This window comes from Pelodiscus sinensis, chromosome 2 (genome assembly GCF_052426305.1).
Source record: "Pelodiscus sinensis isolate ZL-2025 chromosome 2, ASM5242630v1, whole genome shotgun sequence".
NCBI lineage: Eukaryota > Metazoa > Chordata > Testudines > Trionychidae > Pelodiscus > Pelodiscus sinensis.
In genome coordinates this window covers 75,083,323-75,227,501 of record NC_143053.1, presented here as the reverse complement: position 1 = coordinate 75,227,501, position 144,179 = coordinate 75,083,323, and the positions used below count along the sequence as shown (strand labels likewise).

The 144,179-nt window shown below is 42.3% G+C and overlaps 2 protein-coding genes and 2 long non-coding RNA genes across 13 annotated transcripts; 2 read left to right on the top strand and 2 right to left on the bottom strand.

Moving 5' to 3' along the window:
* The first annotated feature begins 45,511 nt into the window (after positions 1-45,511).
* On the top strand, positions 45,512-75,192 carry LOC102449867 (desmoglein-4-like). Of its 8 annotated transcripts, none has more exons than XR_016348780.1 (10): positions 45,514-45,785; positions 53,803-53,838; positions 54,222-54,350; positions 55,222-55,376; positions 55,555-55,702; positions 58,428-58,591; positions 58,899-59,033; positions 61,613-61,721; positions 63,194-63,308; positions 75,057-75,192. XR_016348780.1 is itself a non-coding variant. In XM_089776283.1 (9 exons), exons 5-8 carry the CDS (start codon positions 55,672-55,674, stop codon positions 61,685-61,687), a joined length of 405 nt encoding a protein of 134 aa, XP_089632409.1. In that variant the 5' UTR covers positions 45,514-45,785; positions 53,803-53,838; positions 54,222-54,350; positions 55,222-55,376; positions 55,555-55,671; the 3' UTR covers positions 61,688-61,721; positions 63,194-63,536. The 8 variants fall into 8 exon arrangements, 1 of the variants encoding a protein (XP_089632409.1); XR_016348781.1 differs by lacking the exon at positions 75,057-75,192 and adding an exon at positions 72,329-72,954; XR_016348778.1 differs by lacking the exon at positions 75,057-75,192 and adding an exon at positions 71,035-72,954.
* Positions 63,545-106,579, bottom strand: LOC102449618 (desmocollin-1). 2 transcript variants are annotated; one of them, XM_014577390.4, is made up of 17 exons: positions 106,177-106,579; positions 99,508-99,592; positions 94,571-94,773; positions 93,964-94,083; positions 90,260-90,412; positions 87,644-87,788; positions 85,310-85,476; positions 83,591-83,725; positions 81,008-81,193; positions 78,407-78,666; positions 78,158-78,300; positions 76,419-76,631; positions 72,948-73,175; positions 68,803-68,924; positions 66,029-66,238; positions 64,893-64,938; positions 64,677-64,813 (listed from the first exon to the last, which is right to left on the bottom strand). In XM_014577390.4, exons 1-16 carry the CDS (start codon positions 106,249-106,251, stop codon positions 64,903-64,905), a joined length of 2,481 nt encoding a protein of 826 aa, XP_014432876.3. In that variant the 5' UTR covers positions 106,252-106,579; the 3' UTR covers positions 64,677-64,813; positions 64,893-64,902. The 2 variants fall into 2 exon arrangements, with proteins under 2 accessions (XP_014432874.3, XP_014432876.3); XM_014577388.4 differs by lacking the exon at positions 64,893-64,938 and having other exon boundaries at positions 63,545-64,813; positions 106,177-106,555.
* A 50-nt stretch (positions 106,580-106,629) lies between these two features.
* LOC142827093 (uncharacterized) lies at positions 106,630-115,682 on the top strand. Its single transcript, XR_012901502.2, has 2 exons — positions 106,630-106,768; positions 115,150-115,682. It is a non-coding gene; the product is annotated as an uncharacterized LOC142827093 (long non-coding RNA).
* A 435-nt stretch (positions 115,683-116,117) lies between these two features.
* LOC142827091 (uncharacterized) lies at positions 116,118-123,564 on the bottom strand. 2 transcript variants are annotated; one of them, XR_016348776.1, is made up of 4 exons: positions 122,622-123,564; positions 118,482-118,557; positions 117,939-118,005; positions 116,118-116,417 (listed from the first exon to the last, which is right to left on the bottom strand). It is a non-coding gene; the product is annotated as an uncharacterized LOC142827091 (long non-coding RNA). The 2 variants fall into 2 exon arrangements; XR_012901499.2 differs by lacking the exon at positions 116,118-116,417 and having other exon boundaries at positions 117,875-118,005.
* Between the last annotated feature and the right edge of the window lie 20,615 nt (positions 123,565-144,179).

Genomic DNA, 144,179 nt, shown 5'->3' with positions numbered 1-144,179 from the left:
AATTGCAACAGCTACCTAGTATTTCGAAGCCCCAAAACTAGAAGCACTGGCAGACATTACTTATTAAGATTTGGAGAGAGGTTATGATAAACACATATTACCTGCCTCCCAACTGCTCTCTAACTATTGCAGCTGTCAAGGAGACACAAGTTGAAGTGAAGCAGGATAATGGAAAACACATTTCTGTATAAAGTACCAGAGGATGCAGTTAAAGATTGTACATTAATACCTTAACATTTTGACCTTTTTTTAAATGACATTAAAGTTGATGTGGCTGTGACATCTTATTGAGCACCACTGCTGAAAAGCTCTTTAAGTCAAGTGGCAGTGATCATGATATAGTGTAATGTAGACAGAATTTTTTTGAGGATATTCCCCATAACCATAACACCAATTTAAGCCTGTATGCAGTATTTTTATAATAGGCCAGTGGTGGTAGGACACATTGGATCAGATTCACAGGAGGACCCAGGCGCCCTGCCAGCTAGTGGAATTCACAATCCTGAGTGAGGTGCCCCGACTCTCCACACAATGCATGGGGAGAGTGAGGAGCCTAAAACAGGAACTCACCAAAGCCAAAATGCTGGGCAGGAAGCCAACTAAAGATAGCTAGCAGGAAATTCTGAGGAGAGATATGGAGCCTCATCATTGCCTCTCAAAAGTAGTTAGGCATCTATGTTCACTTAGGACTCGCAAGTGTGGGCCTTATCATGGGGTTGAGCACCTAATGCAGTAGAAGAGCACCCTAATCTGACATGAAAAAGAAGCCACCCTGCCTGATTCAGAGCAGGAATTTGAAAGTGGGATTAGAGTCATTCCCACTCTGACTTAATGACTGTGTCAGTGTTTCATGCAAAGTGGAATAGTCTGAAGTGGAGAGTTTGAGAAAGGTACCTCACTTTCAGAATGCCCTCTGAGAGCTCACTAGTCAAGCTGCTCATCTGGGAGGCAGAAGAGCTGTATACAATGGGGGCACCACCTCCTGGCTACCGTGCTAGTCTTTTCCTGGGTGTTAGGCCTACAAGATCAAGACCCATAAGCACAATTTGTAGTGGAATACATTATATTGGCAAGCATTGGCATTATATTGGCATTATATTGGCAAGTCCTGGTGGTATCAGGACTTAAACAGCTGTGCACAAGCCCAGCTGCAGAAGCCTAGGGGCATAGGAAATTTAGAAGTCTATACTGTTAAGAAACAGCTCAGATTTTGTGAAAGCTAATGATGCCTAAACATGGATTTAGATGCTGAAGGAGGCAGTTAAGTGGCTAAATCCTGCTTGTGAATCTAGCCCTTAATAATTTTTTCTGTGTTTTATGAGTTTCATCTTCTACACAAGGTGTCACCTTTTGGGTGGGGAGGGTGGGACGAGGCCTGTGGACTTCCCTTATGTAACCCACAATCATTATGCATAGAACAGAATATCAATTATATTAATCTTTCTGCTAAATGTGACTAATGACACGGTGATTGAGCGCACGGTTCTTTCCTTTTGACAGCCAGCTAAATCTTGGCTAGCAACTACACCCAATAACCAAGCTGCCAGAATGAGGCAGCTGAGGATAACTAGCTTCTCTTTCATTCTGCTTTGGTGCTTATAAAGCCTCTTACATGCAAAAGCATATCAGTGAATGCAGCATTGCATCTCTGTATTTTGGGTGTGCATGATTTTTTGTATGTTGTCTTTGAGAATGTGGCTGTTTGTGTCTGCATTCATAATGCTGCAATAAGGACATTTGGGTCTGGGGTGGGGCCCTGCCTAGGCACCAGCACAAGGGACTAAAGAGACATGAAGTGCCTTGTTTTCCCCTTGCATGGTGGTATCCTGCTGCTCGCAGCAAGAGAGGAGAAGCAGGCCCCATACAGCTGCAGGCTGGGAAAGGGCAGCCTATGCTAACTTGGGCATGGAAGGAAGTGTACTCCTTCCAAGGACAGCAGTGCAGAAACTGGGAAGAAGATTGGAATTTGTGACTCTAGTTTCGAGTCATAACCTACTTCCTAGGCTGCTCCTTGGGCAGAACAAAGTTTCTTTCCTTGTGCTCAAGGCAAGGCCATAGCTGAGCACTCAGTTACCAAACCAATATATTACCTATGAATAAGCTCCACCATCTTTTAGACCGCATTTTAATAGGGATTTTACATGTTTTATTTTGTTCATGTAAGTGAGAACAAAGCAATATTAGTTCGCCACTATGAAACCCCAAGTTTCAAAACTTTCCTTTCGGAGTGCACATTTCTTTGACCTTTCCTTTACAAACAAAAGCACATAGCACATTGAAAGCAAAAATAATCTCCCATGCAGTCTGCCTTCTGAGGAGAATAACAGAGAAGGAAGCACGCATGAGCTAACCTAGTCACATAGCTTCATGCTGTTTTGGAAAGCTGTCAGCTATCACAATTTAAGATTCCAAACTGAACAGAACCAGGTTAGAGAAATTATCAAACATCTGGAATGTGAAAGGCACAGCAAACCTAAATCGGTATAATTTTCTTGAGAATGTATGTTAAAAGTGGAGATTACTCTTAAGGGCAGTGGAAAGGAGGTTTAATGTCAGATTTTGTACCAAGACAAAGCCACTCCCTGAATTCTCATACCATGTCCAAAATAAGCTTGAGAACTACTAATACACAAAGCATTAGCCTTAGCTTGCACAGTGCCTTAGGGGTTCAGCAGCACATATAATGGAAATAAGAATTCCTTTGTCATTTAGCCAAGGAAAGAATTATCTTGGTAGTTCATGTTTGGTTTAATAGTCAAAATAGGGAGTATCAAATGCAGTTAAGACATGAAAAGCTAACTTGCTTTATTTTTATTTACCATCTTCCACTTTTTAACTATTTATTAAATTCCTTAAAAAACGCCAGTGACTAAAATTACTTATTCTTTGTAAATATTTATAGCACACAACTTTTCCTCACCCACCCACTTATTAGCTTTAGAAGAAAGCTAAAATTACCTACCCACTGAGAAAGCAAGAAAATCAAATTATAATCTACAGTATCACAACATTTTAAAAATCACTTTTATTCCGAGGCTTTACCCTGCCCCCCCCCCCTTTGGGTATTTCACATATAGGGGGTGAACATAAACATATTTGCATAATAAATGTCAGTCTAAGTTGGGTACTTCATAAGAAATTCCTTACTAGGTGTGTCTTGGCGCACATTTGGGCCACTCCTTGAGCAAGACTAAGTGAACTGTACTTTACCAAGAGAAGCCTGGGCTCTAGATATACCCTTTTGAATTACAGTTCCATTCCTGTTTTTCCCTTTCTTTCAGGGAGTAGGAATGTTTTTCAAGCCTACACCAGCAGCAAATATGACAATTTCTTTCATGGCTTAGCTGCACTAAGCGTTGGAAAGGCTGACTGGAGCCAATATACTACTTGCTCTCTGCATAGTTCCAGTGAGGAAGACATGCAGTTTCTAATATCCCCCATGCGCTCACATCCAAGCTTGGGTAGCTCACAATGGAATGAGAAGTAAATGGAGCTTTCTCAATTGTTTTACAAATCTTGAAAGAAATTGATATTTAAACATCAGTCGGACCGCTCCCTCCCCCAAAGACATAGAGTCCTATGCTGATACTTACATCAGCTACTTTTTTCACATTCATAAGAGCTGCCACTGACCAAAGAACTTAATAGGGCAAAATATAAGGACAAGGATAATTGTTTGCCTGACCTAGTGAGGAAGCATGTCTGAAGCAGCCTATGTTAGTAGCATGGCATCCTTTCCTGTGACCCAAACAACTGTGCCATAGTATTTTCTGTTCAAAAACACTGTGGCTGGTTAATTTTACTATATAAACTTTTACTATATACAATTCCTTCCCTAACACCAGCCTATAATATGTATGTTCCCCAGACAGAGAGGAGTATCCTAGTCTCCCTGTGTGACTCGGGTGACCATTATGCTTTTTTATGAGTAATTATTGACTCTGCCCACTGATGTACAGATTTAGCCACTTCTTGATTCATGCACCATCTGTCCTTGTCAGCCCATGGAGGACAGCATCCCCAGGATCCAATGGCCCCCTGGCTGTCAAAGAATGTAGACGGGCTCTTGGCTCTCCTTCCATACAACTTAGAGTCACTGTTCCACTGAGGCCTCTATGGAGAACGTGACAGTTTCTCTGTGTACCCAGTGCACAGTACCTCAGCACTTGTTCCTGAACCTGAATATATAGTAAAATTAGCCTTTCACATGTTGGACTCTGATTCTCAGCACCATGGCCTTTATCCCCAATACTGTCCCCAGGTGGGCCTCAGCGGATCCTGCCCCAGTCTTGAATGAACTCAGTTACCTAACACTGTAAGACCCTTTTTCCAAAAAAATTCCCACAAACAGGCATTTTGTGAAGTGCCTTTCTCTCACCAAGAAGAAAGAAAGGTTCAACCCCAGCCAGCCTTCACAAAACGTAAATACTCAGTCACAAGTAAGCAGATCCCTACCACACCATTCTCTTGTAGCGCTATGAACACACTTTGCCCTCTGGATCTGTTTTTCCCATCATCAGGGTCAAGTTGACCAACCCCTCACCACACTGAAAGCTCCAAATCTTGCCCATTCAGGCACCAGTCCACTGACTCTAATGCTCAAAAAATGCAATCAGAAATGTTGCCTGGAACAACTAAATTGCCACATCTGGGCTGTCTCTACATTGGCACCCCTTTCCGGAAAAGGGATGCTAATGTAGACTTCGGAATTGTAAATTCCACGAGGGATTTAAATATCCCCCGCGGCATTTGCATTTACATGGCTGCTGCTTTTTTTCGGCTTGGGGATAAGCCGGAGAAAAGCGCCAGTCTAGACGTGATTCTCCGGAAAATAAGCCCTTTTCCAGAGGATCTCTTATTCCTAAGGAGTAAGAAATCCTAAGTAGGAATAAGAAGGGCTTATTTTCCGGAGAATCACGTCTAGACTGGCGCTTTTCTCCGGCTTATCCCCAAGCTGGAAAAAAGCAGCAGCCATGTAAATGCAAATGCCGTGGGGGATATTTAAATCCCCCGCGGAATTTGCAATTCCGAAGTCTACATTAGCATCCCTTTTCCGGAAAGGTGTGCCAATGTAGACACAGCCCTGGAGAAGATATTGCATCAGATCTCTAAGGATCTGCATAAAAACAGATTGGTAGGGATCTTGCCTTTGACACCCCCACACAACAATCTGGGTAATCTTTTATTCAGCTACAAACTGTGGTGCCTGTTAAGTGATAAGTGATGGTTGATGACGCTGGGCCACGATGTACCAGTAACACCATGTACTTTGGTTTTCAGGACTAGGGCAGATCATAGGCCAGTCAAACCTGCTTTGTGTTCAGCAATTAATCAGCCTTCTGGCCTTGGTCTTCTGTGGCTGTCACTACAGAGGAGTTCCCAGGGGCTTCCCTTTTTTTTGCCAGCAGCAGCTACTTTGTGGCTGTGTATCTGGGGTGAAATCTTGGCCACTGACATTGGTGAAACCTTTTCCATTGACTTCAGTGGGCCCGGGATTTCATCTGCTTACAGGAAGCAAAGGCAAGAGCACCTAATACGAGCATCGTAGGAGGGAGAAGAGAGTGGGGGAAGGGGTGTGGTGGAATATGGCTTGTTTATTTGTTTTAACCAGAGATAATAAAGTACTATTGCTAGAGTTCTTTCCTACTTTGGTTGTAGAGACTAGTTGGAGGCAGGAATTTGTAAACAAAAGAGTGTGATTCTGGAGTGACATCTGGGAGTGGGAGGTGATTCACATCAACTATAGCTAGTCCCACAGATCTCCCAGCGTTAGGAAATTGAGAAGGGCATTATTCATGTGGTTAACTTACAGTATCTGTTACACTGCTACATGTGCCCAGGATTAATAATGGCACAGGTGATGCTTTGTCATTACTTAGCAACTTTTTCTTTAGGAAGGTGATCCTTTCAGTTGACTGTTTTTGTGCCATACTTAGTTTTTAGCTGGAATTCAACCCAACCTAAAATTCATGGTTTTTGTGCTGGTTGCATGGTATGATTGGGTTTGTTTTTCTTCATTTCCTAGCAGAAAGCAATTAACCTATGTCTATTTGACTACTTAAAAGATGCAGAATTATTTTGAAGACTGCAATGTTCTGTGTAAAATAGCTCAGCTTGGGTAGTGTCTCTTTAAAGTGTCTACAAGGAAAATGAAAAACCAGCTAAACTACTTTCTTGGGTGGAGTATTTTGTGAATAATTAGCCTTGAGCAATGAAACTCCAGAGCCACACCTGACTTGAATTTTTGATCTATCATTTTTTTAGCTGTAATCACATTACAGCGTATATGTTTTATACAGATCTTGTACCTGATAAAATCATCTCCATCCCTTGCGTACTGTAGCAAAATTTTGTTACTTTATCTCTGGATGTTGCAGTTCACAGCTGAATTATGTTGAAAACAGACTGTCTATTCATCTTTTATTTTAGGGTGGTTTAGTCTTTTTAATGCATTGTTGTTGTTTTTCATTATTTTGTATCTCTTCTTTTTTTAAAAAAAACACCTTGAAAAACTGGAATTCTATGACATGGAATTCTAGTTCTATGATAACATCAGTTATGTTGTGAATATGTGTAATAATTCGTTTGTTGCTCCATTCAAGTCAGTTGAACTACGACTATTTACCATAGCAAACTATCAGTCCCATAATGGCTCTGGTTTGCCCCAAATTCCGCCAAGGTAAGTTCACCAGAAACTTTATCCAAGTCCATGACAAATTTCATAGAACCTTTAATGTACTTGGTTAAAGTTTCAAATTTGTACCAAAACCACACACTGGAAAAGTTTCACCTGCAACAAATCCCCAAATAATAATAACAACCAATATCCAGGATAGTTTTATAAACCACAAAGAATAATAAACTGACAACACAACTAGAAATATGAGGAGAAAATGGGGCAGAGAGGTTCTGCAATGGCTGCAGCATCTAGAATAGCTTCAAACAATACCTGAAATGGTGTCAGAGGAGGAGGAAATGATGATATACCTTCACACACTCCAAAAAAGGATGGTACATTCAAAATATTTTTGATGCTTGTCTCCCCACCTCACCTTTTGACTAGATCTTCCAATTTTCATTTGGGAACAATGGTATACTAACTATGCCCCAACTCTCCACCTGAACCATTGTTGCTTTCAAGAGAAACCTAGTTAGGAGAAAATTGCAATACTCTTATCTTGGGGGAAAGTAACAGAAAGATAGCCTTGTTAGTCTGCTCTTGGTAAAAGAAAAAAAGCAGTCATGTAGCATTTTAAAGACTAACAAGATGGTTTATTAGGTGATGAGCTTTCATGGGGCAGACCCACTTCAGATCATATTCTGAAAGTGAAATGGCATGACCATTATCAGGGCTTGACAAACCGCGGTGAAATCTACTCGCCAGCCCCGCACTGCGCATGAGCAAGACCCACATTGCGCATGCGTGTGCCGCCAGTGAATGGGGCAACCGGCTGAAATCTACTCACCATGGGCGAGTAGATTCACTGATTTGTCGAGCTCTGATCATTATATAACAGAGAGATACAATGAAGAAGTAAACAAATTATACAGTAACAAATCAACTAAATAGAATAGAAGGTGAGGGTAAGGGGACAAGGAAGGAGGAAATTGCTTATTGTAAGAGTCAATTAAGTGGCTAATCTGGAGTTACTACAAATATCAAAAGGTGAGGAATTTGTCTTTGTAATGTGTTAGGTAATTATCATCTAAATTAAGGCCCATTCGTAAGGTGTCAAATTTTAGCATGAGTAAATGTTCTGAAGTCTCCCTCTGTAATCTGGTGTTAAAGTCTCTTGGAAGTAAGATGCATGTTGTCAGGTCTTTAAGGGAATGGCCAGTTTGGTTGAAATGTCGGCTAACAGGTTTCTCTGTGTGGAGATGTCTGATTTGTGAGCATTATCTTGGGGGTGACAAATGGATGGATGACTGTAGCAGTAAATGTCTCAAAGAGGAAAGGACACAAATTAACAAGAGATCAAAGGTAAAGAACACATAGTACAGATATCTCAGCCAGAATCCTAACACTATCTCAACCTGAACCCCTATATTTTATCATTCAGTAAATACTAAGTGGCTGCGTCTAGATTGGCAAGTTTTTCCACAAAAGCAGCTGCTTTTGCGCAAAAACTTGCCAGCTGTCTACACTGGCCACTTGATTTTGTGCAAAAGCACTGACGTTCTACTGTCTGAAATCAGTGCTTCTTGCACAAATGCTTTGACATTCCCATTTGGGCAAAAGCCCTTTTCCGGAAATGTTTTTGTGCAAGCGGGCCAGTGTAGACAGCTAAAAACTGTTTTGTGCAAAAAAGCCCCGATGGCGAAAATGACGATCGGGGCTTTCTTGCGGAGAAACGCATCTAAATTAGCACGGACGTTTTTCTGCAAAAAGTCCTTTTACAGAAAAGTGTCCGTGCCAATCTAGATGCTCTTTTCTGCAAATGCTTTTAACAGAAAAACTTTTCAGTTAAAAGCATTTGCGGATAATCATGCCAGTCTAGACGTAGCCAGTATGTATTCCCTGAATAAGAGGCAGCAGCACTGCACCATGCAATAATTTGAAAGGGAGATTCTTGGACAATAACCAAGCACCTATGACCACCTTTTGAAACTTAACAGTAATGAACTTACCCACTGCTTTTCTCTCATGCAAGCCAGTTCCCCATCTCCCATGATCCACAGCCTTATATTAATACAGCCAGATGTAGAGGGCTGATTAGAAATTTAATATTATTATCAGAGACAGGCCCTTTAGTCCATAGGTAGAAAATTGTCCCAACAAGTTGAGTGAGATATCCACACCACGATCTGCCATGGATACAACATTCAAACTGGCATAACTAAGCCAAAAAGGACATAGTTACATGGGATAGAGGAAGCAAAATGCAGGACAATGTAGCACTTTAAAGACTAACAAGATGGTTTATTAGATGATGAGCTTTCGTGGGCCAGACCCACTTCCTCAGATCAAATAGTGGAAGAAAGTAGTCACAACCATATATACCAAAGGATACAATTAAAAAAAATGAACAAATATGAAAAGGACAAATCACATTGCAGAACAGAAGAGGGATGCGGGGGGGTGGGAAGGGGGAGGAAGGAAGGTAAGTGTCTGTGAATTGCTGATATTAAAGGTAGGGAGAGTGGGATGTTGTGAGTTAATGGTATTACAGGTGATAATTGGGGAAACTGTCTTGGTAATAGGTGAGAAAGTTCAAAGTCTTGTTAAGTCCTTGTTGGCAAGTGTCGAATTTTAACATGAATGACAGTTCAGAGGATTCCCTTTCAAGTGCAGATGTAAAAGGTCTTTGTAGCAGAATGCAGGTGGCTAAGTCATTTAGAGAGTGTCCTTTCTTGTTAAAGTGGCAAGAAACTGTTTTCTCTTTGTGATCTTGTCTGATATCTGTATAGATATCTGTCTGATATCTGTATGGGATAGAGGAGCCATCTGAGTCTTGCAGAGTACAGTCTGGATCTCAGAAAGAATTCTGTTAGGTCTTCCATTAATAAAGAAGGTAAATTAGGAGAATGAAGTTCATGAAATTGAGATTATTGAATTATTTATTGAATAGACTTTGGGGATAGATAGACAATATAGAGCACAAGAGTGAGCATGAGATTGGAGCAAATAGCAGAGCACAGTACAGCAATGGAGGGAAAAAACAACAGAGCAAGAAAGATTAGGGGAGAAATACAATATCTATGAATAGCCTAATTATTCCTGTTTACTTGTAAATTGGTGTGAGCAACACGAAAATCAGGTCCAACAATGTCTTTAAAAATCATTATTTCCTACTACTGTTTTGTGACATCATTATTCCCTAGTGCCAATCATAGTGGCCATTTTAATATCCTTTACCTTGGGAAATGACACACAAAATGTGACTGAAGTAATATTAGACATACCCAGTGATACTTATTGAAGGGCTCGTCCCTGTGGAATTAATGAAAAAGTGGAGCATGATGACCAGCTGAAAAAATATTTTTGTGTGTTTGTTGGAATGCTTTTAACAGCACACACAGACTGGATTTAAGATCACAGACTATAATAGAATAGCAAGGGTGAGAGAGCAGAACAGGGGAAAATAGAACAGATAACCATAGTGGTCGAGAGATAATGGAATGCAGGGGAGAGGGATGAGGCCAGGATGGAGCTGAAGGGGAAAGACTATGAAGAAGAGAAAAGAGCATTCTTGAACTGAAAGCTCAGATTAGTTTTTCAACAAGTGTGGGGCCTGATTCTGCCACTCTTGCAACTAGCTGGGAATTGTCAGACAAAAGAGAGGGTAAAAGACCTGACTGTTGGTCACTTAGTTATATAAATAAGCCGGCTCAAAATTTTCACACTGTAGGATTAAGTTAATGGATCTCTAACTCCCTAGGCTTGTTTTGAAAATTTCAACCATGGATTAAAAACATTCTAAAATAACACACTTTATTAATTATTATACTTCACTCTTTCAAGAAACTGCCACTGGCTTACTTTATGATCTGTTCATACTGTAGTTGTACTAACCTGCCTGCAACATAGCCATTGATGTGCCCACTTAGTTCCACAGCATTTCATATACTGCTTTTAATAATCTTCATTTAAGAGAGAGGTCTGTACAACTTAATGGCAAATATTAAAGTGCTCTGGCTTTCACGGAGCACTGCTTCATAGGTAGTTCATTGGATCTAAATGTTTCTGTATGTGGTATTGTCTTTATATATTTTGCAATAGATCATGAAAGGTTTGCAATATTAATTATTAGAGAGATGCTACTAACACCAAGTAGTATATAGCTCTTTAGATTTTAAAACCATTTTTCAAGCATTAACCAAATAACCCTTGCACTATGCCTTTAATGTAAGTAAAAAACATGCACTTTCTGGGTGACACATTTCTTAGATGGCTTGTCTATCACCACAGAGAAAATCATCTTAAAATATTAGAAGGAATTCCTAGCTCCTCTCCCTGTGCTCTAACCCTTCCCATATGTCTCTTTAATAATTGTAACGGGAGGGAGGGGGAAACAAAGCAGCATTTTCTTTATTTGATGGAGTAAAACTCCATGTTCACTTTCTAAATTTGAAAATCGATCTAAGATTGGCTTAAAACAAAATGTTTGTTTAAATGTATTTAAATTTTGTTTCAGTTCAGTTTGCCCATTCCTCTTTTTTTCAGACTATTTTTCAGTGACCTGTTAGAAATTGTTACCCCTCTTGATGGGTTGATGCAATTTCACTTTTATTTTGCAAACTCATCTCTCCCTTATTTCTCCAGAATCCAAGGCAAGCCTGCATTCCTCTGTTATCGGACATATGGTTCAGAGACTGAATGTAATATTTAACTACAGTTTACCCAGACTGGTTTTAGTTCCACAAGCTTGTGGATCTTTTCAGTTTTCTGTGATGCAGTTGGTATGTTTAACTTTGGTTTATCATCCAAGCTCTGCTTGCTAAAGTATATAAATAGCCCTGAACATTTTTTTCAGGTAATTTTTTTAGATGCTTTTGAATTATTTTGTGGTGTTGTAGAAGTCTATGAATTGCACTGTGCTAGTCTGGCATAGGAAGCTTGAGTTGTTTGCTGAAATGTGTTGATTAATAAAATTCTGAATAGCATCCCACATGTAAACAAAACACAAATTACAACATTTAATTGTGAATGTAGGATCTCATCCAAAGCCCACTGAAGTCAATGGAAAGATCACCCTTGACTTCAATTAACATTGGTTCATCAGACCTGTCCCACGAAAGCTCATGATACCATTTACATGTTTGTTAGTCTATAAAGTGCTACCAGATCATTTGTTGTTTTTTAAGTTTATCCTGTACAGATTATCTCAGCTACCCCTTGAAGCTATTTTAAAGAATGTGTCATCTCATGATTTTTATCATTTACATGGAAAAATGGGTATTCATTTGTCTATTTGCATCTAATTTAATTTAATTTGACCATAGACTCCATGATATTCATGGATTTTTTTAAGCAAATCCATGGTTTTTGATCCTTGATAGTCTATATCTGAATCTAACTGGAAAACTGGATCAGGTGGTAAGCAATTTCACTTAGCGCTTTAGGAAACACAACATGAGATTCCATTCCTACAAATCCTCTGTATGCAAAAGTCCCTCTGTATGTTAAACTGTCTCTGAAATCAGTGAGAGTTAGGTGACCAGAAAGGCTGAAGGACAGGACCCTTAGGGCTAGATCAACAAACAGAGTGAGGTGGGCCTAAATCCAGTGTTTAGATCCTGAAGCTCCTTACTCAGCTACCTTCTAACTATGTAGGCACCTAAAGTACCAAAGTCCCTATATTTCTGCTGGTAAAGTCCTTAGTGCTTTGTTAGCAGAAAGAAAATCTTCATTCGGGTTAAACTGAAAAGTTGAACTTTATTAAACCCTGTGGACTATGTTGTCCATAGGCTGGCAGCAATTCAGCCCTAACTCCCCACAATTCGGCTGTGTCTAGACTACATGCCTCTGTCGTCAGAGGCATGTAGATTAGACACATAGGCAAAGGCAAATGAAGCCGTGATTTAAATGATCGTGGCTTCATTTAAATTTACATGGCTGCCGCGCTGAGCCGACAAACAGCTGATCAGCTGTTTGTCGGCTCAGCGCGCTAGTCTGGACGCTCCCCTGCTGACATCAAAGCCCTTTGTTGGCAGCCCCGTTATTCCTCGTGGGATGAGGTTTACCGGGGCTGCCGACAAAGGGCTTTGATGTCAGCAGGGGATCGTCCAGACTAGCGCGCTGAGTGGACAAACAGCTGATTAGCTGTTTGTTGGCTCAGCGCGGCAGCCATGTAAATTTAAATGAAGCCGCGATCATTTAAATCGCGGCTTCATTTGCCTTTGCCAAAACAACAAATCTACATGGCTCCGTCGATGGAGCCATGTAGTTTAGACGTACCTTTCTGTTTTCCTGGGGTCCTTTCAGTGACAGCCCCTCCAGAGAACCTCGGCCTCCTGATTCCAGTTCTACTTATCACGATACATTTTCCTTGTGTTACAGACATTGTAATATAACCATTAAAAGCAATTGATTCACCGAGCCCCACTCCTTGCCCGTTTGGCCAGATGTTGCTAGCACATAGCTGAGTTAGAATCTCATCTTTACTACAGACTCAGTTATATTATCTTTGGGGTAATGCTCTCACTAGCAGACCACACTGGGTGTAACTTATCTCTGTCCCATGTCACCTGCTCCTGAGTCTAGCAAACTACCTGTCAGTGGAGTTTTCTCTGTTGCTGTGAGGTTGGCCTCAAAATAGTTCACTGCCTGTCTGTTTTGTGGTGACCTCTGTATTTCTGCAGGATATGTCTAGGTGTTGCCATCTGATTCATAAGTGTTTCCTCTTCTTCAATCACTTGTTCCTTCTCTGTAATCATCTCCTATGACCTGAGTGCCTGTTAGGTAGCCTATTTTACATGTCTCTGTCGGCAGAGGCATGTAGTCTGTACATACCCAATATGTTTTGTTCACTTTAGGGCTTCAAGATAGTTCACTTCCTATCTGTTCTGTGGTGACCTCTGTATTTCTGCAGGATATGCCTGGGTGTTGTCGTCTGACTCATATGTGTCTCCTCTTCTTCTTCAATCATTTGTCCCTTCTCAGTAATAATCAGTCCTACAACAAAGATTTCATCTGCAATTATTTTTCATCTGAGGGAGTCTTTCCAGAGCTTGGAGAACTTTCCTTGGAATATCTTTGGTACTAAGATTATGGCCTTCAGCAAGTGCAGACAGCTGTATTGACCAAATGATGTTGCTAAGTTGTTTATTCAGGCTTAAATGCCAAAACACATTCCTTACCTCAAGGACCATAACAATTCTGGCTTTGGAGCATTCTGGCAAAATCTCATCACTTGTGGGTAGTGCATCTTTTCAGCGTATGGGCGTTGAGTCAATCCAGGTACATAATTTGCTCAATGGCTCTTTTACACAACCAAGCTGCGTGCCCTAACATGTCTGTGCTTGAGATTATGAGATTACAACACATTGTGTCTGTACATCTCTAGCTTTTAAATACATAGTTAACCATCCACAGATGAATTATGCATGTTGTGTAAGGACTCCCAAATTCTAGAACACTGGTGGGTTTTTTCCTTTCTTTCTGTGGATTTTACTCCCGAAGAACCCTCTCACTTTTATATTTTCATTAGTGCTCAGATCCATTTGAGTTTCAAAGTGCTTAATCAATAGAAGCCTCTTCATGGGAATGGAGAGTTTTGAAAAAAACAATTTTTAAATTATATTGACTTCAGATGGGAGTTCACTTTGGCTGCTGTCCAAGATGAGAGAGAGAGCTATAGCCTAGAAGCAAATTAAACCTCCACGCCCTGTTAGAAATAGGCTGTAGGTATTAGTAATTTGCTGAATAGAAAAACTGCGTTAGCAATTTTAGTCTTCTTTGTTCTTTATGCAAGATAGCAAGCTTCTCCAGATATTTAGAAATTATGGCAAGGCTGGTGGTTTATTAGAAGCTAACTTTTCTCATGTACAATTACTTTTTAATATGCAACTTGCTTCAGCCTAAAAGGGCTATTTTTAAGTGTCTTCTTCCATTCAATATTTTTATAAATATTTATTTTAGAAATTATTCTAAAATACTTCACTGGTTGGTTGGTTGTTTTTCTCTCAGAGAGAACAAATACATTTACTGTGTGTTTCTGTTCCACATTGATATCTTGTGTGTGTGTGTTCTTTTGTATTTCTTTGCACTGGAGTGTGAAGCATCTCTGAGATACATTTTCTGCTGCTTTATATAAAATAGATCTGGATCATGAAAAGCAGTGTAAGCCTTCTCAGGCTTGGGAACAGAATGTTTTAGAGTTAGTCATTCCTGCAGCTCAGTATGAGAATAATCTATATCGTCATAGAGAGGTGTGGCCAGAAAATCCTATCTGTATGAACTTGCTTGGTTTCAGAGATCAAGGATGGATGATTACAAAATAAATCATATTTCTCTTCATCAGATGAATGTGTAATAGAAAAACATGGAACTGTCTATATTTTTTAATGAATACAAAAAAGGCATAGAGATAAATCATGTTCACACAGATGCGGTATATTCCAGTTTTATTGATATAACAAAGGGTAGAAATTAGTCCACAATTTGGCTACAATGTAATCTGAAGCCCCCCTCCCCCATCTTTTATTATTATTATTCTATGGGACTGCTCATGAGAGGAGGATAAGCAAGATTTAGCCTTGCAGAGAAAGCTGTTTTGAATTCTTTAAAATTAAACAAAGGACCAAAATACAAGACACATGCAGTAATTTCACTGTGTCTGCTGGCCCCCAGCAATGTTAATTCTGCCTACAGTAGGATGACCAGACACCAAGCGTGAAAAATCTGCATGGAGTGGGAGGTAATAGGATCCTATATAATATAAAGGCCTGAATATCGGGACTTCTGGACACCGAAGCCTAGAGGACTGCCGTGGCACAAGATGCCTATAGGACTTTCCATCCTTAGGATATCTGCTGACAGACAGCCCAGTCCCAAAAAGTGACATTACTTTGGTGGCTGAGGATATCTTCCAAAAGCCTCTCCCGGCTAGATCTATAATATATATGTGAGAGAGTCTGCCTGACTGTTTGTTCAAGAGTGCCTTTTAAACATTAAGATTTAGGACCACCAAATTTGGTATGTAGCTTCCTCTTATAACTTAAAGCAAGGTCAGGGTTTGGTTGTGGCAGGACAATAGGATAGGCCCAGAATAGGGTTGCTTCTCAGAAAACCATACAGAAAAGAGACAGAATCACTAGGCAGGTGAAAGGGGCAGCTGGGGGTGCCTCTCCCACATCATGTAGGACTACTGCAGCCCCAAGCCACCCATCCCCAGGAGCCCTTTTATGAGGGCATGGGGGGGGGGTGAGGGGAGAGAGAGACAGAAGCTCTCCTCCCAATTTTAGGGGAACATTGCTAGCTGTTCCCCATTTTCAGGGAGCAAATGGAAAGTACAGATTGCTACATTCCTCACTCTGGCTGGGGAACGCAGGGGGGCAGACATACACTCCTCCCCCAGCTGTCCCTGCTGGACTTTCAACTGTTCATCTTGCCCCAAGGTGCTGCACTGACAAAGAGTTGAGGTATCCTCTCTCCTTGGGCAGCCTGCATACTGACCCCCTCATCCTCATCCCAACCCAGAGCAATGATTTAAAGGAAGCATTCCATCTATATTTTATTTTCCAAAAACCAAAAATTAATTAAGTTAAGGACCTGAGCAATAGCAGGTAAAGCTTCTAGCAAAACATAAAGTTGCCTTCTCCTTGTGGCCATTATGCCCTTTTCTAGCATAGGTAGGAGCAAGTTAAATTCTCAAACTTGCATAAATAATTCATCCATAGTTCCCTTTTTTCTCCAAGTATATAAAACAAATGAATTTCATCATATGAAGCAGATATGCTTGAAAGGCCTGTGCACAGATTAAAACAGGGTGATGGAAGTGAGGGGGGGGGGGGGTTATGCAGTTAATTTCCAAGTTTGATAAGCAGAACTGTCTCTTGGTTGGCTGAATATATACTGTACACATTTTAGACCAGATCCCACCCTTTGCTTTGCCATCCCATATCTCTGTGTGAGTTTTCTCATAAAATCAGGGGAAACACAGGTACCTTCACTGGTGTTACAAGCTGCACAAGAGTGGGCTGACAACTTATCTGAGGGCAGTCTGTGGATTCTTCTCCATTTGGGAGTCAATTCTAGAAAAATGCCATTTTCCTCTTGCTGAAAATATTGTGCAACAACGTACTGATGGAATTTGTGGTATTCAGCAATCTGGAAGTTTGCATGTGATTTTTTTTTTTTGACATACAGGCAGTCCCCGGGTTACGTACAAGATAGGGACTATAGGTTTGTTCTTAAGTTGAATTTGTACGTAACTCGGAACTGGCTCCAGATTCAGCCGCTGCTGCTGAAACTGACCAGGGGCTGACTACAGGAAGCCTGAGGCAGAGTTGCTCTGCCCCCAGCTTCCTGGAATCAGCCACTGATCAGTTTCAACAGCGGCTGAATCTGGAGCCTGGGACAGAAAAAGCTGGGGCGCTGCCGGGTAGGTCCCCCCAGGACCAACCTGGCAGCACCCCAGCTGTTCTACCCCAGGCATCCACAGCAAAAGCCTGGTCTGCTGGGGGGGGGGGGGCGCACTATCTGCGCCCCCCCCCCCCCCAGCAGACCAGGGAGACCCGGAGCAAAGCCGCAGAGGCGGCGGGGTCCCGCGCCTCTGCGGCTTTGCTCCTGTCTCCCTGCTGTGCTGGGGGGGAGTCCCCCCCAGCACAGCAGGGAGACCCGAGCAAAGCCGCACAGGCGGCGGGACCCCGCTGCCCGTGCGGCTTTGCTCCTTTGCCCCGGAGCAAAGCCGTACAGGCGCCAGGGTCCCACGCCTCTGCGGCTTTGCTCCTGTCTCCCTGGTGTGCTGGGGGAGTTCCCCCCTAGCACAGCAGGGGGACCCGAGCAAAACCGCACAGGCGGCAGGACCCCGCTGTCCGTGCGGCTTTGCTCCTTTGCTCTCTCCCAGCACACCAGGGAGACCCGGAGCAGCTTTTCTCGCCCCGGAGGACGCGGTGGTGGGACCGCTGCGCTCTGGGCGGTCCCGCCGCCCGCGAGCTCTGGGGCGAGAAAAGCCCTGTTCGTAAGTGCGAATCCGATGTAAGTCGGATCCGCGTAAGTTGGGGACTGCCTGTATTCATATTATAGGGGAGTCCAAGATGAGGATTAAACAAGCAGAATGGGCCTTCAGAGCCTTTGCAAATAAGGGATGTGAATTTATAAATGTACCAGATAAACTGGGTTCTCAGTGGCCGTACCAACAATTCAGCAGAGACAATATTCCTACCAAGGATAACTTCATGAGAACTTTGTGATGTCTATCTTTGGTACTTACATGACCCCACTACCAAAATCTTTGAGCACCTCGCACTATTTACTGGAGGAAAATATTCACAGGTGAATAACCAAGACAGATACTAAGGAGCACACACCTAGTGGGAGTTTGAGGATCTGGGGGTGCCCAACATCACACAGTAAGTCAGTCATAGGATAGAAAATTCAACCCCACCATCCTGCCTCCACTAGTCATCCTTCCTCTTTGTTAAGGAATCAGGGTTAGCTATGTTTAAAATAACTGTGAAAGGAAACCCAGTTGACCAATTTGCAGTGAATCATTTGTTTTAGTGAATTTAAAATTTTGGCGAGTTGGTGATCACAAATTACTGCAGGAGCTGTGATTCAGAGAGCTTTCCCTCTTCCCCCCCTATGCATCACAGTTTAACAAACATTGCATGAGAACAGATTTCAGCCTCTGGATTGCTTCCAGATTCATTCAAGCATTTACAAGTCAAAAATTATTTTTGGACCTGTGGTAGATTGCCTGCATCACAGGGCTGGTCTCTGATTAGTTACCCTAACTTTAGAAACAGAAGGCACCTCCAGCAAAAATCTTTGGACCTTTGATTCCCTCAGGGAGAGAGTGAGGAGTAATTTAGGGATGAGGATTCCTCAAGTGATAACAATGCCAAGGAAATTTTAGAATATTTTCCACTACAAAGTAGACCAGTGATCTCCAACCATTTTAACCACAAGATCACTTTTTCAATTTAAGTGCAATGTAAGATCTACTCAAACCCAAGTACCTTGCCCCACTTCCTTCCCGCCCCTTCTTTGAGACCCTGCTCCTTCTCCACCCCTTTTCCGAGGCCTCATCCTGCTCACTCCATCCCCTTTCCTCCCCAAACATCATTCACTTTCACCAGGCTGGGGGTAGGGGTTAGGGTGCAAGTTCTGGTCTTAGGTCAAGGGATTTGGAGCATGGGAGGGGCTCTTGGCTTAGCCCCAGGTGGGGAATTGGGGTCCAAGAGGTGTTTCAGGGTGCAAGCTCTGGGAAGGAGTTTGGATGCAGGGGACTCATGTCTGGGGCAGGAGATGGTTCGAGGTTGAGTGCAGGAGTTCAGGAAACAGGCACTGGCTGGGCACCGTTTAACTGAGATGGCTTCAAGGTGGTGGACCAATAGGGTTAAGGCAGACTCACTGCTGCCCTGGTCTTGAACCACCCCTGAAAGCAGCTGGCATATACAGCAATGTCTCCATGGTGCCAAGTGCGGCGCCTCATCTACAGGCTCTGAGCCCACAGCTTTTACTGGTCATGGTTTCCTGTAATTGATAAATGGGAGCTGCAGGAGTGGTGTCTGCAGGCCAGGACAGCATGTGGAGACCCCCTGCTTTGCCTCCCTCAGGGCTGCAGGGACATGTCAGCCACTTCCAGGAGCAACAATTACCACAGAAGTAATTACTCCAGCCATGACAGATTACAATTTTAGAACACAAAAAATTACATTTAAGCATTAGAGAGAAATTAAAATTATGAAGTGCACAGACCAGTCACAAATCAAAAATAACCCACTTTGCAAGCAGTAAAAGAAGTAACAACAACCTCTCATGTACGTGTTGGGTCGGGAGGTGAGAGTCAAGTACAGAGTGTGTCTTAGAGAATGACAGAGATTTTCATTACCATGCTCCCTCCGCCCCCTTTTTTTCTGTGTGGAGATGAGGTACAGGAGTGGAGGAAAGGAGGACATCTTGACATCCGTGCCCCCCTTCTCCCTCCCACACTCTGCACAGAAAGCAGGAGGTTCCCAACGGAGCAGAGGGCAGGAGCAGCATGACAATGGGTGGGGGGGCAACTGAAGTGCCACCACTTGAGAGCTTCCCAGCCAAACCGATCAGGATCCCCTATCAGAAGCTGGGGAGATCCCTATTTACTAGGTGGTGACCACTGAAGTAGACTATATTGGGCTGTGCAGATGGTCCTGTATTTAAAGTACCTGAGTTGCCTTCTGAAGCAAAGGAAAAGAGAAGGCTAGGAATGAATTCTGGCCCCATTGAAGGCAATGAGAGTTTTGCCATTTGCTATGAGGATGCCAGGATTTCACCTAAGGTTTATCATCTGCCCTGGGTAGGGGCTGGTGAACAACCACATTGCCCCATGAAAAGCACCAGAGTGGCTGTGCCTTGGTAGGAGGCATCTCTCCTGATTTTGCTCAGTGCACAAGTACTCAGAACACATTGCTCTTCCCAGTGTGCCAGCCCCATTCCATGCACCAGTATAGAGAGAGGGTGGAGTCATGGCCCTCCTTCCTCCACACTTACCCTTGCTCTCTTTTTGACCACTTTTTTCTAAGGGGAATAAGAGTGAGCATTCCCAAAAGCTACTTTTGTGGGGATAAGGGTCTTTTGCATGGACTTGGCCTCCCTCCTGTTCTCTTAGGACCTCTCACAACCTGCCCCTCCCTTTTTCATGTTACTGCTACACAGTTGCAGGTACCTGTGGGCACCTACCTGTGTCACCAATTACTAACACTAATCAGTCATCAAGACTGATGGGGAAGAGGAGATGATAATTTTTTTAGAGATGTGATTTTACAAGCTTCAGTAACACACTAATGACATTTTGAAACAAATTTTAAACTAGGGTCCTCTAGACTAAAAGTAAATTCAGAAACTGACACTATATACCTGAGGTTGGCAAATATCTATTAAATGGCTTAATTACCACCTGAATGACCCTTTCACAGGCTTAATGTTCTGCTAATCGGTCTCACAGGCTTTTTAACTTTCAGGTTAACTAAATCCTCTTGTGAAAAAGCAGAGCCACAGAGCAGAGATAGGACAAGACAGGTGGGTGAACATTAAGACCCAGTGGTGCTCCAAATTTTCAGGTGCCCTATGCAGCTGCATATTCTTGGTATGAGTAAGAACAGACCTGGTCTCATAGGGTATGTCTACACTACCCCGCTAGTTCGAACTAGCGGGGTAATGTATGCATACCGCACTTGCTAATGAAGCCCGGGATTTGAATTTCACGGGCTTCATTAGCATAAGCGGGGAGCCGCCATTTTTAAATCCCCGCTGCTTTGAACCCCGTGCAGCGCGGCTACACGGGGCTCAAACTAGGTAGTTCGGACTAGGTTCCTATTCCGAACTACCATTACTCCTCGTGAAATGAGGTGTACCGGTAGTTCGGAATAGGCACCCTAGTCCGAACTACCTAGTTCGAGCCCCGTGTAGCCGCGCTGCACGGGGTTCGAAGCAGCGGGGATTTAAAAATGGCGGCTCCCCGCTTATGCTAATGAGGCCCGGGAAATTCAAATCCCGGGCTTCATTAGCAAGTGCGGTATGCATACATTACCCCGCTAGTTCGAACTAGCGGGGTAGTGTAGACATACCCATACAGGTTGTGTAAAAAGAAGAAACATTTATCACTTGGCAGGAGGCTCTTTTGTTTATATGGGATGGGGGCTACTCTTCTCTATTCACAAGCAGTGATTATGAAGGTTGTTGTTTCCAAAGAAGAGTTCATTTGCACATGATTTGTGGCTGGAGTTTCCTTCTTCTGTGAGCAATCTTGATGATTGATCAGTGGTAGTAATTGGTGACAGTTGTTCTGGACGAGTATTTTTCATAGTTTGTAAGTAGTTACATGAATAGAAAGTATTTGATACTAGAGGGCCCTTAATCTAGCAGTCAGAGGCATAACAAGAGCCAGTGGCTGGACATTGAAGCTAAATAAATTCAAATGGGAAATGGAATGCAAATATTTAACAAAATAAATCATTTAAAACCTCTTGCCAGGGTTGGAATCTCCATCATTTTTTGACGTCATTTACATCAAGGCTGGCCTTCTCTCTAAAAGACGAGTTTTGATTCAAACAGAAGCTATGGAGTCAGACAAGATGATTATAATGGTCCCTTGTGGCTTTAAAATCTGTGAATCCTGTGTTGCATCCTATGACAGTGGAGGTAACAGAGGGGAGGAGTTTACCATGATATGCTGCTGACATCATTCCCCAAAGCTTTGCAAAGGAAAGTGGACTGAAGGGAAGAAGCTGGTACTACTAGATCAATGAAAGGTTGTGGTGACTATATGAATACAGGACAACTCCATGTTGCTACCTATGCTGGAAGTGCACACAACCACAAACAGTGGAAGAGCAGGGTAGAGCACTTGCTACATAGCAGGAGAGGATGAAATCATGGATTCGAGAGTATAAATCAGGATACTGCTCATCCAGCCAGTGTAAATGAGCTGATATGCCCGTGTTGAAGCAACAGCACCAGTAGGATCTAGAAGAGCAACAACTGCAAAAGAAAGTTGCAGGATCAAATGTATCCTCACCACAGCCATTGCAGTGTCCTCCCGCATGGTGTCCCAAAGCTGTCTCAGCACTTTCTGGCCCACCTCCAATGTTTGTTTCTACACAATCAACACCCACATCTCCTCCCCAATTATCTTTCTGTGTGCTCAAATTCCTGCTCCCTTATGGTCCGAGCAATCTACTTGTGCCAAGTCACTGCTATCATATGGGAGATGTTGGCATCAAAAACAGGATAAAGGTCCTCCCACTCCATATACCTTCCAGTGTGACCCCCTCATTCCTCTTCAGTAGCTGCAAATACTTCTTGACCATTTCACTTTGTATTGCCATGATCGGGCGACCCACGATGTCCTTTCTGCAGCAATGTACACCTTCTGGTGCGACGTGCCCTTTGGGCAGTGGTATGCCTCTGCTTGAACTGTTCATTCATTCCCCTCCTCACTGCCTGGCAGAGTTCTAAGGACACAGCTGAATGACCTAGCAAGTACCACATTTCACGAACCACTCCTGGAGGGGGCTGGACATGTTGCACTGTTGCTGCTACGCAGCTACCTATCTCCTCATTGCTGCTGATGGTTTTCTTTTCTTTTTTGTTTTTTTTGGATGGGTTTTAATTCTTCCTGTTCCTCTGCCCAAAATTTTCCTCCTCCCCTTCCACATTGCTGAAAGCTTTCAAAATGGCCTTACAAGCTCTTCCGGTGCACATGCTCTCACCTACATACTCCTTCATTGCTTGAGACTTGGGCCAGGAGTGTCCCATCCCCCACCTCTTTGTATTCAGTGGGATGATATGGAAATGGTTTCCTCTTTCAGGTGCTTTTTTTACATAAAGGAAACTTATCCTTTGTGAATGATGTATCCATCTTCCCAGCTGATGAGACCAAATGGAAGAACTACTTCAGTTATAGGCCCTTGTGTTTGGAATGTGCTTAATACAGGTGAGAGAAATGTCATTGCAAATGTAGGCACTTGAAAAGATGACTGGCTTCCTTTTGCTTTCTTAACACTCTTTGTACAGCTATCACTACATGGATATGTCACTCTCTCCCTTGGCTGTTTCCTATATCCTGTTATACCAGTAGGCTACGTCTACACTGGCCCCTCTTCCGGAAGGGGCATGTAAATTTCACGAGTCGTCGTAGGGAAATCCGCGGGGGATTTAAATATCCCCCGCGGCATTTAAATAAAAATGTCCGCCGCTTTTTTCCGGCTTTTAAAAAAGCCGGAAAAGAGCGTCTAGACTGGCCCCGATCCTCCGGAAAAAGTGCCCTTTTCCGGAGGCTCTTATTCTTATTCAAAGTAAGAATAAGAGCCTCCGGAAAAGGGCACTTTTTCCGGAGGATCGGGGCCAGTCTAGACGCTCTTTTCCGGCTTTTTTAAAAGCCGGAAAAAAGCGGCGGACATTTTTATTTAAATGCCGCGGGGGATATTTAAATCCCCCGCGGATTTCCCTACGACGACTCGTGAAATTTACATGCCCCTTCCGGAAGAGGGGCCAGTGTAGACGTAGCCGTAGGGTCAGTTTGAGACACCACCTTTCTGATAGATTTTCTGGCAGTTGTGTAGAAAAGGGAGATTTGTTTTTATTTTTAAACTGCATATTTTCTCTCCCAATGGCTCTCAAATGTATTCGATTGCATCCCCTTCTCTGTGTATGTAATAGTTTATACCTCCTCTCACTCTGCTACCCAAGTACATATACTGATCTGCAAACTGCTTTGCCTGCAGAGCTCGGTGGCTGGAGAATGCCCAAGGGCCCAGCTCTGAAAGCAGCATGACCATCAGCAGTAGTGCAGAAGTAAGGGTGGCTAGACCATACCATTCCACCCTTATTTCTCCACTTCTCGTGGAAGAGCTGCCTTTACAGCTGGGAACCTGGCTAGTATTTGCCACTCTGCCTTCAGAGGTGGGCAGCAACTTCTCATGCACTCCCCCAGAAAACATTCTACACACCCCCAATTTGAGAACTTCTGTTCTACACCAAGAACCAATATTATTACCAGCAAAGGTAGTTCACACCTGTCTTTTAATCTTATTTCAAACAGCCTAATTTCTAGGCTTGACCCATGTATATTCAACATCTCCTTTATTCTTCATTTTTACTTTGACTGTCAGAACAATTCAACCTCTCTTTTTGCCAGTTGCACTGACATTAATTTTATGGCAGAAAAGTGTCTCACTTGAAGAACACAGATATATTTGCTTCTGGGAAAACCTTCAGTAATGCTTCCCCTGGACATTTTATTATAAGTTGTTGTCGTTCTTACAAAACTCTTATGTCATGGTGAATTTACACAACGCTTTACAATCTGAGTTCTGAGCAGTCAACTGGTACCAAGTGGATGCTATCCCCTAGCAAATGTCAGCACCAAAATTTTCTTACATCGGCAATTTTTAAAGGAAGATGGAATTTTTCTCAAGGAAGTAGTTGAGGGAAGTACTGTGGCCTGTATTATGCAAAAGGCCAGAATAGATAAACAATGATCCCTTCTAGCCTTAGAAGCTTTAAATCCATGAAGTTTAGATAAAGAATTCCCACTGAGTAAAGAAAGCTACGCACAATCTTACACACAGCTCCACAGTTCAGAGGACTTAGGGTAAAGCAATTATTGATTTGTGTATTCTTAGACTTCATTGTTAATGAGACTGAACTAGTTGTTTAGTGTAATTTCACTGAACAACTAAACAAATCTCAGGTTTTGACTGCAATGTTCTGATGGTTTGTACAGGGCAATTTTGAAATCACTCTGTCAGATTTTCAGCTTCCACGCATGCTACTGCAATAGGGAAAGAAGCGTCCTGGCACCGTCTGTCTTTCTTCTTATCAGTATGTGTGTGAAGTACTGAAACTGTTTATCTGTTTCCCAGGTGGCTGCATGTTTTCTTGGGCGTGACTCTCTACTCGGTGCACTGTAAAGCTGCACCTCTGAGTTCTCATTGCTTTCATCCATCATTTTGCTCACAGTATCATTACATGCACAGTGTCATATCCTTTTTAAATTGGCAGCTGCTAGTTAATTAATGCTGTGGCAGTTCTTTCTCTTGATTCATCTATTTATATTTAACAATAAATAGGAAAATTGGGTTTTTTCTTGTCTTTGTTTTTATACAGCTTCATTGTGTACATTATGGTCACTTTGTCGAAGAGTCTGGATGGGGTTTTTCTAAATTACAAATGATTTTTTATAACAACTTTTGGGTACTTATTCCTGGGTTTTTTTCTTTCTCCTCCCTGCAATTATGTAGATCTTTTTTTACATGTGCATTGGAAGATACCAGTTTGGGCTGGTGCCATTTTTTTCTGGTTCCTATTAGCAAAAAATCTTTAATTTTTTGAACCTTGATGTCTCTCATTAAATTATTATTGTCTAACCCCCCCCAATACTTTCCTTTAAATATCACAATATTAACAATTAAAAATAGAGAAAAGCTAAAAATAAACATTTATATTATCTGTCAAAATTATTTAAAACAATCAAATTCTGCAAAGTCAAATATAATGTGAATTCACACGGTGGATAACTGTTGGTTATGTAAGTCTTACTGTCTAGCCATCAGACGCAACAATAGCTTCTAAAAAGGCCTGTTTTTCAGGGCAATTCAAAAGGGCTCCCAGACATAGCCACTGCTACTGCTCTAGAAGAGCTTGTCTCTGAGGGCTCTGGGCCACACTGTGAGAGATACTTACACAGGTGCACTAGAGCAACACACAGTGAGCTCCTGCTCTTTATGTGACCATTATGAGGACCTGTCATATTTGCAGTCCATGCCCACATGGGAACTCACAGTCTGCTTCCTCATGGCACCAACCATGCACCAAGCGGAACGGAGCTGGGAAAGAAGGAGGTGCAGGGAGGACAGGCTGTATCATTCCAAAAGACCACTTGTAACCCCTACTTAAACAAGTAGTTGAGTGATCTGTATTGGCCTGGTAATTTTAGAAATGTGAGAAATCTCCATAATTTTTCAGTGAAAAGTACTTCAGCTGCAGCAGTGAGTCTGGAAGTATCTGGGATCATGGAAGTATTCAGAAATAGCTATTCCGCATCTTTAAACGCGCCCATCATTTCAAAATATATTTTGAAATAATGGACATGCTATTCCAGCCCTCGTTAAGGGAACCTCGTGGAATGAGGTATAACGGGAGTTAGAATTAGAAAGCCTAATTCGAACTACCTACTCCATGCCGCGTGTAGCCGCGGGCACGGAGTCCGAACTACCGGGGATTTAAAAATGGCGGTGCCCAGCAAGATGCAAATGAAGCCCGGGATATTTAAATCACGGGCTTCATTTGCAACTTCGATTGACTACATTAACCACCCTTGTTCGAACTAGGGTGGTAGTGTAGACATACCCTGAGAGAATGATGATTCTTCGGATGCTGGCATGATGTTCAGATAGAGGGGTGACTAGAAAAAGTACTCTTACCCAAGTGAATGGAGGAAGGACAATTGGAGCCAGAGTGCATGGAAGAAGGTCAGCTGTTCTATGAAGCAGCAGTCATCTTTGCTTCTAGGAGAATTCCGTACTTATCACTCATGGAACTGTCCTTCAAGAAGAACGTTGAGTCTTGAACAAAAGAGATGCAGAGTAGCCTTCTCTACTAGGCTGCTCCATCCCGTTGTGTAAATCAGTGAAGAGACACCATGGTTCTGTGGAGGCCAATGTGATCTTCAGCAGTCTGCATTATAAAAAAAGATAATTGTGCTTTGTCAACTTCATCTTCTAAAATATTCAGCTTTGTTTTAGTCTCTGACCATTTATTTTACCTCATCAAATCATATGCATGTTAATTGAAATATGAGTTTTGTCCATCCAACTGATGAACATAACACACCTGTTGCTGATAGAATACGAGTTAGGTAAGGCCAACAAGGAAAGTAAATCAAAATACAAAAGAAAAGATTTCTGAGCTCTATGATTTTAGGAACTTCTCACTACAACAATGTTTCTGCCAGCAGGCAATCAGACCAGTCACCTGAGAACTTGTAAGCAGGGTTTTGCTGATCCTCCAAAGTGTTGGCTTATAATCTCTTCTGAGGTGCAGCTCACCTGCATATTTGATCCCACAATTTCTGTTTAGCATAGATTGTTTCACTTTTCCCAGTAGAATGTGGGGTCATGGTAACTCGGCATCTCCAATTTGAAAGGTTCACCTCATGACAGCTCATCCTTCTGTCCACCAGCTGTGACAGCGAGATGGGTAGAGAATGTAGCTCCTCTTGAGTACATGTCTACTGACTTTGGTTCTGAATGCCAATTACCCTTGCCTGTCTCCTCTTCATCTGAAGAAGTAGGTTGTACCCATGAAAGCTCATGATACTATCTATATTTTTGTTAGTCTCTAAGGTGCTGCAGTACCATTAGTTGTTTTTTTAAGGTTTTTTTTTTCCATTACAGACCAACATGGCTACCTTTCTGTGACTTTCCTAAGAGCGGGTTATTCAATCCTAAGAATGTGCAAGCAGCAGCTTTTATCCACAAATCAACAAGCAGATTCCAGGAAGAATTGCATTTAAACAGCATACTATTCATTTTTAAAAGGAGCACAGAAACAACAAAACTAAAGACCTGCATTTCTTCTTCTTCTCCTTTAGATGAATAGCACAAGAACCCAGCCCTTGAAAGTAGGAATAAGGGATCTTCCGGAAAAGGGTTTATTTTCCGCAAGATCCCGTCTAGACTGGCGCTTTTCTCCGGCAAAAACCCGAGCCGGAAAAAAGCGGCAGCCATGTTCATGCAAATGCCGCGGGGGATATTTAAATCCCCTGGGGCATTTGCAATTCCGAAGTTTCTCATTAGCATCCCTTTTCGGGAATGGGAGGGGGGGAGGGAGAAGGAGGGAGAATGGTATTTGAAAGCAGGCTTCTCTGGAGGATTAGCCCATAATATGTCATATTAATCTATTGGGAACTTAAAGCAAAATGGAGTCCCTGCCACCCACCATCTACCTTATCAGGGCAGGCCTTACGATGAGGCTAACTGAGGTGGCTGTGTCAGGTGCCAGATTGGGGGGGGTGCCACTAGGACCCACAGTGTAGAAAATTGTGTCTTCTGCTGATGCATATGTATTCTCTCTGCAGTACCATGAGAGGAGTAGAAAAGGAAGAAGGCAGAATTGAGACCTTTCCGTTTTGGCCCAAGCGAGAGGGCATGGGGGTTCATTTGAGCTCCTCGCCTCAGGTGCCAAAATGTTGTGGGTCGGCTCTGTAACTTATATATCAAATGTGGGTTTGATCTAGAAAGGGTAGGTAGATATGACAGAAAAATGAAAAGGTGTGTGTAGTGTGGTGTGAGAGAGATGGAAAGAGTCTGTATGAAGATGGTAAAATACATAGTGCTTTGAAGATACTTTAGAAATTAGATCAGGAGACTCCTTTTTGTAAAAGACTTAGAATACTTTTGTGGTTTTAGTCAACAATTCACACCATAGTTACCGAGTGAACACTGCCAGATTAGGCAAGAAATTGCATGCCATGCCTTGCTTGCAGTCCAACTAGCTGCTTCCCGCGGTATAAAAAAGAAGGGATATATTGCCAATAGTACATGGGCATCAGGGCTCATAGCAGTTGCTCTCATACTCTGCTCATTCTCACAGAGCCTAGGTGAGAATAACATAACTGCAACACCAGTACTTTAATACATTTAGCCTAATACACAAGTCCAGTGTATTGGCTTCCCCAACCCCCTCTGAGAGATGACATAGACTAAGCCTTTGGAGTTCACGATGTTAGTGCCATAATTCAGTAGAGTCAAACAAAAGTTTTTCCTTCCTTCCTTCCTTCCGAAGTTAGGGGGACTAGTGACCTTTCCCACTGACTCAGGCAGCATTTGTAGAGATGAGATATATCCTGTTATGTACTGACCCTGTGGTTAGAATTGTGCCCAATCCCACAGAGACAGATAGGAAGAGGGTGTGCCCTCTAGGTGGGAGGCCAGAGAGCCAGCAGGCCTCAAAAGGAGGGGCTAGTCAATCTCGTCCAAAACAGATGTAAAGGCAAGTGGAGGAGGGAGACATATGGAGGCTAGCCTGGTTACATGCTTTACTGGTAATCTCCAAATGGCTCAGTGCACATGTGTGAAGTACCATGGTAACGCCAACTCTTGTTGCTGATATTGTACATATGTGCTGATGGGCGCAAAGTATTTAAAACAAAACCCAAAGTGCCTTGTTTCTTTAAATCATGAACACAAAGGCAGATGACTTCTCTCTGCTGTCATCCAACGCATAAGGCATGGAGTAAGTCCTGGAATCAGTGCCACACCTAGGGTGCAACCATCCTCAGATCAGGTGCCTTCTGCCAATGCAGCTGATTATCATCCTGCACTGAACACCTGCCCATCCTTGTTCACACAGTGCAGGTCCACTCATGCTCAAAGGGCTTTTAACTGCATTATTTTCCAAAAGAGCAGAAAATTGCTTTAAAATAAAGTGGGGATTTGAGTGCTGTGCTCCAAATGTTTATATAAGTTTGTGCACTGAATTTAATAAGTCTGGCTAGCAACTCTGATCACCCACCACAGCTGCATGGTTAGGCACTGCAATTTTTCACTTAAAAATCTATAATCATGCAAATAGAGGGAAGTTGCTCTCTTGAGCAGCTGAGTTTAAACATGAATTCACTGGCCACATTTTCCCTTTAATATCTGTGAAAAGTCCAGCAAGTTAAACATATTGAGGATTATTGCGGGCTGCCATATAAAAGAAATGATCCAACAATATCTTGCTAGTCTTGTGAAGTCCTGCTAGTTTCATGAAATGGTGAATGTTCAGATCTGCAAAATAGATACTGGCCTAGATCTTGTAGCTGACATGTATGGACCTATGGCAGTATTTGTGTCTGCTTGTCTTCTGCCTGCTGTGGCAGAACTCCAGGGCTACGTCTAAACTGGCCCCTTTTCCGGAAGGGGCATGTAAATTTCACTAGTCGTCGTAGGGAAATCCGCGGGGGATTTAAATATCCCCCGCGGCATTTAAATAAAAATGTCCGCCGCTTTTTTCCGGCTTTTAAAAAAGCCGGAAAAGAGCGTCTAGACTGGCCCCGATCCTCCGGAAAAAGTGCCCTTTTCCGGAGGCTCTTATTCTTACTTCAACTTTGAAGTAAGAATAAGAGCCTCCGGAAAAGGGCACTTTTTCCGGAGGATCGGGGCCAGTCTAGACGCTCTTTTCCGGCTTTTTTAAAAGCCGGAAAAAAGCGGCGGACATTTTTATTTAAATGCCGCGGGGGATATTTAAATCCCCCGCGGATTTCCCTACGACGACTAGTGAAATTTACATGCCCCTTCCGGAAAAGGGGCCAGTGTAGATGTAGCCCAGAGGGTTGTGTGAGTAGCAAAACCTTACATTACATTACATTACATTACATTACATTACATTACCTCACTACAGAGGCAGAACTTGGCTTAAGGCAGTACAGTAAATTTAAGTTATAATTGATGTTGGTCCACACAGGTTTATGTGGTTGTCCTACTCATAGTGGATGTGAAGCCATTTGGGGTTTTTGTTTGTTTTCTTATTTATATTTTAAACAGAGCTCCAAAGCTTCTATAGTGCTATAAAAGTCTGAACAGAAAGGCAGTAACCTCTTCCCAAAGGCTAGAAGGTGCTCTCTGCTCCATTTGCAAAGGTCAGAGAACAAGTTGAGGGAGGCAGTGCTCCAGAAATGGAAAGGAACTGGATAGTTAGATAGCTTTGTGCATAGCTGGGGTTCCTGTTCATGGGGGTGGGATTCATTGTCCCCTGTGTTCAGATATTGTTCTGCCTAGATGGTGTAATATACTGGCTAGTTTTTGTTTCTCTTCTGAGTGCTAGCTGGAAGAAACTTCCATTTAGAGAGAGGTCAAATCACTTTTAAAAACTTTGGTAATATATTAGCACCCTAAAGTGATGTGGTGAAGGGAGGAGAAGGGCATAGCTGCCCTGAGGTCTAGAGATTTCAAGGGCCCAAGGCTCCCAGCTAGCTCCAGCCCTGCCCCTTTTGCATGAGGCCTCATCCTTACACGATCTCTGTAGCCTCCCCCGCCATATTTTACCCAAGTTTTCCAAAGCTCTGGGTAACAGAAAAAGGAATTATGGCTTCATGAGACATAGTTCCTACCCTATAATGCTCCTAAGTATGGACTAAATCTCTGGGACATAATGGAACCTGATTCTGATGGTAGCCTCTAAGTGCTACTGCAATGTTAATGATAACAACATTAATTTGCTTTTGATGCTCATTATAATATTAAACCAATAACAGCATTTATTTATTATAATACTAAAACAAAATAAATATTTAATACATGGCAACTTTCAGCACTCCTGATGCTCCCATTCACAATTTTGCCTTTAATCCTGACGCTGTTAATTTGCACCTTAGTGCTGACATTTTGGGCAAAGCATTACAAAGACTAACAGTCTGAAAACCTCTGCCAAAAACAAGTGTTGGTATAATCCTGTCCAGCGAGACTAGTTCTTCTAATACCATTGTCTTTATTTTCACGAGTGCCACTTCCTCTTTACTCACATTTTAGGGTCTAATCCCATGAGATGCTGACTGTTGAACTTAGACATATAGGACAGGTCCCTTAAACCACAAACCATGGTATGTAATACAATGGCTCAACTGCATCCCTGGTATGACACTGACTTTTGAGGGGTTTGCAGCAGGGATTGATTTGGCCCTCTGTTGCCAGCTATGTATGAGCGTACTCGCCCTGGTTAAACCATATCGAGAAGCGTTCAAAGTACCGACAGAGGCTGCTATGGAGAAATTACAACATACCTACCTCACCATACCCCAAAGCTGGTCAGGTGAGTTATGACAGTTTATCAGATGTATTGATCCTGCAGCATAATATTGGAGTCAATGTTGCTGGCCTAACAGGGAGAAAGTTTATACACTTTATCTGAATAACCAAGGTGTATCAAGCAAAACCATTGGGGTGGGGAGAATGTATTTAAATTTTGCACTTATGTATACTCTGTCCACTAGCCTAAATGTGCCATGTCTGTTTTCAGATTCCACCTGAACAGCTGTTCTTTATTTAATAGAAAAGAAAACCACAGAAGCCAGTTAGTTTCCTCTCATGTACAGCAGCCGATATCCATAACAGTATGGAATGAAACAGAAACTGTGCTCTGGGTTTTGTTACATTTAATCCTGGGCAAGTAACAACGGCAAAGGTCAATTTATATTGGGATCCATTATCACTGAAAATACCATTTCATCCAGGGCAGATCATCCCAAGGGCTCCTATGGGCCCCAAACAGAATGTGCATCCCACTCTGACACAGTTAACCTTTTTGGCTGCAAAGTGCCTCTCTAAAGATGAGAGGCATACTTCAAAGGCATGGTTTCATACAGCTGGCTCTTAGGCTGCCTCTGTAGCTCGTCCCACTGGCCCAGCCCTCATCTCCCCCACATTCATTTCTTTGCTCTGCACTCACTAATAGGCACACTAGTTCTGCTGGCTGTTCCCAGACTCTCTGGCCCTTTGATGCTACAGCTGTTGTTTCCACACCTATCTGGCCCTTCAAAATGGCATCTCTAAAATCTTTACTGACAGCAGGCCTCATGAATTTTGACTAATGTGAACCTAGCTGCCGTCCACAGAGAAGTCTAGCTTTCTAATGATACAATTCAGTAGTTTGTTGTCCTGGTAAATCAAGCAACACTCAGGCTACGTCTACACAGCTGGGGGGGTTTAGTCAGAAGACAAATCACACTCTCATTTGCACACCTTCTGCCGATCTTTTTTGCGGAAGAGGTTTTGCCAATAAAAAGTCCCATGTAGATGTGTCCATTTGTCGGGAAAAAAAACCTTTTTTGCAAGATCCGTTAATTCCTCAAAAAATGAGGTTTACAGAATCTTACGAAGCGGGGGGGGGGGGGGGGGAGGGGGGGAGGTTTCCAACAAATGGCCCATCTTCATGGGGCTTTTTATCAGCAAAACCTCTTTCACAAAACGGATCAGCAGAAGATATGCAATGAGAGCGTGATTTGCATATCTTCTGCCGAAATAAAAAATGGCAGAGTAGACATAGCCTCACTGTTGTTACCTGCCTCCTCTTCTTCCTGGTTACACTAGGAACTCTCCCCCTCCCCCCTTATAACCCATGAGAACAAGTACCTCCTGGCTGGAATAGTGGGCCAGAAACAAGAGACAGACCATCTGGTAAAGAAAAAAGCTCTGTCACCCACTGCAGAAGGAACAGGATAAAAGAGGAGAGCACAGACAAATACCCATAGTCCCCCAGATAGCTGGGAACTTGCAGGATCAAGATTCCCAAACTCCAAATTCTTATATGAATGGGTGTGAGTTAGAAATGCCATAAGTGACATGGATACCAGCCAGCCAGAGTGGAAACAGACAGGACATTCTGAACTGAGATCTGAGTTCAGATGCTTGGTGTCATAGATAATGACAGTGCCTACAAAACTGCCTTTGTTCACTGTCGGTAGTTGGATTTTTTTTTCTTTCCCCATGCCTCATAAACTGATTAACCCCTGGCAGGCTTTTTAGTGAGTTTGTCTCAACCTGCTGGAGTTAAGGAGGATGAAACCACTTTTTCTATGTCTATCTCTTGTTATGAAGATCTTTGTTCAAACCCCAGATTCACCTGATGTTAGAATTTGGAGCTGTCCCCTACAGATCTCACTCTCTACAGAACTTCAGCAGCCTGCAACTGATCTGTGACAGAAGCAGCTGTTTAGTGGCTGTGGATACAATTGAAGCCCTGGCTAGTGAAGCTTTTGAAAGCTTTACCATTTACCTCAGTAGAGCCAGGATTTCACTCCTGGGGTATGTCTACACTACAAAGTTAATTCGAACTAACGGACGTTAGTTCGAATTAACTTTGATAGGTGCTACACTAGCGCTCCGCTAGTTCGAACTTAATTCGAACTATCGGAGCGCTTAGTTTGAACTAGGAAAACCTCATTTTACGAGGATTAAGCCTAGTTCGAACTAGCTAGTTTGAATTAAGGGGTGTGTAGCCCCTTAATTCGAACTAGTGGGAGGCTAGCCCTCCACAGGTTTTCCTGGTGGCCACTCTGGCCAACACCAGGGAAACTCGTCTGCCCCCGTCCCCGCCCCAGACCCCTTAAAGGGGCACGGGCTGGCTACGGTGCCCGTGCCAGGTGCAAGCCTGCCAGCACCCAGCCAGCAGACCCTGCACCTGGCACGGATCGAGCCACCCACCCGATGCCCCCCAGCCCTCCCTCTCTTCCCGGGACCAGGCTGGCGGCTCCCGGGAGCTTGCCCGGGACCGCAAGATGTGGGCACCCGCCTGGGCTAGTGCAGACATCATGGACCTCGTCCACGATCTCCACACTAGGCACAGGAAAGTGGCCGGCTAGGGCAGGAGAGCTGCCAGCCTGGTCACCCAGGAACAGGTGTGCATGAAAATCAAGGGGGTCCACTGAGACCCCCGACCCTGAGCCCTGAGCTTACAATGGCCATCCTGGGTCAGACAAAAGGTCCATCTAGCCCAGTAGCCTGTCTGCCGACAGTGGCCAACCCTAGGGACCCTGGAGGGGATGGACCGAAGACAGTGACCAAGCCATTTGTCTCGTGCCATCCCTCTCCAGCCTTCCACAAACCTTGGGAAGGGACACCACTCCTACCCCCTGGCTAATACCACTCCATGGACCCAACCTCCATGATTTGATCTCACTTCCCTTTAAACTCTGTTCTAGTTCTAGCCTTCACAGCCTCCTGCAGCAAGGAGTTCCACAGGTTGACTCTTTGCTTTGTGAAGAACAACTTTCTGTTACTAGTTTGAAGCCTGCTACCCATTCCTTTTCTTTGATGTCCTCTAGTCCTTCTTTATGGGAACTAATGAAGAACTTTTCTGTATGCACCCTCTCCACCCAACTCCTGCTTTTAGAGACCTCTATCCTGTCCCCCCCTCTGTCTCCTCTTTTCTAAGCTGAAAAGTCCCAGTCTCTTTAGCCTCTCTTCATATGGGACCTGTTCCCAACCCCTGATCATTTTAGTTGCCCTCCCCTCTCCCAGCCTCTCTCTTCCCCTCTCCCACCTCCTTTTCCCAGTCTCCCCCAGTTTTGTTCAATAAAGACAGATTCCATTTTGGAAGACACGTTATCTTTATTTTGTACATCAGGAAGGGGGGCTAGGGAAGGGTAAGTGGAAGGAGGTGAGGGAGGAATGGGGTACGAGCCCCCGATGGGGAGGACTGGGCTGGCTCTGTGGGCTTCTGGGGGTGGAAGCTCTCCTGCAGCCCCCCAATTTCCCCCTCTCCCCAGATGGCAGCCTGTGGCAAGTGCAGCCGGACTGATGGCGGAGTGCTGTGATGTGCCCAGTGTGGGTACTCCGGGCACTCCAAGACAGGACTGCTTTGCAAGCGGGGCACCCCTGAGAACTGTCTCTCCGGGGTGGGGGTCGGGACCCTTTAAGCACAGCACTCGGCTAGCCTGAGACAGCAGCTCCACGCTCTAAGTCCTCCTCTGATGCCCTGCCGGCACTGCTTCCGGCCATCCTTAACCCCGCTTCAGGGTCCACTTAATGTGGACATGCTAGTTCGAATTAGCAAAACGCTAATTCGAACTAGTTTTTTAGTCTGGATCCGTTAGTTCGAATTAACTAATTCGAACTAAGTTAGTTCGAATTAACGTTGTAGTGTAGACATACCCCTGGATATTATCTACGGTGAGTCATGGCAGGAGCATCTAATATATCTGTACATTGCATGGGAGAAAATCTGAACAGCTGGACAGGCAGTAAAGCTGTGAATTAGCAAGTGTGGCTTCAGCAAAGGTTAAAGTACCGTAACTATATGATAAACACTGTCCTAGAGGAAGAAGTGGCAGGCCATAGCTTCCTGGGGATTTATGGGCTGATGTCAAAAGGTATGTGTACACTAGCTCATTAGTTCGAGCTAGGTAGGCAAATGAGGGCAAGCGGAGTTGCAAATGAAGCCCGGGATTTAAATATCCCGGGCTTCGTTTGCATGTTCCCGGGCACTGCCATTTTTAAATCCCCCTTAGTCTGAACTAACTGCTCGCGGCTAGATGTGGCAGTTAAACGTTAATTTGAACTAACTCCTTAGTTCGAATTAACGTTTAACTGCCACGTCTAGCGGCGGGCAGTTAGTTCGGACTAAGGGGGATTTAAAAATGGCAGTGCCCGGGAACATGCAAATGAACCCGGAATATTTAAATCCCGGGCTTCATTTGCAACTCCGCTTGCTCTCATTTGCCTACCTAGCTCGAGCAAATGAGCCAGTGTAGATATACCCAGACTTATTCATTTTTCTTTCATCACTGCTTACTTCTGACATCTGGCTGTGAAGTAGGCATCCTAAAGTGAGTAACTGTGCTCAGATTGCTATAACCCTTCCAGAGCCTCACCCCTCCCTTATGTTCATCACCACACCTGGTATTTATGATTTCTGCAGGCTCTTTGTGGCGGGGAGTATGGCTTTCATGGTCTGCTCAGAAATGCCTAATGCACCTTTAGGAGCTGAAGAATTAATAATAATAATTAATAATAAGTTAATCAGCTGAAATGGAATGAGGCCCCTGTAAAGAATGTCTAAACATTGAAATTGCAACCGAAATTGCAAATGAAGCATGGGATTTAAATATCCCGTGCTTCATTAGCATGTTCCCAGCCGGTCACCATTTTAGAAATTGACTAGCCCGAAGTAACTGCCCGCATCTACACACGGCAGTGAAACAGGATTCTGAATTAAAGCCCTAACTCGAATTAGCTGTTATTCCTCCTGCAATGATGTTTACCAGCTAATTCTTGTTAGTGCTTTAATTTGGAATCCCATTTCACTGCCGCGTGTAGATGCGGGCAGTTACTTTGGGCTAGTCAATTTCTAAAATGGCGACTGGCCGGGAACATGCTAATGAAGCGTGTCATATTTAAATCCTGTGCTTCATTTGCAATTTCGGCCGCCCTCATTAGCCTCCCTAGATTGAACTAGGGGGCTAGTATAGACATACCCTTACAGAGTTTAAAGAGAAGCTAGATAAATTCATGGAGGTTAGGTCCATAAAAGGCTATTAGCCAGGGGATAGAAATGGTGTCCCTGGCCTCTGTTTGTCAGAGACTGGAGATGGATGGCATGAGACAAATCACTTGATCATTGTCTTTGGTCCACCTCTTCTGGGGCACCTGGTGCTGGCCACTGTCGGCAGACAGGCTACCGTGCTAGATGGACCTTTTGTCTGACTCAGTACGGCCATTCTTATGTTCTTATATCATTTACCATATGTAGAGTTCCCTCAGACATGGTGTTCACCAGTGGGTAACAGACACTTCCCTCTAAGGTACTCTCATTAAGCTGTGATTAAGTCACTTTCATCTGTGTTTCTGGGCACCTCCCTCCTGAAAGGTGATGCATTAGGAATTTTGAAAGGTGTGATCTTGCACCATCCAGCTTTCCCACTAACTTGAGTGAAAGAAGGTCCAGGCTCTAAGTGCTGGTGTGAGACATTTTCTGTAATCTAGAATGAGGCATGAGAGCGTATATGCATCTTTCACAAGCGGCAATCCTGGTTTTGTGGTGTCCTATCAGACCTGTCCTCCAGCAAGGACATACAGTCTGTTTGAAATTTTCTATCAGTCCTGTTGATCTGACCTTTATAATGAAAGAACAATACGCACGTAGGCTGTAGAGAATGGCCAATCAACTTCTTTTGTGTGTCTACATCTCCTGACAGGGTCATCCTTAGGCATATGCAGAATATGCATTAGCATAGAACATCACTAAATTTGGGGCACCACTTTACTCAAATTAGGTAGTGCCCTATGCTGAATAAGCCTACTGCTAGTCAAGTGCAGTGCTATCTCTAGCAGCCACAATCCTCTGTTCCACCTCCCAGCCCCAGCAGCCCAATCCTCAACCAGCCAGACCCTCTCTGCTTCCTGGCCCCAGCAAACAAATCCTCTGGACCCCTACTTCGCTTCCTGGACCCACTCCACCGCCTGGCCCCAGCGGCCCTAATTAGCTGGCCCCACCTGTCTCATGCATGTGAGATGCAGGGCTCAGCAGGCAGGCAGATGAAGGGGATGTGTAAAGCGCTGCCATCTGCTTATATTCACTCCTTGGCAGAAGCAGGAGTGTCCTGCTGTGAGATGGAAAATTAGCATTTTTCTTCCACCTCTTCTTGGCCCCCTACTAGCTCCCATTCAGCCTTTTGTTTCTTCCCTGCCCAGTCAGATAGCCGGGGTTAAGAAAGTCTGTGGGACCTGCTTATTCCTTTTGCATCAGTGAGACCTCCCTAGACGTATGGCCTCTAAGCACCACAGTGCATAGGGTAGGGTTGCCAGTGAGACCAATCTAATACCATTAAAAAAAAAAACCTTTAAAAACAATGAATAGTCTAGTAGCACCTTAAAGACTAACAAAACATGTAGATGGTATCATGAGCTTTTGTGGGCACAGCCCACTTCTTCATATGACTGGAGTATTAGAAGTCCAGATCCAAGAATAAATAAGGGAAATGGGGTGGGGGAGGAAAAAAAAAAAGGAGACAGCAAATAGATCGTCCAAGTAGTTACAAGAGACTGATAAGAACAATTAGCACCTCCATTGTTTGGATAATTTTGATAATCCAGTCATATGAAAAAGTGGGTTATGACCACAAAAACTATACTGGGTCAGACCATAGGTCCATCTAGCCCAATATCATGTCTGCTGACAGTGGCCAATACCAGATGCCCCAGAGGGAGGGAGCACAACAGATAATCCTCACATGATCCCTCCCCTGTCACCTACCTTCAGACATACAGGGTGTGTCTAGACTACATGCCTCCTTCGACGGAGGCATGTAGATTAGCCAGATCGGAAGAGGGAAATGAAGCCGCGATTAAAATAATCGCGGCTTCATTTAAATTTAAATGGCTGCCCCGATCTGCCGATCAGCTGTTTGTCGGCAGATCGGGGGAGTCTGGACGCGATGCCCCGACAAAGAAGCCTTTCTTCATCGGCACAGGTAAGCCTCGTGAAACCAGGTTTACCTGTGTCGATGAAGAAAGGCTTCTTTGTCGGGGCATCGCGTCCAGACTCCCCCGATCTGCCGACAAACAGCTGATCGGCAGATCGGGGCAGCCATTTAAATTTAAATGAAGCCGCGATTATTTTAATCGCGGCTTCATTTCCCTCTTCCGATCTGGCTAATCTACATGCCTCCGTCGAAGGAGGCATGTAGTCTAGACACACCCACAGAGGCTAGGGACACAATTCCTACCATCCTGGCTAATAGCCATTGATGAACCTAACCTCCGTGAATCTACCTAATTCTTTTTTGAACGCTGTTAAAGTTCTAGCCTGCACCACATCCTCTGGCAAGGAGTTGCACAGGTTGGCAGTGTGCTGAGTGAAGAAAAACTTCCTTTTGTTTGTTTTAAATCTGCTGCCTATTAATTTCATTTGGTGACCCCAAGTTCTTTTATTGTGGGAATAAGTAAATAACTTTTCCTTATTCACTTTTCCCATACCAGTCATGATTTTATAGATCTCTATCATATCCCCCATTAGTCTCCTCTTTTCTAAACTGAAAAGTCTAAGTCTTTTTAACCTCTCGTCATATGGGACCTGTTCCAAACCCCTAACCATTTTTGTTGCCCTTGTCTGAAACTTTTCCAATGCCAATATATCTTTTTTGAGATGAAGCAACCACATCTGTATGTAGTATTCAAGATGTGGGCGTACCATGGTTTTATATAAAGGCAATAAGATATTTTCTATCTTATTCTCTATCCCTTTTTTTAATTACTCCTGACATTCCATTTTCTTTTTCTACTGCTGCTGCACACCAAGTAGATGTCTTCAGAGAACTATCGACAATGACTCCAAGATCTTTCTCTTGAGTAGCTGTAGCCAAATTAGCCCCCATCATATTGTATATGTAGTTGGGATTATTTTTTCCAATGTGCATTACTTTACATTTGTCAACTTTAAATTGCATTTGCCATTTTGCTGCCCAATCACTTAGTTTGGTGAGATTTTTTTGAAGCTCTTCACAGGGTGCTTTGATCTTAACTACTTGAGCAGTTTGGTATCATCTGCAAATTTTGCCACCTCACTGTTTACCCCTTTCTCTATCATTTATAAATAAGTTGAATAGGATTGGTCCCAGGCCAGACCTTTGGGGGACCCCACTAATTACCTCTCTCCATTTGGAAAACTTACCATTTATTCCTACCCTTTGTTTCTTACCTTTTAACCAGTTATCAATCCATGAAAGGACATTCCTTCTTATCTAATGATAACTTACTTTACTTAAGAGCCTTTGGTGAGGGACCTTGTCAAAGGCTTTCTGGAAATCTAAGTACACTAGATCCACTAGAACCCCTTGTCCACATGTTTGTGGATCCTCTCCAAGAATTCTAGCAGATTAGCAAGGCACAATTTCCCTTTACAGAAAACATGTTGACTTCCCCCAACAAATGATATTCATCCATGTGTCTGACAATTTTATTCTCCACCATCTACATGTTTTGTTAGTCTTTAGGGTGCTACTAGACTATTAGTTGTTTAAGTTTTTCCTGTTAGAGACTAACTTGGCTACCCCTCAGAAGCTAGTACTATTCAGTCAGCTCCCTCCAGGGATTATCTTCCTAGTCTGTGCTGTGATGCAACTGCGTGTGTGAACAAAATCCATACTTCTGCCTTTTTGTGTGTATGTCATATATCACATTAAAGATCATTTTGATTTTGTGGTCCCATCTGTCAGGAGGATGGGCTTGTCAAATTTCTGTCACAAAGTAGCCTTGTGATTTGGATTACTTTGTTTAGGATTGCATTTTCAAGGGGACAATCTCTTTTTTTGCAGGTGGAAGCAATGATCCCAACATTTTTGAAGATGCAAATCTAAGTGTGTGCGCTTTTAACTACAGTATTGATGGAATAAATCAAGTATTTAGAAGCACAAGCACTCAGATATGTGTCTGCAGTGAGCTGCCACAAATATGCAGGCAATAATTTTGTGTTTCCCACAAGTAGGAAAACCAGTCCTTTCCCACAAATGGGTCTTTAATATGCATCTCCTTTTCTCTTACCCATTTATAAAGTGCTTTCAGAACATGCTTTGAGAACATCCACATAAGTGTGTTGTTTTAGTAGTAGTTGCATTATCAGCCATGTCTTTCAGCATTAATGTTTTCCAAGTGTAAGCAGGATCTGAAAGAATGAATCTCTTATGGGTAGCTAGAATGGAGGAAAGACCCTGGGTGTGCCTACGTAAATACAATTTACTCCTCCTTTGCTTAGATTTTGTTAGTTATCGAGCAGATAGAATGCTATTTTGCTCATTGTAATCAACTTAATTTGTGACCCAACACCAGCTATGTTTGTATTAAATGCAGGGATAGCTAAAATATAGTTACCAGTGTTTGTAATGTTGTGGGAATACAGAAATGCAGGACTGTGCTAAATTATTCCAAAGGAAAGGGCTCACAGTGAGCAGAAAGAAGCTTGCTAAGCCCGGGCTTGATTTTCAGAGCTCATTGAGAGGGAGGAAGTCAGGGAAGGTTATTCTGGTCAGGAGACTGTATAGCTTCCCTTGCCTGGACTGGTTTAACCTGTTCCCCTCTACACTGTTCTAAGAAAAGAGCTCAATAGGCATAATTAAGAGCCCCTTTCTTATGTAAATTGTGTTAGAATGTGTGTTTATTCTACCCTGATTGCTAAGAATTGAAATAAGGAACTGAAATCACTTGAGACTGATGGGCAGAAGTCATAGCCAAGAAGTGGATGGTAGCGGATGGTGACTGACAGCCAGCAGGGCGGCAGCAGAGAGATGCAGATGAGTGACCAGCATGGTGGCAGAAGTATGACAAGTGGCCAGCAGGGCGGCAGCAGAGCGCAGTAAGCAGATGGATGGTGAGTGACCAGCAGATTGAGTAAGATGGCTCTTTACCTCCTTATCTACCCACGCTGGGAAACAAACTCTACAAATGCACCTTTGAATTCTAGGTCTGCACTGACTAAGGGCAGCAAATCTGAGTGGGGGGCAGAGAAGGGTTGGGCACGTGAAGGGGACATTTATATTGCAGGACTTAAGAACCTGAGAGGTAAAGAACATTGCCCAACCTACTTGGAATAGGACTTTTACTCATAGTTTATGTTTATTAACTCTGTTTGTGGTATTTTCCCCCAAATTAATGCCAAGTTATTTCCCTCCCATGTTATTGAAAGTTTCTTTTCTACACTCAGACTCTGTGCTTGCAAGTGGGGAAGCATTGCCTCCCTACGGCACCCAGGGGTGGTATGTTAATTTCCCAAGTTACTGGGTAGGGGTTCAAGTTCTGTGTTGGGTGGATGGAAAGGAACCTATAGATTTTGAATCTAGCTGCTACTGGCTCCACCTGGCAGAGTGTTACACAAGTATCTCCCTGTCATTGAATTTCCATGATACAATAGAGTTGTACTTCCTTAGACCATGGCTGTATTGAATTAAAACAATGGATTGATTACTCTTTTATTCGGCTAGAAATAAAACTAGCATGAAACCCCATGCAAGTTTGCTTTCAATGAAAACATTCCACAAAGAGAAAGGAAAGACTATTTTTTAAGCAAGTTAGTTTATACAAAAGTATTTGTATAGCATGATAGTAGGGTTATTCCTGTGGTGATGTGCAAAGAGGCAGAAAGCATACAAAATCTTTATTCCCCTTTGCAACCAACAGCATAAACAGAGATTGGTCTAAGTAATTACATCAGCATGTCCCCATGGGCTTATGGTCAATGAATCAAGGGTCCGTCTATCCCAACCTCCATCCCTCAGTGGCTAGCAGGTATGTTGCAATGGCAAATACTGGTTGACAGAGTTTGTCTACACTACCACTTACGTGGATGTAATGGATGTTGCTCAAGGCAAAAGGACACAGACTGACCCTTTTAGGTATGGCCTATGTAGGAGGCCATATATTGATTACTTAAGCATTCCCAGTTGTCATTATGAGTGTTGGTAGGTTCTTGCCCCAGCATTAGGCCCAGTATTATGTGCAGAGTTGCAACACTCAGGGTATGTCTACACTACCCCGCTAGTTCGAACTAGCAGGGTAATGTAGGCATACTGCACTTGCAAATGAAGCCCGGGATTTGAATTTCCTGGGCTTCATTTGCATAAGCGGGGAGCCGCCATTTTTAAAACCCCACTGGTTTGAACCCCGTGCAGCGCGGCTACACGGGGCTCGAACTAGGTAGTTCGGACTAGGATTCCTATTCTGAACTACCGGTACACCTCGTGGCAAATACTGGTTGACAGAGTTTGTCTACACTACCGCTTACGTGGATGTAATGGATGTTGCTCAAGGCAAAAGGACACAGACTGACCCTTTTAGATATGGCCTATGTAGGAGGCCATGTATTGATTACTTAAGCATTCCCAGTTGTCATTTTGAGTGTTGGTAGGTTCTTGCCCCAGCATTAGGCCCAGTATTATGTGCAGAGTTGCAACACTCAGGGTATGTCTACACTACCCCGCTAGTTCGAACTAGCGGGGTAATGTAGGCATACCACACTTGCAAATGAAGCCCGGGATTTGAATTTCCCGGGCTTCATTTGCATAAGCGGGGTGCCGCCATTTTTAAAACCCCGCTGGTTCGAACCCCGTGCAGAGCGGCTACACGGGGCTCTAACTAGGTAGTTCGGACTAGGATTCCTACTCCTAACTACCGGTACACCTCATGGTATAATATGTTAAGCTCAGGCTACTCTGTCTAAAGCATATTCAGTAGAGGTTTCTTCCCCCTTCCTTATTTGTATTTCTTCATCCTACTAATATTGGGATGCCTTTCTCCTATAGGTTAGGAGAATTTGTTGCCATAGCCCTTTTGTGGTCAGACAGCTGCATGTTAGCTGGTTGGCTGGTATTGTGGTAAATTGCAACAAAAATCCCCCATACCCAATTTTTTCTCAGTTCTCCAAAATTTGGAAGTTTCTGTTGAACTGTTTATCTGTGCCAAATGTCACTCACTTCCTGTGAAATCCTGCTGAAGCTAATGTCTTACAAGATACAGGTCTGTTGGTTCTTTGCATTACAGCTGAATATAATAAAGGCAGGTTATAATGAAGGCAAGACAGTGGCTTGTGTCTTTCAAGTAGGAATAAGAGATCCTCCGGAAAAGGGCTTATTTTCCGGAATCATGTCTAGACTGGCGCTTTTCTCCGGCTTATTCCCAAGCCGGAAAAAAGCGGCAGCCATGTAAATGCAAATGCCGCGGGGGATATTTAAATCCCCTACGGAATTTGCAATTCCGAAGTCTACATTAGAATCCCTTTTCCGGAAATGGGTGCCAATGTAGACATAGCCAGTGAGTATAATAAAGGTACCAATAAGAGCACTGAGTGGCACTGGAGCTCATTCTGAGCAATTCCCGAGATGCTGAGCACTCTCAGCTCCAATTGAACACATCTGAAGAGATTCTGAGCATGTTGCAAACCAGACCCATTATGCCTCAGGGAGTCAGACTTCTCCCAGAATTCCCAACGTGCTCAAGGGGCACACCCCCTGCACAATCTCTTTGGAAACTGGAAGGTTTGGAAAGAAAGTGGAGCCATCTCCTCCACCTTCTTTTTGTCCATTTTGGGATGTTTTGTGCACCTACGGGTGATGTCTCTTCAATCTGTGTTCCTACATGCTATTTTGGCCCACCCCAGAGTCAGGCAAAAAGAAAGGAAAGTTTGAGGCTTCCTTCTCTCATACACTTGTGCAAGGGTCATTGTCTAGCCCCAGCTGAGTTCCAAACCACCCTTCCTTGTCCTTCCAGAAGAGTTCTAGCCATGGCCCACAGGATTTCTGTTTCAGGGGAAGTGCTGTGCAGCCTCTCTGCTTCCAGTTGGTTGCACCAGGATGGAAATAACCCATGGCAAGAAAAAGGATAGTGTCAAAGCACAGCAGTTAATAGGATCATAAGGGCTTTGTTTCTTATCCTAGATACTTCTGGTATTTTTATAACCCCAAAAATAAAGATTTTTATCAAAATATAGTATGATCTTGTTTATGGCTATTCAGTTTATTTTTTCCTAATTGCAAATATGGTGTAGATAGGTCTGGTCAATGTCTGGCCCAGAAGACAGCTATTTGGTTTTATTCTGCTGTATGAAATGGATATATATTTTCAGATGAACTCGTCATTTGTTAAAGTTCAAATTCTTTACAATAATATTCATTATGTGCCTTTAGTCGATGGACAGAAAGGAAAAAATCTCTCAATTGCATCTGAAGTGATCAGTTACCATTTTAATTTGTTCTCCTGGCGTAAGTTGTAATGTATTTGGTATCGTCCCTGTAAAGCTTGTCTTCTCTCTTTAAAATGATCTCTTTGGTATCCAGCAAAGGGGTTTGTTGCAATAAGAATTAAGGTGTGTCTCTAAGCTTGTACCTGGAAGCAATAATGTTGTTCAGTATTTCAGGTGAGACCAGCCCAGGATTTTTGGGTGGGGAAACAGACTCTGTTATACGCTATCTTCAGTGCTTCCTTCAGAGGAAAGCAGAACCTCTCCCAAGCTAGGGTGAAGAACATCTAGCCAGTGTCTTTTTTACACTGGCACCAGACAGAAGGAGGGAAAGGGAACCGGAGTGTAACAACAACTCATTTGGACTTGTATCTAAGAATAATCAGATTCAATGGATTGGCTCCCTTATAGAACAACTGCATTTCTATTCATTTTAATGGTAAGTAGAATTTTAAAATAATATTTGTAAGCTTTATGTTAATATCAAAATCTTTTTCTGCAGAGGATTATATTTTCTGCTGTCTCCACTTTAACTATATTGAAACTCATATTAATCAAGGCAGTTTTAAACATTGTGCATTAGACTCTAACCATAGCTCATTTTTAACTGAATCTTTTAAAAAGTTTCTGCAAAAAAACCCTCTGATTTTAACTTTAATGTTAATTTCTGAGTATAATTCTATACATTGGACAGCTTTGATTGTTAATACAAGATATGTTTATAGTCCTAAATATGTCTTAAGAGGCTTTTTCATTATTATTAATATTTGTCTTTGTTCAGTTTAAGGGGAAAAATCCAGAATTCTTTCAAAAAAATCATGACTAGGATTATTTCACTGTAGGTTTCTGCAGTGTTGTGGGTATCACATGTTTGCCTAACAAGCAAAAGGTCCCTCATTCAAAAATGTTGGTTCTTTTGTCTCTGTATTGGGGGCAGGAGACTGGACTTGATGACCTCTCTAGATCCCTTCCAGTTCTATGATTCTATGATTCTAGTGCAGTAGTGTTCGTGTATAAAAGTAGAGAATAAAGAAACCCTTACAATGGAGATGATGTTCTGTTACTAGGTTTATTTTTTTATTATGGGGGAGAAGGGGCAGGAGGCAGAATAGTGATGTAAGCATCAGGAAGTTGAAACTAATTAAAAACAGAGAAAAACTTCTACAACAACAATAGTGTAGTAGCACCTTAAAGACTAACATCTTTAAAACAGAGAGATATGAAAGAGGATCACAAAGGATTCTGTGATGCTCTGTTCTGGCATTATACTTTATTTTATTGGCTTGGGGGTTGCTTTTCATAGTTCATCTTGTATTTCTACAGTGAAGGACAATTATAAGACCCTAAAAACTACCACAAGTAGAAGTCCTGTACAGGAGTTTATTTTGTGGTGTTTGTTTCACACACAAGCTGTACAATGAAGTGTAAATATAATAACTTTTTAAATGCTACTACTAAACTATCCAGAGGATTATTGACATAGAATAAAAATAGTGGGGCTTCTTTGGGAAGATTAAGCAAACTTTAGCTCTTAGCTTTTCATTCAGTAAAACAGATCTAATGAAGAGGGGCAGCTGCAAAGTAACTAATTTTGATTCTTGGCACACAAAAAAAAGGGTTCTGATTCAGATTAGTTTCTGTTTATTTCTTGTAGCATACAGGCCTCTTCTAGGTATGGAATATTGTGTGCCATATTAACAATTTTAGCCTTTTGTTCAATATTATCAGTATTAGGTGTGACCTGGTTAATTAAATTACATGGTAATAATTATTCTTCATACTTGGATGGCAGTACAAATAAACTAGAGGGCTGTGTCTAGACTGGCCAGTTTTTCCAGAAAATCAGCCGCTTTTCCAGAAAAACTTTCCAGCTGTCTACACTGGCCACTTGAATTTCTGCAAAAGCACTGACTTCCTACTGTAAGAAATCAGTGCTTTTTGCGGAAATGCTATGCTGCTCCCGTTTGGGCAAAAGTCCCTTTTGCACAAAACTTGTGTGCAAAAGGGCCAGTGTAGACAGCTGAGATTTGTTTTCTGCAAAAAAGCCCAGATCGCGAAAATGACGATCGGGGCTTTTTTGCGCAAAAGTGCATCTAGATTGGCCACGGATGCTTTTCCGCAAAAAGAGCTTTTGCGGAAAAGCGTCTGTGCCAATCTAGACGCGCTTTTCTGAAAATGCTTTTAACGGGAAAAAAAAGCATTTTCCGTTAAAAGCATTTCCAGAAAATCATGCCAGTCTAGACATAGCCCAACTATACTATAAACTACTGTACATTCAAGTACATATTTTACTGTAGAAAAATAATCTTTCAACACTGCATTTTTTAAATGCATAATTTTACCATTGTATTGTGACTGAGTGAAGATTTCAGTTTCAATTAGGAAAACTGAAAGCTTATGTAAACACTCCCCACATTTTGGCAGGTGTTAGCTGTATGGAAGTTCATTATGCAAAGAAATTAACTATTATCTTTGGAACATGGAACACGTCTTTCTCTTGTCAGAGGACTGGTCAAATGTTCATAGCTGGAATTTAAATGAATCTTATTTTAATTCAGTCTCATAGTAATTCCCAAATGGATAAGAAAAAGAGTCCTTTTGTGCATATGGAAATGGCGAGATTAAATAAATTTTAATAATTCAGTTTAATAAATGACAAAGCCTGCATCAATCTGAATGCCTTTTTAAATTAAAGCCTTAATTTATGAGAAACACATTGAGCTCTGCAACTATTAAAGTTTTGGTACACATTTTCCCATTCATAGGCCTGATTCTGCAACTTTTACTCACGTGACTTCCAAGGTCATTACTTGCTTGAGTACAGGGTGTAGAACTGGATTTTGTTTCTTGTAGCTTCAGAGGCATGTTTTGATGAAACGGTATGTTTGATTCAGTATGACTCATCTCCATCCAGCTATCATGTGATGGTTAGTTTATAACAATCTTAAATTCATCATCTCTCTTGCTTGACCACTTTTTCCCATTTATTTTCTTGACTTTCTCTTCTGACTGCAAAGATACAGGTTTCATTAACTACTCATAATTTCTGCAATACATTGGAAACTGAAGGTGACATTTATACATGCTAAGTTTTCCCAATGTATTGCCCACTGACATTAACAGAAGTTACACTCCCCACAGCAATGACAGCAAAATAAGGCCCAAAGTTTCAGTCACTTTTAAATGTTTGTATTCATGAAACTAAACACTTTAACATGTTTGTCATCAGGATTTTTTCTCCTTTATTATCACATAAATAATACAGGCAAAACCTTGTAGAAAGCTTGTAGAACCTTCCTTTGGATATGCATGTAGAATACCCACTGAAGCCAATGGAAGATGCAACAGGTATTTAAGGGCAGAATTTAGCTTTGGGATCTTAAGCCAAAGTTTTCAAAGTATCTGAAGTTAAGTACTTAAATCTACATTTAGTCTTCTAAATAAAAGTGGACTGATTTTCAGAGACGCTGAATGGAAACTATAGATTGTAAGCACCACTGGAAATCAGAAATTTTTTATTTAGGATCCTAAACATGGATTTAAGTATCTAACTTATTAAATTCAAGTTTGGAAGAACAACTTCTCCTTAGAACTTTTACTCAGGTTAGTTCTCCATTCATTTTTTGGATGGTTAATTCCAGTTAAGAAATGGAACCATGTATAATTTCTATAGGGCTTAGCTTGTATTATTCATGTGACAGAGGAAAACAAGTCCTGATGACAAAGTGATGACAAATCATGCATCCCCTTAAAAAATGAAACTATTTGATATCAAAAGGGAAACCAGTTAGATAACAGCAATGAGAAATATGCTTTTCTGTTTGGATTTAAAGCTACTACATGCTTTATTTAAATAAGTAGGGAGGGAAGATCAGGCCGAAGCTTCAACCCTATTCCTTAGTAGTTAGCATACAGTGGCTGGGATTGGTTTTTCTGGAGCTGAGTTATAGAACTATGGAAACAGACATTCATGAAAGGGTGTGTTCACATAGACTTTTACTCAGTGAGAGTGTTGGCTGAGTAAGAAGTGCAGTATATGACTTAAAGTGCTGATGCAAACGAAACCACAGTGGCCCAAGGATGACTAATATAATGAGTGTGAGTTCTCTATACACCTCCCAACAAGATCAGCAAACACTCCCCTTGACTTCAAAGAGTAGAATCAGGTGCTATAGAATGATGCTGGGAACCAGAGCCAAAAAAAGGAGTTATGGGCATGTTCAGTCATTTGGAAGTGAGTAGGTGGAGGAGGGAGGGTTCCAAAATTGCATATTATAATTTTGCTTGGCAGTCAGTTAGTGATTAGTGAATGACTGTAAACTGCTTTGAGGATGCAAAATGCTATATAAATGCTAGGGGCCAAATTCTGCTCCCAGCTACTTCAATATAAATCTGGAGTAGCTCCAGTGACCTCAATGGTGTTTTAATATATTTTTCTCCAGTGCCAGTGGCCCAGGTCTTTCATATTATACAACTGAATTGCAAATCTTTGAGACAGACAAAACATAAAAATGTTTAAGATGGTCCTAATTAACAGGACTTTTTGGCATTGCATGTCCGCCTCAGTCTAGCAAATGCGTCCCTCAACTGCCTGCTCACTCTACTATGGACCTTCTCTTCAGTGTGAATCCTCACACAGGCTAATGGTCTGTGAAAGGACAAAAATTGTGATGCTGTGCGAAAGGGTACCAAGGCTCGTTCCATGAGCCTTCCAGCAAACCTGTCAAGTTTGTCTCTTCACTCAACTTTCCATCTGCCCCAAAATTCCAATAGCATACCTCATGCCAAGTTCTCGTATAGTGGTAATATTATATCTTCCACACAACCTTGTGATTATATATTTTGAAGGAATTCTATTGGATAGCTTAGCATATGTCAACATATGGAATACACATGAAAATGCTGAGTCTTATAATATATATATTCCAAGGCCATTAACTCTCATACACCTTTCTGGGACAATGAGGTTGCTTGCAAGCCAGGGGAGGATTTCATCCTAAGGAAGCACTAAGATCACCAGCACAGTCTCTTTGGGTGCCATTTTAATTCCCAAAGAAGCTACACAGAAGCTCTCCCAAAGGAAGTCCCTGCTAAAAGACACTGAATCAGTGTAATGTCTGGCAGGGTTTTTCATCGTGCCCTTTGGGTGGTGTAATTTGTTTCATGCTGTCCTGCCGGTAGGTCAGCTCTGCACTGACATTGAATTAGGCTTGTGACTGTCAATCAGAGCGCAGCCAAATGTGGGCAGAGTATCCTCCCCTTCTCTCACTAAGTGGGTAATAATAATTCCCTAGATGTACTTTTTTAGATTAGAAGTGAGGCTAAAGCTACTTGTCCAACATGTCTCTTTCTAAAGAGCCTATTTGCCTATGTCGTTATCCTTTCATGGGGAATACTTTTCTTGTCAATTTAGGTCCAGATTTTTCCCCACATCCACCTTACAGTGAATAGTACTTACTCTGTGAACAGTCTCAAGGCTCTATTCAGTCTACATTCAGGTGGCAAAATCTGCCCCATAATCACTTCTCTTCATTTTGCACTAATGAGTTGGGGCCAGACTATAAAGCTTACTGAGCAGTATCTGGTCACATTGGCAGTCCCATTGATTTGAGTGGGATTACCTGCATGTTACTCTTTTTGGAACTGGCGACCAATGCAAATAAAGGGTTTACAATGTGGCGAAGTAGAGTCCAGTGGACAAAATTGCCATTTGTGAACCTCATTGCCTTTGGAGAGAAGTGATTTTTAAAAAGAAAAAAATAACTAGAAATGGCATCCAGTGATAGAGTTCATGACCAGCTTCTGACAACACACTCATTCAATAATCTTTGGAGGAAAATGTTTATAGGAAGGATGCATGAATTAAAATTAGCACATATTACACAGTAACTTCTGTTACAACCACAACTTTTAATCTTCCACAACACCTGGCATGAAGCCCATTTGTTTAAAATGCACAGCTAATGAAATTGTGGTGAGTTGCTGTTTAGTACTACATATTCCTATTGAGAAACAGACTTGGTAGCAGGTATTCAGGGAAGAGAAGGCTATCAATGATAGCCAAGGAAGATGAGAAAAGAAAAGGTCTCTCGCATTGTTGGGCCTTTTTCCATGCTGAATGGAAATAAGGAACCAATCCTGGATCAGTTCACATTAGGAGTCTTTTCTCATGAAAGAGATGCAGGATCAGGGCCTAAATCCATAACTGACACTGTGAACTGATAATTTTACTGTATCAATTGCACTTTTTTACTATATTGAATGATATACTTAACTAAACTAAGTTTCCTTTCAAATTTTATATAAAAATGCCTCTTTCCTCCTGATTTTTTTTATTGTCTTAAAGCAAATTCACATTGGGTCTGACCCTACAATCGTTATGCACATGAATATTTCCTTACTTAGTTAGGGTCTGATCCAAAGGCCACTAGACTCCATGGGAATCTTTCCATTTCCTTCCCTGGGTGTGCCAGCCAGAGCATAATCTCTTTGGCTACGTCTAGACTGCAAGCAGTACTTTCGAAAAAGCAAGCCGCTTTTTTGAAAGAGAGCACCCAGGCAGTCTGGATGCTCTCTTTTGAAAAAGCCCTGTTTGCATTCAAGAACGCCTTTTTTTGAAAGAGCACTTTCGAAAAAGTCGTTCTTCCTCATGAAATGAGTAGTACCACCATCGAAAGAAAAGCCGCGTTCTTTCGATTTAATTTCAAAAGAATGCGGCTGTAGTCTAGACGCAGGTGAAGTTTTTTCGAAAAAAGGCTACTTTTTTCCAAAAAAACCTGCAGTCTAGACACAGCCTTTGACATTAATGGAACCTCCATATGAGTAAAAACTTTCCATATGAAGAGTGGCATAGAGTCTAACCTATTATACTTAAACAAAGCCAGTATATTGGCCCATGCTTGGATTTTGGCATGAACTTAGCAAGAACAATCACAGCCTTTTTACCAATAAATCTCTTTTAAAGCAAATCCAGGACCCTCTTTTGTAGTCCTGTGTATGAGAAACGCAGTCTGACAGAATCAGATCATTTTAATCTAATTTTGTTTATGCATATTTAAAGAAGAGGTTTTAATTTTAAATTTTTAAAATATATTAGAGTACTAAATTATGAAGAAACAATTACGATATATAAATTAAATTTTCAAAGAAAATGTTTGAAAAATAGTTTTATCCTTCAGCCAAGGATAAAGCTTAGAATTTTGTTTCATGATACCAGGAGTTGAAAACATCACTAATGCTGAAGCAGAACACGGTACTCAGTTTTAGAGGTTAAAAAGTCTCAGAGCAGTAGCCGTGTCTGTAACTTTAATAACAACAAGTAGTTCTATGGCACCTTAGGTGTAATTGCATAGCTGAAGTTGAAGTACCTTAACTAAGCTTTTGGCACTGTCCATACTGCAGAAAGTCGAAGGGAGAACTTCAACTTCCCTTACTCTTCAACTTCCCTTACTCTTTGTGGAAGCAGGACTACCAGCATCAGCTAGAAAGCCCTTTTCAGTTTGAATTCGCATGTCTTCACTAGAATCACCAAGGCTAAGTCTACACTACACCCCTCTGTTAGCAGAGGGATGTAAATAAAGTACATCGAAAGTGCAAATTAAGCGGGGCTGTGTTGTTTTTGATGAAAGTGTGGGTAGGATCTGGCCATAACAGCTTAGTTCTGTATTACCTGCCCAGCTAACTTGACCCAGTATGTTTAGCATCTCTCTCTCACAACCTTAATGCAGATCAGTGCAAGATGTAACCATAGCTGTTTTTTCGAAATAATGGGCAGCTTGTGTAGACACAAGATAGCTTTTTTGTGATACTGGAGGTATCCCGAAATAGCTGTGCAATGTAGACGTACCCTTAATGTTTTACAGAAAGAGCAATTCGGTTCCTCTTGAAGGATGGAATAAACTGTATTGCTTTTTTTCCTATTGTTCTCTGAAAAGAAATGATGGCACTATTACCCCTTTTTCTTCTGATCAATGTCATTTCTTTGTTCCTCTTCACTCTGTGTTCCTTTGTTTGTTTTCAACAACAAAAAACTAAGCCCAAAATGATGTTCATAGCAACTCGCCCAAATGAAGTACCAATTCATGAAAAAGTTCAAGTGAAGTAAATGGCAAATTTCCCATTGACTGAAATGGGAGCAGCATTGGGTTGTAGAGCTTCTGGGCTACCTCACAATTCTTAACTGGAGAGTTTACTTTCTGAAATTACTGCTAGTTGTGATCCAACCACTTAACACATGCTCTTAAGTCATCTACTGGGAAATTGTGCTTTAAACCCAAACCTCAAAAGTAATCTGAGTAAAAGTCGCACACTTTCAGGATATATCGTTTCACAGACAAAATTCCTTGTGTGGAACACACAGATTGAGTGCTGAATATGTGTCAGTACATTTTTCTTAGATTTGTTAGTGAAAGATACCCAACCTTTGCATTCCACTGACTGCTTTGCTGTATTTGCAGGCATTTTTGGATGTCAGCGCTGGATTTCATGTTGAGGTAATATATTTATAAAACTATTTATTAAAGAGCAGATATTTTTGAAGAATGAAAATGTACTACCATTAAAAATGAAAGGCCTTTGTAAGTTAAGAGATTTTTGGACCATAAACCCTGACAAAAATACTTAAATATTGACCTGCTAAGCAAGAAAGAGATCTGCTCCTGCAAATTCCTAATCACTAAAGTAATTCTACTAAAGTCAGATGACTATTCACGTAAGCAAAAATAGGGCCATGCCATCTTAGGCTCTGTGACTATAAGCTTTATAAACAAGCTATGAGTCTATATAGATGTCCATACGGTCTTCCCTACTTTACTCTGTTAAATCCTACCACTGTATTCAGACTGTCATAATGACCCTGGAACCCTTTCTGTCCAAGGTGAAAGAATGGAATGAAAATAATGTGACATGATGGAAAACCTTCAAAAGACAAAAACGGAAATGGATTGAATTCACTGCAGATTGCAGAGAAGGAGAAGATAATTCAAAAAGGAATCCAATTGCCAAAGTAAGTGTGCAGGAGTGGTGTTTATTGATTTTTAAAATCAATAACGTACTCTTCTTCTCCCCTATTTATGTTGGGTCTAAACTCAAAACTCTGATCATCTGAAGAAGTGGGCTGTACCCACAAAAGCTCATGGTACCATCTACATGTTTTGTTAGACTATAAAGTGCTACCAGACCATTTGTTGTTTTTTAAGTTCATCAGTTATAGGCGTCCAAGGGGAAATATGACTCACTTCGAGGGATCACAGAGAGATGCTGCAAAGAACATCTAATAAAGCTTGAGGCCTAACTGAGCTAATTGATGGAGATCTTTAAAGAATACATTTTGTCTAGAATATCTAAAACAAAAAAGGCAGAAAAGGAGAGGGAAGAAGCTCTAGTACTGCTAGATATACTGAAATTGCAATATCCACATAAGATCAGAGAGTTATGGGCTAGATTGTGGTACTGAGTGTTTTGAGGGCAGTACAGAGGCCTCCGAGATCACAAGAGAAACATGAATGCTGCTCCATTTTTTGGAAAGTACAGCTTACATTCTGATTGTCTGATGGCAGGTACACTATCGTCACATAATGGCACTTTCTTTCCCAACCTACTTTGAGAATCCCTAAGAGCAAGGTTTGGGATGGTGCCTGACTAGTGCACAGGAAGGCAATGGGGTGTTTAATTGCAGTATAGATGTATTTTGAAAGAGCAGCACTGACAAGCTATCTAAGGGGCTACTCCCAGCCCACCATGAATTCTGACATAATACAGTCTGTGGGGCCCGTGAGGAGAATAACTGAGAATTCTGTGAGGGAGGGGGAAGCCATCACTTGTTTTCTCAGTAAACTACGATGAACATAATAGTTTCCATTTGTTTATTGCTGTAGATTCGATCCGATTGTGAAGAAAACCAACCAATTGTATACAGCATCTCCGGAATAGGGATTGATCGGCCACCTTATGGGATCTTTGCTATTAATAAAAACACTGGAGAAATTAATATAACATCAATAGTTGATCGAGAGGTGACCCAACGTTTGCTGTAAGTGTTAAATCCATTTAGTAGCATAGTAATTAGCCTCCTTTTTTTTAACTTCCTGTCTTCTTTTGATGAATTCCAACAGAGAAAGAAGTGAAGCTTCAATTAATAATTATGTTCAAAGTTTGAGTTTATTTCTTCTTCTTTTAAAGTATGTATATTTGTAACCTTCTTTATCCAGATAACATGCTATGCTAAACATGCAATTACTAATAGAGAAGTAGAACCGCCTCTTGTGCTTCGCATCAGAGTTCTGGATATAAATGACAATGCTCCAGTATTTTCACAAGCTGTACATATGGGATCTATTGAAGAAAGTCGCATGGAGAGTAAGTAAATATTCAGTGTACATATTACAATAATTGTCACTGGGCATTTGCAATAGTGGAGATTCCAGGAGGATTGCCATGGTTTTTTTCAGTTTCTCATAATGCTCTCAAATTCTTTTCACATTTAGAATTTTTTAAGAAAATTGGTTCCTTTTTTTCTTTTTAAGTTTGATTACTTGTTTCTGAGGGTAAATCAAATATTATTTCTCCCATTTGTCTTGGTCTGAAAACATGTGATTGTATAACCAAGAAAGTGGCTGAAGTTGTCAAATTGCAAAGTAACATCCTAATATGACAAACACTTCCTACTAAGCACAAGGCTTCCTACCAAAAGAATTCCGAATTATCTTATACACGTGAATAACTTTGACACATATTGATATATCACTGAACTATAAAGATTACTCACATGAATACATGTTTGAAAGTTTAAAGCTTTGTGCATATCATGACTTGAAATCATATTTGTCAGTGTCCAATTTTTATATTAGAAGCATTTCAAGACTTTTTTTTTTCTTAGGCCCCAATCCTGCATGTTACTCCATGTTTCTTGTTTGGTAATGATTTTTGAGAATGTATTTTTTAAAGTAATTAATTTCTGTAGCCCAGGTTTAGCTATAAGTAGCTATCACAGTGTGGACCATGAGTTGTCCAATCGTATGAGAAGCATCATTTAGCTCAATTTTTCATAAGTCATATTCTAAAATAAGGCAATTTGCAGTGAAGTTAACCCCAGAAAGGCAATAAATAAGAATGTGAATTTATTGTTTCTGGCATTCCCTCCCCTCCTATGTAAAGAGGACATCTTGCCATATCTCTGACATGCATCAGGTAGGAGACAAAGGGACTCCTAATAGCTTTACCATCCTCCCTTTTCCCTCCTGCCAAAACTTGAGTAGATGGAGAGGATAGTTGAGATGTGAGCGGCTGTTCCCCTTCACAGCTCCGTATTGTGGGCATGTCTGTTATCACTGGGCTAGCTATAGGTCTGCTTAGAGACATGGACTCCTTTAAAATGTATTTAATCAGTTGCTCCCATTTTTCTCCTCCTCCTGTATCCTACTACACAAAATGATGCAGTTTGTTTAACCACATGCCATCAATATACATAGTAACATATAGCCACAAAATTAGTGAATGCCTCCTACTTTTTTTGATGTATTCATAAATACTAAGGCCTGAACGGAACCACAGTCAGATTTCCTGAATAACTCAGGTAATAGAATTTCAAAGTGTATCTACTTTAACCATTGATAGTAAAGTCAAATTTTTATCCTAAGGAAATTTAAAAATCTAGCTGTTCAGTTAAAAGCCATGTGAATAAATTTAATTCATTTGATAGATTCAAATATGAAAACATGTTTAGTATAATTAATACTGCAAAGTAAAATACATCTACAAAATGCCAGGAAGGCATGGACATAAACTGCTGAATAAGAAGTTCTTCAAGACACCTGTGGGGAGGAGGGGAAAAGTCTGATTTTTATGATTTCATGAAAACAAATTTTGAATATTTGCTTTTACGATGTTTTTCAATCAAATACATGTTTATGAAGCCCTAAAATATATGTAAGATTAGACTACAATTTTAAAAATATAGTGTGGTTATATGTGCTGTATATAATCTGTACTAAGCAGCACAATATATAAGTTATTGAGAAATTATTTGCTGGCATTTCAAAATAGGGTTACTAATATCAAATAGCTATCTTCAAATAACTTCACTTAGGCTATATCTATACAGCAGCATTATTTCAGAGTAATTAATGTTATTCCAAAATAACAAAGTCTGCATCTGCACTAAAGCAGTTATTTTGACGTAATGGACTTCTTACGCCAACTCCAGTAACCATCATTTACAGGGAATAAGGGAAATTGGAAAAGAGGTGCTCTAACTCAGACTTCCTGCTGTGTAGACAGTGTCAAAAGTCGAAATAAGCTATTTCAATTTAAGCTATGCAATTGACGTAGCTCAAGTTGCGTAGATTATTTCGGCTTTAGTCCTGCTGTGTAGATGTGCCCTCCATGTGGTAAAAATTATAGATAGTTTACAATCCTGATTCTACCTTTTAAAAATGTACTGATGGTATAAGTTTCAAAACCTCTGCTTATCACATCATAATAACCACTGCCAGAGAGTGTAAATGGTGTTAATAATCATCAAACTATCGATTCCCCCTGATGTAAGTACAGGCAGTCCCCGGGTTAAGTACAAGATAGGGACTGTAGGTTTGTTCTTAAGTTGAATTTGTATGTAAGTCGGAACTGGTACATATTGTAGGGGAAACTCTAGCCAAACATTTCTCCAGAGCTCAGTTTTATTCTCCCACACCTCACTTCCCTCAGTCCTTTATTCTCAAGCTGAGGTGTCTGCTGAGAAAAGCCGCTCTGCGTATCCCTGGTCTGCTGGGGGGGGGGGGGGGGTGGCGCGCTAGCTTCGCGTCTCCCTGGTCTGCTGGGGGGAAGCAGCTAGTGCGGGGTTGCCTCGCCCCGATTTAAGTCGGATCCATGTAACCCGGGGACTGCCTGTACAACCACAAATTTACTAAACAAAGCACTTTCTCTTCTTTTCTTAGTAAGTGAAATAAAACATAGCTCCTTATAGGTAACATAATTGTTGTGTTTTCATTAACTGAGTTTTTAAGACTGCTTGTATTGCTAGGTACTTTAAATTTACAAAATGGGGCTTTTATGCCAATTTAAATGATACTGTCTTAATTCCTAGCTACACTGGTGATGAAATTAATTACCATGAATGCAGATGAACCAAATAACTTGAATTCTAAAATTGCCTACAAGATAATGAGTCAGGAACCTGCAGGTGCATCAATGTTTATTCTAAGTAGAGATTCTGGAAAAGTTCACATAGCAAATTTTCTTGACAGAGAGGTAAAAACTTCAATATATTAATATTCATGATGGAAAGAGAGAGAGAGAGAGAGATTCATGATGGAGAGAGAGAGAGAGTATGAGAGAGATTAATATATTTAGTTGTTGCAAAGGTGAAACAGAAGATTGAAATGATCTTATTTTAGAATAAAGAGATGTTGTATGGGCTTTTGCTGTATTATAGGAAATATTTGTACCTATAACTAATTGACATATTTGAAAGGAGCCGCAAGAAATTACCCATCAGTATGTGGTTTTTTAATGTTTTTGTTTGTAAATAATGTGTACATTGGTCTTTCCAATTTAGCAATATGACAGATACTCTCTTGTTGTGAGAGCCTCAGACCGTGATGGAGCTGCAGATGGAATCTCTTCCCAGTGTACCTGTTCCATTGAAGTTATTGATGTCAATGATAATTTCCCAACTCTTTTGCAGAATTCAGTAAGTTTTTTTTCCCCCATCAAAAGTAAGATCACTAACATTTCTATTCCATAACAGCCCCGAGATAAAGAGTGGAGCCCTTACTCATTCTAGGGAGAACTTGCTCATATGAATAATCTTCTCAAAGCTACTATTCCCATGAATAAATACTCACCAGTATAGGTAAGGGTTCAACAAACTAGCCCATGGTCTCTGGGCACAATTGTGATGACATTCACAGATTTCTTTTGAATCTCATGAAATCAGCTTTGTTCATGCAGAAACGGGGGACAAATTACGTAGTCCAGACACAAGATTATTCAATCCTTGCTCATGGAAGATACCATTGTCTTTACCCAAGATGAATTCACAGACATGTGAGACAATACTCACATTTGATTCAGCAATCAGAACCACACCCAAATGAGTATATTCATAATTAATATTGACCGTGAAGATGCCATCTTTCAAAAATGTAAAACCAGCATATGCTTCTTTGTAGTAGTATTTCTTCATTACAAAATATCTTTTCAGTGCTTGTTAACATAGTTAACGAGATGAGTATGCATCTGTCATTTTAGTATTCAGCCAGGATTGAGGAAAATACTCTCAGTTCACAACTGCTAATGATACAAGCTATAGATGGTGATCAAATGTTTTCAGACAATTGGTTGGCAGAATTTTACTTTATCTGGCAATGAAGATAACTGCTTTGAATTTGTAACAGATTCAACAAATAATGTGGGCATTCTGAAGGTTATTAAGGTAAGGATGTAAAAGTATTAAAATTCACAGATTTAACTATGACATTTTCAGATCATTAGGGGCAGATTCTGGCGTGTGTGTGAAATACAAAGGAATCCCAAATCATGCACTCCCAGTAGAAGGTTCTGTAGAAGCCTATGCTAAGAGTGGAGATAGGATCTTTGAAGCAATTATCTATCTGTAGGCATCAGGGGGGCTATGGTCCCACAACCATATCACATTAACTAGCAACGTTTGCCAAGGGAAGTGCATGTTATGCTTCTAGGAAAGAGCCACTGAAAGAATAGTCCTTATAGTCCCAATGTCTTTGTTCTTATTGTCATAGCACTCTGTACAGAAGGTTTCTTTTTCCTTACCATATTTGTGGTTTACATAGCCACTATATACCAATCATAGAACAATCCACAGTAAAAAAAGCTAAAGTTCACTTTCCTGCCTAGACTCAAACTGCTATAGTAACAACAAAGAATAAAAGAGGGATGTCTATTTTAACTTTGTATTTCTTGGCTTTTCAGCTTACTATGACTTTATTAAGTGGAGTATTTTAAATATGGATTTTCCTCTCTAGGCTCCCTGTATTCATAGTTACAGTTTCTTTGTCTTAAAGGATATGATTTATTTATAGGAGCATGAACATGTTTTAATTTATTCTTGGAATTAGAAAACTAAATTTAGAGTGATACATAGAATAATAATCTGAGCAAAGCCACAGGTACTATGTGATTATGAGACTAAGCAAATAGTCACCTAATCCTCCCCTTTCGTTAAGCAGTCACACCAGTTTCTTATGTAGCACAGAAAACACCAGTCAGAGGCTCAGGTACTAGATTAGCAAGGAGGCCAAAGAAAAAGATCAGCTGCAGAAAGAGACTTGAAGAGGAGTCCCTGCCCTTGCTAAACTGGCTGGATCAGAACCCCCCGTCATATGCTCCAATTCCCTCCTCCTTTTTCGAAAGATCCTGTACTCCTCAAAAAAAGACTTTTATTTTTGAAAGATCCCCATCTTAACTGCCATTTTTCTATCAAAAAGCTCTGTCAAAACACCCCGTGGCCGCCATTATGCAAATGAGGCATGGAAAATTTAAATCCCAGCTTCATTTGTGATTTCAAAGTGTCTAATTTACATCCCTTTTTCGAGAAAGGGATGTAGTCTAGACAGAGCCTGTGCCTGCTGCATTCCTGCTCCTGTCCGAGCTCGACCCCAAGCTCATTCTGGGGCCCCTCTCCCTGGGTGCGGGAGCTACACTCTAGCAACCACTAACCACTGTGAAGAGGAGTTTCTGGGGGCTCAACACCAGTTTGGACTGGTAGGACCAGCTGGTCACGGAGGGGTGAGACCACCAGCAGTGGCTCTAAAACTTCCGCATGCGAAAGGCCACCTTTTTGGAGCTGTGTGCCTGGCTCATCCCTGCTCTCTGAAGACGCAGCACCCACCTGCGGCCCACAATCCCCTTGGAGAAGCGGGTCACAATTGCCTTCTGGAAGCTCACCACCCGAACAGCTTCCGGTTGGAGAGCAACCAGTTTGGTGTGGGGAAGTCCACCATCGGGGCCCTTCTCATGGAGATAAGGCACTCTGGGGCTGCAATCCCTGCAGGCGGTTAGGGGGAGTCCTGGAAAAGGGGGTCCTTCAGGAAAGGGAGGTTGAGGGCTTTGGGGGGCGGGAAGGAGCCCTGTCCCTGGGGAGTTGTGCCTTCACATGGCCCTGCTGCTGGGGGGAGGGGCAGCCTAATAGAGGGTGGCTCGTAGGGTGTCTGGAGAAGGAGAGGGGGTAGGCACCTCACAAGGGTTCAGGCACTCCCTCTCTTCTGTTTTTTTGTTTGTTTCCTTTTGCAGATGGTAAGTGCCATCAATTTGATCCCACAGTGGAGGATCATCTACCTGGGAGACCTGGACCTGAGCATGACCTAATTTGCCACCCTGGGCTTTCCAAACCACGCCGGAGGTATAGATGAGAGCCACATCCTGATCTGAGCACCAAAACATTGAGTGGCCCAGTATGTTAATAGGAAGGCCCAAGTGGACAGTTCATGGACACTTTTGTCAGGTGGTTGGGCAGGGCACAATGCCTGTGTGTTTTGGAACTCTACCCTGTATGGGAAGCTGCCATGACTCTGCTGTTGGGGATGTTCAGATGCCATTGTGCGGCCTATCCCATGATGCCATGGCTCAGGAAGCCAAATAGCTGACACCTGGAGCCTAGCAGGAGCCAATTTAATGCTTGCATGAACCAAGCCCACATCTAGGTGAAGTGTGCCTGCAGCCACCTCAAGGTGCAGTTCAGGTGTTTGCTGACCCACCTCGACACGGGGGAGCACAGCCCCAAGGTGGTGTCCTCCACAACATTGTGGAGAGGAAGAGGGAGGCCTTTCTCCCGGGGGGGGGGGGGCGGCAGATGCTGGCCGCAAGGGGTGAGCTTTCCAGCAGCTGAAGATAGCCACCATCTGACAGGCCCAGCAGGCCAAGGTGCCGAAAGGCCCTGAGGGAAACGTTCCCTTCCTGAGGGAGAGGTTATCAATGCAGACACTGTCCCTGAGGCTGTGCCCTCTTCTGAGAGTGGTGACCAACAGTCCTTGGGGCAGAGGAGGGGGGAAGTACTGGGAGCAAGGCCATCTGTGAGCTGCACAGCAGGCCATGCTTCACAGGGGCCCTGAAGGGCCCAGGGGACTATGCTGCCCACTACCCAACCCCCCCACCTGGCACATGGACAGGCAGGCAAGGGAAGTGTCTGGCCACAGTGCAATCCCCTCATGGGTGGCAGAGGAGCCAGGAGCAGCTTGGCCATCCCTGGAGTCCATACCCCTCCTCCCCCAGTGGCTCGCATCGCTGCCCATGGGAACAGGTGGTGCCTCACACATGCAGGCATGCCTGTGGTGCAGCACTCCTTGGTGTGTCTGGGACCATGACTGCTGGCCAGGCAATGACGGGGGTCTGGAAGCCACAGTCCACCATGATGGGTGGGAAAGACGGAAAAAGGCTTCTTCGTCATAGAAAGAGGACTACCGGTGCTGGAAAAACCCCTCTGTTTTGATTTACTTTCAGAAGAACGTAATTGCAGTGTGGACATAACTCTGGTTTTGTTGGAAAAATGGCAGTTTTTCTGACAAAACTGTAGTGTAGATATACTGAGTGTGGAACTTTTCCACTGTGTTTCCTTCCCCTCTGTTTGCAGCCACACATGGTTATGGAGGCAGCTTTTACAATCCTAGTAATATTGTGTTCAATTCTTCAGCCTTGGGATCCTAATAAGAGTCAGCTAACCCTTCCTTGGAAAGTTTCAGCTATTTGTGCAGACCCTTAACAAATCATATGCATTCTTTGATATCCGCCCCAGCACCACAGTCCATCACATTGATAGGATATTGGGTGAACACCACTTTCAACTGACAACTGTTGTACTTTTTTTTTTTAATTAAGTGCTCAGACCCTCAGAAACACCGAACAAGCTTCACTGCACACTATGACAATCATTTGTGAATTCTCCATTGGTTTCAAAGCCCCTCGCTCTAGCCCTTTGGCCCAGATGTGGTAGGTAAGTAGTTTTCCATTTATTCCATATATTGGAACAGAACTGAAAGTATTTAAATTGAATAGTTAATATAATTAGATCAACTTCAGGGCTAATATGCAACAGTACATATTTTAAATGATATGGCAAAGATTTCCTTTTTATGTACTAGAAAAAAATACATGGAACTACACTTGCAGTCCCTGTTTTACAAAAATCCAGTTTATTACTCACTGTTGTACCATTTTTTTTTTTTTAAAAAAAGGGAGACATTAAACAAGAATGTTTACATAACTGGACAGTTTTAAGTTACTGAGTTCGTGAGAACAGTGTCTTCGCAGATGATCCCAGACAGTAACAATCAGCAAAGTATACATCTTGAAACACTGTGTGCTTTGTGCAATTATTTAAAGTTATTTTAACATATACAAATCTTGTTGAATCTGAGAACTTGTGTAAAAAAAAATCTATTTTATCCCTTATTTCATGAGGGATAAGGGATCTTTCAAAAAAGGCTTTATTTTTCAAAAGATCAGTGTCTCGTCTGCCGCTTTTCTCCGCCAAAGCTCCGTGCTAAAAAAAAAAAAAAAGCAGCAGCCATTTTTATGCTAATGAAGCGCGGGAGATTTAAATCCCTGCTTCATTAGCAATTGCCATACATCTAATTTACATCCGTTTTCCGAAAAATGAATGTAGTCTAGACGTAGCCTTAGTGGGTACTAGTCCAATAGGAGGAAATATACTTTTGAACATTACATAGTATGTATCTATTTTTTTTTCTTTTCAGTTCAACCTAATGTTTCTTCCCATGTCATCATCTAGTATTCTAGTTTGAAATTGTACTTGTAAATTAAAATCTTCTATTGAAATGTATACAGGTAAGACATTAAAACCAAGGTATTTTGATACAGTATTTTTTCACTGAATTAAAAAAATGAAATAAAATTTTCTACCTCTCAAGCCAAATAAAAGAAAAATGTGAAGATGAACGCTTAAGGACTACACTACTAAGTTTTATATTAAAAAGCAAAACACAATAGAAAAGTAAAACACCAGAAAGAATGCAATATTATTGTATTCACATCATTTTAAGAGAAGCACCTAAAATATGAACTTCAAAGCATAGGAAATGAGTACTGGTCAAAAATCTACATACCACAGAACTAATGCAGGATTTACACACTTAAAACCACACTAAATGTTTTGATAAACCACTTCCCTTAGCAAGAAAAAAAACATAGAATCAGCTACTTCAAGTTTAAAAATACCTATATTCTGCGAAGTAGGACACCACCATTTATTTACAGATATTAGTACTCTGACAGAAACACTTATCTCTTTATACATGTTTCTGCTAATGTCCTAAACTTGGGTTCCAGATGATCTAAAAAGTCAAGTGCCTCCTCTTCTTGCTGATCAGTGCAGCAGCCTACAGAACCAGCCAATGATCCTCTTCCTTCATAATTATATGGAAGGACATAGTCTTCAGAATGCTTATTTTCTTCATCCTGTCTGCACATATACACCTTCTGCATAATAAAACAATATATACTATTAGTTTTCTTAAATTGTTATCCTAAACGTATGGCATAAAAAAAATTTATTTACCTTTTATTGTTTAATTTTTAATCAGAGTGTGTCCTCTAATGGGTTCCTACATACAAAAAATGCACATAATTGGTCTATATCTTTCATACTATAGTTAAATACTAGTTAAATACTATAAAATAAGTATTTAACAAAAATACTGATCACACACACAATAATAAAAATGTGAAGAAACTGGTTAACCTGTTAAACAATTCAAAACCATTGGAAAATAAGATTAAAAGCATGATTTATACATAATTGGAGCCCTACCAAATTTACGGCCTCAGTTTTAATACTGGCCAATTTCACATTTTCAGACATTCCGGGTACGTCTAAACTACACCATTCTGTCAGCAGAGGGATGTAAATTAGACGCATCAAAAGCGCAAATGAAGCCGGGATTTAAATAACCCACGCTTCATTTGCATAATGGCAGCCGCTGCTTTTTTTCCCGAAACGGGGCTCTACGAAAAAAACCAGCAGTTTAGACTGGGCATTTTTGACAGAAGTGCCCTGTTTCGAAAGATCCTGTATAACCCTGCAGTATGGGAAAAATACTCGGAGGTGGAACTCATATACCCACCTCTGGCAGTTATAAAAGGGATGTACAAATCCTGTCCCTGCCCACCCCAGCCAGGACTTGCAGCTAGGAGTCGTCCCCCTGCCCCCAACCCAGCTGGAGTGCTCCCAGCAGCATGGGGAGATCAGCTTTCATACGGAAGAGCTTATTTCACAGTCTAGGACACATTTTTCACAGCCATGAAATGGGTAGGGCCAAACACATGAAACTTGGGATTTGGTGCACTTTGTACATTTGTACATTTTCTAATGTATAGCAAAACATGAATCACATCTAGTATGTGCATGAGGCCTTAAATTATCATTTCTTGGAAGCACTTAGATAAAAACTGTGTAATGAACAGTTAGCCCAAAGCCAAGTATGTCTGTTCACACACAGGTTGCATTCTAAATGGAAAATAGTTCTGCTTTTTTAAAAAAGTGAAGAAAATCATTTACCTAACTCTAATCAATTCCAGTGAAAACCACACCAAAACAAAGAATGGTCTAACAATCACGGAAGGCATGGGGTAAGGGGAGGAACTGTTGTAAATTTAAAATAGTGCAATACCTAAGACACATATCAAAATACTTACTTCACCTAGACGAGAATGTGTGAAATTGTGCCATTCTGAGTATGAGTATCTGCCTTGTTCCATCATGGCCTGTCCACGTTCATTGAGGGTCTGATGTCCTTTGGACATTTCAAAAGCATTTCCCCCTGTGCTTACTTCATGTCTGCCCATTCCAACCCTATGTTCACGAGAATGTACAGGTGCAGCTTGTAAAGGAATTATATTTGGATCCTAAAAGCAAAGATAATAGTGGGGAGGAAAATCTTACCAAAATACTTCAGGTGTAAACTTTTCCTAACAAAGAAATATTTCCTTTTCTTTAAGCACCTTTGCTTTTGAATACCTAACTTGGAAAGGATATAAAACGGTCAGTGCTTAAATTGAAATGTCTCAGTTCTGTCTGCATACAGTATTGTACTGAATCCAGGCTGAGCACACTCACTGATATCAAAAGAAGTTTGTGGATAAATCACAAACAATTGAAGGCCTTAAATTCATATACAGTAAAACTCCATTGGTCCGGCATCTGATGGTCCAGCACTCCTGATGGTCCGGCACCGCTACCGGCAGCCGGACCATTGGAGCTGCTCTGCCCCCGGCTTCTCCAATTCAGCCGCTGCTAAAACTGACCAGTGGCTGAATTGGAGAAGCCGGGGGCAGAGCAGCTGGAGTGCACCCCAGCTGTCCCCGATTCAGCCGCTGCTGAAACTGACCAGCGGCTGACTCCAGGAAGCCTGAGGCAGAGCAGCTCTGCCCCGGCTTCCTGGAATCAGACGCTGGTCAATTTCAGCAGCAGCTGACTTGGGAACACCTGGGACAGAGCAGCTGGGGTGCTGCCGGGTTGGTCCAATAGAGCCGAGGAGCGGTGCTGCGGGACCAACCTGACAGCACCCCAGCTGCTCTGCCCCAGGCGTCCCCAAGAGCAGCTGGGGTGCTGCCGGGTTGGTCTCGCCGCGCCAAGGGTCAGCACTACCGGCCCAACCAGGCAGCATTCCAGCTGCTCTGCTGCAGGCGTCCCCGATTCAGCCACTACTGAAACTGACCAGCAGTGGCTGCATCAGGGACACCTGGGGCAGAGCTGGACTATCGGAAGGGGGGGCTATGAGGTGTCTGGAGTGGCATCCCCCCCCACCCCACCCCAGATTCCTCATAGCCCCCCCTTCCGATAGTCCGGCATATCTGATAATCCGGCACACCCTGGGTCCTAAAGGTGCCGGATTATCGGAAGTTTACTGTAGTTTAGATAGCCTCTTACAATGACCACTTTGGGAAGCAAATAGCACTCAGATACTTTTGTATTAAAAATCATTTGCTAGTATGCTATAAAGTATTATATCAATAAAATGTTATTTAGGTTGCAAAGCCAAGCACTAAAAAGTTGCAAAGCCAAATTTTTGGTTGTTTGTACAACCTTCATTTTGTTCCCTTGGGCATTTCAGCCTTTGCACTGAAAGAGTCTGGAGTCCTGTAGAAAGTGTTTTTATATAATCACATGATTAAAAGACAGACATTAACAATACCTAGGCACAGGGTGGCCAATTTAAGATTATACAGGCAACTGTAAATTTGATATTTCCTAACTTTTTGAAACCCAAGAAAGATTTAAGGCGATTTTAAGAGGGAAAATAACAGCTGCTATGTGCAATTATAACATCCCTCCAAACAATGCATTACTATAATTTGCATCCCGACTTTTAAACTTGAGTGCTTGACTTTACAACTTTAATGTTGTTTTAACCAGTTGAGATAGAGTAGTTGCATGCTGTTATCCTCTGTGTGGATCAGCCACTTTCATTACATTCCCCTGCTGGAAGCTTCAGGGAGGCGTGGGCAATAATTTGATAGGGGGCCACTCCAAGATTTTGGAAAGTGGTTGAAGGCCGCGCTCTTCCATGGAGGAAGTGTGAAATCTGGGATGGCAGTTGGGTGCAGGAAGGGACTTGGGGTAAGAGATTGAAATTCAGGAGGGAGAACAGAGTCTGGGAGTGAGTATGGGTGAAGGAGGCAGTTGGGACCCAGGGCAGGGAACTGGGATGCAGGGTTTGGAGATGTGATCTAGGATAGGAGGGGTTTGTGATCTCAGGCAGGATATTGAGGTGCCAGATCTGGGAGGTGGTATGGGTGCATGTGGAGTAGTGGGGCAGAAGTGGGGGCCAGAGGCAGGTTCTGGCCAGAAGACTGACCAGCCAGCAGCCAAACCAGCCTGCCCCCCTGCCGAGCTTAAATTGTTTGACTGCTCAGCCATGTGCTTGAGTGAGTAACTGAGCAGGAGGGTTGTGCTCCTCGGCTGCCTGTTATTCAAACAAGCAGCTCCCATTGGCCAGTGTCTGTCCAGAAACCGGCCAGTGGGATTGTGCTGTGGGCAGGAGCAGCATCTGAATCTTTCTCCCTCCCCTCCCGACTCAAAGAGAAAGCATCCCACAGCTGCGTTTGAGCGATGTGCAGGGCAAGCAGAAGACATTGCCTGGGGCTCCCCACTGCATCCGTGGGCCGGATCCAGCCCGTGGGCCTTATTTTGCCCAGGCCTGGCCTCATGTGTAGCTCTCCCTCGGCTATTAAATACATCCCCACCTCACCAAGATTTGAGACACCTATCTTTTTCCTTTCTAACCCCTCTCTCTACTTGAAAATAAAACCCGCTTTGCAAGTGATCGGTACATTTACTAATCCATTATCCTAATTTTTTTCTTTTCACTTACTGATTCACAAGTTTGCAAGGGGTCTCTGTTACACTGTGGTGCTAAAATACCTTCATTCCACATTCCTATATTTAAATAAATAAAACCACAACTCACCATCACTTCTTCTCCTGGTGCTTCTGTGTTTGATAAAATTAAGTTCTGATTAGCTGAATCATCAATCACGTGTTTATGCACTGTTGTCCGGCCATAACAGACACAAAGCGTAATCAGGATTACTACAAAATGGAAAAAAAAAAAAAAAACATCTTGAGTACAAGGTACTTGATTTGTGTGCATGTCTGAGAGGAATATATGCATTGCCTAGTACTGATAAAGTACTTAGTACAGGCAGTCCCCGGGTTAAGTACAAGATAGGGACTGTAGGTTTGTTCTTAAGTTGAATTTGTATGTAAGTCGGAACTGGTACATATTGTAGGGGAAACTCTAGCCAAACATTTCTCCAGAGCTCAGTTTTATTCTCCCACACCTCACTTCCTTCAGTCCTTTATTCTCAAGCTGAGGTGTCTGCTGAGAAAAGCTGCTCCGCGTCTCCCTGGTCTGCTGGGGGAAAGCAGCTAGTGCAGGGTTGCCTCACCCCGTTTGTAAGTAGGGATCCGATGTAAGTCGGATCCATGTAACCCGGGGACTGCCTGTATTTTATCTCCAGCAAATCCAAGTGTGATTAGTGACTAGCCAATTTCAAGCCTGTAAATACTCTGGTATGCAAGAGTCATATTTGAAAACAGGGTCGTTGATTTAAATCAGCAGAAAGGAAACCCTGATTTAAATAATTTATTTTGATCTTGTTTATTGATGGGGTTCGATTATTTTCCCATACGGAGGTTGAGTCTCCATGGTTAGCAACCAAGTTTACATTCAACTAAGTATTGCCTTTACACTAAATTTCATACTGCTTTTTGCTAGCCAGGAAAATATAGCATACATATACATTTATTTAAGCAGTTATATTAACATCCATACATTTAGATTTCTGAAGTTTACATTTTCTCATTGTTAGAAAATGATAAATATGTTATTTATCAGAAATGCACAAACTTTAGTTAAATGGAACTCTCAAATATTCTGGATACATACAAGAAAAGTTTTTAAAAAGTCAGTTTTAAATGCAAAACGTGTTTGATAAATAAAGTATTAGCTGTAATAAACTGAACAGTTTATGGTTACCATGTCCATCCATATTTTAGAACTAGTAAACCCTGTTACTCTCATATCAAGATTTTATTCCCAGTCGGACTAAACCAAATATAATTTACCTCAATATGAAGCTACCAGACCTGAGGAATCTCCAGCTAGTATAGAATGGGGCAACCTGTCTCCTCAGAAACATAAGCACATCAAGACTGTTGCCATTTACTGCACTGGCTTCTCATAAAATACCACGTCAGCTTCAAATTCCCAGTCCTCTATTTTCAAAACACCTTGATGGTTTAAGCCACAACATGTATGTTGCACAAAGATGCAAGAGGAGGACTCCACATTTCTGGCAAAAATCAAACTGAAAACTGACCATTACAAGACTAAGCTCACCTGTGCGGGAAACAAAGCCTTTTATAAGCTTTGAAATGAGATCTTGTGAGAGTTTAACACAACATCACAAACTTCACCCACTTCTATTCCAAATACAAATGCAAAATGAACAACATGTAGCACAGCTAACATATGCTCAATAAAATAACTAGCTCTGTTGATTAACTGCAGTTAAATTCACATGATTAACTAAAAAAAGTGTGTTAAAAATTAGTTCTGGTTAAACACTGCTTTAATCCCACTGTTACATAACAGGATACCAATTGAAATTGAATAAGTGTTTTTCTACATTTTCATATAGATTAATTTCAATTACAACATAGAATACAATGTGTGCAAGTGCCTAATATTTTATTATAAATGTTTGCACTATAAAAATCATTTTAAAAGTCTTTCAATTTACTTAAGTATACTATAGTGGATTCTCTATCATGAAAATGCAACTTGCAACGTAAATATTTGTTACATAACTGTACTTAATACAAAACAACATAAAACTTTAGAGGCTACAAGTCCCATCAGTCCTACTTCTTGTTTAGTCAATGATTAAGACAAACAAGTTTGTTTACATTTACAAGAGAGATTGTTACCTGCTTGTTTACATTGTCACCTGAAAGTCAGAAAAGGCATTTGCATGACAGTGTTGTAGCCAATGTTGCAAGATATTTACATGACAATTCATATTCCTTCATGCTTCATTTAGAGGACATGTTCACCAATCAGTATGCCATATATTTCATGTTACAGCTGTCTTGAATGAAATGAGCAATAATTTCATCAAGAACACTTTCACTACAGATTTGAAAAAACACAAAGAAAGTACCAACGTGGAATTTCTAAAGATAGCTACAGCACTCAACCCAAGGTTTGAAAATCTGAAGTGCTTTCCAAAATCTGAGAAGGATGATATATGGAACATTCTATAAGAAATCTTAAAAGAACAATACACTGATGCAAAAGCTACAGAACTCAAACCACCAAAAAGACAATCAACCGCGTGTAGCTGGCATCTCACTCAGATGATGAAAAAACATCTGTCAGTCCATGTTTCTTTGGATTAATACTGAGCAGAACTAATCATCAGCATGGAAACATAAGAACATAAAAACAGCCATATTGGTCAGACCAAAGGTCTGTCAAGCCCAGTGTCTTCTCTTCCAACAGTGGCTCATGCCAGATGCCCCAGAGGGAGTGAACAGAACAGATAATTACCACATGACCCTTCTCCTGTCATCCATTTCCAGCCTCTGACAAATGGAGGCTAGGGACACCATTTCTACCCATCTGACTAATAGCCATTGAAGCACATAACCTCCATGAATTTATCTAATTCTTTTTGAACCCTGTTGAAGTCCTGGTCTTCACAACCTCTTCTGGCAACGAATTCCAGATTGACTGTTCACTGCATGAAGAAATACTTCTTTGTTTTAAATATGCTACCTATTAATTTCACGGTCCCCAGTTTTATATTATGGGAACAAGTAAATAATTTTTCCTTATTCACTTTTTCCACATCAATCATGATTTTATAGACTCCCATTATATTCCCCCCTAACTGCCTCTTTTCCAAGCTGAAAAATCCCAGTCTTTTTAACTCTCTTCCTATAGGAACCGTTCCAAACCCCTAATCATTTTTGTCGCCCTTTTCTGAACCTTTTCCAATGCCAATATATCTTTTTTTGAGATAAGGCAACCACATCCATATGCAGTATTCAAGATGTGGGTGTACCATGGTTTTATACAGAGGCAATTATATATTCTCGGTCTTATTCTCTATCCCTTTTTCATTGATTCCTATCGTCCTGTTTGCTTTTTTGACTGCTGCTGCACATTGAGCAGATGTTTTCAGAGAACTATCCATAATGATGCCAAGATCTCTCTTGAGTAGTTATAGCTAAATTAGGCCCCATCATATTGTATGTATAGTTGGGATTATTTTTTCCAATGTGTCTTACTTTGTTTATCAATATTAAATTTCGTTCGTTATTTTGTTGCCCAATCAGTTTTGTGAGATCTTTTTGAAGCGCTTCTCACACTGCTTTGGTCTTAACTATCTTGAGCCGTTTAATATCTTCTGCAAATTTGGCCACAGGTCGTCTGGAATGGTGGCTGAAGCATGAAAAAATATTTGACTCTTTAGCGCATCCAGCATGTAAATATCTTGCAACCCCAGGTACAACACAGCCATGTGAAACCCTTTCTTGATTTTTAGAGGACATTGTAAATATTATCTTCTCTAAGTTCAAATTTCATTACAGTATTTTAAATTTCCCCATCTCTTTTGTTTAACAGTACAAATATTTCTAATAAAAATAAATGTGAGCACTGTACCCTTTGTATTCTGTGTTGCAATTGAAATATTTTACAAAAAAAGTAGAAAGTATAAAAAAATATTTAAATGATATTTTAGTATTGTTTAACGGCATGATTAATTTTTAATAGCATGACAGCCTTAAAAATTAACTATGCAAAAATCCCCCGACTTCGCCAAACAAAGGAAAAGAGGAAAAAGAACCTTAAGTGACAGATATTCATCATATCATATAATGCGCTTCTGGAAAATGCTCAGGTACTATGGCAATACAGGTTATAAAAATCTTAATAGACGAGGGAGTATCAATTTGCAATTAGAATCTTATCTAATATTAGAATCTTATCTAATTTTGAAAAGACAATATTTTTCATTTCATATAAAATACTAATATACTTACTTAGCAGTAATAGTACGCCCAGAATCATTGCAAGAATGGCCCATACACCCAGAACAACAGCTGGTGCAACTTGTTGGCTCCTATTACAATCACTTGGTGTAGTACAGTCACAATAGTTAACTGTAACCATACTTATTCCTTCTTTTCCTGCATTATCCCTTACGACAATAGGAATTTTATATATTCCGAATGGCATATCCCTCATTGGTGAAAGAAATATAGATGTATCTGCAAAGACAAAACAAAACCAAAGTTTTTCGTGAGGGTGCAGGGATTTGGGTTGGAATATATGAGGGGCTCAGGGCAGGGGGGTCCAGTGCATGATAGGCTCAGATCTAGCATCAGGGGAGGGAAGGTGCAGGAGTGTTATGATGCTGCAGCCAGATGAGGACTTGGCCCTGCTTCATTTTTAAATAAAATACTATGTCAAACTCAAAGTTTCTGCATTGTCTGTATTTATAGTAGGGGTGGGAAACCTCTTTTAAGGCAGGAGTCATTGACCCACAGAAAAGTCAGCTGGGGCCACACAAGTGAGATGCAAAAAAGTAACTCCTCCAAAAAACCCTTAAGCCTCACTAATGTGGCCCCAGCTGTGCTGGTGGGAGCAGGGGACATGGTACTGGGGAAAGGAGCTAGTGGGTACTGGGGCAGGGTGCTAGAGGGAGTAGGAGAAAGGGGAAAGGGTTCTGCAGCAGGGAACAGGGTGTTGCTGGGGGCAGAAGACAGGGAGCCCCCCTGCACCTGCCTTCTCCTGGGACTCCTCTCCTGACCCTCCCTTCCCCGCCCCCCCAGCAGAGGAGGGAAGCCCCGGCGTGCACCTTCTCTGGGACCAACTCCCCCCTCCCGCAGAGGAGAAAAGCCCCGGAGAGCCCTTTCTCTAGGGACTCCCCACCCCTCTGCAAGTTCTCAGCATGCCACAGACCTGGGGGAGGGGAGCAGCCGGCACACTTCTGGAAGCCCCAGAAGTGGCGCGCAGCTGCAGGATTTCCACTGGCACTACCTCCATTGTCGCTGGAAATAGGTAGTGGGACTCCTAGGGGGTGGAGGAAATGGGTGGGGCCCCGAACGCCTCACAATTGACTGGTCAAGACAGGTTGGTGACCACAGTTCTAGCTTTAAATTGCTGAATAGGAAACCAGTTACAATACAATTAAGTTTTGTCACTGACAGAAAACAAGAAACATTTTTAAATATTTACACCCTTTCTCCAAGTGCACTTTGTTAATGATTAAGGACAGGAAAGGAAAACTGAAAGATGCATAATCCTCTTCTGAAGGTCCGTGCTATGAAACTTTGGTGGGTTTTGTTGCTGCTTGTTCTCACTTTTTGATTTTTAAGATCTATTCTCCCCCCCCCCACACACACACAGTGCAGTGTTCTCTATTAAAGAAGCCAACATATTCATTCTCTCTCCATTCCTGAATATTAGAACTGTCCTAATCACCCAGATTAGAGGGTCTTCGTTAGGGTTGCCAGGTGTCCTGTTTTCTACAGGACAGTCTGATATTTGCACCCTCTGTCTAGTAGAAAAATTCAGAAAATACCGGATATGTGCAATGTCCAGTATTTTCTGAATTTCCAGCTGGGAACGGGACAGAAGCCTGGCAGGGGCAAGGAATCCACTAGAAGGCGGGGCCGCGATTGGCCCTGTGATCACATGCAAACACCAGGCAGGGACAGTGGCTGGGACTCCCAGCCACTCTCCCCGCCTGGCTTCTGAGCACAACTAGAGGCTCCCAGCGCCAATCCAGGCTCCGCCTCCCAGCTGGGAGCCTCTGGTTGTGTGTAGAAGCTGGGCGGGGGAGTGGCTCCCAGCTACTCCCCCTGGCTTCTACTAGCAACTAGAGGGAGTGCCTGCCAGGGGGGCGGCCTGTTGGACTCTGGCTGCAGCCAGTGGCTGGACCCGCCCCTCCCCCTTCCTCCCGGCTAGCCCACCCCAACACCTCCCCTACCAGCCCCACCTCCTGCCCCCCCCCTCCTCCTAGCCAGCCCTGGCCCCCTCCCAGCCAGTCCCGCCCCCCCCCCTCCACCCACGATCAAGTGTGTCTGTTTTTTGGCGGGGTCTACCTGGTAACCCTAGTCTTAGTTCAGAATCTTTTTATCTTTAAGGTAACAAGTGGCCTTACAGCAAAATGCAAGAAATCAATATTGCACAACAATGAATAAGACGTTCACTAGAGAAGTTTTTTTCCTTACTCCCATCAGTTACTGGTTGGCTTTTCCCTGAGACATGAAAATATATGTCCTCCTAAAATATTTCAATTGTCTAATGAAACTGGAATTTTAAACATCAATTTGTAATCCCTACAAACTCTTGGCTTCATTACTATCTTGTGGGTTTCATTTCAACTTTCTATTGTGTATTTCTTTTCATTAGTTTTAAATCGAATGCCTTTCAAGGAAAATGTGATTGCTTTTCATGCTGTTCCCAATGTCTAACCATAGTCAAATTTTTAGAATTATCATATAGTACAATGCATTAAAAGTTTTTTGGGGATGTTTATGGAGAGCTCCTTGCAAGAACAGGAGAAAGACCACCACATGCACTCATGGGAGAATCTGGCACAAAGGACAACACTCATCAGGTGAACGGAGGCAGATGCAGATATCTTAATAATGAATAAGATTTTTTGGTAGCGTGAGAAAGACCAGAAAGGGTTAAAAGTGAAGACAAGTAATTTGTGTGTGACTCACTGGAGAAGCAGAGAGATGAGAAAGGGAGAAGAAGCAGGAATGGTTGAAATGCCAAGGAAAATGAAGTACTGGGTACAGCTTTTGGATTGCATACAAGTATGGCAACATGACATGTTTCAAGGCTGGAAAGAAGGAGGAAGTTATGCAGGAGAGCAGCACATGCCAGGGGCAACGCTGGGTTATACTGAAAGGTCGCTCTAGGAGGTTACAAAGGAAACACTGATCAGGCCCTAGTTTGGAGTGATTCCTTAACTTCCTTATCTGGCGCAAAATTATGCCAAAATATGTATAATTTCTCCCGTGCCTCTATTTTCCATTAAGTGTCCCCTTTACTCCACTGTTGTTCAACCAAACCACTGCTTACAGTTTTCTTGCTTCTCATATTTAAAAATCTTCCTATTTGTTTTCAGATATTTGGTTATTTGCTCTTCAGAATTGCTTTTAGTTCCTCCTTAATGTACACACTTTTGCCAGCCAAGTTCCTTTGTACTGGTTTGACTAGAATTTGACTTCCATTTTCCAAAGGATCTCTTTTAGGCTTCAAAAAAGTGTACCTTTCTATTTGGTCATACTAGTTTCCTTCTTGCTTTGCTACTTCCTGTCTGGAGGTTTACATGTTTTCTGTGACTCTGGTATGGTTTGATTAATTTCCAAATACGAATTGCAAATTTGTCCAAGCACACACAAAACTGCATATTGACAAGATACAGAAAACTGTCAATTCACATTCAACCATCAATGTTCTTACTTTTAAAAAGAATATACAATATTGCATACCGTTATTTTGTACTGTTTGCCATTCTGCACGCATACTCATGTCAGAAATATCGAATGTGAAAGGATGAGAATAGGGAGACATGTCTGGATCAAATGCAGTAACAAAAATCGGTTTTTTGTCTCTACACAGTATATAGTCAATTGGAGTCACAATGGGAGACCTGTTGCAAGGACCTATAGTAGCCCATGCTGTTCCAGTACCAGTTTTACCACCTAGGAGACAGAAATAATAAGTGTCAGTACTTTTAATGCTTTTAAAGTGCTAACTGTGGTTTCATCTAATCCAAGCTAGTACCTAGATTTTAAAAGTAAAAAGCAGAGGGGAAGTTTCACCATCTCTCTAGCTTGTCGGAGCACTGACTTCCTCCTTGGCTGGTGCTATGAGGATTCAGTAGGCAGAGGACTGTGAAATGAAGTCAGGAGATGAGGTCTTGCTTGGGAGCTTTTAGGTGCTTCTCAGCATTTCTGGCAGCAGAGAGAGCAGCATCCAGTTGGAGGGGAGGTGTTCCAGTTGCTATTCTCTTACTGACCCCCTCAGCTCTTCTAAAGAAAAATCTGCCCCTTGCTGGCTCTTCTCCCCTCTTTGCAAAAACAAAGCTGCCGGGAGACCTGCGACTGAGTGCTTTATCTCCCCTTTAGGGAAGATAGGTGAATCATTCATAATAGATTGTATGATAAAATCCCTGTCTTTAATGGACATAAGAGCTTTTACAATGCAGGCTATTCCATAGAGGATTTCAAAATCTTGTGGGAAAGAATCCTGCTTTTATCTCCAACCAGGGCCGGTTATACTTTCACATCCCTCATGAAAATCTGATTCTGTAAGCCTTAAGCACGACGAATAATATTTACCTGGTAATCCCAGGTAAAATAGGACTACTAATCTGAGTAAGTACTACTTATGGTCAGGGTTCACCAAGTGGCAGCGAGCCCCATTCACCAGCCGCACAGTTCAGCATGCTGCACATGCGCAGACCGCACTGCACGGCCATTCCGGCTTGTAATCTGCTTGCCGCAGGCGAGTATTTTACACTAATTGTCAAGCCCTGCTTATTGTGATAAGTGTTTAAAAATCTAGCCCTAGGTAGTTTACTAGAGAAGAAAGTCACAATATAATATAGAACACAGCAAACCAAAGTTATTCTTAAAAGTGCTTTTAACTCAGATACTTCTCAGATGCTTTAATTCAGATACTTCACAGCAAGGGATCAAACAGAAGATTAGAGGTAACATTTATGGGATTTACAAGCATTTTCTATTTACAATTTGATAGCCTGATTTCATCTGATCCTCATGGCTGTCTGAAGTACCATCTAGGGGATCGATCCAATGGAAGAGAACAAAGCCAAAGGATAAAAAACGTTCACTAGTTCAAGTATCAGATTTAAAATATTTCAAACTAGCAAAACATTTTAAATAGGAACTGAACTATTTAAATAGGAACTGGGTACACCTGGCCCCAACTGCGTAAGAACACTACTTTTGGAAATTTGGCCCAACCTGCTGTATTCAGTTTCTCAACCCACAAAAAGCTACCCCCATTCCCTGTGAATCAGTGTCCTCCTCCGCCCCGCCCCCTCATTGGGGGAACAGGAATTACCACTCCCCAAAAATACAATGGCAGGTTCACAGAAATCAGTTTAATATAACACTGTTCCAAGAATATTTGTGTGCGCACATGAACATGTATGATTAATATATCCATAACCTATTTGATTTATAAAACATTTGGTACTCACTTCGATCTATTGCAATGACTGAAATGTTACACTGCTTGTTCGTCCTGTCTTGCTGATCTCTGTCCAAAAGTGTAACAGTTTTGAGCTCGCCTGAATTTTCATTAATGGAGAGCCATTTGCATTGCTCAGGTGGAATCCGATAGCTAGTAAACATAAAAATGGTTTTTTTTAATTGCATAATGCTTCTCTCTCTCTCTCTCATATCCCCAAATATTATGTATTTAATAAATCCAATAATAAAATGTACACCTTATGCCTTCGCTATTTCCGGTTTCTGGGTCCTCAGCTAGGTATTTGCCGACCACTGTTTCACCTTTAGCGCATCCGTCAATCGTGATACGTAACAAACAAGGTTTGAATACTGGCCCCTCATCAACATCTTGTACAATAACTCGAACAGTACAGGTGCCCTGGGCAAGTGCACTTGAATATGGTACTATCACATAAGGTATCTCATTAGCTACGGTAATCTCAAGTATCTTTAGCTGGCTGGTTTCGTAATTTAGTCCCTGTAAAATAAATTTATGGCTAGTAAATTCACCAAAACCTACTATAAGTTTTCTTATCACAGTTTCTAATAGTAGAAAAAGCCAAAGTCATAACGGTCATGATTTTAGAAGAGGACTAGTTATTTTAGACCTCTCAATTCTTAGGTATCCAACCTGAGAAACCTTAAAGAGACCTGATTTTCAGGAAGCACTAAGAAAAAAAGTGGCAGCATCCCTAGCATGGCATAAGGAGCACCACAAAACAAAGTTACATTTGTAACGCTTTATTTGCCTCTTTTTCACCCCAAGGGCCATAGTTTAATTCCTTAACATGGGCCTGGTCTACACTCAGAGCTCTGAACAATTTTGCATCCTGAGAGCTGTGTACAAGCTGACCTAACCCCCAAGAATTCTTCCCTCTTGAAAGGTGGACTTCCTACATGGGTAGAAACACCTCCTTTCAACAATGTATGAAGCATGTATACTATGGTAGAACTGCTGCCACATCATAGCTGTGTTACTGTAGCTTAGCCACTAGGGATGCCAACATGTAGTCAACCATACAATTAACCAATAAGCCTGTATCAGAGTCAGCAAGAGAAGGCGGGAGGGAGCTGGTGTGGTAATGAGCAGCAGCAGGATGGAGGGGGGAGAAGGGGTAGGCTTTCAAGCCAGCTCCCCCACGTATCGGCTCCACAGACCTGGTTTCCACACATACACACCCTGCTTGCTGCCTCTTACAGTGGTGGGGAGAGGGGGACAGGAAGATGACAGTAGCTCCTCATTGCTGCCTGCCCATACTGCTGCCTATATCTGAAGCAGCAGCACAGAGGGCAGGCAAGGCTGCAAAGTAGTCTCTGTCCATGGTGGGCTGAAGTCCCCACAGAGAGAGACTGCTCCACATCCCACAGAGCAGGCTCTGTCTGTGGGGAGCTCAGACCCTCCCACCCCCTGATAGGAGCTGCTGCCACGCCCCGCAATGCTGCCTCTAGATCAGAGGCAGCATCGCAGGGTAGCAGGCATTCGGTCTGCAAAGGGAGCTTTGATACTGGGGTGGCAGGGAGCTCCCTGGGAACAGGGTCAGGAGTGCACTGGCTGCCAACCCTGAACTTGGGGACTACTGAATAGTTTGTATCACCAATATTATTTTGTGCAGTTACATGACAATTCAATTACACTATAACATCCATCCCTACTAGCCACTGCAGTGTAAACACACCCTGACTTTTTCCCCCAAGAATGCTTGCAGTCTTTCCTTCCTGCTGTCACAATTCAAGAATATTTACCTATGAGAAATGCCTATGGGTACCTGGTGAGAATTTAACTATGGGCAAGAGTCTCTGAACTTGCAGTGCAGCTGCCATGACAAGGGTTTTGGGATTTTTTTTTTTTAAACATGACATCCATGCTGTCCATAAAGGCCATTTTCTCACCTTTCAAAAGGAGTAAGCCTCCCTTTTATAACACTAAGGGATACCAGATTGCTTTTACCCTTTCGGAAATATTGATAAACACATTTGAAAAAAACAACAACATATCCTTGAAAAGTTTTAATTGCCTAGCACTTTCCAATGTAAGATTCTCCTCTTTAAGAGGACAAAGGTGATGAAGCCATGTTCCCTACAGCAAACACGGACATTACGGAGAAAGGCAGGTATTAACTCTTAAGCCAGAACAGAAAGCTGTAGCAGAATTGTTAGAACTGTTACATTCTGCGGGCCAATGAGTAGAAGTTGACAGTCTATCATTATTATGGAAAGTATACTTTCATCACAGCAGGGTTCTGTGTATTTAAAATATAAATCATATCTTAAGCAGAAAGCTAGCCATGCCCATACTCACTACAGTAACTCTCTGCTACTTACATTTCCCAAGCGCATATTCATCTTCTGCCCACCTTGGGAAGTACTAAAAAAAGATGTGAACTTAAAAAGGTTCCCAGTTCAGGTTGATATAGCCCTGTTTCAGATTACTGAAAGACCCCATACCTTGTCACAACCAGAAAACCAAATATGGAATTTTAGGTCTAGCTCTTATGGAATTAAAATTTAACACAGCCCCCTTCTGTACTCCACCCCGCAAAAACATTAGCAAAAGTCCCCAAAGGAAAATATATCTGAATAGTTTTCCAATCTCACTAAATATATGAAATCTGCTACACTTTGCAGAACCCTCCCTCGCCCCCCAAAAAAACCACCCACCTACCCTCAAATAAGTATCAGATTAATTTGTTTGTTCAATTAAAAAAGGAAGCAGAGCTAATATCCCACAGATAGAGTGTAATTAGCTAACCAGAATTTATAGCTTCAACAAAAAACAACTAACTCCCAGGATTTGGGCTTATGTTTTCATCTTTGCTTACCTTAACAACACATAATATCCCTTCATTTGTTCTTTTATCTGTTGTAATAGCAAAATGATTATCTTCATTTCCTTTTACAATAGTGAATTTGCACTGCCAGGCAGTTGAGTTGGGCTCATCCTTGTCCAAACAAGGAATTCTCAGTATTTCCACATTCACTCGGTTTTCCTGCACTCTTACTTCATACTGAAATAAAGTTATATTATCTATTTTTAAAGTAAATATAAAATGCAGTATCTATTACACAGTTCAGAAAAGATGTTTAAATGCAATGCCTTAAATTCAATGGCAAGTTTAAAGCTTTGATAATAAGATTTGGTTTCTTCTATTTGGTTTTTTGGTTGGTTTTCCGCAAGGGAAGTATTAAGCGCACTTCTGTGACTGTATTCAAAATTCTCCGGTGGAACCCTTAATTCTACTCACTTTACTTGGACCAAAATGTTATTTGAAGAATGTTACCTTCCCAATTAGAATGCTTAATTGATTGTTTGTTTCTCTAAACAATTAAACAAAAGCCTCACTACAGCAGCTTTATAGTTTAAATTGATATGGGCTAAAACCAGAATAAAGCTCTCGTGCCAGAATAAAAGCATCCTTTGTGAGGAGTTATACCAGCATAATTATAGCAGCTTAAATTCACACTTTTTTCTCATACCAGTATAACTTCCTGTGTGGAAAAGCCCTTAGATGTTCTAGCTCAGTGTTTCTTAAACTTTAAGACCGAGGAACACTGAACAATGTGTTTTAAATTGGGGAACATCAAGGAAACATAAAACGAAGCTTGCCCCTTTAAGGGCAGCCATTTCCCAAGGAAAGGTTGTTGACCAAAAAAAAAAAAAAAAGAAAGAAAAGAAAAAGAAAAGCACCGCCAGGGAAAAGTTGTGAAAATGAAAAAAACTGAGGCTTGTCCCTTTAAGGGCAGTCATTTTGAATTTTGTTTTCTCCAAGGCACACCTCTGACTGCCTCACAGCACATCAGTGTTGTCACGGAACACTCTTTAGGAAACCCTGCTCTAGCTGGATGACTAGAAGCCAGTCTGAGAGAATAGTGAGACTTTGCATCTAGCCTCTGTAATAGAGATACTTGAGAAACATGGTATTTGGAGACCAGACACACAGGGGAGAGTCACTCTTGGAGAAACTAACAGGGTCCCACCTAGATCCCACAGAGCTCTTTGGTCTCCTTGGGAAAAAACAAACAAACATTAGGTCTATTCTAACTCTAGAGGAAACCCCACGTAACTTTGGCTTGTAATGAAGCATTAGATTAGATAAGAGTAAATAAAACTATTTTTAAAAATAGCATGAATAGTTTTCTAATGCTTTGTTCCACTGTCTAATAAACATACTTCTTGTAAAAAGGCTGTTGGTCAATGGACATCATTGATCACAGGATACCTTAAGAGAGCATCAAGCATGTGCCTGAATCTGACTTGGCCTACTCAGTTGACCCAGGAGGGGTATTTTTTTTAAACAGATTCTGCTCTAAGAAGAGAAAAATGAAAAGATTCTACTCCAAGACAGGTAAGGGTATGAGACCCAACACCTCAAGAGTCCAGAAAGGGGTCAGAGGCTAAGTTCCCTCAAAGGTCTGTGGCCACTAACTGACAATAAAGTCTTGCACTGTGGTTCAGTTTCCATGGAGATGGGGGCCCTCCTTGCTGGAGCTAGACCTGCTTGGGCCTAGGTATAGGGAGGCCACAGAGCTCCACATTCTGTCCTGCCCCGACCACTGGCTCCACAATTAGACAATGGAAGTTGGCAATTGGCTAATAGGAGCTTGAGGATCGGTCTTGCAAGCCAGAACAGTGCACACAGCATGCCAGGGAGCCTCATGCTCCTGCCTCTTTTTCCCCATCACCCCCAGAAGCCAGATCTGCTGGCCACTTCCAGGACACAACGTGGTGCCCCAGAACAGTCAAGCACCAGGCAGCCTATCTTAATGCTGCTGCCCATGAGCTGCTCAGGTACACCCAAGCCCCAACTGCCTGACTCACCATAAGCCCCCCCCCAACCCGTAACTCACATGCTGTGAGCCCCCCCAAAGCCCACAACGCAGTCCATAGCCTGTACCATCTCCTGCAACTCCAAATCCTAGGCCTGTGCCCCTCCCCAAATCTGGAGCCCCCCTCGGGTATCCCAAACGTCACATCCCTGGGCCCACCCCAGAGCCCTCATCCCCTCCCGCACAGTAACTCTTTGCCTCAAGCCACAGGCCCCTCTTTTATTCCAAATCCCGCTGTCCCACACCACTGCCAGTCTGGATCCCCCCCCCCCTTCTATACCTAAACCCCTCATCCCCAGCCCTACTCCAGAGTTCAGCCACAGCACTCACTCCCTCCCATACCCCAACTACCTGCCCCAATCCAAAGTCCCCTCCCACACACAAAGGCTCCATTTAAAGCCCTTATCCTAAGCCTCACCACACACTGTCCATATGCAGAATGACTTATGTCATACATCACCTACATGTTGGTGTACATAACAAAAGTCACTTCACACATGGACATAAAAAATTAGGGAGAAACACTGGACAGAGGAGCAATCAACTCCACAATTGTGACAGACACAAAACAAACTTACAGATGAAATGCTAAAAATTGGAACATTGTCATTTATATCATCAACGATAATGACAGCTGTTGTTGTATTGCACAAACCAAAAGGCTGACCTCCCATATCTCGTACTTCAATTAACAATATATGTTTGGCTAATTTCTGAAAAACAAACATTAAAAAAAGGTTAGAGAACTTTCACATTCATATTACTTTTACCATAGAATTAAATTATTTATTTCCTTCCCTGCCTTTCTAAAGATATAACATTAAACATGCAAATATTTTCTAGGAAAAGAGAAATCAAACCACCAGCTTTATGGATAGAAAAAAGTAAAAGTGCGAGTAAAATATTTTTCAGTGACTAAACAATACATGGAGCTCAAAGTTTTACTGGAAACCTAGAGTCATGTTGTCCAACAGAAGGATCTTTATAATGTCCTAAATCCACAACTATTTTCCCTTCCCTTAAAGAAAGCCCACAAACGCATCCACATGGCAGCCATTTCTCCTCCATCATATGCACAGTGTTGTCTGCTGGGAAAAGTAGCAAGGTGTTCTATATAGTCTGATACTGTCTGGTGGAAGGTAGAAGTTTCCCGTATATTATGCTGTCTCCCCCCTGGATCTTCTGATGAATAGCTTCACCCTTTATTTCCCCTCTCTCACACTTCTGGCTAATGAGATTTCCATCCTCCCCTCCCACTGCTCATGGAGGAAGAAAAACAAAAATACATCCTTCATTGCAACTTTTAGTTCCATAATCTCATGCTGCCCCCTCTCATGCTACATCTTGAATAGAAAGAACAGAAATGCTCCTGTGATGAATCTTTGTTCATAAGGCATGCTTGTCAGCAGGTCCGACAATGCAGAAGCAACACACTTTTTACACAGCCCAGTAAGATCATAGGAGGCGGGGAGGGAAATCAAGTATTTAACACTACTATAATTTTAGTAGTTATAAAATGCATACCAATAATCTGAGTAGTTACTTAAAATACCCCCACCTGAGAGAGTGGCTCTAAGGGATCAGAACACCCTAGATTTGCTGGTCTAAGTTTGGTTTATTGGGTTGGAGAGGATAACTTTGCTTCATAAAGTCCTAACATTCATCTGTAGGAAATAAGTATTAATCTGTACTCTACAATCAAGATTCTTTTTCCACTGCCAACACCTTAATATTTCTCATTCACTAGACCCACAATCTCAACATCGTTCAAGGCTTTGTCTACACAGAGAAAATTGATAGGTATAGCTATTTCACAATATTCCTCTGTATGGCACGTCAAGCAATGCTGGCAAGGTATGTCAGGCCAGATCTACATTGGAAAGGAAAAGAGTCAATGCTCCTCTTGACTTTCCTTATTCCTCATGATAACAAGTACCGAGGTGAACGGGGGTGGCCTCAGCCTTTGATTTAGTGAGTCTTTACTAGACCAGCTAAATCAATTCCTGAAGGATCAATCACCAAAGTATCGATCCTCTGGCAAGTGGAGATGTGGCCTCAGACTGCCAATTTTGCTTTGCTGATCTCATATTGGATAAGGGAAGTAGAAAAAGTTCAGATTCAAGTTCTTCTGTGTTTTTCCCAAGCTTACAGGAGATTCTTGCTTCTAAATCATTGTAGACAATTTGAAACCATATATTGTGCTTTTTTCATCTCATTAAAATCTTGCATACTTCTCTGAATATATCAGAACTATGAAGTGAAACTATATATTATATTGTAGATTTAAAAAAAGTTACCTCTCTATCCAGTTGTGATGATAGTGTGCTTATTACACCCGATTCAGAATTAATAGAAAATATTTTGGGTGATGATGGTTGTTCTGATACAATTCGATATCTCAGGGAAGTATGCAGAGTATTGGGTTCATCTCGGTCTTTTGCCGTGACTTGTCCAACTATTGTCCCTGTATATACAGAACAATTTTAAATTCAAAAAAATCCTCCAAGTAACGTAGTTTGAAATTGATTTTGAAAGTGTTTGTACACATAAAATAGAAACAAACAAATGTTGCTCCTTCACACATGACAATTTGGGGGAACCTGTGTATTTCTATCTGGAGATATTTAAGAGCACGTTAGATAAATGTCTATTAGAGATGGTCTAGACAGTACTGGGTCCTGCCATAAGGGCAGAGGACTGGACTCAATGACCACTCAAGGTCCCTTCCAGTTCTAGTGTTTTATGATTCTATGATTCTGAATATTGTGTATATGTGTAGATCTTTATCCAGCTACAGATTTCATTTTGAATGTGCTGCTTGTTTGTCTTTACATTGGACTTGAATTCCAACGGGTAGTTGTCAAGGGTTAAAACAGTGTAGAGACATGAAGTCTGGATGGTCCACTAATCAAAAGGAAGAGAGATTAAAAAGGCTTGGACTTTTCATCTTAGAAGAGAGGAGGTTAAGGGAGACGGGGGGGGGGGGAGGGGGGGAAGATACAATAGAGGTCTAAAAAATCATGACCGGTGTGGAAAAAGTGAATAAGGAAAAGTTATGTACTTGTTCCTATAATATAAAAACTAGGGATTTCCAAATTAAATTAATAGGTAGCAGGTTTAAAAAACAAACAAAAAGGAAGTTTTTCTTTATGCAGCAGACAGTCAACTTTTGGAACTCCTTGCCAAAGGATGTTGTGAAGGCTAGTACTTTAACAGTGTTTGCAAAAGACCTAGATAAATTCATGGAGATTAGGTCCATCAATGGCTATTAGCCAGGATGGGTAGGAATGGCGTACTTAGCCTCTGTTTGTCTGGAAATGGATACCTGTTATGTTAATTCCCTCTAGGACAACTGGCATTGGCCACTGTTGGCAGACAAAATACTGGGATAGATGGACCTTTGGTCCGACCCAGTATGGCTGTTCTTATATTCTAAGCCAAGAAGTTACTATCAGTGCATATCTACACTACAAGCCATTATTTTGAAATAATAGTAAGCTGGAGAACGTCTTACTCTGACTCCTGTAACCCTCATTTTACAAGGTGTAAGGGAAGTTGAAGGAAGAGTGTTCTTCCTTTGACTTCCTGCTGTGTAGACAGCTCCAAAAGCCAAATTAAGCTATTTTGACTTATGCTATACAATTGACGTAGCTCAAGTTGCGCAGCTTAAATTGAAAAACTCAATGTGTAATAACTATCAAAAGAGAGTATTAGAAACCATTAGGAAAGGGAATGATTATAAGACAGAAAACAATATGTCACTGTATAAATCCATGGTAGGATTACACCTTGAATACTATCTGCAAGTTTGGCTGCCTCATCTCCAAATACATCATTGGAAAACAAATGGAAAGAAAAAAGCAACAAAAAGAATTCAAGGTATGGAACAGTTTGGATATGAAGAGAGATTAAGAAGACTGCCTCTGTTCAAACAATGCACAGTCAACCTGCGTAACTTGTTGGCAGGGCGTTTCGTGAAAGCCAAAAGTATAACTGGGTTCACAAATTATTTTGACAAGTTCATGGAAAATGGTCCTTCATTGTCTGTTAGCCCAAGTAGTCCAGGGATACAGAGGCTGGGACTGAATGAGCAGTCTTGGTTATTCCCCTGTTCATTCTCCCTAAAGCAACCAGCTCTGTCCATAGTCAGATGACTGGATAGAGAGTTAAATGGACAAATGGTGTGAATTAGTATCACGTTAGATACACTTTTTGCACTGAGTGCACAGAATCTTTTTCAAGATTCTGCTCTACTGTAACTTCTAGTAGTCTTGAAGATTATACGAGAATTATCTAAAAATCCTTCCTATACCAAATGCAGTAAGGCCAAGAGTTTCAAGGATTATTGATTTGCGTGTGTACATAGTTAGCCATGGACAAATTATCTGGTATGCATACACAGCTGTGAATATAGCATGCAAATTGGAGTTTTGCAAATTTTACGTAGACTAACTGGAAGGAAGCCCTTCAAAAATGTAGCCTTCAGTGTAAAAATACCGATTAGTTATTTCTACTGAAAAACTGATCAAACATCAGAACTATACATATTCATCACTTGGGTATGTCACTATTGGAAGCTGATATTTTAAGATATTGATCAAAAATATTTAAAAAAATAAAATCACGCTTACCAGATTTGCAATGTTCCTTAACATGAAACTGAAAACAGTCTTCTGTAAACTCTGGTGCATTATCATTATCATCCTCAATTTTGATTGTATGTTCCAGTGGTGTCTCTAATAGGTAGCCATCTGCAGAGGTTGCATAGCAAGTTATCTATAAAGGAGAAAAACACCCACTTAGTTGCCAGCTGTTCTAGAGCAGACAAATGTTCTTTTTCTGCCCAATGGATAACAGAATCTACAGATTAATTTCTGAAAAGTACAACATGTCAAATGTACCCTTTTCATAAGCAGACAACATTCAATAGATGTAAATTTGGCTTATGTCTGCAATAAATATTTTGCAGCTATTAGTATACAGGCAGTCCCCAACTTACGCGGATCCGACTTATGTCGGATCCGCAGTTACAAACGGGGCTTTTCTCGCCCCGGAGGACGCGGGCGGCGGGACCGCCCAGACGTGCCACGGTCCCGTCTACAGCTGCTCTGCCCCGGGCTTCCTGGAATCAGCCGCTGATCAGTTTCAGCAGCGGCTAACTTGGGGACACCTGGGGAAGAGCAGCTGGGGTGCTGCCGGGTTGGTCCCCGCAGCGCTGAACTGCGGTGCTGCGGGGACCTACCCGGCAGCGCCCCAGCTGCTCTGTCCCAGGCGCCCAGTTTCAGCCACTGTTGAAACTGATCAGCGGCTGATTCCAGGAAGCCCAGGGCAGAGCAGCTCTGCCTTGGGCTTCCTGTAGTCAGCCGCTGGTCAGTTTCAGCAGCGGCTGAATCTGGACGCCAGTTCCGACTTACATACAAATTCAACTTAAGAACAAACCTACAGTCCCTATCTTGTACGTAACCCGGGGACTGCCTGTATACTAATCTTTCCTTGCTGACCACAGAAGACCAAGATGAGTTCTTGCTAACCAATGGTGCACTGTTTTTGTTGTTCTCTTCTCCTTTTGTTACCAATGGCTTTTACTTCAGGACAAAGTGCTAGATTCAATTTAAGTAACAAATCTGTCTTCAGTCAGACGCAAGAGCAGAAGACTGGTTTAGATTGGAGGTGGCAGAAGAAATGCATTTAACTACTTCACAGTGTCATTGACAACCATTTGCCTTATTTTGCATAGTTGCATGTGAAAGATTTCCATCCTGAAATCTGAAGACATTGAAGAACTTATATTTGACCCTGTCACTCACCAACCCATCTTGTATCCAAGTGTCATATTGAGAAGTGCCCATTGAGAGTCCAGCTTTTGGGAAAAGAATGGAAAGGAAAGTCAAGGGAGCGAGAAGTACCAGCACCTTTATGGGATGGGACTATGTATACATTAGGGATGTCATGTAGACAACTACATGATTAACTGATAAGCCTACGTTTGTCAGTTTAACTTTGTTGACTACCTGCATTCACCCCCACACCACTTGCTGCCTCTGGGGGGGGAAGCTGGAGGGAGTGCCCACGAGGAGCTAGCTTCAAGCAAGTTTCCCCACAAGCACCAGATCTGCCAACTCTCCCCCAACTCCCATGTTACTGCCTCTGATAGAGGGGGAGCAGAGCAGGCTGGAGCTGATATGCATGGGGAGCCGGCTTTCAAGTTACGTTATCAGTATTGTATAAACGAAGAGTGACCAAGTACAGCAACTCAAGCATTTAAGCAGAAGAGAGTAGCAAAATGAATTGCAATAGACATAACTGACTACCTGTGTCTCTCATTAGCTTTCTTTTTATTTAAGACATTACCCTGGGTAACCAACTGCCAAAGAAGAAAATAAAGGAAGCAATTCACTGGAAAATAAACAGGAGGGAAGCACAATCAACGAACAAATCTAACATGCAATGGAATTTTTAATCTGTATCTTAAGTTTTTTTACTACTTCCCTCTCAGAGGGTATGCGTACACTACGGGGGGGTTTCGGGATACAGGAGGAAAAAACTCTGAGGTGTCCAGGAAATGCATTTGCTCTTCTGCTTTTTTTGTGAAAGAGGAGATGCGCTTTTTCGGAAGCCCTATCTTCCTCAGTTCATGAGGAATAAGGGATCTTCTGAAAGAAGGTTTTTTTCTGAAATTTGGCAGTGTAGAAAAGACAAATTTTGGAAAAGTCTTTTCCAAAAAAAAGCAGAAAAAGGTACACAAAATGCGCAGTATATTCTGCATACCTTTTTCTGAAAAAAAGTTGTAGTGTAGGCATAGCCAAAGTAATAGCTTCTTGCTGTGCAGGGAAACACTCCATTGTTCTTAAGAAACCAGCAGGGAGCAAGCATCTCCATGTCTCCCAGCTCCTTATACCTTTCAACCAGCAGAGAGAGCAGTTTACCCATTTAACAAACATTACAACTGAACAGAAAAAGCAAATGCTGCAGAACTAACAAAGTTGTCTTGATTATCTTTGTCGGATTTTAATTTTACATGAACTTTTTGAATTCTTCCACCAGAAAAGAGAAAAGTGCTATAAAGCTAGGTCTTCCTTCACCCATGCCACCAATTTCTGCCCATAAATATCAGAGAGAGAGTTCTGAGATAGTTGTCTGAATACTGACGCATTTTGCTCCCATTCCTGTACCAGGGAAGTAAGTACATTAGCACTAGAAATGAAAATACTAATACATTTAATTGTGTGTTCAATCTAGGTCCTTACTTTAAAAACTGGATACTCTTCACGGTCTACTGGGCCAGTAGCAAAAATATTCCCATTTTTGTCCATGTAAAACAAACCCACTGGCTCTTTATCAATTCCAGGACCAGTTGCAGAGTAATAAACGGTGTGGTATTGGGCTGCATCAGACTGGACCTAGAGTTTGTTAAACAAAGACAAAACAATTCATTATTAAACGGTGTTCTCAACATAAATACGGAATAGAAAACACAGGCATGCTTTGGAAAGGATGTATAAAATCCAATTCTTATTTTTCCCCCCCCAAAGTACTACAGCAACTCAAACTCTTATAAAGAATAGGGAAATGATCTGCTCAGTGCCATTCTTAACTACCTTTGTATTAAATGCACTTGTGAGAAAGGTCGCTAATCCTTCACAAATATCAGTGGAAGGAAATCCAGCTTGAAGAAAAGTACACAGGGAAGTGAAGTTGTGAGTAGCATTCTATTTAAAAAACGTTTCCTGCAGGATGACAGTGTCATGTGCCACTCTGCATCCCGCAGCCCCTCCTTCCGCCCTCAGCCACATGGCCTCCCCTCTCCCCAGTGCTTGGTGGGAGCCATGAGACATGTGGCCTCCCCCATAGTTGGCTGGGCTTCCTGCAGCTTTTGCTCAGCCTGACTCCCCCAGCCGCTGGGGGGAGAGAGCCAGGCCTGCCACAGCAAGGCTTTGGGCATCAGGGGACAGGAGCCACAAGCTGTGTAGCTCCCATGTCATGTGGCTTCCCTCCTCCCCAGTACTCCGGGGAGAGGCCGCGTGGCCTGCATACTTTGTTCCCAAAGCAGGGCTGTGGGGGGCATGCAGCAGGATGGGTGGCAACAGGGCTGGGATGGGGAGGGTAGCTGGGAAGCAGGGCAGTCTGACTGTGCTCAGTCCTGGACACCTTGGGTCACACTCAGGAGCTCCTTGAGAAGAACAGAGGCAGATGAGGCCTCCACTTCCCTCTCAGTAAGCCAGGGTGGCACTGCAGGATCGGGCCCCAGGCAGAGATGCCCCACAGCCTAGAGCAGCTGGAAGCCAGCAGAGGTGCTTGTGTCCTACTGAATGCCTTTGGATATGGGTCGCTAGTGGGCAAAAGGGTGGGGGAAAAGATAGGCTGGCACTCCACTTCCTACAGAGAAAGGGACTCCCAACCACACCCCACAATGCATGGGGTGTGACGGGCTCCCTCAACTCCACCTGAATGGAAATGCCACCTCTGGGTGTATGGGAGACCCTTTCCCCCCCTCCCCCCCCCCACACACACACCAACCCCCTCCCAGAGCTGCAACACTGCGCCAGCAGTTAACCCCCTCCCCTTGCACACCCAAGTATTGCTCCACCTCTGCTGGCTCCACACCACAAAGGCCGGCAATTAACCCCCTCCCCAACACTATCCCACCCCTCAACGGACTCCAAGCAGGTCGAGTCAGGGGCTAACTTCCCCCACCACCATCTCCCAAGGCGTCACAAATGGGCAGCCCAGCAGCATTCGGAGCAGCTGCCAAACCGCTGGTGCCGTTCCCTTGCTAATTAGGCTGCCCACTCATGAGAGGGAGAGGGAGGAAGGGGGATAGGGTGTATGTGGGGATGGGAGGTGTGATAAAAGCAGTGGTAGAGGTGAGGGGGGTATAGGAATGGAGACCAGGGGGGTGTGGAGAGAGGAGAGGTTCAGGAGGATGGGTGGGTGTAGGGCTGGAAGGAAGAGGATAGATCATGGAGCTCTCCTCCTCACAGCAGCACATGCTCTTTTCCACAAGCCAAATCTGGTTTGGAGCCTCAGGGTTTTCTTCTCGTCCAACTCCACAACTGTAATCTTGCGGGTGGGAGGCGGGGGGGTGGGGGGGAGACGGTGCGGCACAGTGTTCAAGGCTGGAGTGCCAGGCAGGTGGCGGCCTGAGCATGGGCCAGGCAGAGGCAGCAGTTCCCCGCGGTGACCTGGAGGATCAGGGCCTGAGAGCATTGCAAGGAGCTGCTGCTGCCAGCCCCGCAGCCCGCTAGATCAGCCCCAACCCTCCTAAAGGGGCAAGAGCCTTGCAGAGGAGAACCATCCAAGAGGCCAGGAATGGCACAGCTGTCGGCCTTCCCAGGTGGCCAGGGCAGACCCAGGCCTGCCGACCCCCAGACACAGGCGGGTTAGCAAGAGGAGCAAGCAGGTGGCACCACCTCCTATTTATTAAAAAATTACTTAGGCACAGCATCACAGAGACAGTGATGCCAGGTACAGCTAAGTTTGCCTAACAATTTTAATTAAAAACCCTATTTTCAACCACTCAATCATTCTAGTTAACATTGGCAACATCTCAAGGTAACTTTTTAGGCAAAACTGGCTCAGCCATTTATGACTGGATTAGGGATGTTAATTGTGTAAAGGATTACATGCTAACTGCTAAGGATGGTTCATCTGTTAATCCTAATGGTTATGAACGTGCGCACGCACATGCACGCAAGCACACACCCTTGCTACTTCTGTTTCAAGAGGCAAAAGCCAGTGAACCCAGAGGCAGCAACATGGGATGGGCCAGGCAGGAAGCCAGCTGCCCCCTGAGCTGCTGCCTCTCTATCAGAGACTGCCGGGGGTAGGAAGAAAAGAGGTGGGAGCCTGTGCTTGTGAGGAGCGAACTAAAAGCCAACTCATGCAAGCACTGGCTGCCGCCTACCCACCTTCATGGAAACAAGTAAACACTAAAAATGTGAGTGATTACACATTTTCACAAATAGACTCTTTTTAACATCCCTAGACTAGCTATGGGTTTAGGGGCTATTTTTGAAGGGGAAGTTCTTTTGTCACTGTTAGTCCTTCTTACAGTTTTAAGAAATCTAGCACCTTCCTTCTTTGGATCAGGGATTTAATATTTGGCAAGAGGAATGCACTGGAGTCAGGGAGATGCCTTTTTTTGGTCCTCATCTGGCTGGCTTTTGTACTTCACCCCATTCTATGTCTCTGAAGAGCGGTATTTGCACATGGTAAGTAGAGCTTTCAGAATGTTTCTAAACATCTCCAGAAATGCAAAAAGCATGTTCCAGCCCCACAGATCTCCATGGTGACTGCAATGAGCATGCTTCAGGCTCCATTCTGTCTCTTACACAGTAGGCAGGGAGCTAGTGCTCCAGACAAAACTTAACACACAACAGAAGCATCTCCCCTCTTTGGCATAAGTCAAGATGTGCTATTCAGGGCTGATGTAAATATTTTTAAGTTGCACTCATTAAGGGATGGGCACTCTCACACTTACTTTGCTAGATATGCAAGTATCGTTCCCTCCCCTTTCCAGGCTGAGTAACTGTGCACCCTTAATTTAGCACTTTTATGTATATGTATGGTACAGTTTTCCGTGACGTGATCACATTAATTGTGCTACAGGACCTCAGAATAGACAATGAATGGGACGAAGTTTTGAGACATAGGCCTGGGATTTAGGAGCTGTGTTTTAATGTTAACTCTGCCTCAGACTTCCTATGTGATATTTGTCAAGATTGTACCAATGCACATACACAAAGGGGATGAATTAATCTTGAGGTTTTTATTTTCCTGAAGAGCAATTACAGGATTCACAGTTGCTTTTCTAAAAGCATGATTGGGTTGGTTTTCTTCACTTTTTTGCAAAGATATCATCTGAATCCAAAAGCAGTGACCTACCTTTTTATCTGACCAATTCAAAATACTGCAACTTACATTATAAAAACAGCTGATGTATAAAGTGTACCTGTTGAATTAGCATTGGAAAAGGTCCAAGAGCGTTCTCCATCAGAGAGGATGGGATAGGAGCCCACCTTCTTTTGGTTCTCCTCAGGACTGTATCTCTAGTATGTCTTGTCTTAGGTGTCTGGATTTAGAAGGCCAAAGGAGATAATTAAATAAAGATCAACCCATAAACGCACAAGGTTTATATTCTTGTTTCCCTTCATTTTTCCCCTTCTCAGGACTCCCTCCAAATGTTATAGGCCACTTTGTACTTTTAAGTCATCTTCTTCATGATTCCACTTAATTCTGTTGTTTTGAGAATTCTTCAGCCCTAAGCAACATATGATTTTAGTACCTCCTACAAATACACAGTGCTCTATAGGTTTTTAATTGCTTAATCTGCTTAACCCTGTGGCGAAGGTCATAATTTCTAGCCTTTGCCACTCAAGGAGTCTTAAAAATGTAAATGCATGCCCTTATTAGGTATTGCTAAATAAAAAGTACACTTTTGTATAGAGCGATCATTTTAAGAATTATAAACAACTTTTACACAATGAACTGTAAAGAGGCATTTCCCCCCCCCCCCAAAAAAAAAACCACACACACCAAGATAACAATTATGACCCTACCTTTTCTTGATGACCTAGCAAATTGACATCTATCGTCTTTTCTTCATGCCCTTGAACATCCTTGAGTAAGATGGTAAAAGTCTTTTCCTCAGAAGACAAAGAAGTTGTATTTGTTGTAAACACAGAACCATCTTCTAGGATTCTAAAGTTAGGATCACTTGAACTAATATGTTCTGCAGACTTAAGGCACTCTTTCAGATTTACTGTAAGAAAGATTTGTAATTACTCTCTCAAGTCACAACAAAACAAATGTTTTCAAACAGACATGTCTGAAATCTGATTTATGTTTATGCACTTATATAAAAAAGTGAACTTATTTCAAGTCAACATGTTTAGCACCCTTAAATATCAGGCTACTTTTATTAAAGAGTAAAAGTATAAATTTAAAGCCCAGCTTTTGGACAAAGTTTACATGCATATTGCACATCCATCCATTTGTTAAGCATATTAGGCCATCTGCTAAAGGATAGTTAGCCATAGTGAGTATTTTACACACATACTGCTGGAAAGGAGAGAGGGGATAGGTTTCACTTTGGTGACTAATGTTTCCCAAATTCATATAATAATTCTTGTGTATTTCTGACCCCCTTCAAAGTGTTTCTTTCTTAATACAGTGCCATCGCCCACGTACATTTATAATTTTGCTATAACTCAGTGGATGAAATTGTGTCTTCATTGACTGGCAAGATTCCCCACACACTTCAATGGAACCAGGATTTTGCCAATGTGCAGATTATGGAAGACAGGCACTCAAAAAAACAGATTCCATCTCCATGGTTCTTAAGTATAACCAAGGAGGGGGTAATTTGACAGTGTTCCTTCATTTTCTTTAGAACAAGCTTACTGTTGAATACTCAAACTAACATTATGATATAGCATTTCAGCAAATCTCACTCCTGTTTTGTCTACACAAAATCAGTTTATATCATCATGCAAGACACCACAGAATTTTCCTTCAACTACTTTTCCAAAAGCGAGTGCTTGAGAATGAATTCTATATCTGAGGTACATCGGCATTACTCCTACTACTGAATAGCTCTCTGTACTCTTACATGCCGCAGGATTTTAAAATCACATAGAATTTTGCAATTGTGGGGAAAATCCTTGCTTGTTTTACCATTGCGCTATGTATCACCAGTTGTATTACCACTAAACCAGCATCCTCTCCCAATAAAATGCGAAAGAACAGCAGTTGAGTGTGGCTAGTTTGCTAGACAGTAGTCAATATAGTGGCTAATGCTTCAGAAATGGCTGGACAACACAGATCTAGATAGTATCAGAGGGGTAGCCGTGTTAGTCTGAATCTGCAAAAGCGACGAAGAGTTCTGTGGCACCTTATAGACTAACTGAAGTGTAGGAGCATAGCTTTCGTGGGCAAAGACCCACTTCGTCAGATGCATGTAGTGGAAATTTCCAGAGGCAGGAATAAATATGCAGGCCAGGATCAGGCTGGAGATGACCAGGTGGATCCAATCAAGGAGGATGAGGCCCACTTCTAGCAGCTGATCTGGAGGTGTGAATTCCAAGAGAATAGAAGCTGCTTTTGTAGTTAGCAAGCCATTCACAGTCTTTGTTTAATCCAGAGTTGATTGTGTCAAACTTAAAGATGAACTGTAGCTCAGCAGTTTCTCTTTGAAGTCTGGTCCTGAAGTTTTTTTGCTGCAGGATGGCTACTTTTAGATCTGCAATTGTGTGTCCAGGAAGATTGAAGTGTTCCCCTACAGGTTTTTGTATGTTGCCATTCCTAATATCAGATTTGTGTCCATTGATTCTTTTACGTAGGGACTGTCCTGTTTGGCCGATGTATATAGCAGTGGGGCATTGTTGGCACATGATGGCATATATTACGTTGGTGGATGTGCAGGAGAATGTACCAGTGACAGTATGGCTGATCTGGTTAGGTCCTGTGATGGTGTTGCTGGTGTATATATGTGGGCAGAGTTGGCACCGAGGTTTGTTGCAAGGATTGGTTCCTGAGTTCGAGTTATTATGGTGCGGTGTGTAGTTGCTGGTGAGAATATGCTTCAGGTTGGCGGGTTGTCTGTGGGCAAGGAACAAATCGACACACCTTTAGAGTCCCGACCAGGGTTGTTCTATCTATTACCCAAGATCCACAAACCTGGAAATCCCGGACGCCCCATCATCTCGGGCATTGGCACTCTTACTGAAGGACTGTCTGGCTATGTGGACTCTCTGCTCAGACCCTACGCCACCAGCACTCCCAGTTACCTTCGTGACACTACGGATTTCCTGAGAAAACTACAATGCATAGGTGATCTTCCAGAAAACACCATCCTAGCCACCATGGATGTAGAGGCTCTCTACACAAACATCCCACATGCAGATGGAGTACAAGCTGTCAGGAACAGTATTCCTGATGATGCCACAGCACAACTGGTGGCTGAACTCTGTGAATTTATCCTCACACACAACTATTTCAGATTTGGTGACAACATATACCTCCAGACCAGTGGCACTGCTATGGGCACCCGCATGGCCCCACAATACGCCAACATTTTTATGGCTGACCTGGAACAACGCTTCCTCAGCTCTCGTCCACTTACACCCCTTCTCTACCTACGCTACATCGATGACATCTTCATCATCTGGACCCATGGGAAGGAGACTCTGGAAGAATTTCACCATGATTTCAACAGCTTCCACCCCACCATCAACCTCAGCATGGACCAATCTACACGGGAGGTCCATTTCCTGGACACCACGATACAAATAAGTGACGGTCATATCAATACCACCCTATACAGAAAACCTACCGACCGCTATACTTACCTGCATGCCTCCAGTTTCCATCCCGGACACACCACACGATCCATTGTTTACAGCCAAGCACTGAGGTACAACCGCATATGCTCCAACCCCTCAGACAGAGACCTACACCTACAAGACCTTCAAGAAGCATTCTGTAAACTGCGATACCCACACGAGGAAGTGAGGAGACAGATTGACAGAGCCAGACGTGTACCCAGAAGCCTCCTGCTACGGGACAAGCCCAAGAAAGAAACCAACAGAACACCACTGGCCATCACCTATAGTCCCCAGCTAAAACCTCTCCAACGCATCATTAGTGATCTTCAGCCCATCCTGGACAATGATCCCTCGCTCTCACAGGCCTTGGGAGGTAGGCCGGTCCTTGCCCACAGACAACCCGCCAACCTGAAGCATATTCTCACCAGCAACTACACACCGCACCATAATAACTCGAACTCAGGAACCAATCCTTGCAACAAACCTCGGTGCCAACTCTGCCCACATATATACACCAGCAACACCATCACAGGACCTAACCAGATCAGCCATACTGTCACTGGTACATTCTCCTGCACATCCACCAACGTAATATATGCCATCATGTGCCAACAATGCCCCACTGCTATATACATCGGCCAAACAGGACAGTCCCTACGTAAAAGAATCAATGGACACAAATCTGATATTAGGAATGGCAACATACAAAAACCTGTAGGGGAACACTTCAATCTTCCTGGACACACAATTGCAGATCTAAAAGTAGCCATCCTGCAGCAAAAAAACTTCAGGACCAGACTTCAAAGAGAAACTGCTGAGCTACAGTTCATCTTTAAGTTTGACACAATCAACTCTGGATTAAACAAAGACTGTGAATGGCTTGCTAACTACAAAAGCAGCTTCTATTCTCTTGGAATTCACACCTCCAGATCAGCTGCTAGAAGTGGGCCTCATCCTCCTTGATTGGATCCACCTGGTCATCTCCAGCCTGATCCTGGCCTGCATATTTATTCCTGCCTCTGGAAATTTCCACTACATGCATCTGACGAAGTGGGTCTTTGCCCACGAAAGCTTATGCTCCTACACTTCAGTTAGTCTATAAGGTGCCACAGAACTCTTCGTCGCTTTTACAGATCTAGATAGTACTTGGTCCTGCCGTGAGTGCAGGGGACTGGACTTGATGACCTCGAGGTCCTAGTATTCTATGAAAATAATATACAATGATCAGCTGCATACGTTTTCATTATAAAACCTGACATTAAGGTGAACATTTCCATCATGTTCTTTTTATTCCCCTTCTTTTTAAAGGTAGCTTTGATTAATAAAGATAAACACTGTGGTGGGATAAAAATCTACTGAAGGAACAGAGGCAGTTGAGACTATGGCCCCTATTCTGAATCATGTTCCAAAACTGTGCCAGTACTGATATAAGATTCAGCTCCCATTGTGTAGGAGGATCCTCAGTTGGCACAAAGCCTCTGTAGCAGCTCCTACATCACACCCTTCCTAAATGCTGCCATAGAAAAAAAGATCTGGAAAAAGTGGGTGTTGTCTAGGCATTGCTAATCCCCATCAAATGGCTCAAACTTGAATTGCTCAGCCCAGTACCGAACAACCCCAGGACTGGGGAACTTCTTTCTTGAATACTGTACTAAATACTTCATAGCCACAGCTGAGTATTTGACCATATTTTATTTCACTGCTGACATATCAGTGACACAAGGAAAACAATCTGTTTTGTTTAAAAGAAAAAAAAAATCCAAGGTAATTACTAAAAAAAAATATGTATCTTTTCTATGGGATTTATGAACATTCAACACACTTCTGGTGTTTAGACCACATATTTAGCGGTTCCCCACCCCCCCAAGCTTGAACACACTGGCCTAAACTACTGCCTTGAATATAAAACAAAACAAAATCTGCTATTCTGTTGTAACAAAAAATCAAAATGCATACTCTGGCAGTAAGCAACATTGAATTGTATAACAAAACACAGTAAATGCTTCAATAAAAGGTAAATCTAATATACAACTGAATTTAACTGAGTGTTGTCCCAGCTGCAATAAATTGTACTGAAAAAGAAATCAGTATATCCCTTTCATTGTAAAAGCAGGTACAGAAATGACAAAGTGATGCTGTATAGTTTTGAAGGACATCTTGAAACTTCTTACCTTTGCCAACTAATGTCCCAGCCTCTAATTTAGAAGGAACATTAAAAGTGACTTCCTTGCAAGCTTCACAAAATGAATTCAAAACCTGAAAACAAAAAGAATAGACACCCTTGCTGTGAAAGAATTCTTTAAACACTGTTTGAAATCGTGGCCTAAAGTATATTGTAATTAGCTTTGTCGTCATGTTAAAGAACACCAAAACATGAAAAGATGAAATATGTATTACATATTTTGGTGAAGCAAAATGCAGGACAATGTAGCACTTTAAAGACTAACAAGATGGTTTATTAGATGATGAGCTTTCGTAGGCCAGACCCACTTCCTCAGATCAAATAGTGGAAGAAAATAGTCATAACCATATATACCAAAGGATACAATTTTTAAAAAATGAACACATATGAAAAGGACAAATCACATTTCAGAACAGGAGCGGGATGCAGGGGGGGGGGGGGAGGAAGGAAGGTAAGTGTCTGAATTGATGATATTAGAGGTGGGGAGAGTGGGACATCTGTGAGTTAATGGTATTAGAGGTGATAATTGGGGAAGCTATCTTGGTAATGGGTAAGATAGTTTGCGTATTTCTTCATTCCTTCCCGGAGACTGTCGAATTTTAACATAATGACAGTTCAGAGGATTCCCTTTCAAGTGCAGATGTAAAAGGTCTTTGTAGCAGAATGCAGGTGGTTAAGTCATTGAGAGAGTGTCCTTTCTGGTTAAAATGGCAAGAAACTGTTTTTTCTTTGTGATCTTGTCTGATATCTGTTTTGTGGGCATTAATCCTTTGGCGAAGTGTCAGATGTTTGTCCAATGTACATAGCAGACGGACATTTTCGGCACATGATAGCATAGATTATATTTCTGGATGCGCAGGAATATGTGTTCTTGATCTTATAACTCACTTGGTTAGGTCCAATAATGGTATCAGCAGAATGAATATGTGGACAAAGCTGGCAATGGGGTTTGTTGCAAGGGAAGGTACCAGGGTTGGTATTAGTGTGGTATGTCCTGTGGTTGTTGGTAAGAATCATCTTGAGGTTAGGTGGTTGTCTATAGGAGACTATGGGTCTGTCTCCCAGAGCCTCTTGGAGTATGGTATCCTGTTCCAGTATAGGCTGTAGTTTATTGATAATGTGTTGGACAGGTTTAAGTTGGGGGTTGTAGGTGATGACAAGTGGTGTTCTATTGTTGGTTTTCTTGGGTCTGTCTTGAAGTAGATGGTTTCTAGGTATTCGTCTGGCTCTTTCAATTTGCTTTTTTATTTCTCCGGGTGGGTAGTTGAGGTTTATAAATGCTTGGTAGAGATCCTGAAGCTTCTGGTCTCTGTCAGTGGGATTAGAGCAGATGCGGTTGTATCGAAGGGCTTGGCTATAGACGATGGATCGTGTGGTGTGTTCTGGATGGGAGCTGGAAGCATGTAGGTAACTGTATGAGTCGGTGGGTTTTCTGTAGAGAGTGGTGTCTAATTTTCCATTGTTGATTTGTTCTGTGGTGTCCAGGAAGTGGATCTCTCGTGTAAAATGGTCCAGGCTGAGGTTGATGGTGGGGTGTAGGTTGTTGAAATCTCAGTGGAATATCTTGGCCATGCATCCAGATCATAAAGATGTCATCGATGTACCGTAGGTAGAGAAGAGGTGAAAGGGGACGGGAGTTGAGGAAACGTTGTTCTAGGTCAGCCATAAAGATGTTAGCATACTGTGGGGCCATGCGTGTACCCATGGCTGTGCCGCTGATCTGGAGGTATAAGTTGTTCTCAAACTGGAAATAATTGTGGGTGAGAACAAAGTTACATAGGTCTGCTATCAGGTTGGCAGTGGTGTCCTCTGGGATAGTGTTTCTAATTGCTTGTAATCCGTCTTCATGCGGGATGTTGGTATATAGAGATTCTACATCCATGGTGGCAAGGATGGTGTTATTGGGGAGGTTATCAATGTTTTGTAGTTTCCTTAGGAAGTCAGTAGTATCTCGGAGATAGCTGGGGGTGTTGGTTGTGAAGGGTTTGAGAAGAGAGTCTACATAGCTGGATAGACCAGTAGTGAGCGTGCCATTACCAGAGATGATGGGACGTCCGGGGTGCCCAGGTTTATGGATCTTGGGAAGCAGATAGAACAATCCTGGTCGGGGGTCAGAAGGTGTTTCTGTGTGGATTTGTTATTTTGGTGACTAATTTCAAGTTACATCAGTACTGAGACATAGGGAGTTTTTTATTTTAAACAATCCAGTGGGGGTTGGGGGAAATCTAGAACATATTATTTATTACATAGGACAGGAAAGCTCTGTGTTGTAATATCCAGGGTTAGAACACAGAAGATGCAGGTTCTAATCTTGACTCTCTTGTCAAAAATCTCACATCAGTGAGCCCAGCATTTCAATTACAAAGAGGTTAAATGTTCTTGCCAATGGCAGAACTTCTATTTACTTCAATAGGGTCACAATTAAACTTGGTCTCCCATTTTACCATACATTGAAGTGGGAAAATTAAAACAAACAACTTATCTTCCTTTAAAGAACACTTTGGGCTCTATGGATGAAGTGTATTCAGAATTAAGACTCATCAATTTCATTACATTTATTTCCACAAGGCTGCATTGATTTATAATATTTAAAGACTATTTTATTATTGTCATTGATGTGTACGAATTATAATATGTGCACCTACAAAAGTACTTTGCTAGCAAACTACTTAATCCTTTAATTGCATCCACTCATGTATATGCCATTACAGAATTGGAACTCCAAACTTCAAAACAGCCATCTGCAGCTGGTAAATAATCATATTTTATAAAACAAAGTGAAGGCACAGAGTGGTTCCAAGCTCTCAGCCTGAGCTCAGATCATGTGTCTATCCAAAGTTTTATTTAATTTAATTAAAATTAAAGTTAGGGCCACTAATTGTGGAATATTAAAAAAACCCGCAAGGAATCTGGATATTTTTTCTATGAACAATTTATGGGAAAAGTGACAAACTGTACATTCAACAATAGATGAGACACCTTTTACGTATTTGTTCAAGATATTGAAAAAACGGCAAAGTGAAATGAGTTGCTTTTGCTGGGAAAATTAGATCACTCATTTTGAATTCTTTAAAAAGCAAGCAATCTTTTAGAGTCATGATTGGCTACAATTTCCAACTAATTAATTTGAAACACTTTGGATAACTACAGCATTTAAGATCCATCACAGAAAGCTCCTTTTCCTAGTCAAATTGGGTTTAACACCTTTACGTGAACCATGTAACTGAAATCTTTATTTGTTTCTCAGATAAAATATGGGTTATCTGTAATACTTATTAATTCTTACACAATTCCCTTTTCCCTAAAAATATTGCTTTAAAAATAAAATTTACAGTATAATCACACATAGATTCTGTTGTCCTAGAAAAGCCTAATTTTAAAACATCAACCAACAAGTTTAATCTGATACGAAGAGGAAGATTTATGGAAAGAATATACACAGACAAGATAAGAATACACCTGTCAGTAAACACAGAAGTGTACAGTATACTCTGAGCATACATATGGAAAATGCCTACACTTGCATTTGTGTTGTTTAGTTTTGCTTGTTTGTTGGAAAAGGCTGCAGGAAAAAACATGGCACCTTTTCTTTCTGTAATTGGACTGGTGAGTAAAGTGTCATCAGCATGGAGACAAAAATGCCATTGATTAAGATTATAGCAAAGGGTAATTAAATGCATCCTGTTTGGGCTAGTAAGTTTTCATGAATATTTTGCTACATAATACACTAATGGAAAATTATCAGTTTAGCCTGGCAAGAGTATTGAAAATGTATTTATGAAGGCACAATCTACTAATCTATTCTTTACTATGATTATGATACTGGGGGTAAGTGTGACCAAACAATGTTACTTTACTCAACCATTGAAAAAGAATCGTTTTCCTCAGGGCAAACAGAATTAGTCAGGGCCGATAATTATATATGGATATAAATAGATTTGTTAAACAGATTTAAACTGGCCAAAAATTATTCAACCTTCAATGCATATAGACCCTTTGAAGTAAATAGAGCATCTACTTGTGTGACCAAAGCAAACAAGATTTGTCCTCAGGTGAATAATTTGAATTTGATTTTTATAAATACAACATATAGACAAAGACTCTTTTCTTTTCGTATCTGATGTGTTGAATGATAAATATCGGTTTAATGATAATCTTTCAAAGCTCTAACAACTAGTATGTCTGGCCTGATGGCCCTCATCAAGAAAAAAAAATCCAAGCACTATTTTGGACAAATGGACTAGCCAGATCAATAAACATAAGTATAAAAGTACCAAAGTCAATTTCATTTTTCTAACTCAGCGTTTCCCAAACTATGGGCCACGGCCCGGTACCAGGCCGCGGGAAAAAAATACCAGGCCTCAGCATGGCTGGTGGCTGCCAGAAGGGCCGGTCTTAGGCCGATTTGGGCCCCGCACCTCTGAACCCGGAAGTGCCGGTGAGTTATAGAGCCGGAGCCCTGCTCCACCAATACGTGGAGCTGGGTCTCTCTCCCCCGGCTCTGCCTGGAGCGGGTCCGGGCCCAGGCTCCGGTCCCGGCCCCCAAGTGCGTCCTCCCACCCCGCCCCCAGAGCGTCCCTGCTGTGCGCAGCTCCTCCTCACCGCCTGCTGCTGCCCATGTGCGGTGTTGCACGTGGGTGAGGAGAACGCCCAAGCGTGATGTGATGTCACGGCCCGGAATTTTAAAACTCTTCGGAGGCATGTGGCAGGGCCATGCTGCCTCTGGGGCCGGCCTCCGGCCCCGCAATGTGGAAGGCAGAAGGTAGGAAACAGGCTTGGGTGACGAGGAGGCAGCGGAGGGGAAGGAAAGGCACCAAGGGACAGGGTTCAGGAGAGAGACAAATGCCAGGGGGCCAAGTGCAGACAATGAGGGAAAGGGCAGGAACAGAGGTGTCAGTGGGAGGGGAGGACAGGGTGATGCTGGGAGAGGAGAGGAGAGGAGAGGAGAAGGGAAGGGCATTGGGGGCTGGAGGAGGAGGTGCTGGGAGAAGGCTTGAAAGAAGGGGCGGGCATGAGGAAGGCCAGGATGGAGCAAGTCATGCGTGAGGGCACAGAGGGGCAGGAGGGAATGGGGCAGAGAGTGGTGAGTATTAGGGAAAAAGAGGGCAAAAGGGGCAGGGGCAGTAAGGGAAGGGGGAGGCACCAGGAGGGTGCAGGGCTAAGGGAAGGTGCAGGTGCCAGGGGATTCTGGGGTGAGGAGGAGGGGAGAACTGGCTACCGGAAGCAGCACTGGACGGGGAATCGGGGCAGGCTGGGGAGATTGGGAGGCCGGTGGAAGCAGGGCTGCCAGGGGGGGTGTCAGGTTGGAAGCAGGGATCTGACTGGGGAAGATGTGGGGCGGGAGGAGAAGCGGATGCCGGAAGGAGGGCTGGACGCGGGCAGCGAGGCTGGCCAAGGGAGATTGGGAGGAGCGGGGTAGAACTGGCCGCCCAGGAGGGGGTTGGGGCAAGTGGGGCTGGCCAGAGGCGCAGCAGGGGCCCAGGGGGGAGGAATGAATTGGCCTGCGGGGAGTGGGACTGACCCGGCCATATGTAGATCTTGGGGTGTTACCCCCATTCCTCTCCCCCCCCCCCCGCAAAGCACGAGTTAGTCCAGCCCAGGGATTCTATTCCCCCCCCCCCCCCCACACACACACACCCCTTGAGTAGTTGCAAACTGCCTGGCTGGTAGACACACTCATGCAGCCTGAGCACATTTACCAGCCAAGCAGTTAGAAACTACAAACTGATACATCTAGTAATAATGCAACTTACCTACTGAGAAAATCCCAGATATGTTACATGTCTAGTTTTTTCTCCGTTTGTTTTTTATGTGTTTATATTTTTGGGCTGCAAAAAGCAGTAGTGAAAAAAAAGGGTTCCAACTAAAGTCAAATGTTTGGGAAACCAGCTTTCTGTCTGTCTTACAGTCGATTTATCCAATCCATATTCCTTAACTTGATGGCAAGAATATTGTGGGTGACCATAGCAAAAGCTTTGCTAAAGCTGACACAGGGTTTTGGGAAGACCGGAAACAACTGATTTGAATATTCAACATTTGAATATGCAAATATGCAAATGAACATTACCTGTCCTCCAAAAGTTCACGAACGGATTTACTGGTCCCTGTGTCAAAAAGTTTGGGAACCCCTGTTTAACTCATTTACAGTCTTTCCTTTCTGAAGGTCACCTACTTGAGGACCGTATACCAGATAGGCACATTACTTTCCACCGTACAACCCGATGTGCATGGAATGGTGCCTTCAGACACTTACGTTAAAAGGGATAAAGGCTAAGCCCTAAGGAGAGAGAGAGAAAGGGGAATGGGAAGGGAAAGCCAGGGTTCAACTTCAAAGCCTTCACTGACAACTACGACCCAGAAAGGTTGGAATGAATTCAGGCAAGTGTCAAACAGGAGGAGGGGGATGGTTCTCTCTCAATTTAGACGCTGCCACTAAAGCAAAATTCCACTTTCTTTAGTGCAACCCAGGCGCTAATCAGCAGGGGCACCAGGGGAAACGCCTCATTTCCCGAACACCTTCCTTCCGAACTTCTACAGCCCGCCGAAGCTGATGCTGGACAAGCGCCAACTCCTCCAGCCCAGTCCCCCCGTCCGGCCCCAGAGCCTCCCCCGGGGACCAGCCCGCAGGGCGCTCGAGGCCAGCGCCGGGCGCACTCACCAGGAGGCCGAAGAGGAGGTGCCGGGAGGCGGCTCTGCAGAGGGAGCCCCGCTGGCGGGCTGCGGCGGGGGCCATCTCCGGGTGGCCGCGGAGGAGCAGGGTCCAGGCGGCGGCGGGGAGCGGGAGGGCGGCGGCGCGGGAGGCGGCTACTTTCCGCTCCGGCGGCGGGCGGGGCGAGGCGCAGCGGCAGCAACAGACGCTCCGTGCGGCTCCCTGCGCGGACCTGAGTTGTTTGCGCTGCTCCTCGCCCGGGCCAGGCAACTCCGGGCGCCGCTTCCCTCCCCCGCCCACCGCGGGGCCGCCCTGCCCCGGCGCGCCGGGAGGGGGGAGCGAGCGAGGCGCCGCCTCCGCCGCACCTGAGTCCCGCTCGCCTGGGCGCCGGAGGCGCGTTTCCCTCGAGCCTCGCCGCAGGCAGCGCCCTTCCGCCTGCCCCTGCCTGGCGCGGGCCCCGTGGTGGGTGCGGCCCTTCCTAGGAGCTTGACTGCGGTTCCTCCCATTCGCCCTCCCACCCCAGTGGAGCGGGCAAAGGCGCCACCCCCTGGCAACCTGCAGCCGAGGAGGCGGCGCTCAGGTGGCTGCTGCTCTGCCTCAGGTGAGTGCAGGCTGGGGCGTGGGAAAGAGATTCCGGAAGACTGGAAAAGGGCAAATATTGTGCCCATCTATAAAAAGGGGAATAAGAACAACCCAGGAAACTACAGACCAATTAGTTTAACTTCTGTGCCAGGGAAGATAATGGAGCAAGTGATTCAGGAAATGGTCTGTAAACACTTGGAAGGTGGCAAGGTGATAGGGAACAGCCAGCATGGATTTGTTAAGAACAAATCATTTCAAACCAATCTGATAGCTTTCTTTGATAGGATAACGAGTCTTGTGGATAAGGGAGAAGCGGTGGATGTCATATACCTAGACTTTAGTAAAAGGTTTGATATGGTCTCGCATGATCAACAACTGAGGAGAGTTGGAAGTATTTCAAAGGGACGTTGTTAAGGGCCCAAAAGCAAAGAATTCCGCTGTGTAGGAAAGATAGAAAATATGGCAAAAGGCCAGCTTGGCTTAACAAGGAGAGCTTGCATGATCTCAAAATAAAAAAGGAGTCATATAAAAAATGGAAACTAGGACAAATAAGAAAGGCTGAATATAGGCATGCAACATGGGAATGCAGGGGCAAGATTAGAAAGGCAAAGGCACAAAATGAGATCAAACTAGCTACAGGCATAAAGGGAAACAAGAAGACCTTTTATAAAAGCAAGAGGAAGACCAAGGACAGGGTAGGCCCACTGCTTAGTGAGGAGGGAGAAGCAGTAACAGGAAACTTGGAAATGGCAGAGATGCTCAATGACTTCTTTGTTTCGGTCTTCACTGAGAAGTCTGGAGATGTGCCTAACGTAGTGAATACAAGCAGAGAGAGGGTAAGTTTAGAAGATAAGATACACAAAGAACAAGTTAAAAATCACTTAGGAAAGTTAGATGTCAGCAAGTCACCAGGTCCTGATGAAATGCATCCCAGGATACTCAAGGAGCTGATAGAGGAGGTATCTCAGCCTTTAGCTATGATTTTGAAAAATCATGGCAGACATGGGAGATTCCAGAAGACTGGAAAAGGGCAAATATTGTGCCCATCTATAAAAAGGGGAATAAGAACAACCCAGGAAACTACAGACCGGTCAGTTTAACGTCTGTCCCAGGGAAGATAATGGAGCAGGTAATTAAGGAAATCATATGCAAACACTTGGAAGGTAATAAAGTGATAGGGAATAGCCAGCATGGGTTTGTGAAGAACAAGTCATGCCAAACTAATCTGATAGCTTTCTTTGATAGGATAACGAGCCTTGTGGATAAGGGAGAAGCGGTGGATGTCATATACCTAGACTTTAGTAAGGCATTTGATACAGTCTCGCATGATATTCTTATTGATAAACTAGGCAAATATAACTTAGATAGGGCCACGATAAGGTGGGTGCATAATTGTCTGGATAACCGTAGTCAGAGAGTTGTTGTTAACGGTTCTAAATCCTGCTGGAAAGGGATAACAAGTGGAGTTCCTCAAGGGTCTGTTTTGGGACCCATACTGTTCAATATCTTCATCAATGATGTAGATATTGGGATAGAGAGTATGCTTATTAAGTTTGCAGATGATACCAAACTGGGTGGGGTTGCAACTTCTTTGGAGGATAGGGACATAATTCAAAATGACCTTAGCAAGTTAGAGAAATGGTCAGAGGTAAACAGGATGAGGTTTAATAAAGAGAAATGCAAAGTGCTCCACTTAGGAAGGAACAATCAGTTCCATACATACAAGATGGGAAGCGACTGTCTAGGAAGGAGCATGGCGGAAAGGGATCTAGGGGTCATAGTGGACCACAAGTTGAATATGAGTCAACAGTGTGATGCTGTTGCAAAAAAAGCAAATATGATTCTAGGTTGTATCAACAGGTGTGTTGTAAGCAAAACTCGTGAAGTCATTCTGCCGCTCTACTCTGCACTAGTGAGGCCTCAGCTGGAGTACTGTGTCCAGTTCTGGGCACCACATTTCAAGAAAGATGTGGAGAAATTGGAAAGGGTACAGAGAAGAGCGACAAGAATGATTAAAGGTTTAGAGAACATGACCTATGAAGCTAGGCTTCATGAACTGGGCTTGTTTAGTTTGGAAAAAAGAAGATTAAGGGGGGACATGATAGCGGTTTTCAAATATCTAAAAGGGTGTCACAAGGAGGAAGGAGAAAATTTGTTCCTCTTGGTTTCTGAGGACAGGACAAGGAGTAATGGACTTAAAGTGCAGCAGGGGAGGTCTAGATTGGACATTAGGAAGAAATTCCTAACTGTCAGGGTGGTCAAATATTGGAATAAATTGCCAAGGGAGGTGGTGGAATCTCCCTCTCTGGAGATATTTAAGAACAGGTTAGATAGACATCAGTCAGGGATGGTGTAGATGGAGCTTGGTCCTGCCTTGAGGGCGGGGGGCTGGACTCGATGACCTCTCGAGGTCCCTTCCAGTCCTATGATTCTATGATTCTATGATATTCTTATCAATAAACTAGGCAAATACAACTTAGATGGGGCTACTATAAGGTGGGTGAATAACTGGCTGGATAACCGTACTCAGAGAGTAGTTATTAATGGTTCACAATCCTGCTGGAAAGGCATAACAAGTGGGTTTCCGCAGGGGTCTGTTTTGGGACCAGCTCTGTTCAATATCTTCATCAACGATTTAGGTATTGGCATAGAAAGTACGCTTATTAAGTTTGCAGATGATACCAAGCTGGGAGAGGTTGCGACAAATCTGCAGGATAGGGTCATAATTCAAAATGACCTGGACAAATTGGAGAAATGGTCTGAGGTAAATAGGATGAAGTTTAATAAAGACAAATGCAAAGTGCTCCACTTAGGAAGGAACAATCAGTTTCACACATACAGAATGGGAAGCGACTGTCTAGGAAGGAGTATGGCAGAAAGGGATCTAGGGGTTATAGTGGACCATAAATTGAATACGAGTCAGCAGTGTGATGCCATTGCAAAGAAAGCAAATATGATTCTGGGATGCATTAACAGATGTGTTGTGAGCAAGACACGAGAAGTCATTCTTCCGCTCTACTCTGTGCTGGTTAGGCCTCAATTGGAGTATTGTGTTCAATTCTGGGCACCGCATTTCAAGAAAGATGTGGAGAAATTGGAGAGGGTCCAGAGAAGAGCAACGAGAATGATTAAGGTCTAGAGAACATGACCTATGAGAGAAGGCTGAAGGAATTAGGTTTGTTTAGTTTAGGAAAGAGAAGAGGGGGGACATGATAGCAGTTTTCAGATATCTAAAAGGGTGCCATAAGGAGGAGGGAGAAAACTGCAGCAAGGGAGGTTTAGGTTGGACATTAGGAGAAAGTTCCTAACTGTCAGGATAGTCAAACACTGGAATAAATTGCCCAGGGAGGTTGTGGAATTTCCATCTGTGGAGATATTTAAGAGTAGGTTAGATAAATGTCTGTCAGGGATGGTCTAGACAGTATTTGGTTCTGCCATGAGGGCAGGGGACTGGACTCGATGACCTCTCAAGATTCCTTCCAGTCCTAGTATTGTATTATTCTATTCTATGATTCTAAACAGCTCTGCAGGAGAGCTGGGCAAGGCTGACAAGAGCCACACCTACCCCACAGCCAGAAATCTGGGATGCAGATCAGTGCTGGAGCCCCAAACCTTCCGCGAAGGAGGGAAGAAGGGGGTGTTTGTGTGAGGCAAGCCTTGCCAGGCACCGAAAAAACTGCCTGTTTGTGGCTCTTTATCATAGACTCATAAATGCTAGCACTAGAAGGTACCTGAGAGGTCATCAAGTCCAGTCCTCTGCCCATCTAGATATTGGGTTTCTTGGACTTACATTAGGCTTTTACTTATTTTATGTAGACTTTACAGTCACATTTCCAAGCAGACTGTCTAGATTTCTTAAGTGAAGACTGAGATTTTTTTCCCCCCCACTTCATTATATGATCCCAGAAACTTCACTTGTGAAGAAAAAGCAACACGGGCGCCTGCAGTTCAGCTACAGTTTTTGTTGTTGTTGTTTGTTTTAACGTTTACAAGTGATAAGATCAATAGCAATATTTTTCTGATGGTTTAAAACTAAAAATAGCTTTTTAAAATAATTGTTCCCCTCCCCATGCAGTGTTTGCAAACAGAATATTGCCCAGTTCAACAGAAAATGAAAGAGAACAGAAACAAAAGTGAAGATGTGTTTTGTATGTTGTTGTCCAAACTGAGTGAGGCACAAAAGTAAACAAACTATTTAAATGGTAAAAAATAAATTATTATTTCACAATAAACTTCAATGTATAATATAAAGAGATATAGGATGTGATAAGTTAATTGATAAAGTACACTATAACTCTCATCACAGTAGTGTCCTGCTGAATCTATATAGGGCTTGTCTACATTACTACACTGCTGTAGTGCTTGATGAAGATGCTGTTTGTGCCTACAGGAGAATTTCTCCTGTTGAGACAGCATTGTCTCCACTTGAGCTTAGATTGATTTAACTACATCACTCAAGAATGTGGATTTTCCACTTCTGTAGTAAGGTAGCTGTATCGACATAAGTGCTTAGTGTAATCTAAGGGTATGTCTAGACTACAGGGTTTTGTCAACAAAAGTGGCCTTTTGACAACAAAACTACACTACCACCGAGTTCTGTCGACATAACGTCAACAGAACTTGGCATTTTTGTCAACAGCGGTAAACTTCATTCTACGATGAATAACGCCTTTTGTCAACAGAATTCTGTTGACAGAAGGCGTTATTGCATCTACACTGTCCTTTGTATCTACACTCTCATATCGACAGAACTGGATGTAGTGTAGACACTTTTTGTCGACAGAAGCTGTTGACAGATACTGTCAACATAGCCTCTGTCGACAAAAGCCTGTAGTCTAGATGTACCCTATCTATCTAAGCCTATATATCTGTCATTCTACTTTGCTTATAGTTTCTCCTTTCAGTTGAAGCCCTGATTATGCTTTATCTTGTGCATGATGGGTCTGATGTATTTCTGCACAAGCTTGTTAGAATCTGTCCCTAAAAATGATATAAACAGGAAAGAAGGAATGCCCTACTAATGGGGTGTGTCATCCGTACCACACATTTTCACTGCACATTTTTCTGTACTTAATGATAATGCTAATGAAATATTTTCTTCTCAGATAGGTGAGCTGGGAAACTGGAATTTGGGAGCTAACACTTACGAAATGGGAGCTTACCCTTGTTTTGTTTGTTTGTTTTCCTAGTAAACATATCCTGCTATGCCTCCCTTTTTCTTAAAGGCAAACACAGGGCCAGTGTGTTACCAATTCTGCATACCCCCAGAGGCATTGAGATTTCTTTATTCCTCTGTGCCGTCTAAACAAACTGTGGATGGAAGCATGGAGAGGAGAGACAGACACTTCCTCAGGACCACTGCATTCCTTTTATGGGGCTGCTACAGAGCGTATACCCTATCGAGCAGGAAAACAGATTGTGACAGCTCCTGGGGTAGCATAACTGTGTATTGCCCCATGCATAGGTTTTGTGGCAAAATCACAGTTGTCTCATAATAATTATGTTAAAATGAGTTACAGTACCATACCAACCTTCAAAATATTAATGGGTCATATCCTACCATCATAATTACACACCTGTCATTCATTTCCAAAAGAATTGCAGACACGGTAAAAAGCCAGGATATGGCTACAATTTGGGCCCAGTTATGACACATTTCCTAATGTAATGCTCCAAGTGAATCAGACCACTCATATTCGTAAGCACTATGCTCAACAATAAGTATTTGCGCTTTTAGATCTTTAGTTATGTGTCAACATATTTGCCTGAAGAAATCCCTAGCAGTAGAGTTAACAAGTGTTGGATGATTCAACCTTCTTATTCCGAAGGTGTAGCAAAGATCCTCAACTGTCAAATCAAATTTACATAAATATTTTGGACTTTGTAGAATTTACTCTGAGGTCTAGTCTACACTACTGCTGACTATCGATCTTAGTTACTCAACTTCACCTATAGCAATAATGTAGCCAAAGTCGATGTACATAAATCCACTTACTGTGGTATTTTCACTGCAGTAAGTGGACAGTTTATGCTCTCCCATTGACTCTCCTGACTCTTCTCGTTCTGCTGGAGTATTGGAGTTGATGGGAGAATGCTTGACGGTTGATTTATCGTGAGGTGGAACAAATCAACCTAGCTGGATTGATTGCTGTCCATCAATTTGGTGGGTAGTTAAGATATGCCCTGAATGTATTTACCCTTCACCAAAGCTAACACATTACTGCCTTTAAGATAAAAATATACTTCCCTAATGAAAATCTCAGTATATTTTATTATAATTCTTTCACTGGTCTCTATTTCTACAGATCTTTATGGGCTTCTTCTGGTTGGTTTCTCCTGGACAACCAGTAGTCCTGGGAGCCAGCAACGTAATAGGCCTCTTCCTAGTTCCAAAATTTCTTTGTCAACTAGACTCAGATAAACATTTTTAACAAAAAATTCCGCTAGAGTCAGTGAAGACGTATCTTTTATTTTCATATTCAGTGTTGCATGCCTTTTAGATGTTCAGCACTGCATAAGGTAACTAGGTGCTCATTTAATCTTCATGTGGCTCTTTCACTCTGGTTTTCTTGCTCAACCAGTTTATTTTTTCTTAATTGAATCCTGGTTCTAATTTCTTTTATTTTTATTTATTCTGCTCACTTTCACTTCTTTTCAATTCTTCCATGATTCTAATCACGCATGTTAAAATATTCCTGAAGAATTAACTTCTGTTTCCTCACTGGCCCCCATGTCTTTCCTCTACAGTGGAGCATGTTTCTCTTTTTATATTTTACTCAGTTGTCTCCTTCTCCTTTGCCTTCTACCCCCCACTACACAGTGCCTATTCCAGCTGCTGCAAAACCTTTAAGAAGGTTCTGAGTCATCCCTTCACTGAAAACATATTCCTTCATATTTGAATAGAAAGAAAGTGAGAAAAATATGATGCCATATGTACAGTACAACAATAGTATCCTGAACACAAATCGCTCATTTAACATATGCTGTCTAATATAGATCCAATAATTGATTTATTTGTTTGAATGTATATATGAATTACTGTATACTTGCATTATGTTCTTAAAGAAAATTAGAATAAACAGCTTTCTCTATTTATTTTCCTAGTCACTGCAGTGAATATTCCAAAACGGTAATTGTTCTGATATGCGTTTATTTCCTCAACTAAATAAAATTCAAATATTGGACTTGCATAAAATAAACTAAAACCACTATGTTTAGGTAATAAGGTAGTATAAAATTTCCTTAACTAAAGTTTGACTACTATTTTAAAATATTTTTGTCTTGCAAACCCGACGCGAATGCCCATTGCTAAAAATATGGCAATAGAAAGAAGAATAATTGTGTTAGTTCACTTAAAATTGCTTCTACGAGTAGTAAGGGAAGTTGAAGGGAGAGTGTGCTCCCTTTGACTTCCCACAGTGTGGACAGTGCCAAAATTTGAGTTAAAATATTTCGACTCCAACTATGCAATTAACATAGCGGAAGTTGCTACCCCTCAGAGACTTTTTACCTGGTTAATGCAATTTCAGGAAATCCATGTCCCATTCATTTCCATCTGTTTCTAAGTGCATTTCAAGGTGTTGTTTTTTAACAAATAAAGCCCGATGTAATTTATGTAATTTATGATCTGGGTACTTCCTTCTTGTGTGTCATTGCAATGACTTCAATCAGTTGGTGCACTCAAGTAGAAAGTCACTAGATATGTACTTTTCAGGTTTAATAGCAGGGGCTCACAAATTGGAGTAAAGTTTGCACTCTGTATTACACTATTCTGAACATGGAGCCCCTTCAAATGCCTCCCCCCCTCCCCGATCACTTTAATGCAAATTCTATACTCCAGCAGTATAAAACTAGTATTGCAACTCCTATACCACCTCCTCACTACTAGGTCATGTCTACACTACAGAGAACATTGACCCTCCGGAGGTTGATCTTGTAGCGTTTGATTTAGCAGGTCAAATCAAACTCTGAGCACAGACCGCACCCAGGTCCTGTACTCCTAATGCTGTGAGGAGTAAGGGAAGCCAAGAGGAGTGTGTGCTCCCATCAGCCTCCCACAGTGTAGACACTGTGGTGGCTCAACTTAAGGTAAGATGAATCTAGCAACATATTTTGCATATCTGGATGATGTACCTTAAGCTGACCTGAGTAGTCTAATGTAAATCAGGCCCCAGTGACATAGAGGTGTGGTCTTGGGAAAAGGGATGTGGCATTTGATTCATTTGTTGCTTGTTAGTCTGTGGGCACCTTGGAATATATTATTATTCCAAGTGTTCTGGCTGCTTGAAGTTATTTAGGAATATCAGAGCTATACACCACTAGCCAGGATTGGGGTAGCAAGCCGAGATACCACCTTTGCAGCTGCTCTTCTAAATGGCACTGTGTTCTCCTTTTTTGCAGTGGCCAAGAACCAAGAGAAGAATGCTTTCAGTGCAGCATTTCCTGCCTTGAAACTCACTCCATTTGTGGCCCACCAGAGACCATATTTAGTGATCTTTAGCATATTGGTCAAGGGCTATGCTTTTGCCAAGCATTAAACTATGAACTATTCTATGTGTTGAAGAGAGTCTAATGTGGTAATTGTTCTTAATTTAGATCACATACTCAGTTGTGAAGGGTATATAATAAATAACTGAGACTGGCCCTAAGGGATTAATAACTCTTCCAACTCTGGCTTTATTAGTAAATTGAGTGGGATGGGGAGGATATGTAACTTTTCTTTAATTGTGAGAATAATTACTAAAAAAAGATTTAAATCTTTCCTCCTTTCCTCATTCCCAGTTGACATTTGGACTGAGTAAGAATGCATAATATGGCCTCATGCTTTTACAGGATGTTTTCTTTTTGTCATAAAAAAACACTCTGAAGCATTCAGAAAAATCTATATAAAATGTCTCATTTTAAAACTATTCTCATTAAAAGGTTTGGTTTGTTTAATATGTCTTTTAGAAGTTTTATCTGTCTCTTTCCTAAATAAAACAGTACACACATGCATATTTTAACTAGCTTTTCTTGTTCTTAACCTAGTGATTTATCTCAATATTTTCATATGAAAATTACTATTTGCCAAGACACAGGGTGTATTATGGCAGGTATGAATATACCGTCTGTCATAACCAAACCAGATTTTCATCTGACTCTCTTGGAATTATGAGATCATTACAGATATGTGCTTCATTGAGCCTACTCATTCAAATAATAGATAATGTCACTTGTAGGTTGAAATTAGCATAAATGACAGTTTCTCAGCCACTGGGAATCTTTAAATCATGATCAGAGTAACTCATCCAGAGGTTATGGGTCTGTTACAGGAATGAGTGAGTGAGATTGTGCAGCCTGCGATGTACAGGAGGTCAGAGTAGATTAACATTATTGTTCTATCTGGCCTTAAAGTCTATAAAACTTTTTTACCAATACAATTTAAAATAATAGTTGCAGAACTTAAAACAACTAAAGGAAATGCATTTTAAAGGAATATTGTCAACATTATTTTATTTCCAGTATTTGAAAGCCATTCTTTATAACATGAATCTGAATTCAGTGCAATTTTGAATTGCTTGAAGAATATAGCATGCATTGTAGAAATTCTTCAACAGTTTCAACCCTGGCAGAACCTATTCATTATTGGACCAGCATACTGCCTTCAAAATTCTCTTGTCAGGCAAGATCTGAAAAAAGGAGGATGGATCTTACATCATGCTTTGAAACCCAGGTGACTTGTACTGTGCTCGATTAGTGGGAGAAGTGAATGCCAAAGTGAAAAACCCTCTTCTGAGAATCTCTGCTCCTATTTCTATAAAAGAGAAGTTCCTGTGTTGACTAGTGATGGATAGAGTAGAAAGACAATTTTTCAGGTATTCAGCACCTCACTGTTTAAGGCTTTATAGGCATATGTGGCCTGGAAGTAAACAGAAAATCAGTGCCATCCAGAAATTAATTTGCTATATCTCTCATAGTCAAACAGGTGAGAACTTTATTCTCCACTAGCTGTAGCCTCTGAGCAGTTATCATGTGTACTCTATGTACAGGATATCTCTATATTTCAATCTGAAGGCTAAAAGGGGTTGTATAACTATAGAATGGTCTTAGTTGAAAATAAATTATGGGAATTGACTTAGTAAGTATGATTTTCTTTTTTTTTAATGGTTTTGGCTGCTAATGCCACCTGAGAATGCAAGAACAATCAGAGATAAACACTCCTAAATTATGAGTCTCTTGGGATAAATGATGAGTAGACTCCCTAAATACTGGAAAAGATTCCATTCCTGCCATAACTCCTCAATACTTCCTCTAGCCACTAGTGTCACCTCCATCTTGTAGCAAGTAGGAATCAGATGATGGACTTAAAATGGTGGTTTTTATTAACAACAACAACAACAACAAAAAGAGAGAACCCAGTTGGTGAAGCAGTACTTGATTGCTAAGTGTTACAGACCAACTGGGAAAAAAGGGAATTAACACACAGAGAATTGCTTCCCAGGGATTCAGTTTGGAAAGTTACAGTGTAAGGGGGTAGTTATATGTTTCAGCACAGAGAAGTCCAACAAACCCTAACATAAAGAAAACAACTTTGTCACTTTGGATTTAAACATTCCCTGTTTCTACTTACATATCTGTAGTTTCAAGATTTAGTTCTTCCCTAGATATGGATGTCTCTGGATTGTTCATACCAGGGTCCCTGCCTTATTTCATGTCCACCAAAACTGTCCTATGGACATAACGGGCAGGAAGTTCACAGTTCCAATTCAAAAGCCCACATTCCATTTCCATTGACTCTCCCAGCCTCCTGCCAACTCACTTACTGCTTCCATATTATTCCTGGATACTCTCTAGGACCCACTGTCTGGTTTTAACCCTTACAGGCAAGACAGCTAGGGTTATGTCTCAAGAGTTAACCACTACGAGAAGACTTTAGTTAACTGAATGGCTGGAACGTACAGAAAAGGGTATCCCCCACATTCATCACACCATCATAAAAACATTTATGTTTGAGTCTGAGCCTACCACAGTCAGCCCAGAAAAGTTGGCACCCTGAAACTGCTCATCTCACCCAACAGCAGATCTATAAGTTCCATACTCAATTTTCCTATACATGGGAATGAAGGCCACCATGCAAGCCTTTTAGCATCTCTAGATTCATATTGAATTCCTATTCATCTCTGTGGGAAACACTCAGTTCTGCTACTGACCAGGAAGATTACAGGTTCGCTGAGCTGCACTTGGTACAAGTTCTCTGGTTAGCGTCACATGGACATTCTGATGGAAGAGAAGAAACATGCTTAGCTTTCACTACAGCTACCTTATACATTTTCAAAAGAACTTCTTGGCATAAGATATCAGACTGTGCAATTTCTGCCTCTGGTGTTAAAGTCTCCCTTCTATGCTTCATTTTTTTCATGCCATATTTGTACCAATAGCAGAATTATAACAATCTAAAAGACTCTGTTACAGACTTCATAATGGTAGCATTTTTATTTTGCGTGTATTTGGCATTAAATTATAAGAGCCATATTTAAAATATATGGGAAAGACTGCAATTATTGATAGCAATTATTATGGTATTATTACTGACTAAACATTACTTTCAGATGCTACATTTTCTATTCTTAAGACTCTTCTTTATTCATCTCATATCAACAAAGAAACTTTACCTTCTTTCTTTTGCATATAATATTTTGTAGATAGAGACAGACTGTTAATATTGATATTCATTACAGAAATGAGTGACAAACCTGTAAGTTGTTTCTGCCTTATATATGTATATGGCTGAAAACCCCAGTCTATGAGCAGGAAAATCTGGAGTTAACCCTGGAAAAAAAATTCACAAAGTTTTCTTCTTTGTAGTACATACATTGTAGAGGGTGAGCTGGACCAGTATTTTTATTGTAGTCCCAGTTTTAAAATATAGTAGGTTAATTCTACATAACTGTTTCTAATCCTTATAACAGTTTAATATGTGTTTCAGTAAAATACTGTTCCCCAAACTAATTCCATTTCAAACATAAATCACCAAATTCTGTTCTAGTTTACAACCTTGTAAATCCCATGAACTTCACTGACTTCCTTATAAATCTTATCACATTGCTGAAGAGTATACTAAAATAATTATAATTTGTTAAATGTGTATCCTTTTTTTCTTTTGGAGTCTATGGTATTTATAGACTTATTTTTATAAAATGTTCCATTGTTACTATAATTGGTTCAGTTTCATTGGTAAAGCCTAATACAGACAAGTGACATCCCGCATATTACTCACATGTTCTTTAGATCAACTCTAAAGCAAGTTAAGCAATACTGTGTTCAAAATACAAATGACTAGTTGGTTTCCTGTCTACAAGGGTATTTTCACCATTACGCCTTTATATAGCATTGGAATGATGGTAGCAAAAGTGAAAAATGATTTGCAAACATAAATAAATGTAGAATCCATTCAATGCCAGATCCTACTTTAAGTTATATTAATGTAAATGTGGAATAACTCATTGACTTCAGTGGTTAGGCTGAGAACAGAAACTGCCCATTTGCTTCTGTTTAAAAACATGTTGATGATGAATCCTTGGCATGGGGTATATTCCCCATCCTGACTCTGATATAGGCCTGAGAGGCTAGTTAATGGGTCTGGCTTCCCCTGATGCAGAAGCCTAGAGGAAGTCAGTAGGGGAAAGAGCTGGGTGGTGACTATAAAGAAAAGGTGTGAGGATCAGAGTAATGGCTGAAGACTTGGATATTTTTCTGTTGTACTTCCCATAACCCTGGATGGTGTGAGACTAAAATATGATCTGGCCAGATGGCTGACTCTCAGAAAGAGGCAGATCAGTGAAGCACTGGAGCAACTGTGGTTTGGGGGATGCTAGAGAGGAAAGAGCTGCTATGCCATGCCCATCCACAAGGAGGCAAGATAATGGAGAGTCCACAGTCCACCAAAGCAGTAACATCTTTCTAAAGTAACACGTTTTGCAGGAAAGGGTTGGGATATTATTTTTTTTTAAATCTTCTGTTTTAGAATAGATTTAATTCAATGAAATGCAATAATCTCACTCAAAATACGGCGTAAATGTTTTGTTCTGCAATATTTTAAAAGTCAGCTGCTTCTCTCTGATATATCAAGAATTAATGTTTTCTGCGTAGTAGCTACAAATAAACGTACCAGTGCTTATTCCAAAATTAAGACCTTTTAGGCGCCTCTGTAGAGTAATATTTAGATTCATAGAGTATATTTGGATTCATATCAATTCACTGTGGTTAGTGGAGAAGAAAAAAGGAAAATGTTAGATGACTTCTTTCATTTTAAACAAAATAAACTGCTCATCTTGATTGGTTTATGAAAACATCTAATGGATACACTATATTTTAAGTGCCTAATCCTTGCTCAGGACTCTTCTCATGAATCGTAAGCTCCGGAGCCATGAGTTAACATGACATTTTAGAGTCCTTTCATGAGTGTCTATCTAGGTGCTTACATGGCTTCCAGCATTATAGTATCTGGGTTTTCCTCCTGTGCAACAGTTGTTCTAAGCCCTCATAAGGAATTGAATCTGTGAATCTAAACCTCTGCCCCTGATTATGTGTACGTCTATACTGCGGGGGTTTTCTGGGATACCAGAGGTATCCCGGAAAAACTCCGCTGAGTCCAGAGAATGCTTTTGCTCAACCCCTTTTTTTGGCAGAAGTGTAAACGCACGCTTTCAGAAGCCCTGTCTTTCTCATTTCATGAGGAAGAAGGGGTCTTCCGAAAGAGGGCAATTTTCTGAAATTTGGCCCACTGAAGACAGGCCAAATTTCAGATAAGCCTCCTCTGGAAAAAAAAAATCAGAAAAAGCTGCACAAAATGCGGAGTGCATTTTGCATAGCTTTTTCCCCAAAAAAGTTGTAGTGTAGACCTAGCCTATGAAAATTATTTTTGAAAAATGAAATTTATATAATCCATCTAGCTGTACACATAGCTGTCCTCTGAGAATTCACATTCTTAATATTAGAGGGGTAGCCGTGTTAGTCTGGATCTGCAAAAGCAACAAGAAGTCCTGTGGCATGTTATAGACTAACAGATGTAGTGGAGCATAAGCTTTCATGGGCAAAGACCCACTTCATCAGATGCATGCTCCAATACATCTGTTAGTCTATAAGGTGCCACAGGACTTCTTATCATTCTTAATATTATTTCCTTTATCTGCACTCCTCCATTCCTTCCAACTAATATTTACATTCAGGTATTGCATCAGGTCTTAAATTCCAGAAGATTAGAAGAGTGCTAATATGCCATCATTCAAAATGGACAAGAGGTGTGACCAGAGTAACTGTAGGCTCTTTAGCCTGATATCAATCCCAAACAAAGTAGTGGAAAAGCTGATACAATAATTAATTGATAAAGAATGTGAAGATCATTAATATCAGTCAATTTGGTTTTAGGGAATATAGAGCTTATCAAATGAATCCAATTTCATTTTTTAAAATTATAAATTTGGTTGATAAGATAACTCTGTAGATTCACTATTCTAAGACTTTTATAAGTTGTTGACCATTAGGGCAAAATATTCAAACTCAGCTGCCAAAAACTGGGAAACTAAATACATGTCTAGGCACCTATATATAGTGTCTGATTTTTCTGAGGTTTGAGGACTCCTTGGTTCCTGCTGACATCAGCTTCAGCTTCCATTGAAGATCATGGAAATTTGCCTGAATAAGGACTCATAAAAAAACAAGTAAGAAACTCTCAGGACTTCGAGCCCTATTCTAGACAAGGTTGAATACATATTAAGATAAAGCATTATTACAGAAATAAAAACTTGATTGTGTTGCTCATTCCATCACACAAGCATAAAGTCCTAGGTTCTCAAAATCCCACTGGTTCTGCAAGACTGCAAAATCTTTATTTACACATGTTATTCAGAGGCAGGACATCGGCAACAGCCAACAGGAATTTAAAGATTCCATGAATGACAAATAGTAATTAGTAAATATTTGTACGTTTAATCATTTCATTGAGCTGATTCCAGTTTTGTAAGAAAAATGGGTCCACTCCCTACCCTTTTATTAATGACCCAATTGTAAATCATTTGTAATCATAGATATTTCTATTTCTTGTTCTAGTAGATTTCTTTCATGTCATTTACCTTTCTAAGCTTTCAAAGATAGGTGTGGTTTGTATTCATTTTGTAACTAACTCTTATATTCGTTACATTTATTCAGTTCATAAGCAAAGACATGTTTAAGCAGGTACATTCGTTTCAGCACATCTTTAACATTTATTATTTAGATGCTTTCTGAGATTATCATGGAAGACTTTGGTATTGCTGAAGTACTTTTTAGTCTAGTGAATTAATACCTTTTATCATAAACAGCTCTTCATGTGCCTCTATTTTGACTAACATAATTTAAGAAGTGTAAAAAATAAGTTGTTGATTTCCAGCTTTATTGGGGATGCTTTAAAAGTGGATGATCTTAAATATTTATCCTTTCTGCACTTTTATGGTATTGCACAGTTTTAGAGAAAAAATTACCAAAAATAATCACCTCATTAAAATAATGCTTAAACTTTCACAAATGCTGTATAGATATAACACATCTGAATGTCCGTTTCACAAAGCTTAAGAATATTACCTTCTAATTGTAATCTAAGCTACATCTGTATCCTAAGCAGACCCTCTAAGCATGCCCCCTGCATGAGGAGGGTACAGTAGCCATGGGGTATTGTGTACATAGATGTGCTCCATTGTCCATGGCCAGATTATGTTCACTGAGCCTTCTTAGGATTTCTTCCATATCTCAGATACCAGAGTGCATATACCCATGTATTCAGACTGCTCATATGAGCAGGTTGATTCTTAGGATTTTGAACAGTCATCCTTTAAGACACTGATGTCCAAGTAGCCCACCTCTGGAAATGATCTCGCAGCTCCTACTCATAGGCCGGAGGTCCGATTCTGCACTGCTTTGCATGTTCTGTAGATACTTAACTCTTTGCAAAGTGAATGAAAAAGGTGTAACTTGATCCTGGTTTACACCACTTTGATTTGATTTAGTAGGTCTTCTCTCAGTCTGCTAAATTGACCTTCAGTGCATCAATTGCTGCAGCGTGGATCCACTCCATAGTGCAGACAAGCCCCATAGAGGAGGGCATATTTTCCTGCCTTTCCAGCTGAACATGAAGAGCCACTGTGACAATGGGCTAATGACAGAGAAATCAGAGATACAAAGGAAATTATCTTTGACTATATAATGAATCTATTGAGTAGCCTATAGTTGGCTACCTGAAACCATTTCTTTATGGCACCAGGAAAACAAAGAGAAAAATTAAAAAACTCAGCAGGAAAATATTTTACGATATTGGCACAGATTGTGACTTACAAGACTGTAATTAGAAGTTCCTGAAGTTTAAGGGTGGAGCATCATGGTTAGTACTTGTATATTTTACAGCTCAGGTATGTTTCATCACCTTCCCTCCCACAATGTGTTTTAACCCTCTGGAGCGGGCAGCTTCTTAATTGTGAAGTTAAATGGAAGATTTTTCCTTTTCAGTTGAGCTTGTGTGAGCTGAGAGGGCAAAATTACTGAGGCATTGATTGTACTATATGTAGCCTAACTGGTTATTTTACTTTATTGATGTAAGCTTTTATCTGAACGTAGTGTTCAAGTCCAGTTCAAAAAAATCAAGCAAGACAGAACTATAGAATGAGAAATTGAAATACCCATGAAAGGAGAAGCAATTCTTGCTAGCATCTCCATCAAATTAATTTATGAATATTTGAAAATGTCATTAAATATTTTTAAACTTGCATCTTTTGTAGAGTTTGTAACGAATAATGTAGTCAAACTATGAAAACCAACAAATGGGGTTAGACCAATTTACACAAGCTGAGGATCTGTCAGAATACTTTTATGTAGATTTAATAAGGCTTTTAACAGAATCCCACATGTGAGTCCCATAAGCAAACGAGGGAAAGGTAGTCCAGATGAAATTATTATATGACAGGTGTGAAATTGGATGCAAGACCATACCAACATAATTCACTGTCAAACTGGGAGATTTTTTCCCATAGGACCCCACAATGGTTAGTCCTGGATCCGGTAATATTCAGTATTTTTATTAATGACTTTGGAAATGGACTGACAGTATGCTTATAACATTTGTGGATAAGTCTAAAATGAGAGGGACTGCAAGTACTTTTTAGGATGGGATTAGAAATCAAAATTACCTTGACAGATTTAAAAACTAGTCTGAAATCAATCAAATTAAATTCAATTGAGATGAGAGTCTATGCTTCGGAAGAAAAAAATCAGATGCTCACATACAAAATAGGGAGTAACTCGCTAAGTGTTAGTACAGTATTGCTGAAAAGGATCTGGGGATAGAGTGGATTGCAAATTGAACATTAGTCAGCAGTGTGAGCCAATTAAAAAAAAGACTAATATAATTCTGAGGTATATTAACAAGAGTGTCATATAAATGACACAGGAGGTATTTGTCCTATTAAATTTGGCACTGGTGAGGCCTCAGATGGAGTATTGTGTTCATTTATGAGAGCTACACTTTATTTTAAAATAGCCATGTTTGGTCTTGAAAAAAAGACTGAAGGAAGATCTAATGGCAGTTTTCACATAAGTTAAGGGCTCTGTTAAAGAAGACTGGTTCTCCTTGTCCTCTGAAGTAATGGGCTTAATGTGCAGCAAAGGAGATTTTGGTTAGATATTAGGAAAAACTTGGTAGCTAGTATTAGGGTAGTTAAGACTGGGAAAGGTTTCCAAGTGAGGGTGTGAAATAACCATAATCAGAGGCTTTTAAGAACAGGTTGAGCAAACAACAGCTAGGAATGGCCTGTGTTTAATTATGATCAACTTTATTTGATAGCCGATATCAATTCATGCTCCTCAGTTGTTCACCCACATCTATCAGAACTGCCACATGTGTGCTTCTCTTATTTGCTGTACTCCCATAACCCATGTGCCTCATCCAAGAGCTTTAGGAAAGTCTTCAATGTTTACATAATTTAGAGAAGCCACGTTCCATCAAGCCTCTCTCTCATTATGAGATAGATGGTACACTCTGGGAAGAAAACATAAAGACAACAGTAATAAAGTTTGTAGATATACAAGAATTGGAGGAGTGCTAATGAATGAGCACAAGTCATTGATTCCAAACAGGCTGGATCATTAGGTGAACTGGACAGAAGCAAACAATATGCATTTCTCTACACTGCAGGGTTTTTGTGCGAGAAGCTTTTTGCGGAAAAGTTCTTCTGCAAAAACTTCTTGCACAAAGGCGCGTCCATACCTTAAAAGCACATCACAAAAACGATGTGCTTTTGTACAAGAGAGTGTCCACACTGCATGGACACTCTTGCACAAGAAAGTTCTGACTGCCTTTCAAAGAATGGCCATCAGAGCACCTGTGCTTTTTCTGATAGGCTCTTTTTGCGCAAGAAACCCCTGCAGAGCATCCACACGTGCCTTTTTGCGCAAGAGCTGTAGCACAAAAAGGAATTATTCCTAATGGGGAGAGGAATAACTCTACCATCAAAAGCCCTCTCTCCTGTTGATTTTGTGGATTTTGCACAAAGATGCATTTGAGGTGTGGATGCTCCGCCAACAATAAAAAACAATTGTTTTTGCGCAAAAACCTTGTATTGTAGACATAGCCTATGTGTTTTAACAGGGCTAAATGTGAATGCATACATCTAGGATCAAGGCTTATAGGCTATGCATCCACAATGGGGAACTCTGTTCTAGAAAGCAATCACTCTGGATATGTCTAGACTACAGGGTTTTGTTGACAAAAGTGGACTTTTGTTGATAAAACTATACCTGCGTCTACACTACCGATGAGTTCTGTCCACATAATGTCGACAGAACTCAGCAACAGAGTTCTGTCGACAAAAAGGGACGCGGGGGTTTCTTTTGTCGACAGAAAAAGACCTCCGAGGAAACCCCCTGCTGGACAGTCCTTCTTCAGGAAAAACCTCTTCTTGTTCCTGTCTGTAGCCATGTTTTAAAGGCACAGACATCCCTGGCAGGCATTCTGTCAGGAAGCTGGCCACAGAGCAGACCTGTCAGCACATGGCTCTCCCAGCTCCACTTGCACGTGGCCACGTGTGCAGCTCCAGAGCCATGAGGCTCTCAAGGACCTTCGAGGGAGCCAGCCCAAGTTCCCTCAGGTGAGAAAAAGAGAGCCCCAGCCTGGTCAGGGCCATAGGACCTGACACTACTCGAACTATAGGGGGAGGAGGAAGCAGTCAAGGCCCTGCACACCCGGTGTAGGAACACCAGCATCTACAGTCGCATGGCTCAGGGGCTGGCCAATAAAGGGCAACACCCCAGGACACTGTAACAGGTCCGGGCCAAAGTAAAAGAGCTTTGGCAGGGCTATGGGAAGGCCTGAGAGCAGAGCTCAGCATCAGGTGCAGCCCCGGTGCACTGCACCTATTATAATGAACTAGACTGCATCCAGGGAGGACAGGAACCTATATCTGCACCGGAGCTTATGCAGACAGGGTTGCACACCCCGGTGCAGCAGGGCCGGCAGGACGTCTCCAGGGAAGATGTGGAGGAGAAGGAGCAGACAGAGGACACGCTGACCCTGCAACCTGTCCTGGAGACCCAGGAAGGCTCGCAGGCATCCTCCGACGCAGGGGCAGCTCTGGCTCCATGGCACACAAAGGGATCAGAAAAACCTTCCAACAAAAAGAAAACCACACTGCTGTGCTGTGCCAGCAAGCAGGACACTCAGAGCAAGCACTGCAAAACCTTTGCTGTCCCTCTAGGAGGTAAGCAAGGCAGCTGCAGCAGCAGAGCAATGGCAAGTCAGGGGGGTCCCTTTTAGCACGCAACTCTGCAAAGGGCAGGCAGCAGCACCAGGAAGTACATGCTGCCCCTGTAACCTGGCAGAAGCAATTCCGGGTGCGGGTGCCTTCTTCTGTCGACAGCGCATCCAGCAGTCTGAATGCTCTTTGTCGACAAAGCAAATGGCTTTGTCTGTCTGCTTGATGCAGTCTAGAGGCTCTTTGTCGACAGAAGTTTTGTCGACAGAATCTGTCAACAAAACTTCTGTCGACAAAACCCTGTAGTCTAGACATACCCTCTGAAAGAAGATTTTGGGATCACCATGGATAATCAGCAGAACATGATCTGTTAGTGCTATGGTTGGATGAAAGAGCTAATGAAATCCTGCCATGTATAAACAAGACTCGATTAAGAGTATAGAGGGTATTTTAATTCTGTATATTGGCACTGGTGCATTATTGCTGGAATACTGTGTCCAATTCTAGTATCCACAATTCAAGAAAAATGTTGATAAGTTGAAGAGGATTCGGAAAAAGCCACAGGAAGATTAAAATATTAGAAAACAGCCTTGTAGTTATAGACTGGAGCTTAATCTATTACCTTAACAAGGGATGACTTGATTAGTCTATAAATACCTACATGGGGAACAAATATTTAATAATGGGCTCTTCAGTCTAGTAGTGAAAGGCATAGCACATGTCACTAGCTAGAATCTGAAGCTAGACTAATTTGGACTGAAAACGAGGCATACACTTTTAAGAGTGAAAGTAATTAGCCTTTGGAACAACTGACCAAGGCTGGTGGTGGATTCTCCACTGCTGACTATCTTTAAATCAAGACTGGATGTTTTTCCCAAAATAAATGTTCTAAGAATGTTTTGACTAAATGAACATACTGGTCCCTTTTGACCTTCAAATCTGTGAATCTATAAACCTAGTGAGCCAAAAAAAGCTTATGGGCCTGGCAAGGATAGCATTTCCCATAGGAAAACTCAAAAATTAATTTAAAGTGGAGATGAAAGGTAAAAGGGAAAGTAGAGGAGCAGGCTGGGCCTGCTCAGAGTTTCTGCTGCTTTATGCCTACTCGTGAAATGTTGTTCCCTCAGCTGAGAGTGCTCATCCCCTGAGGAGAAGGGAGTGTCCCCACTTAATCCAATAGCTAACATCTCCTGCCAGGCCAGCAAAGCAATGGTATTAACAGTTGCTAAAGAGAGGCTCTCCAGTCCATCTTCCTTCGATGGATTCTGTCATCAAAATTGCATCGTGGGAGTGGAAGGTGGGTTTTGATAAAGCTTTGTGGAGGGTATCTTTAAGTTAAGAATATAACAGGCATTTCTTTCCTGTTCCAGATGCAAGAGAAAAAAAGGAAGTCAGTGTTATTTTTGACATTGCTGAAAAGACTTCTTTAAATATCTTCCTCAGGGAAGATATCTTCTAAGAAATCTCAGGTGGAGTCACAAGGCTTGATTCTCTTTCCACATTGGTTTCACATAAGTGTCAATCTAATGAGCTCAAGGAGCTGCTTCTGTTTTACATCCGTATTAGTGACAGGAGGATCTGGCATGCGGAGTTAGAGTAGCACATAAGCATTATTCAGCCACCTCATAAGGCAAATTCAGCAATCCCAATTCTAATTCACTTGGACCTCAGCAGCTGCAGAGTTGGGAACCTTTCAGGGAGGTTTTCTTGGCTTCTCCAACAAAAGACAAATCAAAGTGTATGTGCACTACATCTGATGCACAAAGAACTTCTTGAGGAGTGGGACTGGGAAAACAAATTTGCCAATTATGTTATAAAACTGAAGATTTTCTAATAACTTTGCTTGAGGTTCACGTAAAGATTTTCAAGCACATGAGAGCCCTAAGCTCCAGACGAACGTAAGGCATATGGATCCTGGTGAATCTAGTGGATTGCACAAGACTATAATGGTGGGTCACACAATTATTGTTGTGAGTTAAAACTAAGCATACATTTACAGTGCACACACCTTACAGCAGCAGGTAAAGTACATACTCTGCATGCTCCCCTACTCCTTCCAAGAATGGTATAAATAGCAGTGCAGATAATGAGGCATTCCTTAGGCAAGGAGAGTAAAAATGTTCCTGAACCCTTAGTCTATGGACCCTAGATAGCTCTCTACTCACCCAAGCAATGCCTCCCCTATCTACACTACTATTTTAGCAATGTAGTGTCCCTCTGTGCTGCTGGAATCACATAGCTACACACCCCAGTGTGAATCTAACTTGCTTTTCACTCCAGGGTGTTGCTATACTTACCTGCCACCACTTGTGTCTTGCAAAGTAGACTTGGCCTAAAAGTGCTAAAATTCAATGTTTCCTTTTAAAGTATCTCGTTCCTTGAAAAATGTAGACATGCTTATGTTTATCTTTTGTCAAGCATGTTCTAAGATACACCTGGAAAGTCAGCTTGTAAACTGCTACCAATAGCTCTGGCCAACTCCAGCTGCTGAGCAGTAGTTAAGTACAATAGAACCTCAGAGTTATGAACATCAGAATTACAAATTGATCTCACACCTCATTTGGAATCAGACATATGCAGTCAGGAAGAAAGAAAAAGACCCAGAAAATATGATATGGTACAGTATTGTGTTAAACATAAACTACTAAAAAATATAAAGAGAACGTTTTTAAAAAAATTGAGAAGATAAGGAAATAATTTCTATGTTTATTTTATTTAAATTAAGATGATTAAAAGCAGCATTCTTCTATTTAGTAAAGAATTTAAGCTATACTGAGTCAATGTTCAGTTGTAAACTTTTGCAGCAACAAGCATAGTGTTTTATTCAGATATCTTGGAATTGTGAATTTCTTCCATTGCTAAGGTGTTTCTAATTCTAGGGTTCTACTATAATTGGCAAACCTCAAGAAATGTAAGTGCTTTTGGAGATATGAGCACTTGTGGAGGGTAGCAAGACCCTTAATGGAGGAAACATCCAACCCTAACCAGGGAGAACAAAGGAAGGATGCAAGTGCATATCACAATAAACGGACATAAGATGAACATAAAGAAGCTAGCTATGTCAACCATGATCACTGCAAAGCCAGTAGATGAATCTAACAGAGAGCCTACATCTGCAGCCAAAGAACCTGTTCTAAAGACATTGGAAGACTAGGGATAACTTTCTTAGCTTCACTTAAGAAAGCATTGGAAAAAACATGAAAAAATTGGTATTAGCATCTCTAGAAAGGGCAAGATGTTCCACTGGAATATAAAATATACTGAGAACTTAAAAGTGAATCTGCCGTACGTACAGGCGTGCAGCACAAGGAACATGGAACCACTGTAAGAGTGTGTCTAGACTACATGCCTCCGTCGATGGAGGCATGTAGATTAGACAGATCGGCAGAGGGAACTGAAGCCGCGATTTAAATAATCGTGGCTTCGTTTAAATTTAAATGGCTGCCCTGCTCTGCCGATCAGCAATTTGTCGGCAGAGCGGGTCAGTCTAGACGTTCCCCTGTTGACAGAAAACCTTTTTCTCGACCGCCCCGATAAACCTCATCCCACGAGGCATAACGGGGCGGTCGACAAAAAGGCACCGATCGCTGCCGCACCTCCCCAGCCACTCCTCACAGGCCCTACAGACAGCAAAAAAATGGACTGTCCGGTTGAATACTGGATACCTGGCAACCCTAGTTCCTGGGAGAAACTGTGGCTGTAATGTGGATCCCACTTCCCTACCAGAAACCCACAACAGCTTCTCTTGGTGTTGTAGGAAGCCAAGACCCAGCATGGAGGGATAAGGAGAGGGGTGAGGGAGACAGGGAGCTGCGGCTCAAGGGACTGGGGGAAGAAAACTGTGTTGCCTCTACTCTGGGGCAGAGACGCTTGGGCTTTGTGCTCCTTCCCTTTCCAGGCTGTGATGGCAGCTCTTTCTTGGGATGGGTATTCGGGAGAAGCAGGGCTGGGTGTGGGGCTAGGGAAGCAGAGCTAACCAGGGGGTAGAGAGAGGAAGACCCTAAAATCCTTTCCCTGAAGAAGCCTTGAGCCAGAAGGGAGAAGTAAGGAGCAGGGTGGTGGGAGAGAAGGCTTCCTGGAAGAGGTTAGTAAGGGGGGGACCCTCAGTGTCTGAGGCTCCTGGGGAGGGTGGGTAGAGAGATTCATAAGGGGAAAGGCAAGGACTCTTCCTTTTCTGGGTTTCTAACTTTGTGTGGCTTTTAGCTCTAAAATTCTTAAAAATTAATAGGTACTCAGACCACTGCTATGTATGCATGCATGTCCCATCTGAGCATCTCAAATGAAAAATATCTTATACTCTTTGATGCAATATAGTGTAAGAATACTTAAAGAAAAAAAAGAATGAAATGTGTAAGCTTACCCAAGGACAAAATGTAGTTCTCAGCGGCATTTGTAGCCTGCTTGTTTGATAGAACTATTGTAGGTAAGTTAGCTCGTTTAAACTGCTGTGTAGAAATGAATCAAAATTACCCATCACGTTGGTTTTTTTATTGTGTATTTAAATTCTGATCTGAAAAATGAGCCACACTCAAGACATATCTGACTTGGTCCTACTGATCATCATATTGTTGATACTCTGCACCATATCAATTTGTAAGTATCCCAGTACTTACAAATGACCTCCTGTAAACACTGGTGAGGACAGATATTTAATGGCTGCAGTATTTGAAACCCTTTAGTGATATTACTACATGATTATCTACCACCCCCACTTAACTTCTAGCTTCTAGCTGCAATTGGAATCACTCGTTGGAAGTTCCAGACACTACAATATATTTTTAATTGCTGAAACAATAAAACATAGTCTAGCATGTCTAGTCTAGCAAAACATTTTCACTTTGATGAGTTTGGTTTCAATTTCAAAGAGGAGGAGAGTATTGGAATATGTTCACAATGGACTTTATTCAAAGCACTTATGATTTATCAAAAATATTCCGTGAGTCATATGGACTTTGGAGTAGGATTAGTATTCTTATCTCCATGCCTTTTCCCTGTCAATAGTTCAAGATTCATGTACATTCTAACATTTCTATCTGAATATTTTAGCAATGCCCTTCAAAAGAACAACCAAACTCTTTGGCTGCATCTAGACTGGAAAGATTTTCCACAAATGCTTTTAATGGAAAAGTTTTTCCGTTAAAATCATTTGCGGATAAGAGTGTCTAGATTGGCACGGATGCTTTTGCACAAAAAGTGTTTTTACGCAAAAGCATCCATGGCCAATATAGACACGGTTTTGTGCAAGAAAGCTCCGATGGCCATTTTTGCCATCGTGGCTTTTTTGCGCAAAACAGTTTTTATCTGTCTACACTGGCCTTCTTGCGCAAAAGCATTAGCGCAAGAGGGCTTTTTCCCGAGCGGGAGCATCAGTGTATTTACGCAAGAACACTGACGATCATACATTAGATCGTCAATGTTCCTGCGCAAATTCAAGCGGCCAGTGTAGACAGCTGGCAAGTTTTTGCGCAAAAGCGGACACTTTTCCCCAAAGCTTGCCAGTCTAGACACAGCCTTTATGTTTGTGGTAAGAAATAAGCAGAGATCCTTAACTAAACTCTAAGGCTACATCTACACTGGCCCCAAATTCCGGAAAAGGCATGCAAAGCAGGTAAGTCAGAATAGGGAAATCCGCGGGGGATTTAAATATCCCCCGCGGATTTAAATAAACACGTCCGCCGCTTTTTTTCCGGCTTGGGGAAAAGCCGGAAAAAAGCGTCTAGACTGGCGCGATCCTCCGGAATAAAGCCCTTTTCCGGAGGATCTCTTATTCCTACCTGAAAGTAGGAATAAGAGATCCTCTGGAAAAGGGCTTTATTCCGGAGGATCGCGCCAGTCTAGACGCTTTTTTCCGGCTTTTCCCCAAGCCGGAAAAAAAGCGGCGGACGTGTTTATTTAAATCCGCGGGGGATATTTAAATCCCCCGCGGATTTCCCTATTCTGACTTACCTGCTTTGCATGCCTTTTCTGGAATTTGGGGCCAGTGTAGACGTAGCCTATGAATTTGTCTATACTACCAGTTTTTTCTGGAAGAGGCAATGCAAATGAAGCACTGATTAGCATTTTGTCGCACTTAATTTGCATAATCTATTCCAAGCTGGTTTTGCACAAGGGGTTTTTGCACAGGGGGGGATAAGGATCTTGTGAAAAAAGGGGGTTTTGTGCAAAAAGGAAACATCCATACTGCTTGTTTTTGCCCCAAAACCCCTTGTGCAAAAATGGCTCAGAATAGATTATGCAAAAGAAGCACAACAATATGCTAATCAGTGCTTCATTTGCATTGCCTCGTCCCACGAAAACTGATAGTGTACACAAAGCCTAACATAATGGTCTGCTAAAATTTGCTATCTACAGTGTTGTAGCCATGTTGGTCCTAGGCTATTAAATAGACAAGGGGTAGTGAGGCAATATCTTTTGTTGGACCCACTTCTGCATGACAATAAAGCTTTCTTTCTCCATGGATTTCCCAGACAATCAAGCCTCATTTCAAGTTGCTATATGATTCTCTGGAAAACTTGTAGGCACTCTAATGATTGTATTGCTATTTTAATGACATTTGGTGTTTTTATAAAGCCCAAGCACCTGGAGTCAAGTGAGTATGTGAGGATGACAGCTTTTATTTTAAAAATATTGATGTCCCCATCCCTTGTGGCTGCAAAGAAAAATATGAAAATGTGAACCCTAAAGCTCAAAACCAAAAGACAAATAGAAAACATCAAAATACATTATTCTGGAAAAAAAGATTTTATGCTAATCTCATAATTTTACAATGCTGGATGTTAACAATACCACTACATATTAATAAGAGTCAGAATCAAATCAAGAATAGCTGTTCCTGTGGATAGATTCTATTTTTCAATAAATACAGCCTATTCAATTGAGAAGGAATCCAATTTTTTCTACCACATAGAGTATTCTAATGTTCAATCTGTAGTTAAAGTTAAGAATAGAAAAGTGGAATGCTTAAAATCAATGACAATATTGGGAAATAAAATAAAACGATTTGTTTATGTTCAAACACATGTCAGATACTCAACCCTTATTCTTTCAATGCTTTTAAACTTTCCTCTTAACTTTTCAAGTCTTCTTCCTCATAATCTGCCAAATAAAAGTAAAGTAGCACATACAAATAAGAAGAAATTGTCTATTTAAAACAAGCTCACTGTTAAAAGATCATATTGATCTACTGTATAATTGAGAGAGTTTATCTGTTTGTGTTCTGTCTACATTTGATATACAACTTCTTCTTATAATTTCAAGCAAGGTAAGGGTTTGGTTGTGGCAGAAAAATGGGATGCACCTGGAATGGGATTGCTCTTTATAAAATCATTCAGAATAGAGATAGAATCACCAAGCAGGTGAAAGGAGCTGGCTGGGCGTGTGCCCTCCCTGTCTGGGACTGCCCCTGCCCTGAGCCTCCCACTCCCAGGCACCCTTTAGGGCAGAGGGGGGAAACCTTTGGGGGGCTGGGAGCCATTGTCCCACAGAAATATCAGTCGGGGGCTGCAACCACACACAAGTGAGATGCAAAAAGAAAAAAAAATCCTCACTGACATGGCACCTGACAGAGAAGGAAAAAGATACCCCCCCCCCCCAGACACACACACATTCCCCTGGCACACCAGAGCCTAGGAGGGCCCAGCCTACAGGTTGAACCTCCCTGGTGTGACACCCTTGGGAACTGACACATCCCGAATGAGGGAACTTGCCAGATTGAAGAGGTTCCCCTGCCACCGGCCTCCCAGGATACTGTTTCTCTCTCCGGCTGGCTCCACTCCAGCCCTGCTGCTACAGGGCTTGGGCTTGGCTCTGGTTCACTTCTGCCAGAGCTGGGGCTCTCTAGAAACGGAGCTCCCCAGCCACCATAGCCCCACTTCTGTCCTGCCTGGCTGGGGCTTCTGGGTATGGGGCTTTGCAGCTGCCCTGCTGCTGCCATGCCAGACTGGGGCTCCGCATCTGCCCGCTGCTGCCATGCCCAGCCTTGGCTTACCATAGATGGTGCTCTGCAGTGGCCCCACTGCACCATGCTGGGTTGTGGCTCCGCAGCTGCCTTTTGGTGCTGTGCTGGATCAGGGCTCCTAGGTGCCCCGCTGTGCTCAGGGAGACGATTCACCAGTCCTGCTGGGCTCTTGACTGCTGGTCTCCCGACCAGATTGCACTCCTGGGCACCGGAGCTCTCTGGTTCAGGAACATCCATGATCCTGCTGAACCACGGATGGTCCCAGACCAGGGAGTCCCAGATTTAGGATGTTCAAACTGTGATAGATTTTGTGTGCTCCAGCCCCATCGTGGAGCAGTGGAAGGGCTGGAGTGCCAGCACTGGCTCCCCAATGCAACGGGCCTTAGGAGCCAGATCCAGGCAAGCCAGGCCTCAGGTTCCCCACGCCTGCTTTAGGGAGAGCAGAAGGACTGAAACTCCCCCCATCCCTTGAATCATTTAGGTATGTCTACATATCAAAGTTATTTCGAAATAACTTTCCTAGCGTCTACACAGCCAAACCACTATTTTGAAATTAAATCGAAATAGCAGAGTCCTTATTTCGAAATTAGTAAACCTCATTCCACTAGGAATAATGCCAATTTCACAATTTCTATTTCAAAATAAGTGCTGTATAGACACTTATTTCGAAATATGGGGCCTCCAGCCCTTCCCTGGTGGCCACTCTGGCCGCAACCAAGAGCACTCCTCTCCCTCCCACCCCCAGAACCCTTAAAGGGGTAGACTCTGGCCACAGTTCCTGTGCCAGCTCCAAGCCTGCCAGCCTAGGAAATAGTCTTTCCTACCACGACTCAAAACATGAGCCAGCAAGCTACTGGCCACCAGCCCTTCACCACTCCCCAGGACAGTCTCCCAGCCCCCAGGAGCCTGCCAGGGGACCACAAAAGGTGTGCGCCTGTGTGGTCTAGTGCAGAGATCATGGACCTCATTGAGGTGTGGGGGGAATCCTCCAATGTCCATGATCTCCGCACTAGATGGAGGAACGTGGCCATCTACAGCCAGATAGCTGCCAGCCTGGCCACCAAGGGCCACATCCACATCCAGGAGCAGGTGAGGATGAAAATCAAGGAGCTGCGGCAGGCGTATGCCAGGACCACAGGGGGCGGCTTCCACCCAGGGGCTGACCCAGACACCTGCCCCTATTTCCATGCCCTGGACCACATCCTGCGGGGCAGGATGGGCTGTGCCCTGCAGATGATCGTCAACCCTGCAGCAGAGGGCCCTGACCAGGGCATCGAGGAGGAGGAGGAGGAGAGCCAGGAGCCACAGCAGACCAACAGAGGGTGCTGAGCAGCCAGGTCCCCCGGGCCACTCCAGCGGGCCTGTCACTGGTGTCATCTGAGGCCAGGGAGGCAACAACAGGTGAGTGCCATCACTGTCCACTTATACGGGGGGCGGGGGGACAGAAACCAGGGACTGCGTGTGTTGGCCTTGCTGTCTACTGATCATGCAGCAACCTGTGCATGTGAGATCATGTGCCGCGCCACCCCTGGTCATGTGGCCCCAGATGGCTGCCACACAAGGGCCTTACCCTGTTAGCCACATGCATGTGTGAAGAGACATGACATTCTCCTGACTCCAAGGTGGGACACATCAGGACACCCTCCGTCCACAAGGCCACTCTATACAGAGGCAGGGGATATCTCACACACACACACACATACACACATACACAGCACAGGAGCATGGGGGTGGTCTTGAGGAAGCTCCCACTCCCGGGGATAACAGGACATTCTGAGCATGGCCTCTGTATAAGCAGATCTGCTCTGAATGTAAAGGGAACAGTCATCATTGCCTTGCAGAGGGGGGCTGGGCTTCACCCCTGTGTACCCAGGGAGAACTCACCACTTCTCTTCTTTCTCCATAACTTCACCAGCTGCATGTGCAGGGCGCACCACCCTGCCCGGGACATGTTCCCGCACCTGAGGGACCACCTGTGCAGTGGAGAGGTACCAGCAGCAGCACTTGGGGGCACTGATAGCCCCGCACCACGCCCTCCAGCACTGGCTGCAAAAAGACCTGCAGCTCAGGAGGGAGCTGTTTGAATAGGGCCGTATCATCTGCCAACACCTGCAGACCCTGGTGCAGAGCGTGCCGCCTCCTGCCGCTCCAGAGCCTGCTGCCTCCCAGCTACCGCTCCTCCTCCAAATCCTTCTCCCCCTCCTACATATCCCTCCACAACCTCCTCACTTTCCATCCATCCCCTTCCTCCCAGGAATACCGAGGCCTCGCACCCGCAGTGCTGGGAAACAGTTGGCCCAAAAAGACCCTGAGCCCTGAGCTTCCCCTCTTCCTTTTTCCCCTTGCTTCCCTCTTCCTGCTTTTAGCCAGACAGAACTCCCCCTTCCCCCCTCCCGCCCTTACATCCTGGGGGCTATGTCTAGACTGCAAGCCTCTTTCGAAAGAGAGCGTCTAGACTGCACGTTGAACTTTCGAAAAAGCGGCTTGCTTTTTCGAAAGAAAGCATCCAGTGAGTCTGGATGCTCTCTTTCGAAGAAGCCCTATTTACATTGAAGAACGCCTTCTTTCGAAAGAGGAACTTTCGAAAGAAGGCGTTCTTCCTCGTGAAATGAGGTTTACCACCATCGAAAGAAAAGCCGCGTTCTTTCGATTTAATTTCGAAAGAACGCGGCTGCAGTCTAGACGCAGGTGAGGTTTTTTCGAAAAAAGGCTACTTTTTTTGAAAAAACCCCTGAGTCTGGACACAGCCGGGGCGACAGAATCCTTGAGAGCGAAACTTTGTCTTCAAAGGCTTCAGGACCTCCAGAGGTGCTGGAATAACTATGGCCCTGGATGCTAGACAGAAACCAGATAACAGCGGCAATTGGGGTGAGAATATACCTGCTAGGTGTCTATTTTGCATGCATTTAATAAGAGCTCAGAGAACCAAAAGGGTTTCATGGTACCTGTAAGTGTCTTTTTATTGTAATTTCTGTCTTGTCCTGTGTAGTGGCTGTGTTATCTGTAACACAGCAGTAGCATTTAACAGCTATGCTTGCCTTGTAACAATAAAATAATAACTGTTTAAGCCTTAACCTGACTCCTCCCTTTGCTGTAACAGAATCAGACACAATTAAAAGGATCACAGCCAGTCAAGGGTAAACGCAGTAATAAGATCTTCCTGCAAACTTTGGGGCACCCGTCAGCCTTCTCTAGGTTGCCCGCTGCAAAGGGACCCCGGTCCTAGCAGTTAAAGACTTGGGTGTGTAACACACACACACCATGCACTGGCCTGTTCACCCGCTGACAGAATTGGCATAGTCGGCAGGATTGTGTTATCGGTTTAAATACAGCAACATGAAGCTAGTCATAGTAAATACTGATTTCAGTAAAGTAGAAAAGAATTTTGCCCAGGAAGGTTGGGGCAACCAAAAATGGGATAGAGAAATCTTAGAAAAGGATTGGGGAAATCCTGAGGAGTTGTGGTTGTAGTTCTGTAAGTATAGAACTACCTGCAAGTTAAAGAATGGGACAAAGCCTGAGTCTGTGGAAAGAAGCCACTTTCCATTTAGCAAGAAAAACAGGATCAGGCCCAGACAAGCAGGCAGGTAAAATATAGATTGAAGGCCTTGTGGTAAAACTCAGAAAAAGCAGTAAGTACAGGTACTGGAAATCTAAATCCTTAAAACAATACTTACAAGAGTAATATCTGAAACAAGGCCAGTTTTCATTTTAAGAGATAAGAAAGTGTTTTAAGAAAAAAAACCACAGACAATTTAACTCTAGAGAATGGAGGGAATTGAGCAGTTGTGCAAATGCTAAAATGGTGTAGGAAGAAAATTGTGGTTTCTTTGCAGGCATTCTGAAGGAAAAATGGGCCCTTTTTCCAAAAAAAAGTCTGTGAATAATCCAGGTAAATTTGACTCAAATCCATACATTTGATTATAGATACTGCTAAAAGAACTTTAAAGGGGGGTTCTATTGGAACATAACTACCAATGAATAAAAGGGAATGTAATCATTGTACAGCTATGTAGAAATAGTGTAAGAAAGGTTCAGAGAGAAAGTATGTGTATCTATGTGTAAATATATATATATAGTGTAAAGAAGTGAGGTTTTCAAGGTCCAGTAATCTTGTTTTGTAGGTTTAAAACAAATTGGTTTGGTTTATTTTCAGTAAGACCATTTCAGTCCAAGTTGTTTAATGAAAGTACAGGAAAACTCTGTGAGCATAAAGAAAGAGTTACACCCCGAGCAAAGTTTAATATGTCTAAGTAGTATTGTAAACAAAGATTGCACATCGTCCTGTGACCTGCCATGTATATTGTAGAAGGGGTAAAAACTGCAAACAAACCAAAGTCCTGTGGAGGCTCCAGGAGCCACAACAGGTTGTAATTTCCTTAGTGATACAAATGCCCTAGCTGGCAGCACAAAGAAGCTTTGCAGGTAATAGCTAAGTTTGATCAGCAAACTACCTGAGATCAGAAAGTTCAAATTGTAGCCCTCCAGAAAGAAAGATGGGGAAAAGGAGTCAAACCTAAAAATGAGAATCTAAAAGGATTTATGTTTGCACAATGCTAAATGTGAAAACAGATACAAAAGGGGGATCAACCTTTGGTAATAACAAAATGGAGTGTGCTTGTGGGTGTGTGAGAGTACATGAGTGTAATTTATCACATGCGTATGATAAGCATTGATTGATCTATATATGTTCAATAAATGTGGCGTGTTGCCTTATTCCCTGAAAAAAAAAGAAGAGGCGATACTGGTATTGCTATTTTAGTCCCAATAGAGGTTGGGTATACTAGAAAATGTTTAAATGTAAGCAGTCTTTTAAGAAGGCTCCCAGAGAGGAGACTGAGAAATTGGTATTTGTAAAAGATGTTACTCCTTTTGAACAAATCTTGCAAAAGTTCGGGCATAGCCCTTGGTCTGATCAAGTGTTAGCTGATGTCCATACAATTTCAGACCTAGAAGACAAATTGACTAACTACTTGTGGATGTGCAAACCCTTGGCTCCAAAAAAGAGGGAAGCAGCTGCAGTTTGGCTTCTATGGAAAACCTGTAATGAGGTGTTCCTCAAATTGACTGAATATAAGAATGCAAATATGAAACAGCAAAATGTAAAAGCCTCTGCTGCAGAAGTGGAGAGGTAGAAATGCATGTTCCTCAGTACCAGACAGAGCTAGATTCCCTTCGGGATGGGTACTGAGAGTTAAAGCAACTCTCAGATTTTTCAGGAATATGCTTAAGAAAAGGACCAGGAAGTGTGGAGCTTAGTAAACAAGGCCACCCTCCTTGCTAAACTGGTAATGGGCAACCTGACGAATTGATTACATTGGCCCACTACCCTCCACCACTCAGAGATGGAAGTATGTTTTGACTGGAGTGGAGATTGTCTCGGGAATCGGCTTTGCCTACCCGACCCAATTAGCAAAGGGATGTCAACCATCACAGGACTAAACCGCTTAACAGCACTCGTCCCAACACCCCAAGTATTACAATCAGATAATGGCTCCCAAATATGCTCCTGGGAACACCATTGCAATGAAACACCCCAGCCTTGGAACACAGGCACACCTTCTCCAAACTTGTAAAGGAAAAGGGGTGTGGACCACTTCAAGTTCTGTAAGGATGCCAATAACTATAACCAAGGCTTGGATTGTATCCAAGACCAGTTGACTTTGTGCTCTCTTTCAGAATCAAAAGTGGTAACCTGGAATACTACTGTTCATACCCGTTGTCATTAGTCACAAAACTTGGTAGTGTGGCAGACCCCGACTCAAGCCACAGCATGATGTTTGGACTTGTTGTAACGTTCCTTGTGGCCACAGCATCCTCCGCCGTTTCAAAACACCCTCTCCAGAATGCCATCCAAACCATTGTCTCAGCTGCTGGCGCCACGGACTGTTGGACGTGTACACTGCTGAACTTTTCCACAGGACTAGGGATTGAATTTGTTCCTCTAAACTTGAACAGCTGGTGGAACAAGAGCGACATCCTCAGGTGGGGACCAGCCTGGTTCGACGACAGCAGCCCGACCACCAGGATCTTCGGAATGACTCTGGGAGGGAGGGCATCTTGGGGGTGGCATGGATACTGGCAGCCTACGGTATGGGGGTCAACCATTAGAACATGTAGTAGGGACCTCTAGGGAAGTGTACCCCATCTGTTTTGCAAATGTGAATGATACTGGGCCCCACCTAGGGTGGCTGGAGGATAAACAATGTCTATTAAGAGCGCAGTCAGAGTCCTTTATGCTGTAACCGAAGATGGGAAAACCTCATGGCTAGAGTGGTTAGCCCAGCACCTAGGTTTCTCACTGACACCATTCATTCACTCCATTGTAAATACCATGTTAACTGTCTTGATTGTTGTAATTGCCTTTTGTGTGATCTTATGCCTTGTTAACTGCTTAATTGACACAGCTGTAACCTCTGCAACGATCTGATACATGGTGCTAGAAAGTGATCCTACCCAATCCCTTGACTATGAATCCCCTAATGAGGCTACCCCGATGGGATGGTTTTAGCTTCTTCCAAGAAGGGCAAGAGGTGCTGGCATCACCAACACCTTGCATTCTGGGACTTAATGTGTGACATAACAAGGGGGTGGAACGTAGCCAGACAGAACCCCTCCCACCCTTACATCCTGGGAAGAGAGAATCCTTGAGAGTGAAACTCTGTCTTCAAAGGCTCCAGGGCCTCCAAAGGTGCTGGAATAACTATGGCCCTGGATGCTAGATTGAAACCAGATAACAGTGGCAATTGGGCCAGCAGGCGGTTGGGGACCTTGGGCAACCTATGACTGGTACTAGTATTATTACACCTACACACGCTGTCCCAGAAGAGGAATCTGTCGCCCTATCAGAAAAAGGATGTCTGACCCTAATGATTTAGTTACCTCCACCTCACAGGTGAAAATTAAGCTTTGGACCCCCTGTGGGAATGGGCATCACACAGACATTCCAAATTAATTGGCATTTTAATGACAAGAGAAGCATCTACGTGACAACAGGGTTATAAAGTAGGGCCCTGTGCCTCACTATAATTGGAGATCCACCCACATACCTTCTGGACAGGCGGTCTTGGACCCCTGAGACTTTAGGGATGCCTTAGTCTTATACTGACTGCTTCCCATGGGGATTGAGAGGAACCTGGATGTGCCAGAGTAAGGATCGCAGGGGTGAGAATATACCTGCTAGGTGTCTATTTTGCATGCATTTAATAAGAGCTCAGAGAACCAAAAGGGTTTCATGGTACCTGTAAGTGACTTTTTATTGTAATTTCTGTCTTTTCCTTTGTAGTGGCTGTGTTATCTGCAACACAGCAGTAGCATTTAACAGCTACGCTTGCCTTGTAACAATAAAATAGTAACTGTTTAAGCCTTAACCTGACTCGTCCCGTTGCTGTAACAGAACCAGACACAATTAAAAGGATCACAGCCGGTCAAGGGTAAATGCAGTAATAAGCTCTTCCTGAAAACTTTGGGGCGCCCATCAGCCTTCTCCAGGTTTCCCGCTGCAAAGGGACCCCGGTCCTAGCAGTTGAAGACTCGGGTGTATAACACACACACACACACACACCATGCATTGCCCTGACCACCACCTGACACTGCTCCCTCCTCCCAGGTTTCCCTCTTCCCACTCCCATGCTCTCTTTCCCTTCTCCCGTTTCCTTTCCCCAGTCTCACCAGAGTTTCATTTTCCTCCCCGCCCCGTTTTGTTAAATAAAGAGAGTTTGTATTTATGAAAATATGTATTTTATTCCAGGAGAGGGTTAGGGAGGGGTAAGTAGAAGGACGTGAGGGGAAAATGAGGCACAAGCACCCAATAGGGCACACCAAGGAAACTGTTAGTGCTCCTCAGGGTGGAAGCTCGGCCTCTTGGATACTGCCAGCCCTCCGACGGACCTCCCGGATGGCAGCCTGCAGAAAGTGAAGCCAGGCTTGCAGCAATGCATCCACAAGAAGCACCAGAGTGCCCAGGGGAAGCTCTCGCTCCATGTTGCAGAGTGTTGTGATGTCCCGAGTGAGGGCAATCAGAGCACGCCGAGACAAAAATGCTTTGCTGTCTCTCATCGAGGTAGACAAGCAAGCAGGGAAACCTGAGAACTTGCTGTGTGAGGGTGGGGGAGGCCTTTAAGTACAGACCTCAGGCAGCAGCCCCACACAGTAAGTCCTGACCTGGTCCCTACTGGAACTGGTTTCATCCAGCCTTAAATGCCACTCAGTGTGGACGCGCTATTTAAAAATAGAAAAATGCTATTTTGAAATGCATTTTTTGTGTAGACGCATTATTTTGAAATAAATTATTTCAAAATAACGCTGTAGTGTAGACATACCCATAGGGATATTGCTGGTTGGGTCCCTTCATTAGGGAGTGAAGGGAAAGTTCAGTTTGCCACATTCCTCACTCTGGCTGAGGAGCACAGAGGGCAGATGAACCTGGATCCCACCCCACCTGAAGGACATGCATGTCACCTGTTGTGCCTGCTGGAGCTGCAGCAGCCATGGAGAGGTGCTGCTGTGGTAGCCCTCTCTCCCAAGGCAGCTTGCATACTGAATCTCTCAGTACCAGCCCCACCCTAGAACTATGATTCAAATGAAGCATGTACATTTTCATTTGGTTTTCCAAAAAAACAAAAATTATTTGAGTTAAGGCCCTTGGGTAAATCTTCTAGTACTGTATATATGCCAAAAAATCACTTTACAGGAAATATATTCTCTGCAATCACTCCAAAAATAAAGGCAGGAGAGGAATCTCAGGCTGTTATTATTATAATTATTATTCATTATGTTTGTCTGGAAATGGGTGACAGGAGAGGGATCACATGAGGATTACCTGTTGTGTTCACTCCTTCTAGGACATCTGGTATTAGTAACTTAGGGCCAAATTCTGTCTAGTTCTGCCACATGTGCCCAAAGAAAGAGTGCAAAGAGTCTACTCCTTCTGCCTCCTCTCCCACACACACTTTCTAAAGTCTCCGCAGACGGGAGGCAAGGTCATAGAGGGGCAAGGGATCTTTTGGAAAAGGCTTTATTTTCCGCAAGATCAGCATCTAGACTGGCGCTTTTTTCCAGCAAAGCTCCGTACCAAAAAAAAAAGTGGCAGCCATTTTTATGCTAATGAAGCGGTGGAGTTTTAAATCCCTACTTCATTAGCAAATGCGATACGTCTAATTTACATCCCTTTTATGAAAAAGGGATGTAGTCTAGACGTAACCATAGGGTTTTTCTTCAGTTGGAAGTAGGCCTCTCAGCCTAGTAGACAGACTCAGGAGAGTGGGCTCAAGCTAGAACTTTGGTCATTGCAGTTTGGTCTCTCGAGCCCACTTAGCCCTCATGGGTTGAGAGCCTGAGCTTAGCTCAAGCAGGAATGGACACAAACACAGCCAATTATAATGAACCAGCTCAAGTCTGCTAGCTTGAATCTGATTTCTCAGGCTACAAGGCTTCCTCCCAGTTGCAGGGGGCCAATCCTGCTCTCATTCAGGTTCATTAGTGTTCTCTTTGAAGTCAATGTGAGTTTTGCCATCCTCCTCAGTGGGAGCAGGATCCAGGTGTTCCTTTTGAGTGTCATAAGGTTTTGATGCTTCCCTTCACTGGGAACTATGAATCCCATCTCCATATTCTTCCCAACCCCTACCAGCAGAGTGAGAGAACGATCTTCCTGTGCATTATGTTTTAGCTATATTAATTAAACCTCCAGTGAGCTGTTGTTAGTGCTATTGTGATTCAAAGAT

Bases quoted from the DNA above. Each gene is read 5' to 3' on its own strand.
- LOC102449618 (XM_014577388.4), bottom strand. From the start codon at position 106,251: ATGGCCCCCGCCGCAGCCCGCCAGCGGGGCTCCCTCTGCAGAGCCGCC. The intron at 73,176-76,418 runs GTATGCAATATT...TTGTCTTTGCAG, and splicing joins GCAAACAGTACAAAATAACG to ATACATCTATATTTCTTTCA. The intron at 64,814-66,028 runs GTAAGTATTTTG...TTTATTATGCAG, and splicing joins CACATTCTCGTCTAGGTGAA to AAGGTGTATATGTGCAGACA.
- LOC102449867 (XM_089776283.1), top strand. From the start codon at position 55,672: ATGGGATCTATTGAAGAAAGTCGCATGGAGA. The intron at 58,592-58,898 runs GTAAAAACTTCA...TTTCCAATTTAG, and splicing joins CAAATTTTCTTGACAGAGAG to CAATATGACAGATACTCTCT. The intron at 59,034-61,612 runs GTAAGTTTTTTT...TTCCTTTTGCAG, and splicing joins CAACTCTTTTGCAGAATTCA to ATGGTAAGTGCCATCAATTT.